Here is a 142,777-nt window from a genome sequence, read left to right as displayed (position 1 = left end):
GAGAGGGGAGGAGCTCGCCGGCCGGAGCAGGGGGACGGCGGCGCTGCCATTGATTCCGGCACGCAGCTCACTGGCGAAGACGGTTAGGAGGCTACGGGCCACGGTTTTCCGAACCGAGAACACCGGGAGAGAGAGAGAATCAAGGCGAGCGCGTTCCGGGGGTCATTGAGGACCGGGGCGTCGTCAAAGCAGCGGCTCATGGTGGCGCCATGGCCGGAGTCGGCCCAAACCTCGCCGGAGTTCGGCAATCACGCGATTTAAAGCACGATTCGTTGAACCGAAAGCACGGGAAGCAAGAGGGGAACAAAGGGAACTCACCCAGGGAGTTTACGAGGCCGGGGAAGGCTCGGCGTAGGCGTGCGTCGCGACATGGCGGGCGGCGCTTCCCTGCACGAGTTCAACGGTGTTTAAGGCAACCTAGAGACTGGGAAACAGAGGGAAAAGTGCACCTACGGCTTCGTGATCACGCTGCGGAGCTCGGCAAGCAATCTTTGATGGCCCCAGAGGAGCATCGGGCGCTAATGGCGACGGCGGGTGGCTTGGCGATATGCAAAGTGCCGGTAGAGCGAGGGAGCAGGGTCTGGGAGGGAGAAATGAACGCGTGGCAACGGCGCGGGCTCGGGCACGGCTCAAAGGGAGCGAGGCACGGGGAGAACGTGGGAGAGTGGAAGCGGGGCGTGCGGCTTCGGCCGGCGGTTTCTTCACTGCCGAGATGGGAGCGCGAGAACGGTTGGAGGGAGGGGATGGATCTGACAGGTGGGTCCCGTATGGCGGTGAGAGAGAAGAGGGAAGGAGGGGGCTGTCGGCCGGGCCTTGACCCAAGAGAGAAAGGGGGCGCGGGTGAGAGTTGGGCCTAGCAGGCCGAGAATAAGAGAGAAGGGAGAGAAAAGCTTTTCCCCTTTTTCATTTTCAAACCAAATTTTCAAATACATTTCCAAATTGAATTTTTGAGCAAATTGTCGTTTTGTTTTTAAAACAATCATCACCATAAAAGTTCTCCAGCATGTATGCATCAAAAATGTTTTCTAAACTTATATTAAATTTTTAATTCCCCAAATTTATTTAGTTTTTCCTATATTTTAATGCTCACAAAAACTATTTAACTAAATCAAATTCAACTATTTAGAAGAAGAAATTTTGGGGTGTTACACAACCGAATCGAGCCGTCTACATCTCGCAGCACTAATTAAAAAAAGAATTTGTAACCACTTGCTATTTTAGGATGACTTTATATTGAGTCGTCCCAACAAATGGGGCCAAATGAGCCGCTCCTATAAATTTATTTATAGAGGCTGCTGGTGTTATCCGCCTCTACAGATGAATTGATTTGTACCAGTTTTATATTTAGCCGTCCTTATAAATTGGATCTGTAATTGCGGCTCAAATATAAACCAAATAATAAAAATTAAACACTAATTTTTGAATTTCTTTCAAACAACTTCGGATCAAGACCAAAATAAAAGTTATAGATCTCAAAAAGTTATAAAACTTTACTTTTTATGACTTTTTCATTTGAAATCATTTACTATATTAAAATATTGTTTGAAATTTAATTTCAAAATTATTAAAGAACTCTGATTTCTCTTTTTAAATCTATATCTAAAATTTGTAACTAGTGTTTTTCTCTCATGCTAACTACAAATTTGATGATTTTTTTCTAAAACTTTCTAAAAGCATGCACTATTAATTTATTGTGTTGTTATAGCTATTATTTATCCATATTTTCATGTGACTATGTTTTCTCTATTTGAATTTTGAATTTCAAAAAATGGCAAATTCGAACATCATTTTGAAATATTAAATCATTTCAGCTAAAAAAGTCGTGAATATAAAAGTTGTAGAACTTATCAAGATCTACAACTTTTATTTTGGTCATTTGGAACTATAAGAGAGTGACATGTATATTTTGTGTACAATATTACTACCACTATCTCGGATGCCAAAATGACTAAATGACCAAAATAAAAGTTCTAGATCTCGAAAAGTTATAAAACTCTGTAGTTGATAACTCTTTCATTTGAAATCATATTGTCAATGTTAACTATGTTTGAATTTCTTAAATTTGAAATCTAAATTTTATACACAACCTTGGATGGAGAAACAACCAAAATGGAACTTGTATGAAACTTTGTAGTTGATAGCTTTTTGATTTGAAATCATCTTGTCAAGGAAAACTAGGTTTGAATTTCTAAAATTTAAAATTTAAATTTCTTTAAACGATCTCAGATGGACAAATAACAAAACAAAAGTAGTAGATCTCAAAAAACTATGAAACTTTATAGTTCATTATTCCTTCATTTGAAATCATCTTGCCATAGAAAACTATGTTTGAATTTTTCAAATTTGAGACTCAAATTTTGTAAACGACCTCGGATGGAGAAACTACCAAAATGAAAGTCGTAGATCTCAAAAAGTTATAAAACCTTTAAATTGATAATTTTTTTATTTGAATTCATTTAAGGCCTCAAACAATTAGTTTATACTCGGTATATGATAATATATGAGGAAAGAAAATCAATTATGCACACAAGTGAGTGTTGGGTGAAATGGTTTGAGGAAGGCTAGCATGTGCTCGAGGTCATAGGTTTAAACCCATCAGCATTTTATTACGTGAAAAATGCAAGGGCGACTCTATATTCGGATGACAAATTTGTGAATTTCTGGAAAATAACTTATAGGGACAACCTACAAAGGATCACTAGCCGCCCCTAAAAATTGCTACTATAGTAGTGTAGGGTGGTCTCCTCGCTCATTAGGAGAAATTGATGATTATGAACACTCATGAGCTAGTGGAGATGCAATTTATGATTTTTTTTCATATTTGAAAATGACTTGGGTTATATAAAAAAATGTATGGTAGACTCTTGAACTTGTTAAGAGCAGGAATGAAAATGGTACAGATATTTTCCAACTATATGCTGCATCAGAATAATATTTATAACTTTTTCAAATAAAGTCAGATGAGTGATAATCATGCTGCAACACAATAATCTTTTTCAAATAAAGTCAGATGAATACAAACTTTATTTCAAATATCTCCGGATCTATAATTTTCTAGTCAATGAATATTTGATTTAAAACCATTTATGGTCCCAAAATTCTATTTCAAGGCCTCATATATTGAAATTCATTTTTTTCTAATTGTACAAACAACTTTAGATGGAAGAACGATGAGAAATAAAGTTGTAGATCTCAAAAGTTTTTTAATACAAATCATTATGGTCCTGAATTTGTATTTGAAATTATAAGAATTAAAATTTCAAATTTTCAAATGACCTTAGATGGAAAATCGACCAGAACCAATGAGAACTACAACTTTGTAGTTGATGAATTTTTCATTTGAAATCCTTTGAGATGCTAAAATTATGTCTCGAGTTCTCACAATTTGAAATTCAAATTTGTTAAATGGCCATAGATCGAAAAACAACCAAAACCAAAGTTATAGATCTCGAGGACAACTAAGACTTCATAGTTCATGATTTTTTTCATTTAAATTCATTTTGGGTCCCAAATATTCATTTTTAAAACTTGAAAAGTGAAGGAATGTGTACTCCCTATAGATACAAATGACTTTTCGGTGGAGTGATTAGAGAAGCTACACACGAGGCCACAGGTCTCAGACTCTAATCTATCGCTATGCTCTACAGACACAAATAACTTTTTGATGGAGTGGTTAGAGGAGCTACAACCTACATGTGAGGCCATATGTCTTAAGCTCGAACCCCATTGCCACACAACGCAATTTTTGGAGATCCTCATTTCTATTGGCGGTGATAGACTATTATTGACTGTTAATTGCCAAAAACCTAGCTACGATGCCAGATGCTAGTCAAGGGCTCTCTACCCCCCTCTCCTTATACAGTTTGGGTATGAGGTTACAGAGCGTCCTATATTAGAACTCTATTATATATATATATATATATATATATATATATATATATATATATATCCCTAATTAGTCTACAGATATATTTTCTATTTGGTTATAATAGAGTCCTAGTCTATTACATTTTCTTGCTACCCATTGAACCTTGTCCATATTTTAAGATAGCAGTGGATAAAATTGGGAATCCATTGAAAGATTAAGGGACTATTTGGTTTTGCTCCATTTCCTAATTCTTAGCTCAAACTCCTTGATTCTCTAGTGGAGTGATTATAGTTGATTCTAGTGAGGGAGTAGTGTGGGAAGCATGTGAGAATGATTCTAGACTGATTTTGGTGTAGATTGAATAGGGAGCTATGTGGAGCGGGTATTTTAGCTCCTAGCTCCCAATATAAATAGAGAAGTTATTCTTGTCTACTTTTCACTAGAATTTATGTACAATTTTACTATTTGTCTGAGGACTTACTTTTAGGGAGAATCTGCTCAGGGGAGCTCTACTAAATAAAACCTAAATGATAATATCAAAACCCTAAAAATGTGAAAACAACATAGAAATGAAAAATTAAGATAACAAGAGTTTACAAGTACTTGAAATATGGCAGTTCATGTTCATTCTAACTCAAACTCAACTATTAATTTTATCTCTCTCCATGCAAATATCAAGTTTTATGTCAACATCCAAAACTTAATTCGTATACAAGGAGAAACAAGCATACCATGAATTGTTAATATATCATTGTGAAAAATTGTGAGTAAATAGTTGAACAATTATTCTAGATTTAATATAATCCCTACTCAATTTTAAGTCTAATAAAATTATTAAACTAGCTTTGAATCATCAATGTCCAAATAAATAGTAAACCCTACCACATCTCCAGCTACCTAGATAGCACTAGCCCCTAATCAAGCCATTAATTTAATTAACAAAACACTCATAATTTTATAATGAAACCAAAACTTGTAAGGAAATAATTTCCAACTATTAATATTCAACCCATATCACAAAGACAAATATTATCATCTATAACTTCCCACACATATATCTAGATCGAAAACTATTACTATTCAAAATTAACTAGTAGACCCTAAAGATGAAGCCATGCAGGCCAAACATGATAGAGAATCTTGTTTTCCTACTCAATTTACCATAGTGCCTGCAAATATTTGAGCTAATTTCATGTCTAGTTTGCAACAAAATCATGCATGTATAGAGATAAACCAAAACCCAATTAAGCAAGTAATCTAGCACTAAAGTTTAAAAAGATGTGTTGGGTACCATAAATCAGGATACCCTAACCAAGAGGAAAAAACGGCAAAAAGAAAATTAAATCTACAGGACAAGCAGTAAGACCCGAGCCATAGCGCAACAAGAAATTCGCCCGAGCCCCGGCCTCGAGCGCAATCAACACCTCGCCCGAGCCCCGGCCTCGAGCGCAATCAACGCCTCGCCCGAGCCTCAGCCTCGGCGCCAGGCTTCTCATGCACGGTGACAGTACCCCTGACGTGACGCAGGCCATGCCCCTCACGCCGCGGCAGGACACGATGCCCACTATTCCAACAACTCCTGTCCCAATGACGCCTTACCTCTGTCACTGTGAGTACGGCACAACAGGGAGAGGGATGGGAGGCGTTAACTCACACTACTGTCACCACATCCTAGCGATTATTGTTCCACCATTACAGGATGGAGCACAGGGCCTCGGATCAGACGGCCACGATCCAAACAGGACTCGGCGACGCCGCCAACAGGGACAACCACGTCGCGGCCACTGCCACAAGGACATGGCGACCGATTTCTACAGTGCCGACACCGTAGCTCCTCTGCATATCAAGAGTAGAAAACCAAACTTACACATGTAAAAGCCCCACCTCCCCTTGTGGCTATAAAAGGGGAGGCAGGGCACCCCACAAGGGACATCGATACACAACTAGACACTCCAGAAGCTCAGAAGAACACGCTCACCCGCATACCCTCCAAGTCGAGACCTGGGACTTACTCCCTCTCTCGCATCAAGCTTGCACACCCCTACTACAAGAACTTTTGGGTGCAAGGCAACACAGGTTCCGACCCCCTCACTGGACGTAGGCCATCGTTGGCCCGAACCAGTATAAATTCCCAATGTTCTCTTGCATCACCATCCGGGTTAAGGGGCACGCAGACTTATTACTCGTTAGTGCCTGGACCCCGAGTCTAGGCACCGACAAGATGTTTAGAATGCCATAAACTTTACCTTCTAGAATCACCTCCTCCAAGAAAATCAAGAGCAAGACCTTTCCCCTTGGGTTTGCAATTTTAGGGTCGTTCATGTGAGCTCCCCTTCTCATTCTTAAGCTATAGTTCTATCCCAAAAGAGAAATAAGGGGCTGCTTATATATTGAGCATCATTTCCATATGTACCTAGTCTTACTAACCACCTCTAGAAATGGAGGTCATTTTCGGAGACGTGGTAAGGCCATTGGCCTCTTGAATCAATTTTCATATGTGGTCTATTAGTTGTGGTTCCATAGAGGCGTGTCTAGATGCGGTTCTTGATAGCCACATTCAGGGGGAAATTCATAACTGGGGGCCTCTAGAAAATATTGTTGTAGTAATGTTAAAATATTCTAAAAGGAAAATAAGTAACCACAATGGATATGCCTTTAAAGTGAATCTTATTATCAGCGGCGAAAGGCGGATGCAAATTAAGGTGTGACACAGCTATATCAGAAGAGATCCATGCCTCTCTTTATGGTGGAAACATATGGGAAAAAACACTAGAGAAAACTAGGATATAAAGAGGAGAAGGTAAAATCAAGATAAGGTAGAAGCCCTAACTAACCATATTTGTGCCTTCTGCCACTACTTATTATTCTGTATAGTACAAAATTTTGGTAGTATTTGGTTTTGTAAATGTTAATATATATTTGTTTGCAAACATGGTCAAAGTTTACGAAGTTTAATTTAGAACAAAACTAAAATGACTTGCTATTGGGACGAATATAATGAAGTATGTGGTAGAACTATGTATTAGAAGAAGCTAACAAACTTCAACTCTATATACTCCCTCCAACTCAAAAATGCAATTATGTTTTTTAGAAGACATATCTACATAAAAAGGTACTAGTTTTTTGGTGTAAAAAAATGTACTAGTTAACATCTATGGTACCAAATAAATATTATTGAATTAATTTTAAAATTTATTATTATCATATTATGGTAAATTTGTTTTGAAATATAAATGTTTTCTATAAATTGAATCGAAAATTTAACAAGTCATACCCAATTCTGCAGTCTTTCTACTGTCCAAAAGTAGGGTCAAACTGCCCCGAGAGGCCTCTCATCATCCACCGGCGCTCTCGCAGCTTTCGATACGCCCTCGCACCGGCCGGTCAGTTGCATGCAGTAGGGGTGAAATAATTTGGAACATTCATGCTAGCAGCATTCGTTGTGGCCAGTCTTTAAAATCACAAACATGCTGAAGACAATAGATCGACAGACTTGACACGGAACAAAGATGAGATCATGAGACATATAGGGCAATCCATTGCGGCATCGCGCAGTGGGTCTTGCAACAACAGGATCATATTCGTCCTCCGGGCTCTGGGCGGCGCCATCTTAGGTAGCCTCGCCGACGTGTCGGATCATATTCAACCCTTGGCAGTTTAACCCCACTCCCTTGCATGCAGCTCTCTACAAATGTATCCGAGGAATCCCGGCCTTTCCTCTGTTCCTTATCACCCCTGGACATGCATGATTGTGTGCAAGGAGCAGTGGTAAAAGCACACAGAAGCTTACAATTATTTATGCATGGCTTTACCTTTGCATCTATGCATATAGAAACATGGCCTTATTTAGTTTGACATCAAAAACTTTTTATCCATCACATTAAATCGTTAGACATATACATGAAGTACAAAACATAGACAAAAACAAAAACTAATTCTATAGTTTGCCTATAAATCACGAGACAACTTTTAAATCTAATTAGTCTAGGACTGGACACTAATTATCAATTAAAACATAAATGCTACAATGGTCAAATAAAAAAACTTTTCGGAACTAAATAAGACCCCCAACCAAGTGGAACCACTATGCGCCCAGGCGATAGTTTATTGGTCACGGAGAGACTGTAGTAAAAGCTTCGGTGCGTGCAATGCAATGTGCATTTCAAAAGCGTCAAAGGCATGCTGTGATGCTGTGCCCATTCCATTGTATCTAGATCTAGTAGCTGGCAAAAGAACCATGCAGGACTCACAACTCTAGCTATATCGTCGACAGATCTTGCTTGATCATATTGTTATTGCACGGTGATCGCGACAGGCAAACCTGAAAGCCTGCATTCTCGAAATATAGGCCATCATCATCTTCTCAGCGAGAGAGACGTCAAGCTTAGATCAAACTTTTAGGCATAATAGTCATTTTAGTCCCTCAACTATTACTCAGAGACTCAATTTCGTCTCTAAATTTTTAAAATGGCCATTTTAGTCTTCAAACTTTAGTTTTAGGCTCAGTTTTATCCTATAACTATAAAGATGATCGTTCAGTCCTTAAATTTTGTATTTTGGACACAATTTCATCCATAAAATATCAGAGTGCATTTAACTTTCTATTTTCAACTCAATTTTGTTTATTCAAAAATAAAACATTATATTTTAAGCATAATTTCATCCATAAATTATCAAAATTATAGATTTGGTATTGTTTCAATATATCCATGTATTCTTGAAGAATAAATAGTGTTCGATGTAACTATAATTGCTCCCACAAATATCAATTTAGTTGGATATATATAAATGGTACAATTATAAGGTAACACTATGAATAACAGCTTGGAATTATCAATGGCCATGAAAGAGTTTTTGGATAAATATTATTTTTCTATCTTCAATTGCTAGTGGTGTTGGAGCTAATGATGTGGCGTTCCATGTACAACGTAGATGTAGAGTTAAAAAAATAAAAGTTTAAAGAAAAAAATACACTTTAATAGTTTTAAAATGAAATTGAGCTCAGAATACAAAGTTTGAGGACTAAAATGACCATCTTCATAGTTCTAGGATGAAACTGAACCTAAAAATATACTTTGAGGACTCAAATAGTCGTTTTGAAAATTAAGAGACGAAAGAATAATAGTTGAGGGACCAAAATAACTATTCTGCCAAACTTTTACCAAGACAAACTGCAGCCACGCCACGCTACTCAACTTCAACCGATCGAGCCGTCTACATCTCGCAGCACTACTTAAAAAAGAATTTATAACCACTTGCTATTTTAGGATGACTTTATATTGAGTCGTCCCAACAAATGGGGCCAAATGAGCCGCTCCTATAAATTTATTTATAGAGGCTGCTGGTGCTATCCGCCTCTACAGATGAATTGATTTGTAGAGGTAGTTTTATATTTAGCCGTCCTTATAAATTGGATCTGTAATTGCGGCTCAAATATAAACCGAATAATAAAAATTAAACACTAATTTTTGAATTTCTTTCAAACAACTTCGGATCAAGACCAAAATAAAAGTTATAGATCTCAAAAAGTTATGAAACTTTATTTTTTATGACTTTTTCATTTGAAATCATTTACTATATTAAAATATTGTTTGAAATTTAATTTCAAAATTATTAAAGAACTCTGATTTCTCTTTTTAAATCTATATCTAAAATTTGTAACTAGTGTTTTTCTCTCATGCTAACTTCAAATTTGATGATTTTTTTCTAAAACTTTCTAAAAGCATGCACTATTAATTTATTGTGTTGTTATAGCTATTATTTATCCATATTTTCATGTGACTATGTTTTCTCTATTTGAATTTTGAATTTCAAAAAAATGGCAAATTCGAACATCATTTTGAAATATTAAATCATTTCAGCTAAAAAAGTCGTGAACATAAAAGTTGTAGAACTTATCAAGATCTACAACTTTTATTTTGGTCATTTGGAACTATAAGAGAGTGACATGTATATTTTGTGTACAATATTACTACCACTATCTCGGATGCCAAAATGACTAAATGACCAAAATAAAAGTTCTAGATCTCGAAAAGTTATAAAACTCTGTAGTTGATAACTCTTTCATTTGAAATCATATTGTCAATGTTAACTATGTTTGAATTTCTTAAATTTGAAATCTAAATTTTATAAACAACCTTGGATGGAGAAACAACCAAAATGGAACTTGTATGAAACTTTGTAGTTGATAGCTTTTTGATTTGAAATCATCTTGTCAAGGAAAACTAGGTTTGAATTTCTAAAATTTAAATTTTAAATTTCTTTAAACGATCTCAGATGGACAAAATAACAAAACAAAAGTAGTAGATCTCAAAAAGTTATGAAACTTTATAGTTCATTATTCCTTCATTTGAAATCATCTTGCCATAGAAAACTATGTTTGAATTTTTCAAATTTGAGACTCAAATTTTGTAAACGACCTCGGATGGAGAAACTACCAAAATAAAAGTCGTAGATCTCAAAAAGTTATAAAACCTTTAAATTGATAATTTTTTTATTTGAATTCATTTAAGGCCTCAAACAATTAGTTTATACTCGGTATATGATAATATATGAGGAAAGAAAAATCAATTATGCACACAAGTAAGTGTTGGGTGAAATGGTTTGAGGAAGGCTAGCATGTGCTCGAGGTCATAGGTTTAAACCCCATCAGCATTTTATTACGTGAAAAATGCAAGGGCGACTCTATATTCGGATGACAAATTTGTGAATTTCTGGAAAATAACTTATAGGGACAACCCATACAAAGGATCACTAGCCGCCCCTAAAAATTGCTACTATAGTAGTGTAGGGTGGTCTCCTCGCTCATTAGGAGAAATTGATGATTATGAACACTCATGACCTAGTGGAGATTCAATTTATGATTTTTTTCATATTTGAAAATGACTTGGGTTATATAAAAAATGTATGGTAGACTCTTGAACTTGTTAAGAGCAGGGATGAAAATGGTACAGATATTTTCCAACCGTATTTGAGACCGAATTCGTTTAGAAGGGTTCAGATCTGTCCGTATCTGAGTTTGAATATTCAACATCTGATATTGTATCCATATTCGAATACTTAAATCGTATATTTATGATATCAACATCTAATCGTATCTTATCTGACATGGTTGATATTATCTGTATTCGAATCCGAATCCGACTAGAAATATGAAAACAAATATGATATCTGTGATATCCGTCTGTATCCGATCCATTTTCATCCCTAGTTTAGAGTGCCACTTATGTCCACAAGCTCTCAAAATGCTAGCACACTAATATTGTTCAAATGTATGGTCCACAAACTCTCAAAATGCATTTCTGGATTTAAAACTCGAATGTTGTTCAAGTGTGCCACTTAAGTCCATAAGGGCCTACACGTGAAATGGGCCCGCATATGCGTAGCACCTCTCTTAGACTTTCGTCCTCACTTTGTGCAAAAGGGTTAATCCAGAGGCGCTACGTTTAAAACGACATGGATTATAAGCTAACTCTCACCCTCAAACTTCCAAGATGGTACTAAACCCCATAAATTACTACAATTCATGTGCTATATGGGCTATATGGGCCAGCAACATAACTACTACAGGCTTCTAATAGGTGGAGATGCTACAACCAATCACGTTGAATGTTGTGGCCTCATCACGATTTTCGCCACAGGTGAATTAGAAAGAACTAAAAAAAACTATGGGGCCTTCTAGCAAAGCTAAAGCTACTTTTTGTTTAGAGACCTTGTTTAGTTCGTGAAAAGAAAAAAAAAAGGTTTTGGTACTGTAGCACAGTTGTACCTATAGCAATTGTTGTCTAATCATGGACTAATTAGACTTAAAAGATTCGTCTCATAAAATACATTTAAAATATGTAATTAGTTATATCCCACATACATTAGATGTGGCCACAGTAGAAGCATATGCACTAAGGGATGGACTACTCCTGGCGCAATAAATTGGTTGTACTCGAGTGGAAGTCCAATCTAATTGTATGGAGGTAGTCAATATGATGAAGGATGGGGTTTTTTTTGGCTACGGCTGCAACAGAAATCTATGATGAATGTGTTATCTACTAGAGGGAGTTCGTGGCAATCTCTATTAGCCATTGTAATCGAGGTTGCAATTCAGTTGCCCATGAGTTAGCTAGGCAAGCTTTACTAGAGAAAAGCTCTCAAATTTGGGTAGATGATCCCCCTTAATCTGTAACACCCTAAAATTTGCTTGTTTTTAAAATAGCTAAAATTTGATTTATTGTGTCAATTTTGTCAGCATCAAAATATAAGAAAAATAATAATAATAATAATAATAATAATAATTTTAGAGAAATTAAAATTTAATATAAGTTTAGAAACATATTGATGCATTCATGTTGCAGCATTTATTTATGTGATGTGTGGATTTTGTAAAGAGTTTGGAATTCAATTTTCATTTGAAAAATTGTTTTGGAAAAAGAAAAATGGAATTCCTTTTCTTCCCCTCTCTCCTTCTCTCGGCCTGCTAGGCCCAAATCTCCCCCGTGCCCCCTTCTCCCTTCCTGGGCCGCGGCCCAGCCGACCACCCTCTCCCCCTTCTCCTCTCTCACCCGCTGACAGGTCGGGCCCGCCTGTCATCCCCTTCCTCCCTCCAACCGCCTCCTCCCTCTCTCTTGGTTCTGTGGAACCGCAAGCCGCGCACCCCCCTGCTCCCACGATCTCCCGATGCCCCGCGCCTCGGATGTCTTGAAGAGCCCGTGCGCGAGCCGTCTCCCTCCTTCCCCATCTCACTCTTCCGTGCCTTTGCCACTGCTCACGCGCACAGAGAACCGCCGCCGGAGCATCACCATCGGCCGCGAGTCGCCCCGGCGCTTGGAGCCATCCCCTCCGTTTCCGTCGCATTGGTGAGCTTCCCCTCCTTCTCCGCAATCTTCTCGGCCAATTCCTAGGCACTCGCGTGCTCCCTAGCCCCCTGGCCATGTTTGCCGGAGAACTCCATGGCCGCCGGCCATGGAGCGTGCCCCTCGGGCGCCCCCTTGGCCGCGCAAAGGATGGGAATGAACTCCCCTCGCCCTCCTCTCTCTCCCGGAACATTCGGTTAGTGAAACGGCGCACCGTAGCGCAGTAGCAGGCCACTCCGGCGACCTCTGCATCGCCGGCCATGGCGGCGCCGCCGCGGAGACCCTGTTCCGGCCGCCGGCCCCTTCTCTCCCCTTCCCCCTTCTAATCCTGGCCGTTCATCCCAAGATCAACGGCCCAGAGCGCCCCGTACCCCTTCGGGGGTAGTTTTGTTAAAGAGACCCTCTTCTTTTCGCGATTTAGTCTGCCGTCCTTAGCGCATTACGTAGGTTACGCTTTGGCGCGTAGAAAGCGTATTTCCTGTTGGGTTAGATCAAAATACGCTTTCAGAAATTTACAGATTTGCCACTGAACTTGTTTTGGCCATAAAATAATCGTCTTAACTCCGATTTGACCCATTCAAATTGTGTTGGATTCAAAATCATGAGCTCTACATGTTAATAATATTATTTACTCAGTTTGAAACTTTTTAATTTTGTGATCCTATTTAATTAATTACTTTTCTACATAAAATCCTAGAAAATTCATATCTTCTCCGTTTTAGCTCCGTTTCGATCCGTTCAAGTTGCGTTAGTTTCATAATTTCATAAGCTTCGCGTTAGTACCTTTGTTGGCTAGATTCACCACTGCTAGATTTCCTAGTTAAATACAAGTCCGTAGATAGCCTTTGCAGTCCTGTTTAATGCGTAGATTTCACGTCGTAACTCCATTTTCTGTGAATTTCTCATTATCGTGATCGTAGCAGCGTGTAGATGATTTTGGAAAACTTTTATTTAAATTTATTTACTGCTGGTGTACTGTTCTAATTATAATCTTGTTTGCTTCATGCATGTCTGTCTCCGATTGTTTGTGTGTTGATAATCGATGATCGAGAGTAGACGGTGAGCATTACTTCGGTGATCAAGATCAGAGCCTTGGAAGTAAGTAAGATCAGCAGGACCAGCAGGAGCAATTGGATCAAGGCAAGTATAGCATTTGGGTTTTAATTCTATGACCATGATCTTGTGACTAGATTGATATAAAGCAACAAATGATAATAATGACTTTTTAACAACTTGAGGATTTGTTCGTAAGTGATAACCGGGATGAAAGTGCAACCATGAGGGCTATAATGGCTCTGGCTTTTGTCAAGTATGAGTAACTTTTCTAGCTTGTTAGAGGTTACCCGTGTGGCGCAAATGGGGGACAGCAGACCGTGGATCCCCTGCGGGGTAGAATCACATTTACTGACTACCGAAACCAAGCGGCCCTAACTTGTTAGACGAACCTTTGAAAGACTTCATAGTGATCCCTGCCGACCTACCTTGGTAGTGGGTTACGAGGCTGATCACCTCAGGTGAAAGGGGTAAATCATGACTCATGGATAAAGATGTACAACCTCTGCAGAGTGTTAAAAACTGGTATACTAGCCGTGCTCACGGTCACGAGCGGCCTTGGGAACTCTTACATTAAGGGTGATGAATCTTGTGTTAAGAAACTCATTGATTATTGTTTAATGCTCTATATTATTTATGTCACATTGATCATGAGACCGTGGGATCTATACAATCTAGTTGTTATACTTGCGGAGTTCGTCTTGGACTCACTCTTGCTATCTCCCCCACACCTCAGGAGAAGTATTGGGCTTGTGATCAACCAGTCAGTTGGATCCTGTAGAGTGAGATTAACACCCGAAGTTTGGAGTTCTCTTCCGTGTATGCTGCCCACGGTTGTTTCTAACTTATTAAGTACGTTTTATAATATATGCGTTGTCCTTTGATATTACTCCTTATTTGTAGCTATATGTGAGGCTTGTCTTTAAAACTAACATATGGTGCATATCTGATTTTGTTCTTAAAATCGGGTGTTACAAAGTGGTATCAAAGCAATGCTGACTGTAGGACGCAAGCCTAGTTAGAACCGGACGTTTTAGCATGCTTCTATCTCTGCTTACTTCTTGCTTTCACCTTAACCTTGATAATTGCTAAAAATTATGCTTACCTCTGCCCTATTCTTTTATAAAAACTTTGTCTCTATTCTAAATCCATCCACCTTGTCTATTTAGATGGCTCATAACGAGGAGACCTATGGCATGAATGAACAAAAGGACTCAGAGTTGCCACCCGTAAAAGCATTTGACAAGGAGAAGCTTCTAGCTAAGCAAAAGGAAGTAGTGGAAGGAATGACTCAGAATGGGAACTCTCAGCAGTGCATCTCAGGACCAGTGAAGAGACAAGTAGCAGAAGCTTGGAAAAATGTGAGAACTCATGGAGCTGTTGGTAGAAATACATCGGGATATCAGGACCAATGCCATTATTGTAGGTATTATGGTCTTCCTTGTCATCGGAATAGGTCATTTAAAAAGGAAGCTAAGGTAAAACCAAATTGTGGGACTAATGAGGATAAGAAGAGGAAGGCAAAATCACTGGAGCCAGCATTGGGAAGTGAACAACATTCAAATCCTATGTTGTCACATTTAGCTTTGAACTCTGGCCATGAAAATCCAAACCTTGGAGATGAAGAAACTTCTCAAGCTAACCCCACTGCTCATGAGGTATGCATAGATGGATGGACCATCACTTATAAAGAGTATCAACCTCGAAGGATCAACCAAGTTAGGAAGAAAGCTAGCCAACCAGAGACAAACCTTCAGAGTCAGCGAACTGATGACACACCGAGCAACACCTCAGTGGAAAATGATATCACGAAGGATCCAGCTAAGAAAAAGTGTTATCACTGCCGATAGGAAGGACACTATGTAAAGTCTTGTCCAGAGAAGAACCAACAGTAGTATCATGAAAGAAGCCACACTGAGTTTAAGATATAGGAGTTTGTGCCCTTGTGTAATAAAAACGCTAGTAGCGAAAGTCGAGTTTGTGTGCCTTGTGAACCTTTACTGCTTGGTTGAATTGTCTTTATGTTTATGTTTGATTTGGATCGTTGTAATGAGTCCAATGATCTTGTGAGTTTCTTCACAATTTCATTTCGTTTATATGTCTAAGGCATAAGGAATAATGACATAAATAGTTGGATTTTGGTTTTTCTCTTGTTACCTTATCCTGCCTTTCTAGAGTATCTCATCTTTATCAGTTATGTCTCTGTTCTTGAATGACCAAAAATCATGAGAAACTTCTGGATGATAATAGACTTCAAGATCTTTCTCTGACCTCAAGAATCACCCCCATAGCTATTCTGGTATTGGAGTTATGAAAATCACAAAATGATACAGTTGTGCTGTCAAGAACCTGGACCAGTTTTGGTTGATTACTATTTTAGGCAAATGTAACTATAGAACTTGGAAAAGTGTTCTATAGAAAAGTTTTAGATAAGTTGCTAAGCTTTCTAACAGTATAAGCTATAACCCTATTGGATTAACAGAACAAGAGTTATCTCTATTTTATTGCACTGGTGATTTTCATATCGTGAGGAAATTTGAGGATATTTGTTTCTTCCTTGCACATAAGTTCCTTGGAATGTTAAAAGGTCTCAATGCAAGATAACTTGTCAAGAAAAAAAGTGCAAGCTACCTTCCGTGTGCCCCCTAGTCGCCTTTTCTTAAGGGGGTAGAACCTTGATATCATGGGTTGATGCATTTTCAACTTATCCTGAAGTGAGAGTTGTCTCTTGAGATATTCTATGGATATGATCATCCCTCCTTCTCGTGTTATTAACGTTGGTCACTTGATGACAGGGAGTGTAGTATCCTATGGATCAGGAGCCCTATATGATGCCTCTTACTGATACGTGGGAAGAGAATGATGATCCTACCCTTGAAGAATGTTATGAGTATGATGAAACTGAGTACTATCAAAATAATGATACTGAAGAGCAAGTTTGAAGTGAATCAAATCAGAATCCACAACGGCGAAAGAGAAAAAGGAAAAGCCGTAAGAAGCTTACTCATGGAAATAAGGTGCAACGAGACTATATCAATGGAAGACTGAGCAATGTGGATAGGCATAACATTCATGGAGTTACCAAAGTGGTTGGTGGCTATATTCAAGTAGACTCAGTGCTAGTTTTTGCTCTGTTTGACCCGGGTGCTTCGCATTCTTTCATTTCTGCCGACTTGGTAAAGACGATCGAGCGGATGAAGTGCCCAACGAGGAAACCTTTGTTAGTGCATACCCCAATGGGAGAAATACAAGCAGATCAGGTTTGCTCAAATGTCAATCTTTTCATAAGTGAGGAAAACTTCACTGCAAACCTCATTGTGTTAGAGTCACTTGATATTCCCTTGGTCCTTGGTAACGGATGGTTGTGTGCACACAAAGGAGTGATCTATGGTACCCAATACAAAATGCTCTTAACAGCACCGTCAGGGAAAAGAATTGAGTATCACGGTGGTCCACTCCTACCTGAGGAAGCAAATGCATATTAAGTTTCCATGTCTCTTGGAGTTGTAAGCTAAAAGAAATTAGTAGTCAAGATGGACTTTTGTCAGTTATGAATAATAGTTATTCAATGGAAATTTTGTTCATGAGGTGTGACCTTGAGACATAAGTGTGTAAGTCTGGTGTGCAAGTTGTGAAGTTGAAAGGATTATCAAGATATTTTCCTGTTTCTCTCAGAGGATCTGAGCCTCTTTCGAATCTCGAGGACGAGATTCATTTTAAGGGGGGTAGAATTGTAACACCCTAAAATTTGCTTGTTTTTAAAAAGTTGAAATTTGATTTATTGTGTCAATTTTGTCAACATCAAATTATAAAAAATAATAATAATAATAATTTTAGAGAAATTAAAATTTAATATAAGTTTAGAAACATATTGATGCATTTATGTTGCAGCATTTATTTATGTGATGTGTGGATTTTGTAAAGAGTTTTGAATTCAATTTTCATTTGAAAAATGAGTTTGAAAAATTGTTTTGGAAAAAGAAAAATGGAATTCCTTTTCTTCTCCTCTCTCCTTCTCTCGGCCTGCTAGGCCCAAATCTCCCCCGCGCCCCCTTCTCCCTTCCTGGGCCGCGGCCCAGCCGGCCACCCTCTCCCCCTTCTCCTCTCTCACCCGCTGACAGGCCGGGCCCGCCTGTCATCCCCTTCCTCCCTCCAACCGCCTCCTCCCTCTCTCTTGGTTCTGTGGAACCGCAAGCCGCGCACCCCCCTGCTCCCACGATCTCCCGATGCCCCGCGCCTCGGATGTCTTGAAGAGCCCGTGCGCGAGCCGTCTCCCTCCTTCCCCATCTCACTCTTCCGTGCCTTTGCCACTGCTCACACGCACAGAGAACCGCCGCCGGAGCATCACCGTCGGCCGCGAGTCGCCCCGGCGCTTGGAGCCATCCCCTCCGTTTCCGTCGCATTGGTGAGCTTCCCCTCCTTCTCCGCAATCTTCTCGGCCAATTCCTAGGCGCTCGCGTGCTCCCTAGCCCCCTGGCCATGTTCGCCGGAGAACTCCATCGCCGCCGGCCATGGAGCGTGCCCCTCGGGCGCCCCCCCCCCCCCCCCGACCGCGCAAAGGATGGGAATGAACTCCCCTCGCCCTCCTCTCTCTCCCGGAACATTCGGTTAGTGAAACGGCGCACCGTAGCGCAGTAGCAGGCCACTCTGGCGACCTCCGCATCGCCGGCCATGGCGGCGCCGCCGCGGAGACCCTGTTCCGGCCGCCGGCCCCTTCTCTCCCCTTCCCCCTTCTAATCCTGGCCGTTCATCCCAAGATCAACGGCCCAGAGCGCCCCGTACCCCTTCGGGGGTAGTTTTGTTAAAGAGACCCTCTTCTTTTCGCGATTTAGTCCGCCCTCCTTAGCGCATTAGGTAGGTTACGCTTTGGCGCGTAGAAAGCGTATTTCCTGTCGGGTTAGATCAAAATACGCTTTGAGGAATTTAAAGATTTGCCACTGAACTTGTTTCGGCCATAAAATAATCGTCTTAACTCCGATTTGACCCATTCAAATTGCGTTGGATTCAAAATCATGAGCTCTACATGTTAATAATATTATTTACTCAGTTTGAAACTTTTTAATTTCGTGATCCTATTTAATTAATTACTTTTCTACATAAAATCCTAGAAAATTCATATCTTCTCCGTTTTAGCTCCGTTTCGATCCGTTCAAGTTGCGTTAGTTTCATAATTTCATAAGCTTCGCGTTAGTACCTTTGTTGGCTAGATTCACCACTGCTAGATTTCCTAGTTAAATACAAGTCCGTAGATAGCCTTTGCAGTCCCGTTTAATGCGTAGATTTCACGTCGTAACTCCGTTTTCTGTGAATTTCTCATTGTCGTGATCGTAGCAGCGTGTAGATGATTTTGGAAAACTTTTATTTAAATTTATTTACTGCTGGTGTACTGTTCTAATTATAATCTTGTTTGCTTCATGCATGTCTGTCTCCGATTGTTTGTGTGTTGATAATCGATGATCGAGAGTAGACGGTGAGCATTACTTCGGTGATCAAGATCAGAGCCTTGGAAGCAAGTAAGATCAGCAGGACCAGCAGGAGCAATTGGATCAAGGCAAGTATAGCATTTGGGTTTTAATTCTATGACCATGATCTTGTGACTAGATTGATATAAAGCAACAAATGATAATAATGACTTTTTAACAACTTGAGGATTTGTTCGTAAGTGATAACCGGGATGAAAGTGCAACCATGAGGGCTATAATGGCTCTGGCTTTAGTCAAGTATGAGTAACTTTTCTAGCTTGTTAGAGGTTACCCGTGTGGCGCAAATGGGGGACAGCAGACCGTGGATCCCCTGCGGGGTAGAATCACATTTACTGACTACCGAAACCAAGCGGCCCTAACTTGTTAGACGAACCTTTGAAAGACTTCATAGTGATCCCTGCCGACCTACCTTGGTAGTGGGTTACGAGGCTGATCACCTCAGGCGAAAGGGGTAAATCATGACTCATGGGTAAAGATGTACAACCTCTGCAGAGTGTTAAAAACTGGTATACTAGCCGTGCTCACGGTCACGAGTGGCCTTGGGAACTCTTACATTAAGGGTGATGAATCTTGTGTTAAGAAACTCATTGATTATTGTTTAATGCTCTATATTATTTATGTCACATTGATTATGAGACCGTGGGATCTATACAATCTAGTTGTTATACTTGCGGAGTTCGTCTTGGACTCACTCTTGCTATCTCCCCCACACCTCAGGAGAAGTATTGGGCTTGTGATCAACCAGTCAGTTGGATCCTGTAGAGTGAGGTTAACACCCGAAGTTTGGAGTTCTCTTCCGTGTTTGCTGCCCACGGTTGTTTCTAACTTATTAAGTACGTTTTATAATATATGCGTTGTCCTTTGATATTATCCCTTATTTGTAGCTATATGTGAGACTTGTCTTCTAAAACTCACATATGGTGCATATCTGATTTTGTTCTTAAAATCGGGTGTTACAATATCTATCCTACAGTTGCTTGTAAACTATGTATCTATTTCGATCAATCAATAAAGCTTGCTGAAGTTTCAAAAAAGAACTGACTCAATTGTTCTTATGTTCCGTTCATTAAGGTCTTGTGTAGTTAAACTTGTATTCACCGCATGGCTTGTTTGAATGCTCTTCAATCCACCCCAATTAGGAGGAATTAGGGTGGGTGGACTAGAGTACATCTAAACAAGCAATCATTCCACGTGTGTTGGGTGGATTAGAGTAAAAAGTTAGTTAATTGTTTATCTATCCTAACACATGTGAAATGAGGTGGATTAAAAGTTAAGACCAACAAGGTTTAAGTGGGTACTTTTTCAAAACCTCCTCTTTCTTTCATTTAATTGATCTGCGATGTCACCACATAGTGCCGCCACCATCGCCTATCTCTTGCCTACATGCTATTGCCTGCCTAGCTTCATGACATCCCGCTCAGTTGCACCGGCCCACCAATCCAGCCTATTCTACCATGGAATTGCTCTTCCTAAGCTGGACTTGATATTTTACTAGTGTAGAAATGGTCTTCCCCTGTGGCAGTTTCACCATTCATTTTAATAAAACAAGCAGTGATAAGCATCACCACGATTCATGTTACAAACTGACACTAATTGATTATCATTGTTGGTCCCTGTTACCATATGATGATAAAAATAGATCTCATCATCATCGTCAGTTGTAAGTGGTGACAGTTCATCATCATCGTCTGTTCATGTCACCAACCGACAATGACAATAGGCTCCTCAACACTGACAGGTGACGGCTCGCTGTATCAGCGGTGAAGATGGTTTTCACCGCCAACTCGTCATATGATCCAACGGTGACAACTATATGCTGCATCAGAATAATATTTATAACTTTTTCAAATAAAGTCGGATGAGTGATAATCATGCTGCAACACAATAATCTTTTTCAAATAAAGTCAGATGAATACAAACTTTATTTCAAATATCTCCGGATCTATAATTTTCTAGTCAATGAATATTTCATTTAAAATCATTTATGGTCCCAAAATTCTATTTCAAGGCCTCATATATTGAAATTCATTTTTTTCTAATTGTACAAACAACTTTAGATGGAAGAACGATGAGAAATAAAGTTGTAGATCTCAAAAGTTTTTTAATACAAATCATTATGGTCCTGAACTTGTATTTGAAATTATAAGAATTAAAATTTCAAATTTTCAAATGACCTTAGATGGAAAATCGACCAGAACCAATGAGAACTACAACTTTGTAGTTGATGAATTTTTCATTTGAAATCCTTTGAGATGCTAAAATTATGTCTCGAGTTCTCACAATTTGAAATTCAAATTTGTTAAATGGCCACAGATGGAAAAACAACTAAAACCAAAGTTATAGATCTCGAGGTCAACTAAGACTTCATAGTTCATGATTTTTTTATTTAAATTCATTTTGGGTCCCAAATATTCATTTTTAAAACTTGAAAAGTGAAGGAATGTGTACTCCCTATAGATACAAATGACTTTTCGGTGGAGTGATTAGAGAAGCTACACACGAGGCCACAGGTCTCAGACTCTAATCTATCGCTATGCTCTACAGACACAAATAACTTTTTGATGGAGTGGTTAGAGGAGCTACAACCTACATGTGAGGCCATATGTCTTAAGCTCGAACCCCATTGCCACACAACGCAATTTTTGGAGATCCTCATTTCTATTGGCGGTGATAGACTATTATTGACTGTTGGTTGCCAAAAACCTAGCTACGATGAGGGTTAAGAACCAATTGGGATGACCATTTCTACAGTAGTGTTTGTCTTGGTGTTTTTCTGTCCTTTTTCTTAGCATGAGTGATTTTGTTCTTTTTTAAGACTCTTAGGGTCTGTTTGGATGTAGATATTAGATGTGTTGAAATTAAGTTGGATTAAATAGCAAATCTGCCTTGGTATTAAAATTGGGTACACTACGGATACTGTTGTTTGGATTGCATGGAATTGGATATTGAAATCTAGAAGGGGCGCCCAATGCAAGGAAGAAGGGGAGTCGATCTAAGGGAAATATCTTACCATGTGCCAACCAAGGGGAGGAGAGGGATAGGCACTAGGCCACTAGCTAGAGGTAAAAGAGAGAGGGAAACTAGGCACTAGCCATAGGGAAGGAGAGGCACTGCGTCGGCGCGATGTGTTGGGAAGGGGTGGAGACGCGTCAGCAGTAGAGGCATGTCACTACCGGAGGAGCATTGACAACGAAGGCGCATCAGAGTTAGAGGGGCATACGAGGCAGCACGGATGGGTCGACCGCCTCATCTGGGGTGGGTTGAGGGATGACGCGTCAGGTGCTATTGAATATCATGGTAGTGATTTTGTTTCCCCTCATGGCCTGTTTAATTATTTGCACATAATTGAATGTTAAGTCAAACTCCGTTAATCCTACCTCAATCCAAGGTCGCCAAGACCAGTAGACTGAGCCTCCCACCCCGAGGTGTTGCCAGAGGAGCCTAGAGTCGAGGCTCTGCCAAAGGGTGACTGTAAATCTCCTTTTTCTGTTTCTTGTCCTTTGAATCTGAGGTAGGTCTATAAGTAAGGTTTGGAAAGTGCTATAATGTCAAATCCTCTGTCAACCTATCTTATGAGGTAAATTCCAATTTAGCCAAATGAAGGGATCCAAACGGGCCATTGGTGTTTTTGCTTTCAACTGTTGTTCTCTGTTTTGTTACTGATTTTTCATTCTCTTCCATATTCGCAAACTAACAAAGTGATTTAGTATGTTGACAATGTCTTGTCGTGATTGAGGTATAAAATTATTTGGAATTGAGAACAAATTACTTGTTTCCACACCCATACAGACAGTCCCAAGAAGTATTTTTGCATCATGATAAGGAGAGATTTGCTTCAAAAAAAATGCAAATAGTCAGCAGCCCATCGTAGTCTCATTCTTCAATGTTCTGCTGCCGCCCATTCTCGTAAGCATATATCGTTTAAACGGCTCTAGTAGACAAGTCTCAACCCGGCCTATAAGAGCATCTCTAAGGGTTATGCATTTTTAGTTTTGCATTTGATGGAGTTTACAAAGTTTCAAATAAAAATAGCAAGGATAAAAAGACGTGATCTCCAACGGTTTTGCATTTACTTGGCATTTGAGGGAATTTTGGGTCCACACTTTTTTTGCCCGGAAGGTTTTTCTCTTGGCGCGCGATTTTCTTCATCACCAGTAATTCTTCGCACGTCGCGCGCCTTCGTATCGCGGCATTCCTCGCTCAGCCATTGTCGCACCGTCCAGGTCCTCGCGCTGCGTCGTTTGGTCCTCACCCGTCATGAACCTCGCCCCGTCCTGAACCTCACCCGTCCTGAACCTCGCCCTGTCCTGAACCTTTATTGCAAAGCTTCGCGGCAAAACTTGGTGGTGCTCATGCGTGGAGGAGTCGTACGGGTGGACGGAACGCAGCCCGAGTCGCGCGAGCGTGGGGACGATCACGTTTTGCAAAGCCTGGCGGGCTTGGCATATATGCCAAGTCTAGACCTCTAAATGTCAAGTTATGCAAATTGCAAAGTCTGAATGCAAAACCATTGGATAGTATAGTTTAAGTTTTTTTTGTAAATTAGTAAATGCAAAGTTTAAATGCATAACCCTTGGAGATGCTCTGACAGCGACACTTTAGGCCAGCGGCTGGCCCATTCTTGGAAGCCTATATCTATTGAAGTTGAAGGCAGCCCATCTTGATGTGATCCTCAAGAGAACGATGGAGGGCGGACCGGCGGAGGCGCTCGGATTCCACGGCGATGAGATTGACGATCGAAGTTACCTCTCCTCGCAAATAATCGGCCATCCCTTGCCGCCGCCGGCCGGCCGGCCGCCCTATCCCCTGCAACGAGCGAGCTGGATAACCAGTACAGTAGGCTCCTGACCCCGGGCCTCAGCACCAGCTCACGAACACCCCTTGCAGTGCAGCTTGAACCCACTTCTGCCGCCATTTCCAATTACCAGACGCGATCCTGTCTGCGGTAGAAAGTAGAATCGCTTCTTGGATTCACCAGCATCGGATCACCCCGTACATACAGGATAAAGCAAAGAGATTTCAGAAGAAAAAAAAAATGATGCTCCTTACTACTGCTTGTTCCTTGCGCCATTTTGTTCCGTTGCTCAAGTTGTGCGTGGCCGCGGACGAGTGATGATTTGTGTTTGCGTTGCGGTGTGGGGCGCGCTCTCCGCGCGGTGGCTGGGATGGATCGGGATCGTTCAAACAGGCAATCAGGTGGTTTCACGGAGCTGCCATCTGATGCAGATTTCTGCGTCGGCCTGACCAGTGGGCACATGGATGGACGATTCATACTTGTATAACAGAGATTTTGCGTTATGTGCTGATTTATTAGAACTAAGGCTGTCTCCAACCGGAGATCTATTGGAGAACGTAAGAGTGTGTTTGGTTCCCTAGCTTAAGAGCTAACCAGGCTTGCATAATGCAACTTGGGTCTGTTTGGTTGCGCTAGCCTTGTACGGATTACTTGGCTTGCTGGAAACGTCTAGATTGGTTGTTCTAGCGGAGCCAGGCTCCGTCTCGCGCTGCCCTTTGCTTCCCTCACCTTTCCGTGTGGTGCATCTCCGCGTCTCAGCATCCCCGCCATCCCCGTATCTCCACATCTCCCCTCGTGGTGGCCTGGCCTTGCCCGCATCTCCCCTCGCGGTGGCCTGCTGGCGGGCTGCTGCTGCGGCGGCGGCGGCTCCGCCCACCTGCGAGCTGGCTGCACGCACCGCCCCCGTCGCGGACCGGTGCGGACCGCGCACGACGCAGCCCCTTCACCGCCCCCGCCACGGACCGCGCACGGCGCACCGGTGCGGCCGGGCCGATGACGCCGCCACCGGGTGGGCCGGGAACGAGACGGCGCTGCCGCCTATGTGGCCTCTGGTGGTGCTCCTCGAGCGAGATCTGGAGAGATGCCGCCAAATCGGACACCTATGTCGCCAAATCGGTTTCTACCGTCGTCGAATCTTCCTTCTCTGCCATTGCCAAACCAGAGAAGATGAAGGTAAGTTCACCATGGCAAAGAAGAGATGACTGCACTAGAACTAGTCTGGCAAGCAAACAAGATCTAGCCAGGTCAGACTTGCTTAGACACAACATCCAAATAAGTGTTGGTTGCATAACTATTGCTGACTATAGCTAGCCTGTGCTAGTTTTGCTAGCCAGACTTGGTGAAGAAATAAACCAAACACACCCTAAATATAAATGGATCTCCAATGCAATATCTATAGCCTTATTTTTTAGGTTTAGTAGAGGCATAACTTAAATTTGGGTATCCTCTTTTCTTGAGACTATTTGCAGAAAGTGTTATCTTTTAAGTCCTTTTAGAGAAGACTAAACATAAAAGTCTTGTATACGCTGGTCTTGTTTCTTTTTTCAATATTGCTCCTCGGTGAATGCCCAGCGTGTGGAGCCGATGGAAACTGCAGTATCGATCGCTGTGGCGATGAAAATGGCGTTTAGAGGGGTTAAGATCTATCCGTATTTGAGTCCAAATGTTTAATATCCGATATCATATCCGTATCCGAATACTTAAATCGTATATTTATGATGTCGACATTCAATCGTATCTTATCCGACATTGTTGACATTATCCGTATTCGAATCCGAATCCAACAAAAAAATGAAAACAAATGTGATATCAGTGATATCCGTTCGTATTCGATCCGTTTTCATCCCTAGGCGTTGCCCAAACACAACATTGGCATATTTTCCGAGATATGTTTTCAAAGTTCTTGATCAGTGCAAACCAACTTGATATGTGACTTGATGGGCAGCTGCTGTTATTCTGCCATGTAGATTTCAATCAGTCAGGATAAAGGTGGTAGAAAATGAAACTGTACAGTAATAAGTTCTCCAGTTATGTAAACATGCTACGTGGTTCCCATGTTAACCTATATCTCACGGAGTGTATCATTAGTACAATACTCTATCGGTACAAAATGTATCATTCTCACTTCCCAGAGATCATACATTTTTCATACATTTTCAACTTTGATCAAATATATATATAAAATATATATTTATTTTATGAGGCATAATTAGTATCATTAAATGAATCACTGAATATATCTTTTATAATAAACTTATTTAGAGATACAAATGTTACTAATATTTTCTATAAATCTAGCCGAACTCAAGAAAGTTTGGCTAGTAGAAAACCTATGGCAACACTATTTTTGATGAGTTGGTTGGGTTTCTTATGATGGAACCTGTCCACTCAGATTTAAGTTCTCGACTGTTATAAGTGCTTGTATTTTTTGGACATATTCTATAATTTAACGACGTTATGCTTTCAGTAGTAGGCGATGTTCTCGTCGACATCAAGACACGTGTGGTGATTTCGTGAGTCTCGTGATTTGCTGGCCCAATCTCTCGGATGTGCTCATAGGCATAGGATTTGTCAATCTGTGTTCAGAATGAGTGTGCATGTGTGTTGGGCATCTATGTCATATTGTGTAATTCTAAAAAAAGAGAGAGATGGATGGAGTACCTAGAAAGCTATACACAGGTGGTTTTAACACATTATTTGTCTAATAATATATACTTTCTCCATACTCGTAAAACAAGTCGTTTTGGACAAGTTTTGGGTCAAACATTGGGAATATAAATCATAAATACTTTTAAGTTGTTGAGTTTGAAAATATGAAAACCATACGAATAGATTTGTCTTGAAAATTATTTTCATAAAAATATATCTATACCACTTTTCGATAAATATTTTTATAAAAATAAAAAGTCAAAGTTAGACTTTGGAGACCGTGTTATTGTCCAAAACGACTTGTTTTGTAGGTATGGAGCAAGTATATGATTGTGAAGGTTGATTTAACACGGTATTGGAATATGGCATAGATCTCTAAAACTTGTTCACCTTTGCACTTCAAAGTCTTTTTGTAGTAGAGATAGTAATACTTACGGCACGTTTGGATTGGGATTGCGATAGGGAATGAGAAATGAATTGCTATAGCAGGAAGGAATATGGAATGGGTATGCTACTCTTTATTTCCCTATCCCTATTCATTTTTCATTATCCAAACATGGGATCAGATCTACCCCACTCCCTATTTCCCTACCTCACCTTATATTTCCCAATATCCAAATAGCACCTTAGCAAAACCGTATAGAAATCATGCATAGCTAGGTTTTGACAAGTAGAAATAGAGGCTAAGTTTTGTTTTAAAAGCCTAATTCAAACACCCCCATCCCCCCTCTAGCGTTCTAATAAGATGTTGCGTGAACCATTAGATATGATCTTTTTTTTATTTTTGAAGAAAGATATGATCTTATTATTGTAATGTGTATGTACACAAGTTTAAATGAACATTAATATTGTTAGACACTCGACCAAGTGGACCATATTATTAGACTATGATTAAATCAGCATATTAGGGATTGTTTGGCACAGGTTACAACAGCTTCATGCATGAGCTATTGTGATGTTGTTTTTCTCTCCTCTTATAAAGTCAGGAGTTGAGATGAAGCTGAAAAAAATAGCTTATCCTAGCTCTCCTAATTTCTCTCTCTCTCCCATCCATGCATGGAGTTATTGGTGAAGTTGTTTTATCAAATAGTTTTCCCAAAACAGCTCAGCTTTAACTAGAATGTTGCTCATGATACTTGAAGCTGAGCTATACGGCTATACCAAATGAGACCTAGTTTGGCACATAATATTAGGTGCACAAATAGTGCCTCATACATTAGATAACCATATAGTTTCATGATCGACGACGAATCAGTGTCGTTCGACAGTTTGTGAATTCAGCTATGAATTATCTAAAATAAATCAGTGAATAATACTTTTAATCATGGATTATCTAATCAAATCAGTAAACAGTACCTTTAATCATGGATTATCTAAAACAAATCAGTGAATAGTACTTTGAACAGTCAAGGTGATGCGGTGGACGATTACCACGTCAATTTCTTCAAAACAAAAACAAACACCTAAATAGTGAAGTAATCAGGTGCTATATACAGTACTCAGAAGGTCTTTCCAATGTGACTGCTACTCAGCGAAATAAGGGTGTTCTTTTGGTTTCGGATACTGTAGCACTTTTTTTTGTATTTGATAAATATTGTCCAATCATAAACTAACTAGGCTTAAAAGATTCGTCTCGCAAATTACAGGCAAACTATGTAATTAGTTTTTGTTTTCGTCTATATTTAATGCTCCATACATGTGCCATAAGATTCGATGTGATTGGGAATCTTGAAAAAAATTTAGAAACTTTTTAGAAACTAAACAAGGCCTAAGATCTTTTCTTATCAACAAGAATCAAATGCCCCAAGTTTGTGAAGCAATCAGGTGTTTTCTTCATCTTTATTCGCAACAAGAAAAAAAAGCTGTTCTTCATCTGCATCAACGTTTTCACTTCATCCACGGTAGAGGAATTCATGGCATCTACCGATTCTGGTCAGTGTGAAGTTGAGCGAACAAGTTTTCCCTTAGGTCTTGTTTGGATGTAGTCGGATTTGCATCAATCAACATGTGTTGGGGTGGGTTAGAGTGGAACTTAAACTAAATTACACCCAAATCCACTCTAACACATGTGGATTGAGGTGAATCCAACAACATCCAAACAAGGCCTTAGGGTCTCGGTTTGTTAACATAGGCCGGGAACAGCCTCCAGCGTGGCTTCTACACAAAGTTAGGATTACAGCAAGATAAAGATGAACAAGATCTATCTATCTACTTGAGATACAAGAAAGCAACAGAACATACTATCTGCGCTAGGTACAGAAACCGTAATCATCTTAACAGTCAGTACCTAAAGTATCTAAATTCCAAGCTAAGATGAGCTAGTGACCATGATTAGACAAGGATCAAGATTATGTGCACGTTTAGATTTAGTTAATGTATATGCTAACTTGCTAAGTGTAATTTAGCGGATCATTCCCTGTGCACACTGGTCTGTGGACCATAACAATGTCCTCCGTCTGCTACGCAAGTCTCACAGGGACTGTTGGATAGACGGTTCGCCGTCGGATTTGTCAGGCGTATGTTTGGTTACAATTGTGCAACAGAACAGCTTGTCATGGTGATGTAATCTAGGAAGTGTGGTTCTGTCAAATAGCTCCTGGACTCTGTGGGGGGAAAAGCACAGCCATGAAAGGCATGATGCTTCTTGCATGTAGAGCACAGGAAATAAGGGTTACTGATTAGTGCAATCTATAATACAGTTTTTCTCTTTTTTGTTAATTCCCTCTGTTGTGGTTCCGATTGAACTTGGCGCTGGCGGTGCCCAGTCAGCCAATTGGATGGTTCTACGATGGGAAATTAAACTCACCTAGTTTAGTGCGACAAACTGATCTAGTATGTTTTTACTTGGCAGAGAGTAATGCTGGCGACTGGTGAGCGGTGACTGTTGGCATCTTGATTTTGACTAATGGATATGCCAACAGAGTATCATGCTTATGTTGGAGGTTAGTTTCTGTCCCTATAAACTCCTGCATTGTGACATGGAGCTTGAATGCCACTTGTACAAGTGTATAGCAACTTAATATATCATTGTTCATCAAGGAGATCTTATCCTTGTTCATTTTATCCCTAGACTAGACACTATAGTCTCATGGAGATTGAATGACACTTGTACAAGTGTATACTTAAGCAGCATACATATCCTTGCCATTTGTGCAGTTTAAGAAGCTATCTGAAATGAACATTTAGCCTTCTGAATTGTCAAGCCTGATGATTGTCCTATTCTATTTGATATTTTTGCACAGCACTTAGACAACCTACATTGCACTGAGTTTTTCATGTAAAAAGATTGTACCACCATGCAATAGATTGGGCGATTGGCACATCATCATCAAGCATGCAGCAGATAGCTCTACTTGTGCTAAAGATTCCAGGGAAGAAAAATACAGCACACGATGACCCACCCAACTACATATATATACCCCCCTAATAACTGATCTAGCTATCCCTCCAGAAGGACTAAGCAGCACATCATTATGGATGCAATTCCATTAGGCCATCAGCTAAAAGTAAGCAGACGTTCTTGACATGCATCCAGAAGAGGTAAACCGGTAATTAATGATAACTACAAACTCATAGCTCGTGACTAGAACTAACTAAGCCGCATCAGTTCGCGACCGCCTTCTTTGGCTTGGGCGACGCCGCCTTCTCGTGGCCGCCGTGCGCCCCTGGACCTGTAGCGGCCGCATTGAGGTCCGGGATCGGCGTGCGGTTGCCAGCTGCCGCCGCCACATTCCCGTTGGACTTGGCGTTGCCGTTGTTGGTGGCCGCCGCCGCCGCCGTTTTGGCGATGCGCTGCTTGAGCTCGGTGAGCAGGGCCTGGTTCTCGTGGTTCAGCAGCAGCGCCTTCTTGCGCAGCCGCTCGTTCTCCTTCATGATGAAGCAGTTCTGCAGGTACAGCTTCGCGTTCAGTCTGTCCATCCTCAATCGCCCTTGCCTGCCATGCCACAACAAGGAACGAAACGAAGTTAGATAGCAGTCAGACATGGTTGCATGCTTGCATCCCTGACCCGCCTGCGGGGGGCCCATGTTGCAGAGTATCAGACCAAATGCAAAATGGAACAGAGTGCTAGCAGAGCAGCAGCAGTAGATACTGAAGCACGTCCATTCTGATTTCTGAAACTTCTATTCAATAAAAAAAAAAGAACTGTAGAGCTTTCCTGATTCTAGGCACATCATTACAGTTACACCATTGTTAATTGAACATACAACCTCCCACTAGAACATCCAACTTGCAACTTTGCAAGGTTGGTTGCCAAGGCAAATAAACAAATCAAAGGCATTGGGGGCAGCAGGTTGTGTAAAGCAGAAACGAACAAAAAGGGAAGGAAGGAAGCACCAAGAAGTGCTCTGCTACTTCTACACCAAAGCTAAGAGAGAGGATGAGGCCCCATTTGCCACACATGGATCCATGATTGTGCAATGCATGCACGCAACTATGCAAGAACCAAGCGGCATCGCCATGGAAAAAAGTGACGAGACTGAGAGCATCACCTCGTTGGACGAAGCCGCTCGCTCGCTGCCGGGGACAAGACGGAGTCGCTCACTCAAGTAGCAGAGGCCAGAGGAAGGAGGCCGGGGAGAGATTGCTGGTGGGTGAGGCTGGAGACAGGCCCGCAGGAGCTGGGATCGATGGCCAAGTCCACTACTGCCTTTTCAGCCTGTGTTGGATGGATTGGCACATCCGGGGTGGGGTGCGTGGTGGGTCTTATTTATAGGCGCGACCTCGGCCTCGCCTCGCCTCCCTGACGCGCGGGACCGTGTGGTGGCACTGGCATGGCATGGCATGGCACGTACGAGGGGGCTCTGGCTAGTGGCTAGTCTGCCACTCATGACCCCTTTGAACTTGGCGCAGAGGGACAGAGGGGATGCTATGATGCTTGGTCGTATAAGGCAGGCAGGAGGGAGGAGGTGCGCGCAGGACGCAACGGGCCGGCCGCCGGGGGCGGAGAGCGAGGCCGGCCGGACGGACGGCGGCAGGGCGGCGTAAATGGTGGCTAATCATGAGGCCGGGGTGCTGCCTGCCTGCCTGCCTGCCTGGCCTCACCTCACGTGATGCTGGCCGGCCGCGTCTAGGATCGGAGTAGATTTCTTCCGGCCGGGCCTTTGTGCGCGCCACCGCATGCACGCTGACTGCACGTACGGCCGGACGTGTCTCGCCGTTGCCGGCCGGCCGGGCAGAAAACCGCACGTACAGAGAAATTATGGTCCGAGTTACTGTATGTTGCTAGCTTTACCTTTTTTTTTTTCTACGCAGGATGTTACTGTGTACAGGTATATGGGCATAAATTCTTTTTAAGCTGAAAGTATGCCCCCGTTCCTTTTGTGAAAATTACATATGCCCAGGTCGTGTTGGAAAAGCTCGTACTCCGCGTGTAGCTCAACCACCGGCATGCCACATTTCACATAAACATAACAGGCTACGATAACCTGGACCATCATCATAGCTAAGGCTGAGGTAAGGTCTTGTTTACTTTACCTCAAAAACAAAAAACTTTTCAAGATTTCTCGTCATATTAAATCTTGCAACACATGCATGGAGCATTAAATATAGATGAAAACAAAAATTAATTGTACAATTTGTCGAGACAAATCTTTTAAGCTTAGTTGTTTTATGATTGAACAATGTTTGTCAAATAAAAACGAAAATACAATACTACATTGTCAAAATTCCAAAAAAATTTGATCTAAACAAGGCCTAAAGCTAGCCATGGTTTGTCAAGAGGTGATCATGCATCCACCGGAGTACCGGACACAACAAATAAATAAGTCTCCATGATTTCGAGAGCTCCAACGTGCATTGCTTCTCGCCACTGTACTTCATCCTTCCATTGCACACTCATCAACCTCTACTTTTACAGCGGGGAAGTGCAGTAACCGATGTTGTCGTTGTTGTTTTTTGACAAACAGCAACCGATGTTAATAGTCTACTAGAGCATTTATTTAGTGGTTTGACACTGGTGGCCAAGCCAGTATCAGAATGGTTAAGTAGTAGTGACAAAGAGGTCAAGCTGCGTAGTACGACGAGGGGGAGGGGGGCTTCAAATGATGATGATGATGGGCCTCGGCCGGCCCAAGATTCGTAATGATGGCTCGCCTCCGGGTCCTCGCTCATCATCACGCGCCACACCTCTTCTCTCTTTTTTTTTCACTCTCTTTATTACCGTCTCTCCTTTTTTTACAGTACATACATAGGGGATGATTCATGATTATCATCGCTTTACTGCGCCACCATCGGGTGATGATGATCTCCTCTCCCAGCAATTGAATGCCTCACGATTGAAGGCCCTTTCTCAGCTCCTCTGTTTTTACTGCACGCCTGTCATCTCCTCATATCTTTTTTGCTCATCCTTCTTTACCCTTTTTCTTTTTGGCTGATGAACGTGGTTGCTGACCTGCTGCAAGCAGCAGTCCCTGAAGGAAATTCATGTTGCGGCACTAGTGGACTAGTGGTGCTGCTAGGGTAGAAAAGGAAGATTGGTTGAGAGTGAAAAAAAAAAGGCAATGATTTTTAACAACCAGGCGTTAATAAAGGATGCAAACATACGAGAGCAATTTCTGAAGCATGTTTGGTTAGTTGCTAACGGTTTCTGAAAGTTGTACTCTATCCTAAGTCAAATAATTCTACGTTTGGCCAAGTCTATAGAGCAAAAAACACCAAATAGGTATCATAATATTGTTTTTTATTAATAAGTTTGATTACACACAACATGGTTTCACATAGGATAAAATAGAATGGCTTTTCTTTAGAGATGGAGGGAGGTTGTCCCCCAAAATGCAACTCTTAACATTTCTAAAGTCGAACTAGTATTATTAGATTAATAATGGGATATACTTTTTATAGTAAATTTGGTTGAGGCAAAACAAAATTTATTATTATGACCTTAGTCAAAATTTTCCAATTTATGGTTCATATAACTTGCTAATAAATAATACTCCCTCCATTCGTCTTTGCCCCCAAAATAAATAACTTTCTAAGATTTAAATGTTTATCTAAAACAAAAATCACTACTACAAAAAATCTTTCCTATGACCTTTTTTCCCTCAAAGGCGGGCAGACTGGTGGCCCACTTTAGTTAATGCAAGCCGAGCTACCAGCCCAACAACCGTCTCGGTTAATAGGTTAATTGAGATGGTCACTATAACACAACTGCTACAGTTAATCTCCTATTAACCATGGAGATTAACCGTGGCGGTTGACCTAGTACACAAGTTAATCATGGGTGCATACAAACAAAAGTTGTCAAGTCCAGGAGACGTTCATTGGGAAAAGAAAGTTAGCAATGATACATGCGTGTTTTGCTAGGGTTCTAAATTCGTGTGGAAATTTTTAGAAGGTTATTTATTTTGGGACGATTGGAGTATATTATAAGTTGTTATGAGTTTTCTAGATATATGTTTTTTATCAAATATGTAGACATAATCCGTATAAGGTATGTAGCAAATGCTATATATACTAAGGTATGTAGCAAATGCTATATATACTAAAAAGATATAAAAGGTATGTAGCAAATGCTATATATACTAAAAAGATATAATGACTTATAATTTTGGTACGGAGGAGTTTGCATATGGTGGTAACCATGTATGGTGTGAAAGAAATGCTTCAGACACTAAACTTGTTCGACTGCCCCTAGAGGCGACCGCTAGAGACATCAACATAGCTAAATCAGAAAGAGAGAAAAAGAACTTGCTTTCTGCTCTTTCTGAATTCCACGGTGCCATTGGTTTCTGTTTCAGAAAATGGAAAGTGTTCTGGCATCTGCATCTTTAATGCACTTATTAGCATCTCTTTCGTTATTACATCATCATAAACGCATTGTCCATGGTTTGAATTTTGAAGTAAGGCCTTGTTTAGTAGGTGAAAAAAATTAGGTTTCACTACTGTAGCATTTTGTTTTTATTTGATAATTATTGTCTAATCAGATCAAAAGATTCGTCTTGTAAATTATAGATAAATTGTGCAACTAATTGTTTTTTATCTATATTTAATGCTCAATGCATGGGTTTAAAGAATCGATGTGACGATAAATCTTGAAAAACTTTAAAATTTTGGGGTGAACTAAATAAGGCCTAAGTCTGTAATATAAATAAACAACAAGGCATTAGCGTCAAAACAAAAGCTTGCTACTAAATCACACGATATTATATATAGTGGCATGTTCAAGGAAACAACATTAGCAGTTTAGCACCAAACGGTAGCCAATAAATGGTCAAATATGTTTGTTTAAGGGGATATTTGGTTGCTAACCATAGTCTACCACAACTAACTTTTAGCAAGTGTGGCAAGCCATAAAAAATGTGGCTAGCAAATTGGTTGTCACACTTTGTCATGCCTAAAGAAATCTGGCCATATTTAACTCTATGACATGTGGAGCTCAAAAGAATCATGGCTAAACTTAGTTGTCAACTAAATACTTGCCAACTTGATCAAACTTGCCTAAGATAAAGTGTGTAGCAAACTGTGGCTAACAACCAAACAGTCTCTAAATGTTGCAGTGTGTCCCATTAACTAGGGTATCACCACTTGAGAGTAGAATCTAGTCCTACATCTACATGCCATCGATGATATCACTGAAAAGTGCACCTTAAGCAGATTGTGAGTGCAATAGATAGACCGGAGTACCAGAGAGACGGATGCATCCATGTGAAAGGAAAAAATGAAGAAAAATCATATCTAACCAAATCTTTTCCATCCAAGGCACTAGGGCCTTGTTTAGTTCCTGAAAAATTTTACAAAATTTTTCAGATTTCCCGTCACATCGAATCTTTAGACGTATGCATAGAGTATTAAATATAGATGAAAATTAAAACTAATTACACAGTTTGATCGAAATTGACGAGACGAATCTTTTGAGCCTAGTTAGTCTATAATTGGACAATATTTGTCAAATACAAACGAAAGTGCTACTATTTCTATTTTGCAAAAATTTTTAGAAGTAAACAAGACCTAGGAGCAATATGATTGTACTGCTTGAACTCCCCTGCAGCAATGCTAATACAAGACACAGGATGACAGGACCAATATAATGATGCATGTGACGTTTCATAAAAATAAGAAGTTATGGTTCCCGTGAGTCCGTGACAGAGTGTAGTCGCGCGCGGTCCAAATCCTTGCCATAACCATCTTCCATATGGTCGCTCGCAGGTTCTGCTGGCCATGGAGACAGGCAATTGAAGATGCAATGCAAGTGCATGGCCACGATATGATAGCTTATTGAAAGCAAAGGCATCATTTGGATTTCCCCTTCTCGTGTGCTCTTGCCACACCCAAGTTATTGCACCCACTCGAAAGCTTCATCGATGCCGCTGTCCATCCATCGATGATCCATCGGGGTCCGGGGCTCTACTCCGATGTCCGATCCAACACATGTGCTAACACTGTAACACACACACACACGCGCGCGCGCGCGCGCGCGCATGGTGAAAGGAAAAAGAAACACACTTTTACTCGATTTGGCTAAGGTTGGATTTCTCTGTACCTAAGATCTATAAGCAGAGACCTCTACTTTTTTCTTTGTTTGAAGGATAGAAATTGTCTAGCAGCATATATATACTAGTACAAATGCAATGTAGTGCTAGTACATAATCGAGTAGACGCTGCTTGCTGATGGTGCCAAGCCAGCCTGTTTGCTTCGGTCGAATCTGCCAGTCATTCTCTGATAACAAATCAGTCAACGATACTTTCTATCACGACTTATCAATCAAACTAACGAGCAGACTTCACTTCACGCGCCAATGGCTGCAAGCTGAAATGGCTGCTTGCTTAAGCCATCCTGCGCCAACCGCCAACAAAGGAGCTGCTGCGACGGTTCTGCCTCTGCGTGTGCCTGGTCATCTCACAGACCAGGTTGGCCAAATATACTGTGTACGAGTAATTAGCTGCATGGTTTCTAGAAAGGCATGATGGAAGATGGCAGGCAGACCAAATGCAATGCAATCAGGAGATCGAGTACGTACTACACGGCAGAGGCGATACTAGTACATGCATGTGCACGATCATCAATGGGGTTCGGCGAAAAGGGGCTGCGCGCAGTGCACTGTAGGGTGCAGGGTCAACGTGTCGCATCGATTCGCTCCGCGGAAAACCATCGAGACCGGGAAACTTTTTCCTGCACGACAAAGCTTTTTTTCCATTGAGTGGTCACGTGCGACTGCACTCTGTCATGCACGGGACGCGTTGCAGCTGCGAACCACCAGCTCGTCCCTCAGCGGCTGTTGTTGTTAGCATCATTGACGTGTGCTGGTGCCACTGTACCGTACATACGAGTGTTCGCCCAACGTGTATCGTGAACGCGCGATGCATGGCTACTCGTCCATCACACACCTGTTGCTAGCTTGCTTCTCTGCAAAACTATGAGGCCATATTTAGTTTTCAAAAAATTTCAAGATTTCTCGTCACATCGAATCTTGCGACACATACATAAAGCATTAAATATAGATAAAAAAACTAATTACACAGTTTGTCTATAAATCACGAGATGAATCTTTTGAGCTTAGTTAGTCTATGATTAGATAATATTTGTCAAATAAAAATGAAAGTACTATAGTATCCAAAACCTAAAATTTTAAGAAGTGAACAAGGCCTGAGTATATATGGTACGAGTTAGAAGGAAGGAATCGTTGGAGTACGTAGACGACACTGCAGCATTTCAAACCAAACCTTAAAGTCTTGCTTAATTCACACCAAAAACTTAAAAAAAATTAAAATTTTTCGTCACATCAAATTTTTGGACGCATATATGAAGCATTAAATATAAATGAAAATAAAAAACTAATTATACAGTTTACATTTAATTTGTGAGACGAATCTTTTGAGTCTAGTTAGTCTATATTCAATCAATAATTTTCAAATACAAACAAAAGTGCTGCAATAGCAAAACATAAAAAATTTCACCAGCTAAACAAGGGGAAAATAAATTGTGATATTTGCCAGACGACCATCGATGTCGTGTTGAATGTCGGCCGACTCAAGATTTTTCGAATCAAATCTTTAAACACATATATAAAATATTAAATATAGATTAAAAATAACTAATTACATAATTTATCTGTAATTTTTGAATCTTTTAAGCCTAGTTAGTTCATAATTAGATAATAATTGTCAAATATAGACGAAAATGCTATAATATCCAAACGTAAAAAATTTAGCAACTAAGGCCTTGTTTAGCTCCAAAATATTTTGCAAAATTGACAATGTAGTTCTTTCGTTTGTATTTGATAAATATTGTCCAATCATAGACTAACTAGGCTCAGAAGATTCGTCTTATCAATTTCGACCAAACTGTGCAATTAGTTTTTATTTTTGTCTATATTTAATACTTTATGCATGTGTCTAAAGATTCGATGTGACGGAGAATCTAAGAAATTTTACATTGGGAACTAAACGAGGCCCGAAAAGCGAACGCCCATCTAGCTCGTTGTTGAAGAGAGCATCCATCCGGCGATCGATCTGCTTTTGCATGCACCAAACCACCGCGCAGCCAAGAAAGCTGTCTGTCGACCTGGCCCTGCTGGTGGACGACAGCAGCTGATCCCCTAGTCAACCGGTGTGTATATACATGATTCGAGTGGCACGAGCTGATTGATGAGCCAGCGCATGCAGCAGCCCAGTGTGATGGTGCAGCACATACGTACACGCACGCCCGGCCGGCTCTCGATCGTCCGAGTCAAACAAGGACCGGCCGGCTCCCCATGCATGGAGCCGCACCTGCCTACTGTACTCTCTCCTGCATCATGAGCGCACCTCGTTCATTCGGTAGCGTCGTAGCGGCACAGGAGTAGCCGGATCATCATGCCGGCGCCGACCGCCGACGAGACGATCATCATGTAGGCTGCTAGCGGAAGCAGAGCTACTCGTAACCCACAACAGGCTCGGCGCGGCGATCAGTCTGTGGTACGGTGATCTGCTCGTACGTGGAGCCGAGCGAGCAGAGCGCTGTGATGTTGCGCTAGCTAGGCGCCGGTGCAATTGCCACTCCCCCTCGATCGCAGATGGGAGAGAGGGCGACAGAAGGAGCGGTGCCGCCGGCCGGTGCTGGTGCTGGGCTTTGCCTGCCCGCGGCTGCCGATCGAGCGTAGTACGTAGGGGATGCAGTGGCAGTCGTGCAGCAGACTGGCGAAAAGACCAAAAATAGCAGCTCTACTCTTCTGCACAAACGGACCGTCTCGGCTCTCGCCGGGACGCCGGTGAAAAGGGTGACACTGGCCGGGCCGGGGTCGGTGTGAACGTGTACTGTAGGCGTGCAGACCCTAATAAAATTCTCAGCAGGGACACGCCCGGCTGTGGGTGTCCAATAATTTCACGTCCGTGCGTCCCGCCACCTTTCGCGCTGGAGTGTATCAAAATCCCACGTGCGACGCGACGCGTCTCGCTCGCGTTGGCTACGGACGGTCGATCCATCCGTTCCCACAGGCCACAGCGACTCCCGATCCGAGCCAGCTGGTTCTTGTCCTGGGAAAGCCCTGCCTGCCGTCGGAGTCGTCGTCGGACACGCGCATGATGATGCGTCCGACGAAACCAAAGCAAAAAGGCGTCGTTATTTTGTTGGTGCGGAGTTTAATTGTGCGACGGGTCGTTGAAGTTGAGCGAGCCGCGGATGATGCATGGCGCGGTGGTTTGAACAACGGTGCTGCGTGCCTGAGCGGCGCCGCACGGTGCCACGCCCCGCCCGACCGGCCGGAGTCTACCTGATTTCCCGTGACCGGACCAATCGAGCCGTCGACAAAGGGGGCGGCGACGGACGGAGGGGCCGGGACAAAACGCAAAAGGGACCGCCTTTTGCGTTTTAATATGTTTCTATATTTTCTTTGTCAGACTTTAAAAGGTTTAAATCTTTAAAAAATGAGATGCTGTTTTAGAACAGGAGGCGTATATACAAAAAGTTAATATTGTCTAGGGTACGGGCCCAACGCGCACTCTGCCGCACATACCTTAGTCCTACGACATTCTACTTACACTTCTACGTGGTTAGACGATATGGACTAAGGCTTTGTTTAGTTCACCACAAAAACTAAAAACTTTTCAAGATTCTCCGTCACATCGAATCTTATGGTACATGCATAAAACACTAAGTATAGACAAAAATAAAAATTAATTGCACAATTTACCTATAAATTGCGAGATAAATCTGTTGAGTCTATTTATTCTATGATTGGACAACAATTATCAAATAAAAATGAAAATGCTACAGTATCGAAAACCAAAAAGTTTTCGGAACTAAACAAGGCCTAATTATAAAAGATAGCAATAGCTTGTACTTTCAAATAAGCACCAAAATGAGTTTATCAAGATTTAGATTTAAAGTTAGACACTATAAGATAGAGCGTGATTTCAGGGGAAAAAACTGAAACTAGTTTCACAATTTTTAGAGGTAAAACAAAATTTCAATGATCTTTTAAGATTAAACCAGTTTTTAGTATTTTTAATTGCATTATTTTCCATGTAAGAGTATTTAGATTTTTTTAAAAAAATTGTTTTTATGAATTTTTGGGTATTTTTTAAAAAATATTTCTATTCTGATTTACTCTCTGAAGTTTCCACTTAGCCCGATTCACTTTATTAAAATGATGTCATATCAGCAAAACCACCATCAAAACAATCCAAGATGTAAGAATAAAATGGTTTTAAAAGTTGACGGAGGTAAAAAAAAATTGGTTTTATATAATTTAGGGAGGAAAATACGCCGATAGTTTTGAGGCCTGAGGGAGCTAAATTACTTTTTTTTTTCTTTCTGAATTTTCCAAGGAGGTAGTCTGGAAGCAGAGCCCAGTACCATTTTTACGTGGGGAACAGCATAGCACCGAATTCATGGAAACTCACGGCCCATTGTAACCCAATGACAACCTCATCACGGGCCAAGCCATCTTCATTGACGATCCATTCCTCACCCCTTTTTGCTCCAATACCATGAAGCAAGCAAGCAGCGCTTACATGTTACCCAACACAGACTCCGGACTCCACTAGTCTTGCTCTCTTGCATTGCTGCACCACAGAACAGAGCCTTCCACACTGGCTGCACCTCCGATCGACTGCTCAGGTCAGGTGTGTTCCGCCTCTGCTCCACGTCGCGTTGCAAATGCTTCAAGCGAGGCCTACACCTGTGAGTTGTGAGGCGTGGATCGGAGAAGACGTCCACTCCAAGCGATGGGATGCCGTGCAGAGCTCCTGCTCGTCTATATCTGCACCGCAAGACCGCAACGCTTGAAGCGAAAGCCGCACGGACCGCGCGTCACATCCCATCCCGCCAATTCCCATTCCTTGACGCCATCAAACGCGCCCGCCCCCAATGCGGCAACACCATTGCCTATATGGACACATGCATGGTGATGGTCCATGCACATGCCCAAACGATCAACGTCTCAGGTTGCCCGGCGAACTTCGTCCGGTGATAAAGAAGATGCGCACGACGCGTTACATTCTCATGGTCGCCGCCCAAGCTCTCGTCGTCGTCTCCGCGTTGTTGTTGGCCACCGCCGCCGCCGCCACGGCAGAGTATGTCCGGCCTGCGCCAGGCCGGATCATCCTCACGGAGCACACCGAGCCCGCCGACCATCCTCAGCAGGTACTCATACCACATCTTCCTATTCACAACTGACGCCGATGTGCTGTTATTGTGCACATGAACATGATCAACAAGATGACGACCACCGACGACACAATCTCTGCAGGTCCATGTATCGGCCGTCGGGGGGAAGCACATGAGGGTGTCGTGGGTCACCGACGACGACAAGCACGCGCCGTCCGTGGTGGAGTACGGCAAGGCCTCCCGGAACTACACCATGTCGGCCACCGGCGACCACACCTCGTACCGCTACTTCCTCTACTCCTCCGGCAGGATCCACCACGTCACCATCGGCCCGCTGGAGCCCGGCACCGTGTACTACTACCGGTGCGGCAACGCCGGAAGAGAGTTCAGCCTCAGGACCCCGCCGGCCGCGCTGCCCATCGATCTCGCCCTCGTCGGTACGTATATACACACTCAATTGTTCGTTTGCTACTATTAGCTGATTTGTTATGAGAAAAAAAAAACTGCTAAATTCGGCTGATAAGCTCAAGACTTTGACAATGGTGCAGGGGACCTGGGGCAGACGGAATGGACGGCGTCGACGCTGGCGCACGCGAGCAAGACGGGCTACGACATGCTGCTGGTGCCGGGCGACCTGTCGTACGCCGACACGCAGCAGCCTCTGTGGGACTCGTTCGGGCGGTTCGTGCAGCGGCACGCGAGCCAGCGGCCGTGGATGGTCACGCAGGGCAACCACGAGGTGGAGGCGGCGCCGGCCCTGCCCCTCGTCCCGGGCTCGCCGCCGCCGTTCGCGGCCTACGGCGCGCGGTGGCGGATGCCGCACCAGGAGAGCGGGTCGCCGTCCAACCTCTACTACTCCTTCGACGCGGCGGGGCGCGCCGTGCACGTCGTCATGCTCGGCTCGTACGCGCCCTTCGACGCCGGCTCGGACCAGTACCGGTGGCTGGCAGCGGACCTCGCCGCCGTGGACCGCCGCGCCACGCCCTGGCTCGTGGTGCTGCTGCACGCGCCCTGGTACAACACCAACGCCGCGCATCAGGGCGAGGGCGAGGCCATGAGGAACGCCATGGAGCGGCTGCTCTTCGAGGCCCGCGTCGACGTCGTCTTCGCTGGCCATGTTCATGCCTACGAACGCTTCGTGAGTGTCTCTCTTGATCCCGTCGTCTGCTGATGATAACCAGTCCGTTCATGGCGATTTTGTTGGCTGTCCCCGATCGATGACACGTACTCGTCCCAATTCGTTGAATTGCTGTCGTCGCAGACAAGGGTGTATGACAACGAGGCGAACTCGTGCGGACCCGTGTACATCACCATAGGCGACGGCGGCAACAGAGAAGGCCTTGCCTTGAAGTGAGCAGTGCTAGTCGCCATGCCTAGCCCTGATATTTTCTCATAGATTGACTGATCACTCATCTGGCCGTGTTGATTTGTTAGCTTTGAGAAGAACCACAAGCTGGCGCCATTGTCGATGATGAGGGAGGCGAGCTTCGGGCACGGGCGGCTGAGGGTGGTCAACGCGACCTCGGCGCACTGGTCGTGGCACCGCAACGACGACGCCAACTCCGTGGTTCGCGACGAGCTGTGGCTGGAGAACCTGGCCGCCGACGCCTCTTGCCGGCAGCACGCCGACCCCGCCGCCGCCAATTCATGGGACGATGAGTTGTAGCAGGCCATCTCTTGTTTTTGCCCCCCAAAAAAAGATGTAGTGCATGTCGCTCAAAGTGCTTGCCACTTTCAAAGGCATATTACACGAACATGTAATTAACAATCGCGGATCGGCAATTCACTTGGGCGAGAAGCCGACGAGTCAAATTATTACATGGCGACGCCATTGCTAAATGATACTCGAGACACCAAAAAAACTGCTTTCTAGTAGGAAGAAGCAGGAAGCTCGAGAGGTTAACTAAGCGTGCCAGGTGAGACTTAGAACCTCTGCGGCAGTGCCCCCCGCGCGCCGCCCGCAGCCGCACCACCTACTTCTCGTCCTCGGCGACGACGACGACGACGTCCCGTCGTTGCCGCCGTCGACTGGTCCCTCGACGCCGCATGCGCATGCGGTGCCTACGCAGGTAGAGGAGGAACGCGAGGAGGCCGAGCAGCAGGGCGACGCTGCGGACGAGACGGCGGCGGCGGCGGCTCCATCTCTTTCTTGGCGGTGACCGTAGTGGCCGCGGCAGTTGGCGCGCGTCGGACGGTGCCTCTCCTCCTCCGCCCATCGCTGCTCTGCCGCGCACGGTGTTGTTTGAGCCGGGCGAACGCAAGGAATATGTTTACGAGCGAGGGTGGGAGCTGGTTTCAGCGATTTGAGGATCGTGTGTGTCACAGCTATAAAGACTACTACGTGGTACGTGCAGTGTTTTCTTGCAGGCACAGTTTGGGATCGCAGTTCATCAGGTCCGGAGTCCGGGCTTCCCAAGAGTGTAGTAGGGACACGGATCACTGATTTTTAAGTGAAAAGATGGCAAACACGTGGTACAAAAGTCACATGATCGATCTGTTCAGAGAACTTTTTTTCTTCAACGTAAAAGGTGTCTTCTTAATTTAGAGAACTTCATTCATTCGAATGAAAACACGAGAATCAAAGTAGCTAGGATTATGTGATCCACAGGAATTTAACCATGCGGATCCTATCCTAGCCTGGCACTGCAGCACTACACTTGCGACATCAGAGCAACACGGCATTTTCCAGTGTTGCCCACACGACACTAACACGAGACACGTCAGTGTCTTTTATTCGGTCGATCGCCATACATATAGAACCACTACTACTTCGCAGCTGCAGCAGCTATATATGTCAGCACGTACGTACACAATTAGACACGTGACTGGATGAAGCAAAAGACACTACACCAGCGGCCGGCCCTGCTGGATTGGAGCTCCATCACCGGCCTCATCACTTCTTGCAGACCAGGCCAGTGGTGACCTTGCCGCTGCCGCAGAGCGCGTCGGTGTGCTCCTCGATGATGCCGCCCACGGCGGGCCCATCGTCCTCGCCAGCAGCGAACCGCGTGACCTCGCAGTCCGTGGCGAAGATACCGCCGAACACCTGGTACCTACCGGCGCCGCCCATGACGGGGACCCTAGCGCCGGCGTCGACCCCGGCGGCGCTGACGTAGTCCGGGCGGTACGTCTGGCCCAGCACGCCGTGCACGTCGGCGGTGAGCGCGTAGAACTTGAACGCCACGTTGAGGTGCGCGAGGCTGCCGTCCTCCTCGGGTCGCACGCCGTACCCGTGCACCCTCGAGTCCTCCTCGGTCACCGGCACGGCGTTGGCCACGATCCGGAACACCCCGTCCAGCCGCACCACCACGCCGTTGGCGGGGCCCGTGCGGGAGATGGACAGCGCGGGCGCCGCCGCCGACGACGACGACGTGGGGCTGCTCCAGCTGGCGCCGGCCACGCCGGCGTCCAGCGTGACCGGCGCGCCGTCGAAGGTGATGGCCAGGCGGTCCACGGCGTCGTCCCAGGTGGCCGTCCTCCGCACGCCGACGTAGAGGCGGTGGCCGCCGAAGCGGATGCCCAGCGCCTGCACCCAGGTGAAGTCCCGCGCCGCCACGCCCGCGTCGCCGCCGTTGCGCTTGCCGATGAAGTGCGCGTTGATGTGCAGGTTGGCGTCCGACACCAGGCAGAAGTCGGCGTCCCTGCGGCCGTGGAAGAGGAACTTGTTGCCGTCGCCGCCGACGAAGCGCGGGTCGTAGCACTCCGTGCCGGTCAGCTCACACACTGCTCAATCCATCCATTGATGATTCCAGAAACACAAAAAACTGATCAAAATCTTTGAGCAGGATTATATATATATATATACACGACGCTTACGGCAGATGAGCTTGCAGGACGGGCAGTGGACGTAGCAGGTGTCCCGGCAGCCGCGAGGGCACCGGAGCGCGAGGACGTTGCACGTGGGCTCCGACCCTTGCCGCCCATGGGTGTCGTTGTAGCAGCTCACGTAGGTCGGGGGGTAGACGGGGATCACGTTGGGGTCTGACATGAAGGGGTTTTTCGGTTGGTTAGGGTCCATCGGCTGGGCACCCACTGCCGCCACGAGGAAGGAGGCGGCGAGCAGGGCCACGGCGAATCGCCGGAAGGACGCCATCTTCAGTTTGGGTGCCTGCCGCGGCCGGCGGCGGAAACCGGAGATGAGACGACGATGATAGGTGAAGGTGGACACGCTGAGAATGTGACTGGCACGGTGTGTAGAGTGGCCTCTTTTGTAGTGAGGGGGGGTGCAATGCGCCATTGTCTGTCTCTGAATTAACAAGAGTGTCGTTACAACCAAGCATGGCTTTTCATGGATCAAGTCTCTCGGCAAGTCAACTGTTCGCCAGGATCACATGAAACGATTCCATGCTTGTCATGCCGGGGAACAGAGGCGAGAGGGGTAGTCAGAAGATGAAACAAGTTGATGAAATCTAGCTGCTTGTTTTGTTCTTGATAATGGTGTGGAGTGACATCCTCTCCACGTTACCACAAAACAGAATATACATAGTCAGCAGCTGCAAAGAGAATTTAACTATCCGGCAGCTACGAAGGCAAAGGAATACGCACAGCACGGCGCCACCGGTTCAGCTTTCGAGTTTGCCCGCTCTCAGATAAGCTCAAGTAAACAGGCCGGCAAACTCGATGAACCGGTGGCTCTGCTGGTCATGTCATGTGAGTTCTTATTCAACAACTTGTTTGGATGTAATCATGTTTTTAGTTCTGGAAACCATGATACTGCTAAAACTTTAGAAACTCCACACCTCTCTAAACCAAGGTTTGTGCATATCTTGTTCTAAAATCGTAGTTTGTTGACAGCTGATACTACAATTTCTCAAAACCACAATATCCAAATATGGCCTTGTTTGGATGTACTTTTTGAAAATTGTGGTATTATAAGCCAAAGAGATACAAAACCGTGGTTTTGAAAAAAGAGGTCATGAGTGAGTCACTAAAAACTCCGAAAGACTACACATTTTTAACAAAACTAAAGTATTCTGCAAAACCGTAGTTTTCTCCAATGCTCCACTTTAAAACCAAAGAGGGCTAGGTGCAAGTGGAAAAACACATGAGTACGGTACAATCTTAAGGGGGTGTAGCTGTGTAGGACACGACGTCACGACCCTAGCTGCTAATATCTTGCTTCAGGTTTAGCCGTTTAGGATGTTACTCTCCTAACAAGTCATCCCGGGTCTGGACCACATAGCTGGGCTATCGTTGGAGTTTGCATATTGCACACAACGCGTATTGTAAATCCACAATGTGCATAGGTTGTGAGTGTGTTTCCCCACTTACTCCACTAATATAGAAAACACAAACTGTCAATTAATTCCTGAAGGGAGCCTATGAAATAGGCTTAATCTAAATAGGCACTAGAACAATGGGGAGGACAAGTGGCTGTCATAAATCACAAAGTGGAATATAATACATGATTTTAACATTTTGCAACTATTTATAAGCAAATCACTTGTTAGCAAATTAAGTGCCTAGTTGGAGGCAGAGTACTGTGGAAGTTAAAAAAGTGTGTGGCATTGCCGCTAATAGACCTCAAGCTACAATATTTCTCAAATGATACTAACCTACCAAAAGAACCACTTCTTCCCAGCTGGAGATTTTGTCCTCTCCCCTGTAGAACTTTGGTTCTCTCGTTTTGCCATACCATTGTTCAGCGCTTCTAGCCTTTTCCTGCAAAAAAACAAATTACAGATTTAGAAGTATATAAGTACAGATTGTTCAGACAAAGGATACTTTCATTTGAAGCAAGCATTGAAGCACTTTAGTGACAGTATATATTGCTCTGTTCAGTAACTTGCAGACAGTAGTTCTACACTCTTTAGTATACTGCAAATGCCACATCGGTAATATGTTGGCAAAACCAAAACAGAAATTCCACACATTATTAGGAACATTCATTAATCAAGAAGGTAAAACAACAATGAAGATGGACAGTGATGACAAGAAATAAAAAACTATGTACAACTGTAAAGATGTATCAAGTCACTTGAGGGCAGAACTATGTGTATATGTGCATAATCAATTAATTCGGCTTTCCTGTTAATGATCACATAGCGTTTCTGTTCACAATACATAACTGAAGCTTGACCAAAGTTGGCATGATCATTTCAGATGCTTGATTTTATAAATTAAATCATTATCGGGACTTGAATTATGAATTTACTGAGTTTAAGTTGATCCTTGTCATTCCAAATCAGAGAGAGCTAAGTACCATTAGCCCACTATGCTCTATTAGTTCTTATTTACTTACTATATGACCAATACAGAATCAAAACAACTACCTTGTATCTTCAAGCTGTCCATGCAAGCTCCATCTCTGTCGAAATCCTTCCATACCCTCAAGTCCACTAGCAAGAATCATGCGCCTACAAAGCAATATAAGATCACATGCAAGCAGAATAAAGCTGCGTGAATGAGTCAATAGGAAATTCAATATGGTTCATGATTCCCTCCATTTATTGTACTGTAAGTAACACTAAGCAAAATAAAATGTCTCCAGTTTTAACATATAAGCTATGTAATATTATTTTAAATCAGGTCTGCATGCATATTTAGGGACTTCTTTACCACTTTTGCCCTCTTTTATTAAGAATTTTATTTGACCTCTCAGCATTTATGAATAACATCCATACTAACCATTGTATCTACTATCACGTGATCCCAAGAGATTTAAGGATATCCCAGATATGTCACTTCACATTTTCTTTGTTTGTCACCTAATTTTTGTGCTTGACCAAAATATGCCTTACAGAAATGGAACCAACAGGGTACAGCCATAAAATATCATCAGGACGTTTTACTAGCGCATTCTTTTGGAATAAGAAACAGAATAAGCACTACTTGTCAGAACAAATAATTGGTGTGCACATGAAGGTCTAGGAGCTCCTTCCAAAAATAACAGTATGCTAAGCAGGATCTGTAAGCTATCTCAAATGACTAAAGAGTTGCTCAGCAGTTGGGTGAAACATAGGATTAGGGGGTTTAGGGGCTACGAACCTAAAAGCACAGAAGCATGCTGTACAACGATGTTTACATTGTGTGTTTTGTTTTACATGATTCATGATTCTTTGGCAACAGTCAATAGAGCTCTGTGAGGTCAAGTAGAAAAATTATCCTAAAATAAATTATGTATTTGGCACAATCAAGCTAACATGCACTGAGAGAAGCTATGATCTGTTGTTTCTCATTAAGAGCCTGGGGCTAGGACCTCAGAAACTTTGATCTTGGGAGTAGTCTAGTTTCTCTTTCTCCGTGGTTCTAGTGGTCATCTCTATCCTATCCGTGGTGTGATTGTTCTCATTTTCTAGCGCATGTGGGTATGTGGAGTGTGCGCGTCATGTTTTGGGTAGTCTCTTTGTTAATATTTCCTTTTTAATGAAATGACACACAGCTCTCCTGCGCGTTTAAGACAAAAAAACATTAACGTTTAAGGTAGACAGAGCACACTTAGCCTCCTACTACGTTGGAGGATCAGACTTGATAGAAATGGTTGTCAGCATCCATTAAGTTTACTACCATTACTCTCTAAAAACTACACAATTCACCCCAGTAGTGTTGCATAAGCTTTTGCTCATAAAACAATCAATTCCTATATTAAAGCTTGCTACAATGAAATTAATCTAACAGGTGCAATAACTGTCAAAGCAACGAGGAAAGCAAATACTTGTTTGCTATGTAAGCATCAAATGGCTTAATAATGGATTATGTGACAAAATTGCAAAATAGACTACCACGTCCACAAGACAAATATTTTGTATGGGAGTTTAGACATCCATTGATATAGAAGGTTGCATCAAATTTTTTAAAACACTATCGTGTGTATTGGTGAATCTTCTGAAAGCTTCTTGGATCAGTATACACACTTGGATTATCCAGATCAATGGAGAAGAAATTATGTTCATGCCAGACTCCTTACTTAGTTACTAGTTTCAATGGAGAGGAAAAACCTTGATACAAATACATTCCTTGCTAAGTGTATCACTCCACTACAATTCCTAAATATTTTATGAGAAAAAAACCTTTTAAGGTTCATGTAGCAGATAGGATCATAGGGATGCCATTTCACAAGCTGCTTATCTCATGATCATGCTATGCTTGATTAAAGGGAAAATTATCAGCTACTGGACTACCTTTCTAGCAGTGTTACTTCTGATTGGAGTTGAGTAGCTCTCTCTTTCGCTTGTTCCAGGGGCATTGAAAAACCCAATTTATATTCACTATTTTGCATCCGCTCTCTTATTTCCTTGTCCTGTTATAAGACACAATGCAGCACTGTTGAATAAGCACCAAATACGGTCAGGCATGGCCAAATGGTTTTAGTATAACTAACCCGTTTCTCAGCACATTGTCGGTATAGCACAATTTCATCTTGGCAGAATGGCTCAATATCATTGATTTGTAGGCCTGGAGAATAGAAACAATGTTTTTTTTTATAGAACACTTTCCTTCATAAATGCACATGGAATAAGAGAAACATGCTATCAATGTCACAAAAACCAGTTACTCACATAAGAAAAGGTTCCTGAGTATACCATCACAAAGCTCAACACCATCAAGGACATGTGATGCGATCTCTTTTGGTATGACAGGGGATGGCGGCCCGCGCATGAGATCATCACCAACAAGGATGGTCTCCTCCATTGTTTCTTGCTTATCAACTGTAAGAAAAATAGTCATTAGAAATCGACCGCATGATACAAGAAGCTATAATCACTGCACAAAGTTGAAGGCTGCAAACTGCAGTTGGATTCAGCAAAGATGAGGTACTGACTATAAACTGAAGATTCGAATTGTTGGCCTACTTGTTTATATTCTTTGATGGCATAAATCAACTACTTGTATAATCAGCAAAAGAGCTTTTTATCATCCACATCTCATTCATTTATAAATACGAAACCTATTATGCTCAATGTGTTGCAGCACAACATTGCACAGTGTGCACCACCCCTTCTATACTCCTTTTGCAGTTAAACTTTACTACATCGTTCCCAAATTACGTGCTATTTCCACGAGCAGTTCTTATATTAACCTGGCTGACATCACCTTTAGTGCAAGGGCTCGGCACCTAGCTAACAAACCATTTAACGAAAACCTTACTCCCAATCCAACACTAGTAACCGACTACCAATTTATTTGACTACTGCCCCAAAATTGACACCAGATAAACTCATGTAAATAGGGATGAAACTGGATCGGATATAAACAGATATTACAGATACATAGTGTCGGGTTTAGTGAATTTTAATAACTATTCCATATACGTATCAGAAATCCAACTTTGACTATTCGGATTCGGATACAGTATGGATATTAAATGTCCGCATTCATATATGGATTATCCATGTAGTCTTTAAGCCCTTTCAGAGTAGGCAGATATCAGGAAAAATCTGTCCCATTTTCATCCCTACATGTAAGTAACAAAATGGCAATAGAAAGACAGAAGGTGTGCCCTTACCATCCATGGTGGCTGATTAAGCTCGCAAACCCCCAGTGAACAAGCAACCTGAGTCGTTAACACCGAAAACCCTGCAGCAATGGTGGGCCAGGATTCTGAGGTGGGGTATTCAAAATATAATAAAGGGTCATTAAATATATTTTTCAACCTAAAATCTAATATTTGGCAATGTATAATACCATATTATATAGTAGTAATTGTATAATTATAGCAGATATAACACATATTTAAGCATGATTTCATAGAATTGAGCATAACTTGAAATTGTTTAAGTACCTACTAGTCAACATATCAAAGTGACAAAGTCTCAAATATAGAGATGATATGAAACAACATCTTAAAAATTACAATACAACTCAACTTGCTCTAAGTAATTCTCACAGGTTTTAGCTCTGCTCCTTGGAAGTCATTCACAAATTGACTCCAGTAATAATAATACTAATAGAGAAGCCAAATGAGCGATTTACCAAATTAATAACTTACAAATTCCAATTCACCGGTGCTGGTGGACAGGACAGGTGGAGTTGTAGCTCATTCGCTCTGCTGCAATCGGCAATCGCCCGTCGCCTTGGCCTCTCGGTGCGGCCCAGCGCCTAGCCGACCGCGGAGGCACCAATCGGCAGTGGCTCACTGGCTCTGCTCCAATCGGCGGAGTGGCAGGCCGCCGGACACCCTACGCTGAGCGCTCGGTGCTCGAATGCCCACCCTGCACGCCCGGCGCGGCCACCCGCAGCCCCAGGTCACCGCCGTCAGCCCGCAGCCGCCAGGGTTTTGGAAATGTGAGGGAGAAGAGAGAAGACAGGAGGAAAGGGGAAGGAGTAGACCGAACAAGTTGGCGACTCGGATTACTCGCGTGTGCCTGCGCGAGGGGTCCTGGGCTGGGCTCCTGGCGGTGGGGGCGTCTGGGAGAAGCTGGGCCTATGGCTAATGGGCCTTGTTGGGCCAGCGCGTAAGGAATGGAGAGGGTTTCTGCGAGCTGCAGTATAAATAGACACTCCTCAAACCACACTAGCCCCTTCCTAGCAGAAACCCTCCGCCGCCGCCGCCGCCGCCGCCGCCGTGCCGCTACTTCTCAGCTGGTAGTTCCTTCCACGATCCAGGTATGGCGTCTCAATCCTCTCCTGGTTTTACGTATCCTGGTTCCTGTATAAGTATCCTGGTTCGGAATCATTGGAGTGAGCGATCTGGTTCGGGATCGTTAGAGCGAGCGATCTGATTGTTGGTGCTGGTATATTTGTTGCAAAATGCATGGTTTTCTAGTGTTATAATGACGCTGTAGATTTGTATTTGGTGAAACAGAGGTGTTTTGCATGTTTATTTGATTGTGGAGGTTCGGGTCTGGATGGGATGTTAAATTTGTGCTCGGTACTCTGATTGTAGGTTGACAATTAGGACTAAAGTTATTCAATTATTAACCTGGTTTTACTAGCAGGCGAAACCATAGTTAAGATTTGTTGTGCCACTTAATGCTTTCTGTAGTTGAGGTGTCTCATTTTATATGGATTCATGTATCCGTATTATCGAAATCCGATGGATATTTCCTAGTGTCAGTGTTGCCCCTGCACTTTGAAACACTTAATTTCCTTGTTTGCAATCACACATAGATTTCCTTTTCTCATAGATTTACTATATGATCACAATTTGATTTGTAGGTTAATCTGTATAATCATGTCCTTGTGTTTGCTGAATGTACTATATGTTGATTCACTATGTCTTAATTTAGTTACTTTCATGGTGCTAAAAATGTGGACTAATTATGACATTACTTTTGGCTTGAGCAGGATGAAGTTTGTTGCTGCCTATCTGCTGGCTGTCCTCGCTGGCAACAATGACCCCTCTGTGGAGGATCTAAAAACAATTCTGGAGTCAGGTAGTTACATATAACCGAATACACATTACAATCTTTTGGTATTCTTATAATTAATTTATCTTCTTTCTATCAAAAGAAGACATCTAGTTTGGCACATGCTTATTTGTAGAATGCTGATAAGGTTGATCATTTACCAAGTGTTTGTTAATATGTTTTTCCGTGCTGAAATGATCACTGCACACCAATATGCTCTTATGATATGATGCTTTCTGTGTATAATTAATCAAATTTCTTCTTATTGTAGTTGGTGCTGAGACTGACAGTGAGAAGATGGAACACCTGCTGTCCCAAGTGAGTGGCAAGGACATCACTGAGCTCATTGCTGCCGGTAGGGAGAAGTTTGCTTCTGTCCCATGCGGTGGTGGTGGTGTTGCTGTTGCAGCAGCTGCCCCTGCTGCTGCTGGTGGTGCTGCTCCTGCAGCTGAGAAGAAGGAAGAGAAGGTGGAAGAGAAGGAAGAGAGTGATGATGTAAGATAACACAGCATTGTTCTCTATGTTTTCTCATAAGCAAATACCTTATTTCATGTTAGTTTGTGATTTCACTACAAACGCCATCATGGTTTAGTTTTATTTTAGGCACCAATCCTAATAACACTGCTCTATTAAACTGAGCTCAGCTACTTAATGCTGTTGAATATTTATTTGCAGGACATGGGCTTCAGCCTGTTCGACTAAGTGGTGTGACATTGTTATCATCAGGGCAGAGGAAACCAGTCATGATGTCAGAATGTTAATGTTAACCTTGTAGGAGACTGATACTTAGTGTCAGTGTTGGATGTTATGCTGGTTGGTTTGCAGCTGAACCAAAGTTTTGCTACCCTATCTCAATGTTTTATTATGAATTGAGTACCTTGCCTAAGCAATGAGCAATGTTTCGTCGTTATTCCTGTTTTCCTATCAGTCTCAATTCATTCAGTTCTTCCTGATTGAGATGGACTAACTTGACTCGTTAATTTGTTGAAGTTTTAATATAAATTGTTGTGATTGCGACCCATTGCTGATATTCTCTGTAATATAGGATTTAGTTTAAATCAAGGCTATGATCTTGCCTCCTTGGGAATACAAAACCTTGGTGGCTTATATACTATAGATTTACCTATTTGTGACTTTCGTTGCACGAGCCCGCAGCATATTTCGGCCGAGGGGAGTTTTGCACTCTAGTTTGCCAAGAGCATCCCGATACTAGACGGGCATGTTTGTGTTTGTAATGCAGAAATTTCAAAAAAAAAACATGTAGAAGTTTCACATGAGTCCGTTTGAATTCAAAGAAAAATGTATAGGAATATAAAATTTTCCAAGTGTTCCAAACAGACCCACGATCCAAACAGTATATTGAGGGTTTAAATTTTTTAAAGACCTGTCCAATAGAAAAAAAACATCACTCCTAATATATGGTGACATGTGAGGTCTATTTGTCATCCAATAAAACTCTTCTCTCCTACATGTTCCTTTCTCTCGTAGCGCCACATCTCACATCTACTCTTAGCATTTGTCGAAATCCTTAACGCACAGGATATCTTGTAGCTTTTGCCTTTAAAATGTCAGTGGTAGAGTGCTAAAAATGTAAGGAATTGTCAAGTTTACTCCAAGGCAATTACATTTGGACTCTGTATATATCTACGGATTTCTGGAATGATCCTTTCCAAAACGATGTGCTGTGATAAGAAGAAAAATTATTTGGAGTTGATATCCTTGATATTGTTTTTTTTTTCAGTTCTGAACAGCCTCTTCATGTCTTCTAAAGCCAAATGTGGCCGATGTCCAGTTTCTTGTCTATGCACTCGCTTGCTCTGTGCCACGGTATATTCTAGTACTAGTGGTACCCTTATTTAGGATTCATAGATGATCCGGATTCGAATGGTTGGGCTCTGGTTCTTCAGTCCAGTAACAGAGCTTTTCCATCCAAAATGAGCTAATCGAGAAGGATGCCACAATAAATCGCTTTTCTGAAGGGTAGAAAGCAAACCGCAAATGAACTCTTTGCGCGCGCTTATGATTGGAGAAACAGGCGTTGCACTTGCCCAGGCGGGCCTGTATCCTGCTCTGTTTCTGAAACTCAGGTTCAGAAATGTCTGTTGTTGTTGTTGCTGCTGCTGCACTTGCACAGCTGCCACAGTATCTTCGGAGTTCTAACCTCGACAAATAATATCTGCAAAGTGGTCCTTGACACGGTAAGGGCGTGTTTGGCATAACTCAACTTTACTAGTAAATCTGTTTTTTTTAGAAAATAGTTTCATGAGTGACTTTCTAGATGAAGCTGAACTGTTTTAAAAAAAGTGTTTGGCAAAATAGCTTCACCAACTATTTCATGCATAGTTGAGAGAGAGAAATGAGGGAGAAGCTGCAATAAGCTACTTTTTTCCAGCTTCATCCAACTTATGTCTTTGTGAGATGAGAGAAAAAACAGCTTCACCTATGAAGCTGTTTTGAAAATAAGTGTTTGGCAAAAAAAAAAACAGCTCACAACAGCTTCATAATAAGCTGTTGTGAGCTGTACCAAACAGGCCCTAAGATTCACCTGTATAATAAAAAGAAAAAAGGCAAACATGCATGCTGCGCTTCTCCATCGAAGCAGTTGTTTCATTTGTTGCTGTCTGCGTGCCGATTCTCGTTTCTGAGAAACGCAAATTGCATTGCCTGTCAGTGTCAAGTATTATCATGAGAGTCGACATGTAGGCCAGGTGTCACCCCATGCCTTCCTTGGATTCCGGGATACCAAGATCCAAGTTTACTACTAGTATCTTCACGGTTGATTGCCTCGCTCCATCATCATCCCTTAATTTGCGTCGTCTTGACGATTCACACGGCAGTCGGCAGCCTGAGCCTGCTGTGGTTTACGCATCCTCATGGCTCCTGGGATACCACGGTCCAGAACACATGCACGGAACACGCGTGGAAGTCACACGGCTTTTACGGCCGCTGGCAGTTGACACCGGCAGCGTCAGATCGCAGACTCGCGGCGTTCCACCTTGAGCGGTTGAGCCACGTAAACACGTTCCCGTACCGGCCTACGTACCACCACCGATCGTCGCTCTTCTTTACACCAGGGCCGTGCCCCGTAGCCATGCTTATAAAACCGGCTTTTGACGAGCTGGTATGACCGGCAGTAGGTACCTCTCGTTTTTTTTAAAAAAATCCAGATACATCTCGGTGTTACGGCTAAGCCCAGTTCCAAATTTTTTTACCAAATGAACATTGTAGCACTTTCTTTGTATTTGACAATTTTTATTAAATCATGGACTAACTAGGTTTAAAAGATTCGTCTTCCAAATTATAGGTAAAATGTTATCTATATTTAATGCTCCATACATGCGCCGCAAGATTCGATGTGACGGTGAATCTGAAAAATTTTGCAATTATTTTTTGAACTAAACAAGGCCCTATGAGTGAGTATCGTCTTATTTAGTTCAGAATTTTTTTGGTTTTCGATAATGTAGCAATTTCATTTTTATTTGATAACTAAGTTAATGCCCGTACGTTGTTACGGGTTTTAAAATCCACATACTCTATGTTTCTTCCATAATTTTTAGTTGTAGAGATAAATATTCATTAATAAAATTTTATCTAAATATATCCATGTGTGATCTTGTTTTGAAGGATTTATTATGAAAAATTTAATGGTGCAATCGGAATTTAATTTATATCTTCGGTTTAAAAGTTATGACTTTTTAAATTCGCTAAAATAATTTTGCATGTATGGATGAGTGGGCCTTGGTTGATGGGATAGCCTATCATGGCTAAAAGGGATGGGAGTTGTGGCTTCACCATGGGTGTGGTAGATGGGTCCTTTCCATAATTTTTAGTTGTATATTTTTAGTTGTATAGAGATTATTATTCAATCATGGACTAACTAGGCTCAGTGACGGATCCAAAGGGATGGCTGGGTGCGCTCCAGCCCCCCTATAAGTATGATTTATTTATTATATTAGTGTTAATTAGTCATAAATCCTTATTAATCTCTAATTTTAACCTTAAATATTCACTATTTAGCCCCCCTTTGTGCTCATCCTAGATCCGCCACTGACTAGGCTCAAAAGATTCATCTTATAATTTACAGACAAACTATATAATTAATTTTTATTTTTATTTTTATTTAATACTCCATATATGTGCCATAAAACTCGATATAATGAGAAATCTTGAAAAAAATTTAATACTTTTTAGCAACTAAACAAGGCCTACATACATGAGAAAAGTCTGGGGAGAAATTTGCTGAATCGACGAGTCTTCATCGTAGGCTCGGAGGCTGTCTCCAACAATAGACTCATTTGGAAACCCAAACCTAAAATAGGTCTCCAACACAATACCTATAGCCTCCAACAGAGTACACATAAAGAAGACCCATTTTGGATATCATGAGAGACATAACCTAAATTTGGGTATCCTCTCTCCTCGAGACCCATTTGCAGAGAGTGTTGTCTTTTAGGTCCTGTTGTTGGAGAAGACTAAAAATTGGTATGAAATCTTTTACCTGTAGCGCTATCCAAAGGACAAATGAGTTTTGTATTTTAGGTGATGATGGTCGGAGATAGTCCTAAGCTAAGGTAAGGGTGGGTGACGACGTGACGTGTCCGTGTTTGTGTTGACCTGCGTGGCACGGCATGGGGAGCCGGTGGGCGGTGGCCCTGCCCGCTAACAACCTGCTCCGTGCATGCTGCTACTAGCCGAAGGAAAACCGTGGGGGGTGTGGCCAGGAACGAACCGGACGGACGGGCCCTGGCCTTTGCCGTGGCCGGTCGACTGTAGCGCAACAGTTGGAACGTCACGTTGATGGTAGCGGATGCATGCCGGACGTGTTGTGGTACATATGCAATGCACGGCACGGCACGGCAAGTCGCCACTACTCGCCTCGCCAGTGCCGATTGCCCCACTGTTCCGCTTCCGCCCCCACACCTCGGCAGTCGCTAGAACGGAGGGATTAATTATTGCATAGGATACGCAACGCAGGCAGGCTCCTGTTGGTTCGTGGGGCTGTCTGTCTGTCCCCGGCGGAGCTGGTGATCCATCCACGCCGACCGATCGAGAGCGAGAGATCGACATGGACATGCACACGTTTCCATTCTCCAATCTCTCTGTCCCCTGTATCTTATTCATTCATGGCCTCGTGTCCGTCCATGGTCCACCCCGATGGCGAGCGAGAGCGCGTATCGACCCAGCTGGGCCTCGGATACCTCTGCAACGGCACGTGACGATGTGGATGGAGACGAGGTGGACGCACACACATACGCACCGTCTCCATCGGCATCGTGCAGTGGGAGGGGGAACAGCAGGAGTGCCGAGAGCGTGCGCCTTGTCCGCATCCACGGGCCACCGCCATCCATCATCCACGCACGCAGCCGCCGCCGCTGGCTCGTTGCTCTCCTTGCCGCCGCCGTGTGGCGTCGAATCAGAACATGCACAAGAGAAGTTGCAGGGGGCTTCGCTGCAGAGTACGACGAGATCGCACCCCGGGCGGGGCGGCGGCGGCAGGTGCCTCGAGGCCGCCACGCCAAGCAGCAGCAGACGAAACGCCACGCAAGAGCGCGATACGATCACTGGCCGTGGCTGCCACTGCATGCCGGCCTCGTTCCGTGCGCGCACTTTCCGGTCATAGGACAACTGGACAAGGGTTTTAGGGGGGGACGACAAGTACACCGGTGTTTGAGAGTTGAGTGATGAGGGCGACCCATTTGGCATCTGCACTTGTCGAATGGTGAAGCACCGGTAGTTCCACGGCGGGGGCGTCTCCCTCGATGGACGACGGGTGGAATTGTAAAATTCTAATCCCTGAATCGCATTACCTGGGGACCCAAAGCGTGCAGTGTCTTGGCGTCAGTCTCCGGTTTGTAACAAAAGTCGGCACAGGAACTTCGTCACGATTGTTTTCTTAATCTCGAGATAAGCGATCTTAGTGGTACTACAAGTTTTAGCATTTGATTACCGGATGCTGAATTCTGCGCACCAATGGTAGTTTCGTGTGTTTTTTTTTTAAAAAAAAATATCTTTTGTGTAGTAGTACTATCTTGGTACCAAAGAATCAAAAATGGAACGATCCAGACCGATGAAATCTGATGTTTGGGAGTTGGTTACCCAGTCTACCCTGTGTTTGTTCAACCATTCACATAATATGAATTCCCCGCGCGTTGCTGCGGAATTTTCTTAAAAATAAATCATTATATACATAACATTACTATATGATATTTATTATATTACGTATGTATACATATATATAAATTTGACTTGCATGTATTTTATTGTATTATATCTAGTAAAAAATTGCTAAGCTAATAAAAGAAAACTAATATTTGGTTACATTATAGAGAATTTGGTGATGAAACAAATAATGTATGTACATGCCTTGTATGTTAATAGATTAAAGATTTAAAGTATTTCACATGATATAGATGATATGGTCATTTTTATAGTTAATATGGGATGACATGGACTTAGTGGGGAATGATGTGGACACCTTGCATGAAGAGATAGAACATTTAGTGGGTCACTTAGTGAGGAATGATGTGGACACCTTGCATGAAGAGAGAATTCATCTAGTAGGGTTTAGCTTTATAAGAGTATATAATTAACCATAGGATTTTGGTGTAAATGGCACCCCTAATCAACTACCATGTCAAGTTCCACATTTCAATAAGAGTCTACTTTGAACAATGAAGCGGAGGACCCGTGTTTAACAATTCCTTAGGCAACCTTTTTGATCTATTGAATTTTTATTACTAGATGCTATGCTAACTTGTGGAGTTGTTTGCTGGTTACCCAGACAAAACGAAGTCCACAAAATTGTGATGATCGAGGTCGTGCACCGTTCAACTAATATACTACTATATGCTGGATCCTAATCTGCTAGTGAGTAATCTGCAAAGATGCAAACCATATCCAACGGACCATGATTCTGAGCCATGATCCATTCTTCACGGTGCTTGCAGCTACCTCCATGAACGAATTGACGTAGCGAGTTGGAGAGTTAAATGAGAAAAAAAATTATTTGACACATGAAAAACTTTTGCTTTCATATTTGACACAGAAACTAAACACCTTTCATATTTATCATCCCTTCAATTTTTTACTTTCCTGTGATGGCACTTCTGTTACAATAGTGGTAAATGCTAAGTCCTAGACAAAATGATGTTTTTGCCCTTCGATGTTTCATGATATTTTTAGTGGTTTTTCTACAGTAACAGACGAGTACTCTCATTAGAGACTAAGATAACAACAAACTTAATGCCACAAAAGTACTCATGTATCTTTCCTTAACGGTCTTAATATTACACTATTAAACATCTCTAACAGTTTGCGAAACCCACTTGCTATCCTTTATTTTTTTAGCAAAACTAAAAATCACCCCTCCAATAGTTTGGCAAATGACTTGTTAAAATTTGATCACTTGTCATTTCCTACCTCCACCCGCGCATATATGCTTGTCAGTTTCAACTTGTCATCGAGTTTGCCATCCTGCAAAAGCTAGGCCAGCAAGCACGCAGAGCAGACGCAAAGCGGCGTGCTCTCCGCATGCAGTCCATACAACTTCACCCATGCAAGCATGATCAGTACGTTGGTGTATGAGTGTTTCGTTTTTATCAAACTCAAATGGCAAACTTTTAGAGATACAATCTTTTTTTTCACTTGCCATATATTTAAAAATAATTTATATGTAAGAAAAAAGCTAGCTGCGTGGAAAAGGCTCGTAAGCTTGATCATAATGATAAGCTAAAATAATCTAATTATGCTCGAAACAAGCTAGATTGTAAGGTGGATTATTATAATGATGAAAATATCATATTACAATAATATTACAATCCAGCTTGGACTTGTTTTTTGTTGATTATAATTTTTCACTTGAACTAAACAGAATCCAATATGTGGATCCAGATACTCCTATTATTATAGTTCGTAATAATCTAAGGGGGTGTTTCAGGGCCGTCCCAGGGAAACTAGAGGCCTTGTACCAAACTAAAAAAAGGAGCCTTAATATCTTGGATCAAATATATTAGACTAAAAAAATTAGCAGCATTCAAGTCCTCACTGTTATTGTCTATCTAAGTATTTGTATTGTCGGAGAGATCTTCCTCAACTTCAATATTTATTTTAGAGGATCTATAGGATTATTATCAACATTATTGTCAATTACTTGCCCCTGGTCAGGTGTTGGATTATTAGATGACACTTGTGACCATTTTGTTACAAACCTATCTATAGCTCCTTCCTGAGATTGGATTAATTCCTCTATTCTTTGTTTTTCTTGCGCTTTTGCCACCTCAATTCAAATTTTCTAGAACAATTTGCAGAATACATAGTTTCAATCTTTGAACACTATTCTAGTAGGTGTCTAGATCAAAAGAACAAAATTTAGAGATCGACCCACTACTTATTATTGTTCACGGCTTGGTGCTGTGATTGAATTAAAAATATATATATGAATGATTAATATTACCTTCAGGGCCGTTAATTTATCACGCCTGGTCACTCACGATCAGGTCGCGATACAGTGCTCGTGCCGGCGGCCGATAGGGTATCAGGTGATGGCGGCGACGGTAGAAAAGGAGACGTATACTGCTTTGCGATCTTATTCAGTTTAGGGTTGGCAATTGCCAACTGAAAATGAATGACGTCTAGTCTAGACGCCGGCCAACAAGATATTTTTTATTAGACTATTGTTGTGCACACCGCTTTGCTAGAGGTCCAAAGGCCGAAGCAGTACATGCTTGTCTAGAATACATACATAGTATATATACTATACTCTATATTTGGAGGCCCTGTACGGTTGCTCATCCCGCACATGCCTAGGGACGGCCCTGGGTGTTTGGTTTCCCTTGCTAAATTTTAGCTAGCTAAAATTATTTTAGTTACTCTTGGGTGACTAATAGAACTAAATTATTTTAGTATTTTTTAGTCAATGTGTTTGTCACTTTAGTTACTAAAGTGACTAAAGTTTAGCTAGCTAAAATTTAGTTGGTGGAACCAAACAGGGCCAAACTACGCTATGGAGCAGCTCTAAAAAAACTAGAGTTTGTGGAGTATCTCTTTAGGTGCTCTCACAACTTCTCTCTTTTTCTCGAGAGTACATAAAGCTAAAACCGTTTGGCTAAAAAATATAGAGCGGAGCAGTCCCAAACATCCTGTAAATAATAGTAATTCCATATGATTGCGATAATTCGCTGTGATTAAATAGACCTTGCTAGCAAGTAATGCGTTTAAAGTGGCACCGTACGTGCATGGACCCTCACAATCTTTATCTCTCCCCCGTCCCATAATAATAATAAGCACCGTATTTAGTGGATCTGATGTGATCAATGCATCCCGGATACCTGCACAGCAAAGTGACAACCGCGCCCACACCCACACATCTAAAAACGCCCGCAGCTCGTACTCGGATTTGCTTCCGCATATGGACCATGGGTGTGCGCATCGGACGTGGATCCGGTCGTGACAATGCAAGTAGCAGGAGCATGTTCAACCCCCCCTTTTTTTTTAAAAAAAAAAAGAAAACTATGCGAGCCGCGCTGCATGCCGCGGATCGGAACGGCCCGGTTTCAAAATTTTGTGGAGGGAAAAGAGGCGACGCATGGACCGAGGCCTTGTTTAGTCTTAAAAAATTTTGCAAAATTTTTCAGATTCTCCGTCACATCGAATCTTTAGACGCATGCATGGAGTATTAAATATAGACGAAAATAAAAACTAATTGCATAGTTTGGTCGAAATTGATGAGATGAATCTTTTGAGTCTAGTCAGTCCATAATTGAACAATATTTATCACAAACAAACGAAAGTGCTACAGTACCTGTTTTGCATAATTTTTTGGAACTAAACAAGGCCCGAGAAGAGTCAGCGTGCCTGTGTTGGCTGTTGCTCGTAAAACAGCCGAGGCGTGCGGGCTAGCCGCGGACTGCTGCGTTGACAGGCGTTCTTCTTTCGTGTTCCGATGGGCGATGCGCGAGATTCCCACGTGGTGCGCCCAGCCCCACCGCCACCGCCCGTCGCAGGCACACAGGGCCGGCTCTAGGGAGGGGCAGCCGGTGCAACCGTCGGGGCCCACGAACCTTGGGGGCTCTTGACAATCTAGGTAATTAGTATATATAATTTTTTATTTGGTATAATAAATATTTGAAGATCTAAGACAAATTAGTCAAAGTTATAGATTACTCTTTTTTCTAGTCCTATTCTACATAACGGTAGGGAAACATCGGATAATACACATGCCATCACAGTAAGCAATACACCAACAGCCCATGATAGATTAGTTTTTTTATATTTTTCTTAATAGTTTTGTGTATTCTCTATGCTCGTATAGTGCTAGGGTCTAGCATTATAAATTTATAATTCAATATAGTTATCTGAATATATTAGATGTTGCCTAAGAAGCATTTGTCGGATACTCAAAAAAGAAAAGAAAAACAAAATGAACAAAGTATTGTTATATTTGTGGCAGAACCACCCTAATTATATGGCCCACATGCACTTGACATTGTCCTTAAGACCTCTGACTACTGCACATGAGAGTCATATAACTTGGATAGTCTGTCGGGTGCCCTCGGAGGACCCCGAATCATCCACATTTTAACTCGTACAGGATCAACATGGAGTTACCACAACATTACAACATTTGTTACAAAAATAACTTACATCAGAGTGCGGAAGATTTATAACTTAATTTACAACATATGATGAAGTATAAACTTAACTAAATTTCCAAAAGGTGTATAGAGTAGCGGAAGCATCTTAGGTGAAGCTTCTAAGGTAGAAGAGGTGGATAAATCATGTCGCGCCCACCGACATGACCTCCATTAGTAGACTAAGTCAGCACCTGCAACAGGGGTTATAAAACCCTGAGTACAAAAGTACTCAACAAGACTTAACCGACTAGAAAAGAGGTGAAGACTCAGGTATGCAGGCTATAGGGATTCAAGGTAAAGCTTTATCAAGATAAAGCATTTCTTTTGCAGAAAAGCTTACTAAGAGTAAAGCCTACTTTCAAGTTTTAACCCAAGATTATCACTTATAACTAGCCAAGATCATTATCCAACTTTCATAAGCAAATCATCTCTTTCTTACACCAAAGATTCACTTATTACTACGATGATGGTACGAGGATTGAGGCTCCATATCCGAGGAAACACGGCGATTCGAATCGATTAAACCCAGCTGGGGATTCAGTACCACACGACATATGTAGAACTTAATCTTGCATATGTCAACCTTTTCTATAGATCCTCCCATACAAGAACGGGTCCAGCGTCACCCGAGAGTACAGTACACCACCATCCTACAGCCAATCTAGATGTTTCCCGGTCATCTCAGATCCGTAAGGTGGGTACACGCTACTCTCGCCATCTTTCCACTCCCAGTACGCGGTTAGCCGTTCTCAAGTATCGGAATAGCTATAGGTAAGGCTTACCAGCGCATGTGGGCTGTACTCAAAGGTCTCAATCACAACAGGCCAATCAACGGTACGGTCCTTAATCGACTCAGTTGGAGACACTACTTTAAGACTCCATTCTTAAAGCAAGTCCACCGACCGGTCTCAAATTGAACATCATTAACTATAAGAGTATTCCACAACGACCCTTCAAACGTTCTCATTTGAAAACTTATCTAATAAGCAGGGCTAAGCATACTAAGCATTTTCATAAAGCAGGTATCAAGGTTAATATGGAAATCATCAAGGTAGATAATGCAGCAAATAGGATTCACTCAACTCCTATTCACCTAATGCATCATATTAACTCAAGTGATATAAATAACTTTATGAAAATACAAGGATAGGGTTTAATGTCCGGGGCTTGCCTTGACCGGAAGGGAAGTTCGGCAACTCAGCAAAACCAGATGGTTCTTCAAACTCGGAAGTGACCCACTGAGGATCTGATTCTTCCGGAGCGTATTCTATACGTAAAAGTGCATATGCATGATCAATGAGATGCTTATGACATGATAAAGACAGATTACATGTTCTTGGATGATAACAACAAACATAACTACCTCGAGTACAACTTACCTACATGGTATAGAAACAAACTAATCTAGCTATCAAAACATAGATTACTTCTAAGCAAATTTTATCATCTTCATTAAGCAAGGTTGTGTAGCTATCAGACAATAAAGATTATTTATATGAAATAATCTATAACCAGGGAGCATATCATGCCAAGTAACCACTGGTTGTCAATCAATCCCAAAGATCAATCAAAACCTAAAATGATTAGGTTTTCTATTTATCTTATTCAATTCTTAATTAAATATTAATGGCAGTAATTAAGTATTAACATCAAACAATAATTAAGTGCCAAAGGTCATTAAAGATAATGACCTCAGGTCATCACACAATCCCAAAAGCACTCAAATTCTAATTTGGAAATTAAGTTACTCATTATTTAAGTAAAGGCTAGCTAAAAGCAAACAATTCTATTTGCACACATAACCAGGACAGCAGCATATACACAACTCCATTCAACCATAATTAGAGATCCAAGCATCCAATAAAGGTGATATTAGACTTTCTGGAAAGCTTAGATAATTTTCTACAACTTTGTTATTATCTTCGAGAACTGATTTAAAAGATAAAATAGCCAAACAGCATGAATAAACAATTCTGTCCAGACTTTGGACAGAATCAGACATTAAACTTCATACATCTATAACCAGAGTTCTAGATCATCAAAATTCATGATCCATAACATTTTGGAAAGCTTATGAAAATTACTACAATTCATCTTTTATCATGAAAGCATAATTCATAAGTTTAGTAGGTTGAAATTGCACAACTACAGAAACTGATCCAGAAATCACTAATAATTTAATTATAGACAAATAACATTTTATTTATGTTTCAAACTTGGACCTGGGCAAAACCTAGCTCACCAATAGTTGAAATACATCAAAGAGATACTAGAAAATATCATGGTCATCCCTAAATAAATTCTTTTTATATCTTTATTAATTTATTTAGATAAATAGACAAAGTAATAACCATATATCAAAAGTACACAATAAATTCTGAGAAAACTACAGAAGCTCATATATGTTCTCCAAAGTTTACTGTATAAATTTCATGCCATTTGAATAAGTATAGCAGTTTCCATGAAAAAGATAAATTTCCATCACAAGAAAGCATGTAGCAACAAGATAAATAAGAAACTCGACATTTTCTACAAACACATAGCTAAATTATGTATCTGTATGATATAAAGACCTCATATAAAGGCAGAGGAACCATATTTTACATTTATTTATTTTTATTTTAATTTTAAACTATTTAATAAGCACTAAACAAGATAAATTAATAACTTAACCATATATCCTCTACTGAACATGAAATTTTTACTGTAACACTCACATAACATCACGAGAACACCATAAAAATTTCAGGACCATAGGAGCTACACAGAATTAGATATGAATTTCTCCTTTTTAAACATAATTAAAAGGCATAAATCATAACCAATTATTTTACTACAAAACATGGTCAGTTTAATATTTTTAATAAAAACTAGACATCTCAAGGAGCACAACAAAATTTGGTTCACCAAAATTGGAGTTACCAAACTCCAGATATGAATTTTCAAAGATTCAGCAAAACATCTACAAACAAGTCCTTATAGCACTATTCACCTGAGTCACAGTCTCTGCAATTAGACCCCTGGAGAACATCAAATTGTCACGCGAAGTCCCTGGCCGCGAACTGAAAACAGAGGAGCTCGCCGGAGATCGCAGTTTCGACGTTGGGGTGCTCGTCGGCGGCAGTAGAGCAGCGGGGGAGTTCACTTGGACTCACGCACACCCTCTGGTTCCCTCTACTTGGCCAGAGGTGGTCTGTGGAGGCATGGCCACGTGAACAGCGGCACTGGCGGAGCTCTGGACGGGGCTAGGGGAAAACTTGGCGCTCCGGCCGCCGGGAAGGCGAGGGGACGAGTTGGGGAGCATCAGGGGCTCATCACGACTTCGTCAAGCTGCTCAGAACTGGTGGAGAAGCACGGAGGAGGGCTGGCCACGTGAAGCGCCCACGGCGGCGCTTTCGGCCGGAGTTGGGGAAGAAGAAGAAGCTCCAGCGATTGGGCGGGTTAGAGGGCGTGCTAGGGAGCGCTCTGGGTTCGCAAGAGTGCGGCGAAAGTGGTGGAAGGCTCAATTTGGTGAGAGAGGTGTTGAGCACGATGAATTTGAAGGGGAAGGGCGTCGGGTTTCTTTCGGTCATGGACAGCAAACAGACGACGTCGCCCACGTCGATGCTCAGAAAGGAGAAAGGAGCGAGGCTATGACGTCCACGTCGCTTGGCGACTCTGGCAGCAAGCAGCTGCGTGCCCTCACGCTCGCAGGCGGCGCTGCGCGAGCGGTGGCCGCGCTTGGACAGAGCGCCGAGGAGCATATCGGTTACTGTAGACGTCCATATCCTCCCCATTCTGTCCTTTAGCAAAAACAGCCAAAGTTTGAACTAAAGCCAAAATTTCACCAAAATAAAAGTTGTACAAAATTTTGTGAAGTACAAAACAGCTTTTGGTGGCCAGAGCCAATTCTGGGTGGAAAATAGCTAAATGGGCCAAACAGTTTGAAATTCAAACTCAATTCAAAGAAAATCAAATTTTTGAATTGGGGCAAATCAGAAATTCCAAAATTACTTTTGATTTTTCATAACAACTTGAAAAACTCCCTACATGAAAGTTGTTCAACTTTTCAAGCCCTACAACTTTCATGTTGACCATTTTTTTAAAATTCCAAACAGATTTTAAATTGGGAATTTAAGTTTGAAAAGGGGACACCTCCCGGAAATCTGTATTTTCAAAATTACTTTGGATTTTGCACTGAAACTTCAAAAACTCAAAACACCAAAGTTGTACATCTTGACAAGATCTACAACTTTGTTTTTGGACTCAACTTCAAATTTTGCTTGGTTTTTGAATTGCATAAAAGGGGACAAATCTAGGGTTTTGAAAACTAGGGTTTCCCCCCTTAAGTCTTTCGGAAAAACTTTCACCCAGGGTTTTAATCACCAACACAAACATCCATACACAATATAAGCACACTTTAATTTCCTAAGCACAATCAACCAAAATAACCTTATTTTAAGTTGATGCATAATGATGTGCTCAACAAATATGCTTTGCAATGCTTATGATGACATGATCCAGTTTTAGTGTTCGTAACATCAGGGATGTTACAATATTATATATATATATATATATATATATATATATCGTTTACGCTTTCTAATAAATAACTTTAACTAAATATATAGTAAAAAAACATTAATATTTATAGTACATAATTAGTATCATTAGAAAGACATTTAAGTCTAGTTTTTTAACAAATTTATTTAGAAATATAAATATTCCACATATTTTCTACAAATCGAGTCAAACTTGTGGCACGAAAATCTAAAACGACATTCTTTTTGCGACTGAGAGAGTAATTTTTATTATCCGTACTATATACAGTAATTTTGATATAAAAGTTAGCTGAATGAACTCTTATCTTCTTAATTGTCCAAGGACCCTTAAAACTATAGAGCCGGCCCCTCCAGGTCGCATTTGCGGCGGTGGCGCCCGCCCGCGACGCGGGGTGGGGGAACAGATGAATATGCGCGCGGCAGTGACGACGAGATCGTGCGGTGGTGCCGCGGTGGGTGTGGGGGTGCGGCGCGAACAAAGACGCACACGAGGCGCCTGTGAGTGAACGTAATTCTGCGTGGCCCGGAGGCGCGGCGCGGCCCCAGCACAGTGCTCTCCCCATGCCCACCGCTGCCGTCACGGGGCTTCACGAGCTCACTTGCTAGCGTCACCGCTACAGCAAACACGGACGTTTTTTTTAGAAAAAAATGTTGCTACGAGCCGCTCCTCACCTATACTGACACTGTGATTATCCGTAAAGCATGTGGCGCCAGCTGACGCGACGGGCCACGCAGGTTTGGGCGCAGATCAAATCGGCAGCGCTGTGGTCTGGGAATTGGATGCCCCGTTTTTTTTTATATATAAAAATTATCCTAGTGCTACTCTATAGGATAGACAAACGCTATCACAACCACTAGTACCAGCATCATCATCTACCGGCATTGTAGGTTTGAATTTCCAACAGGAGACGCTGGCAACGAGACCAAAAGCAAAAGCAGTTTCTCCTCGACTCGTAGTTGTCACGTTAGCAGTAGGAGGAGTATTTTTTTTCCCCTTCATCACAACAGGAAAGGAAAAGGTTATAGTAAAGCAGATGCAGATGTCTCCTCCAAATTTTTAACGATTGACAAATATCACGTCCGGTCCGGGCAGTATTCCGCCGCCTGCCTTTGCTCTTTGTGCTTGCACTGCGAGACCGACCGTACACCGAGGTCCCCGAGGGAGCGAGAGAGAGCGCGATGAGACACGAGGAAAAGGGCGAAAAGGGAAGCACGGCCACGGCGCCACGGCAGCCCAGCACGCTGCGCGCCTCTACAGGCTACAGGTATTAATAAATGCCTGCAATAATAATAATAATAATAATAATAATAATAATAATAAAAGTGGTGGTGGCGGTGTGGGGCCCTGGGTTTTATCGGTTTGCGATGGATCCGTCCCTTGGTGCACGGCGACGCGACCGTGGGACTGGGAGAGAGAAGAGTGGTACTAGTAGGGCACAGGTGTGTGTGTGTGTGAGAGCCGAGAGCGAGGGGGGCCCAAGGAGCGGAGAGGCAGCAGCCATCATCTGCTCCTCGTGATGCGCGCCGCGCATTGCTGCCGCAGAGCGCTGCCGCTTTCGCCCCACTTGAACTCGTTCCTCCTCTTCGCCTCTTCCCTCATCCCCCACTCACCACTCGCAGCTCCCTCGCCGCCGTTTCCGGGGGGCCAAAAACCCTAGCAAATCCTCGCCCCGCCGCCGCAGCCAGCTTCTCCAGGTGGGAGCAGCGCCGCGCCGCCGACCGAGCGCGGGCCGCACCAGCTCCCGCCGCCGCCGCCCTTCGCGTGCCGCGCCAGCGCCCGCGCCCGCGGCCCCGGGTAAGATCCTCCGCTCGACCCCCCAGTTCCCCTTGCAGACCATCTCATCCTTCTGTTTCTTTTTGTTTTGGTTTTTTTGGGTTTGAGTTGCTGTCTTTGTCCAAAGTCGTAAGCACATCCCCCAGGTTTTGGGGGGTGTTTACTCGTCTGCTTGCGTCGTCTTCTCCCTCAACGCCCAGGGGTTTACGGATCTTGCATCATTTCGCTATTTTGCTAGGAAAAAAGAAGGGGAAAACCCTGCCTCAGCCTCACCTACCGCATCTGTGTTGTTCCTTTTGCTATCTACTTTTATTTTCATTTTATTTTTTAAAAACAAAATCTTAGCTTTGGAGCCGGTAAGAGGAAACGGCCGGACGTTGGACACCAAGATCTACAGGCCTTAAGAGTTTTTAAAAGACTTTTCTCTACCATTTGTGCTAGTTCCGCCTGTTTTTCCTTCATTATTACCTGATTCATTTCATATTTCGTTCTTGTGCAGGACTCCGTGATGCCGGTTCTTGACCCGGGAAAGCGGCTACTCTGTTCGCCGAAGTGGAGGCAGCTGTCGGTCCTGATGCCTTGAAATGCAGCAGCCGTTCTACGGCCGGCCTCCCACCCAGATGAAGGTGCAGCTCGTGGAACAGGAGGGCTCCAAGAGGATGGGCTCTTCCGGGTGCTCGGAGATCGTCGAACTGGTGGACGAGCCGAAGGATGCTCGTCCGGGTGGGCTTACCCACCTGAGGGTGAGGGTGAAGCCAGTGGGGCAGGAGCATGGGGCGCGGTCGTGCTCGGTGGAGGATGATCTTGACCAGCTCATCAGATCGATCAACGTGCGCACGTCGGCGAGGGCTTCTGGGCAGACGAGCACGGATCGGCGGCTTATTGCGCTCGGGAAGTCGCCGGTGTCGAGCTCGGAGATTGTGGAGTCTGTGAGCCTGAAGCAGGCCCTGAGGAAGATGTGCATCTCCCAGGCGTCGGAGATGGCAGCCATGAAGAGGCTTTCGAAGCCGACAGGGGTGTCCACCCCTTCTGATTCTGGGCCAATCAAGAAGCTATATGGCTCTGTTGCAGTTCAAATCAACGAGGAGCAAGATGACAAGAGTAAGGCGGGGAAAGTTTCTATGCTGCCTGAGAAATTGGCAGGAAGTTCAGTGGGTAAGCCAAGTGGAATCGGTAAGGGGCAGAGCAAGAGCTCGGCCAAGAAGAATTTGAGATCAGCATCTCCTACCACTGGCAAGGTTCATAAGACCAGAATCCAAGATGTGATCAGTAACAAGTCATCAGAGGGAGTTGAAGATATTTCTGTAGGAGCAACACTGCCAAAACAGAGGAAGGGAAAATCTGTGAAAACATCTAGCCCCCGGGCTGTTCCAGTAGGTGGCTCACGGCTGGTGAGGCCAATGTTTCGGAATAAAACCTCGACGAAAAAGAAGGTCAAACCTGAACCTGCTATAGTGCCCGCATCACACAAGCATTGTGAGACGAAAGGTCCTAAATCTCACACTAGTAAACAGCAGGAGCCCTTTCAGGATGAACCCAGAACCCCAGCACCGACTAACAAGAAGGCTGCTGTCAGCTCCACCACCGTTGATGGAGCTGATTTTGGCACCAAAGGATGTGTTGGTGTGATCCATGGCTCAAAGGTTGGTGAATTGTCGAGATCAAAGGAGAAGGGCGAATGCTCCCAAAGCTCTAAGAGTAGCATTGGTGATTATAGCACCAGCACAAGTATCAGTGAGGACAGTTATGGCAGCTTCAGTGCTAATGGAAGCAGGCCTCACATGTCAAAGGATGTGAGATGGGGAGCCATTAGGCGCATGGCTATCCAACAAGGGAGCTTGGGATTGAAGAACTTCAAGCTTATCAAACAACTTGGTTGTGGGGACATTGGCACTGTTTATTTGGCTGAGTTAGTGGGCTCAGACTGCATGTTTGCATTGAAGGTTATGGACATTGAGTACCTCATAAGCAGAAAGAAAATGCTCAGAGCACAAACTGAGAGGGAGATACTGCAAATGCTCGACCATCCATTCCTTCCAACTCTTTATTCTCATTTCACGACGGACAACCTTTCTTGTCTGGTAATGGAGTTCTGCCCTGGTGGTGACCTACATGTCCTTAGGCAGAAACAACCTACCAAAACCTTTTCGGAAGCAGCTGCAAGGTATGAACTTATAGTCATGTTATCGATGTGCTATCATTATGCACTAATACACATGTATCTGTCATGATTGAGCTGCTTTACCAAGAACTAAAAACGGTGACTATATAACCTCGCTGTGTTTGGTACCAGATAGATGTTTTTTGTCCTGTGATAGTATATCCCGCTATTGTAATCCTCCTGTGATAGTATATCCCGCTATTGTAATCCAATATTTTACAATTTTTTTATATAGGTTGTATTTTGCTAGTGAGTTATTGTAAATTAAGAGAATTTACATTTTATTTATATGTTTCATTTTAGTACTGAGCTATTGTAACTCGAGAAATCTACATTTTGTAGGTTTTATGTCGCTGAAGTCCTCTTAGCCTTGGAGTATCTCCATATGTTGGGGGTCATATACCGTGATCTGAAGCCAGAGAACATACTTGTTCGTGAAGATGGGCACATCATGCTCTCAGATTTTGATCTGTCTCTGAGGTGCTCAGTGAGCCCAATGCTTGTGAGAACATCATCAGTAGGCAGAGATGAGCCCAGTAGGCCTTCTGGTCCCTGTGCACAAAGCTGCATTGATCCCCTGTGTATCCAGCCATCCTGGAGCAATTCGTCCTGCTTCACGCCCCGTTTGGTTTCGTCTACACCATCAAGGACACGGAGGCCTAGAGCTGAGCCCCTGAAGAAACCATCACTTCCACAGCTCGTTGTTGAGCCCACGGAAGCAAGATCAAATTCATTTGTTGGGACCCATGAATATCTTGCCCCAGAGATCATTCGAGGAGATGGCCATGGTAGCTCGGTGGATTGGTGGACTCTTGGAATCTTCCTTTACGAATTACTCTACGGTAAGACACCATTCAAGGGACCTGGCAATGAGGAAACACTCTCAAATGTGATCTCACAGGGCTTGAAGTTCCCTGACAACCCAGCTGTAAGCTTCCACGCACGAGATCTTATCAGAGGGCTGCTTGTGAAAGAGCCAGAGTGCCGGCTCGGCTCGTCGAGAGGAGCCGCTGAGATTAAACGGCATCCCTTCTTCGAAGGCCTAAACTGGGCCTTGATCCGGTGGACTGCGCCACCAGAGACCCCGAAGAACATTGATACTGCAGCAGCACTCGCGACACGCAAGAAAAAGGAAGGCAAATGTCTGGAATTCCGGCTGAATGGCGACGACATCGAGTTCGAGCTCTTTTAGTTGTAGCTGTAGTGGTATCACTGCTGTAGTCCCAAGGATATATCAGTATCATGATAAGCTAGCAAGAGTAGTCTTAGTCCCTCTTCCCTGCAGTTTTCTGTTGAAAGTTAGTTGTTTCGGATGTTGGGAAGTGAGGTAAGGTTGGCTGTTCAGCCTGTAACTTTATGCCTTGTTAATACCATCAAATATTAGAAGACACGGTTGGGAAATTCCTGGGTATGTGCTAGATGCAACTAGTAGAAATGTAGAATGTGTTGCTGCATGAACAGTTTCTGCCTCGCTTACTTGAACTTGTTAACGCTCGGAAATGGTGACTCCAAGTCGAAGTGAGGCCTGTAAATTAATTCTGTGTTAATAACGTAGGAGTACTATTGCACGGATTCGGCAGTTATGTGCATTTCCTGCCACCTTGTGTACACTACGGGCATTCTTTAGTGATGAACAGGTGTGTCCTGGTTATGGTCGCAATGTACCTTTTGTGTGAATCTAATGCTTTGATGGCGTCGGTTCACCCGCTTTGACTATGTGATCTTTTCATTACTACAGTGAACACCGAAGCCATCATCGAACGGAGGGAGTAGAAGGCCGAGGCAAGATTTTCTAGGGCCAGCCCCCAGCCAAATGTTGGCCAAGAACCAAATGGCAGCCAAATTACTAAGGCAGACCAAAATTTGTCATGGTCAGCTTTGGCCTGTAACCAAACGTGTCCTTGGTTTCCAAGCCGTTTCCCCACGAAGCATGAAACCAAAACCGATGGGCTTTTACACTATTAAGATAAAGGTATGGGTCAATTTATCTACCCGTGAGTTTGTTTAGTGAGTACAAAGATAGATCCAATGGGTTTATAGACATGAGTGTGGAGCGTTAATACCCAAACCTTCCATAGATTTTTTTTAAACCTAATCGTCGTAGTAGAGCAAACTATATCTGTCCACAATAACCTTATTCTCCTTTCCATCTTGGCACATATTTTACTCACTTGGTATATAGCCATAGAAAAATAATTGGAGAATATTATTATTTAGTTGTTTCAGAAATAAAAACTAAAAACTAAAAAAAAGAACAAATAATAAATGAACGTGACGACCTTAATGCTTTTTGTATTTCTCAGGTACGCTTACAGGCCAACCACGTATACCCTTCTCTTGTCCGAAATTCTGCAAATAAGTCGCACCCTGCACAACAGCTAGTTGGCTAAAACCCAGAGGGTTTGCGCTCGTTGCCATCTCTAATGGTGAGAAGAAGAAAAGTGCTCCATCGCCTAAGACATCGCACAGCTTTATCCAATGTAAGACATCATCATATATACACCACATATCAGCATATCACTGAGCTGCATAAATCAATTTCTCATGCATGTATTTTTTTTGAGATACCAAATACCAGTACCACTGAGAAATTTGCATTCTTGCATGCTGAAAAATGAGCAAAGTTGTACTAGAATGTGTAATTCAGGAGGGGTCACAATCACTTTGACCTGCTAAGTTAGATCCTACTGTCGACTGACAAACTACTCCATCACAAGGCTGCTGAGCTACACAACAACAGTTTCCATTTACACCGGTTCCTTGGAAGCAGATTAGCGTGCGCCATCGTCGTGATCGTTGTCATTGTCACCTTCATAGTACTCATCATCACGGTGAATCTGCTTGTCTTGGGTATGCTCTGGAGGATAACACGTTACAAAGTTATGTAGACACAATGATGATGAACAAGGACAGAGTTATGCATAAGACAATGTAACTATGTGAATGGCTGCTAGAGACTAAAATAAAAGGGCAAATCGAGAGAGCATTTGCCATGCACGTGAATCTAGACGACTCTTGACCCCTAGACAAATCATTAAATTGTTTAAATAAACAATACAGAGCATGCCAAAAATCTTTCACTTACGGTCAACGCGTTCATCAGGATCCAATTCATCTTCGTCAAAATCTGGGATATAAAAATCTGGAGGAACCTGCAAATGATTTATTTATGACCCCTCCAGAATAAATGCCTTGATTGAAGAAAAAGAAAATCTGAAAAAGCATATTTAATTGTTCTGATACTGCCCATGTTTTTATACATAACCATTTTCACTTGGGAGGTTTCATCATGCAAGTGCCAATGTATATATTCAACAACCGAGCAGAGAAAGCCTAACCTCTTGCATTTGAACACCAGGAGCATGCTGTATGGACCGCAAACTCTCCATCACTTGCACTTTGATTGAACTGAGATAGGTCTTACTGTTCAAATTGTCCTGCTCCAATTGAACAATAGGTAAGTCATAAATCATTGTCAATCTGCATGAAAGTTTCAGGCTTCTAGTAACACTAAATTGATTAACAAATTTTGTTTTTGAGGCAATGATTAACAATTTGTAGTTGAGCCACAGTTCAATATTTCAAATGCGACTTAATATAAAGATCAGGTATAGGGTTAATAAAGGCCAACAGGGAGATGTTTCTTTACCATGTTCAAATTTGGAACTTTCAGTGTATAATCTGGAGCAAAGTACTCGATGTATTCATTGTTTGGAATCTCTGCACAGAAAATGCCAAAGTAAAACTCTCTAGCATAGAAAACTATACAAAGAACTATCAGAAAATTTCAACACCATATGACGATAGGAACAGAAGGAACATGAGAAATTTTATAAGTAGCAACGATATCTAGGCTACTAGCTGCTTCACCCAAAAACAAGAGGACAAAGAAAGATAAGGCCTTGTTTAGTTGCAAAAAAATTTGCAAAATAAACACTATAGCACTTTCGTTTGTATTTGACAAACATTGTCTAATCATGGACTAAATAGACTCAAAAGATTTGTCTCGTAAATTACAGGTAAATGCAATTACTTATTTTTTTAATCTATATTTAATGCTCCATGTATGTGTCGCAAGATTCGATGTGACTGGGAATATGACAAATTTTGCAAAATTTCTCATGAACTAAACAAGGCCTAAGAAGCTGAAAATGAATAAATGATATACCATTTGGGAGTTCTGTGTCTAAAAGGACCCCAGTTTCAACAGCCCAACATCTTGCTACATTCTCCTTGGTGTATCCACCACCTCCAGTTACCTGAATGATTGGGAAAATACAATTATAGCCTATTAAAGCCAGATTGAGAGAAATACCACATAATAGTAACATCCCTTACCAGAAGAGGAATGTTGAATTTCTTGACAAACTTTACACATTCAGCATGGCCTGTTCATGAAAACAGATAAGGCATGTAAGCAGTTAAGCACTAATAGACAATTGAAGTAGGCTTAGCCTAAGGAAGCTAGGTGAATAGCCCAAAGGAATTCTAAAACTCCATTGATGGACATGAGCCCCCCTGTTCCCCCCCCCAACGGAAAAAAGGAAAAACACTGTAGCAACAAGACTGGAAAGCTAATTAGATATACACATGAGTCTTGCCGATTCTCTCTCTGTGTGTGTGTGTGTGTGTGTGTGTTAGAAACTGTAGAACCTTCAATGGAGAGGTTGAAGCAGCCTAGACGGTCCCTCGCCAATGAATCAGCCCCACATTGCAGAACAATAGCACCAGGCAGATATGTCTCAATAACTTTGGCAATAATCTGCATGATAACTCAGTTAACATAACAGGACTATGAAAATGACAAAATAACAAGAAAGGGATGCAGTGCAGGGTTACTGTTTTAAAAAGTCGAGTAAAGCTAGAGTCATCTATCCCATCTTTAAGTGGAATGTTGATGGCATAATATTTTCCTTCCCTTTCTCCTATATCCTTCAATAGCAGCAAGGTAAATCAGCATGAATCCATTGAAACAACATCTATAATTCTATATAACAATATAAAGGTCTCATCATTCCTCGGTCCCGGCACCATCCGTAAAAGATCCGGGTGCCGCGACCGAGGAAGATGCGGCAGCCCCATGTCCCTTCGTCCTCGAAACCTGGTGGAACAGAGCCAGGCCAGGTGGTGCACGTGGAGAGGTGGAGCGGGGCGCCAACACAGAAACCGCAGGCGTGGATGCTGACTGTGGCAGATCCGAGGATCCGGGAGCAGGCTGCAGGCGGTGCAGGCAATAAAGGCGGATCATCACCAGGAGCCACGCCTGTCCCCGCCAAAAAGAGAAACTGCCTGTAGGAGCAGTGTCATATGATGCCAAATTTTCTCCAGATTTTCAGGGAACCATTACCAAATAGATCAAAAGAATTGTCGTTCCCAAAGTTGGAGGAATGATTAAGCAAAGTGAGTGGAAGGAGAAGTATTTCAGATCTGAGACGGGCTCCGGCATTAGGATGAAGTTGAGCAAAGGGTTAAACGTTCTCATCAAACACGTCACGAGAGATATAAACGCGACCTTCAGCGACATACCGACACTTGAATCCTTTGTGCATCTTGCTATAGCCTAAAAACACGCATTGTTTGGAATGGAATTGAAGCTTGCGGGAATTGTAGGGCCGGAGGTTAGGCCAACATGCACAACCAGAGGTACGGAGAGTCGAGTAGTCTGGCGTTTTGATGAAACAGTCGCTCTAGAGGGGTTTGGCCATGGATGACTTTGCTGGGAGGCGGTTTATGAGATAAGTAGCGGTGATGAAGGCTTCATCCTAAAATTTAAGGGGCATGGAGGCATGAGCATGTAGCGACAAGCCCACTTCAACAATATGGCGATGTTTGCATTTAACCGAGCCATTTTGTTGATGAGCATAGGGACATGAAACATGGTGAGAGACCCCAATGCGTTGAAAGAAAGCATTCAACTTTTAATATTCCCCTCCCCAAACGGTTTGAATAGGTAGATTTTTCTTATCAAACTGACGTTGAACCATGTTTTGAAACTCATAGAATTTTTGGAAAACCTCATATTTGTAGCGCAGTAAATAGATCCATGTGAATTTGCTAAAATCATCAATGAAGCTAACATAAAAATTGTCCTTGCCAACAGAGGTGGCGTTGGACCCCATACATCAGAAAAAAAAAACAAATTCTAGAGGACTAGATGAAATGCTTGTTGATTTCGGATAGGGCAGCTGGTGATTCTTGCCTTTCTAACAAGCATCACACACAATATCTTTATTCAACTCAGAAACAAAAGAAATGTGATTTTTGCTAAGACCTACTGAACTATTGCAAACGACGAGTGACCAAGCTGGCTATGCCACCTAGACGAGGAAGACTTGATGTCACTATATGTCACTTTATTTGGAGGAGACCTAGACTTCAACGGATAGATGCCTCCTTTGCAGTTCCCTCTAAGAATAGTTCTCTTCATTTCCTAGTACAACACAACATAATTTGGATGATATTCAATAAAGGCATGATTATCACATGTAAGACGATGAACAGAGGCAAAGCTTTTTGCTAGCTTCAAGAACATAGAGGACATTGTTTAGAACAAGATTTTGTTTTGGGATACGAACAAAACTTTGACCAATTTGGTTGATTCTCATACCTACGCCACTTGATCGCTGCCATGGTACTTGTCTCTCATGGTGAGCTTCTCTAGTTCATTGGTGATGTGATTGGTAGCACCAGTATCGGTGTACCAATTGGTGTCGGTGCCGTAGGAGGTGGTGGCGGCCGACACAAATCGCTGCTCTGGAGGTCCAGTGAAGGATGCTTCGAAACACTTGTAGCAGCACAACATGGTGTGGCCCTCTTTGCCGCAAAGCTACCAAGTGGGGTGATCAGCATTGGAGGAGTTCTGTTGAGGACGACCGCCATTGCCCCCACGACCACCACGGGTAAAAATGTCAATGGGGGCCCGCGACCCGCGACCCGATGAATATTTACTCCATTAGGGTACCAATATGGAGTGAAACCAGTATCCATGGGTACATAAACGAAGCAAACCCTTCACCCATTGGGTACGCGGGTATGAGGACGTTCTAGTAATCCTCATACCCATTTACCCATGGGTGAAAAATACCCGGCCCAAAACTAAAGAAGCCCACCAGCCACCAGTCCACCGGCAGCCCATACACTGAAACCCTATGTAATGCTAGCAAAGTACTACTCTCTACTACGTGATTTGTATGGATCATGAACTATTATGGTGCTGTGACTAGTGGTTGCAGCTGAAATTATTATGTTGCTATTTGCTAGGTATATGGTGAGGTGACTATGTGACGATGCTTGTGAATGGCTATGTGACGATGCTTGTGAATTGCTACTACGTGACTAGTGCTTGTGAATTGCTACTACGTGACTAGTGCTTGTGAATTGCTGATGTTTGGCAGGTATGGGTGACCCGCCAGGTCTAATTTACCCACCCGGGTATGGGTCTGGAAAATTCCCCCACCCATGACTGTATATGGGGATACCCGTGGTGTCATATTGTTATCACGGGGATGAGTCTGGGGAGTTCATACCCGATGGGGATTTACCCATTGCCAACTCTAACCACGGGTGGCTGAACACCTGGAGCCGCCATGCAGCAGATCCATCCGCTACTCCCAACTCACCAATTTGGTGGAGTTCGCCCAAGGACAACGGCTCCACGCGCGCTGCCATGGCAGAGACTACAGGGTTGAAATCTATGTCGAGGCCAGTGAGGATGTAGGAGGCGATCTCTTCTTGCTCCAGTTTATTGCCTGTAGACGCCATGTCATCCACAAGGGATTTCATCTTGCTGAAAAACTCAGCGATAGAAGAGCCTTTCTGCGCAGTGGCTAGAGCTATGCGTGTGTTGATGACACGGCCACGAGATTGGGATGTTGTCATATCTTGGATGGCCTTCCACACATCGACGACAGTGGTACAGGTAGCGACCTGCACCAAGATCTCCCTGGAGATGGAGAGCACGTAGTTGAGGATCAACTGATCCTTGGCAACCCAAGTGTCATAGTCTGGGTTGGGGATAAGATCCGTCGGCTTATCAACAGACTTCGAGACCTCCTTCAGTTGAACCGGCACGTCAACATTGAGGAAATGCACGTCCTAGGCACCACGGAGGGCAGATATCACCTACGCCTTCCACAGCAAGTTGTTCTTCATGAGCTTCTCGGTGACTGGGCAGCCGATTGAGAGAGAAGCACTAGGAACAAAAGAAGCCATGAACGAGGTTATGAACGAACCTAGCTCTAAGTACCATGTGAAAATGATCGTAACGTGATGCCTTCTCAGGCTCACGGCTTCGTGTTATATAGGCTAGAAAAGGCCCCTAGCGTGGCAGCACATCTTGGAGTACAAGACAAGAAAGATTTACATGGAAAGGAAGATATCAATCAATCAATCAACTTATAAGTTACTCAATCCATCCCAAATTGTAAGTCGTTTGACTTTTTTAATATCAAGTTTGACCACTCGTCTTATTCAAAGTTTTGTACAAAATATCACTTTTTTTTGTCGTGTATTGGTTTATTAATAAAAGTTCTTCAAGAATGACCTAAATTTGACTATATTTGTACAAATTTTTTGAATAATACGAGTGGTCAAACTTGGGGTAAAAAAGTCAAACGTTTTACAATTTGGGATGGAGTATAATACAAGGAAACAACAAATATGGACTTGTATCTACATTGTCTCCTTGTATTGTAGGTCGATTGATTGATCACATATTTTGTTCCCTTGTAAGTCTTTCTTGACTTGTACACTACGTTGTATGTGCCACGCTAGGAGCTTTTCTAGCCTATATAACACAGAGCCGTGCGACTGAGAGGGCATCACGTTACAACCATTTTCACATGGTAGTCAGAGCTAGGTTTCTCCACAATCTCGTCCATGGCTTCTTCCGATACTGGTGTTGCGCTCTCAATCGGGTGTCCTGGCACCGAGAAGCTTGCGAAGAACTACCTGCTGTGGAAGGAGCGGGTCATGTCAGCCTTGCGTGGTGCACAAATCGTGCATTACCTCAACCCCGACGCACCAGTGTCGGCGAAGGAGATTCCCAAGTCAGCTGACAAGCAAATCGACTTGGTTTTGAACCCAGAGTATGAGGCCTAGGTTGCAAAGGATCAAACGATTCTCAATTACCTGCTTTCATCTATTTCCACAGAACTCTTGGTGCGTGTGGCCACATGTTCCACCGCCGCCGAAGTGTGGAAGGTCAACCAAGACATGCCAGCGGCCTAATTTCATGGGCGCGTCATCCACACGCGCATGGCGTTGGTCACCGACCAGAAGGGCTCCTCCACCATCACCGAGTTCTCCAGTCGCATGAAATCTCTTGCAAATGACATGACAACTACAGGAAAGAAGTTGGAGGACAAAGAAACCGCCTCCTACATCCTCGTCGGCCTCCACATGGACTTCAACCCTGCCGTCTCCACCATGGCAGTGTGTGAGCCACTGACCTTGGGGGAACTCGACACCCAACTCGTTTGTTGGGAGCAGCGAATGGATCTGCTGCACGGTGGCAGCTCATCAGCAAATTCAGCCGTTCGCGGCGGCCATGGAGGCAACACCCGTGGTAGCAATGTTGGCCATGTCATGGCAGCGGCCGCAGCAACGGAGGTCGTCATCAGCCCAACCAAAATGTCAATGCCGACCGCCTCACCTGTCAGTTGTGCGACAAGGAGGGCCACACGGTTCTATGCTGCTTCAAGCGCTTCGACGCGTCCTTCACCCTCGACATTGACAACGACTACCTCTTATGACATCGACACAAATTGGTACACCGGTACTGATGCTACCGATCACTTCATCAGCAAGTCGGACAAACTCATCGTGAGGGACAAGTATCATGGAACCAATTAGGTGCACACCGCCAATGTTGCCGGTATGAGAATCGACCGAATTGGCCAAAGTTTTGTTCGTACCCCAAATCGAGATCTTGTCCTCTATCTTTATGTACCGAAGCTAGCAAAAATTGCCTCTATCCATCAACTAACTTCTGACAATCATGGATTCAAGGAATTTCATCCAAATTATTTTTTGATTAAGCATGAGGCAACGAAGAAAATTCTTCTTAGAGGAAACTACGAAGGTGGTCTCTACCCGTTGAAGTCTAGGTCTTCCATGAATGAAGTGACATGTGGTGCCATCAAGTCCTCCTTGGCTAGATGACACAACCGTCTTGATCATCCCTATAGTAGTTAAGCAGGTCCTTAGCACAAACAATATTCCCTTTGTTTCATAGTCAAATAAAGATGTAGTTTGTGATGCTTGTCAGAAAGGCAAGAGTCATCAGCTTCCTATTCTAAGTCAACAAGTGTTTCATCTAGTCCCCTTGAACTTGTGTTCTCTGATGTATGGGGACCCGCTCCCACCTCTGTTAGCAAGAACAATTTTTATGTTAGCTTCATTGATGATTTTAGTAAGTTTACTTGGATTTACTTGTTGCGCCACAAATCTGAAGTTTTCCAAAAAATTCATGAATTCCAAAGCATGGTTGAAAGGCAATTTGATAAAAAGATTTTAGCCATGCAAACTAATTGGGGAGGTAAATACCAAAAGTTGAATGCTTTCTTTCAACGAATTGGCATCTCTCATCATGTTTCTTGCCCCTATGCTCATCAACAGAATGTGCTTAACGCAAACACCACCATATTGTTGAAGTTGGGTTATCCTTGCTTGCTCACGCTTCTATGCCGTTAAAATTCTAGGATGAAGCTTTATCACTGCTACCTATTTGATTAATCGCCTCCCTAGCAAGGATATCCACGGCCAGACTCCCTTACAACGCCTCTTTCATCAACCACCAGATTACTTGACCCTTCATACGTTTGGTTGCGTTTGTTGGCCAAACCTCCGCCCTATAATTCCAGGAAACTCCGGGATCTAGAGAAGGATTTTGCCATTAAGGATCTCAAGATCTTCATTACTTTCTGGAAATTCAGGTTCAACAAAAAAAGGGTGAGCTGTTGCTGACACAGGACTGATATCTTGCCGAGAGTTGATATGCAGCTTTGCAAACTGGTGTCTACACCTCTTAGCACCACAAAAAAAAATATCACTCAAAAAAACTATCACTCACTGATGGAACTAAGATGGGGACAGAAGATTCTACCAAGTATAGAAGTATTGTGGGGGCTCTTCAGTAGATAGGTTTCAGGCTCTGTTAGTTTCCTGGGGAAGCGGGGATTGAAGCCGCGCAGCAGGTTGGGGACGAGCTGCGAGTCAACGACGGTGTGGTCGATGTCACGCAGGGCATCGGCAGTGGCCTTAATCTTCTGGCAGTAGTCATCAATGGAGAGATTGCACTGAGTCATCGAGTGGAACTCATGACTTAGGAAGACAGCGCAGGAGGCCTTGTTCGCCTGGAAGAGGCCCGCGATCGCTGTCCACAGCGTATCACTTATAAAATTTAACGCGTATATAGGCAGAATGTCATAGGTTTTGGCTTATAGATGCATCAACCAACCAATGGTGATCCTTGCCATACAAGGAGGCACACGGGCTCTAGGCCCATTGCAGCACAAGACCATGTAGCCCAAAGGGCCATAATAGTTACCTGTCTAACATAAAGGTCTAGTGTAGTCCCCATGCCTGCATTTGCGACAATGACAGAAAGCTAATAGAAACTAAATGGAGGTGAAATACATAAATTATTCATGACGGTTGTGAGTTGAACCTTACCTTAATATCACCCGTTCCAGGAAAGAACAGATCACCATATTTGTGGAAGCTCACAGTCATTACCCTGCAAAACATTAAAGAGAAAAAGTTAAGAAATCTGAAGCACCTTGAAGACACTCAATAATTAACACGCTACAGTGAGGCAAACCAATGAACAACAAAAAAATGATGAAGCCATGGACTAGATTGAAAATTCATCAAGACAAGTAGACAGCAACAATAACAAAAAAGATAGCTATAGGAATTACAGTAAATAATCTTTTAGTGGAAAAGCATGAACCTGTCAGTGAAATAAAAGGCTTCTTCAACTCCATCTCCATGATGGACATCAATGTCAATATAAAGAACCCTGGCATGGTACTTCAGAAGCTCCAGAATTCCTAATACTAGATCATTAATGTAACAGAAGCCTGACGCCTCACACTTTTTGGCATGATGCAGCCCACCAGCCCAATTAATGGCGATGTCACATGTTTTATGATTTAATCTGCGAGCAGCATCTAAAAAGAATATAAAGAACAGCTTAGAGAGTTCGTAAAACTGAAAGAAGCCTCAGACCCTCAGTCATTTTAACAATACCTAAAGTTCCTCCAGTATAGATTTGGCAGAACTCAAACAAATTATCAAAGACCGGACAGTCTTCTCCAAGATTGTCTGAGAACAGAGAAAAAACAAACCCAGATAAATTAAGTCAGAAAACCAAAAAAGGCTGTGGCTACAATCGATAGAGATTTTAATTGGTGTCAGATAGGCAGATTATGGAAGATATAAACCAGATTGTTTTCATTTAATTGGAAATAGCTAACCTTACATTTCTTGTATGCAACAATTGGCTAAATAAAATATATACAGTGATAATCTCTTCTTTCTATTCTTTTAACAACTATATACATGAAGACCTAAGCAAAATATAAGTGTAGCAACACCTTAGATCTAATTAACAAGTGTTAGAATATTGTGCTACTAATCCCTTTGGATATTGTACTAGTCTTTTACTGCTATTTAGTTAGCTGTACGCCACCCTATGTGGCTATGTGAACAGGCCCCTTGGGCCTCTATATATTGTAACCCCTTGTGTAAACATCTCTCAATCAATCTAAGCCTGTTCGGCTATTCTCTAATATGGTATCACGAGACTAATCTGGTCCTGTGCCCTTCCGCTTCTCTTCTCGGCGCCCGCGCGCCTTTCCTCTCGGCCCGCGCGCGCCCTTCGGGCCGCGCGCGCCCTTCCTCCTCCCGGCCGCCGCGCCGCGCGCCCTTCCCTGCCGCCGCGCCGCCCTTTCCTCGATGGCTGCTCACGCCGGTGGAACGGCTTCCTCTGCTACTGCCCTCCGCGATGAAGCGCTCGCCGCCGCCCAGGCCCTCGAAGATGAAGCCGCCTCTCTGCGCGCCTCCAACTCAGAGCGCAGTGCGCAACTCCAGGAGGAGGCTGCCCTTCTGAAAACCGCCGCCGCCGCCCAGGAACGGGTCCGTGTGGCCGCTGCCGCCCTCGATGCGGAGCGCGCGGCCGCTGATGCCCTGGAGCAGCAGGCTGCCGCCCTCCGCGAGCGCCTTCGCGGACGAGATGCTGAAATCCACGATGACAGCGACGACGACTCCATCTCCTCCGAAGCCGCAGCCATCGCTCACCTGCACAGCCAGGCCTCCGCCGTCCAGAACATCAAGAATCTGATTCCCATCACTCTTGATCTTCAGTCCTCCAACTACTCCAAGTGGCGCGGCCACGTCCTTCTCGTTCTGGGTCGATTCGCCCTGAAGGACCACGTCCTCAGTGACGCTTCCCGCCCTGCTGATGCTGCATGGTCACGCATGGATTGCGTGGTCGTGTCTTGGCTCTACAACACCGTCTCCGCCGACATCCTGGACGTCATCCACGAGCGCGACGGTGTCACCGCCCGGGTGGCTTGGCTCGGGATTGAACAGCAGTTCCTCAACAACCGTGAGTCCCGTGCCATGATCCTCGACGCTGAGTTCCGCAACTTCTGCCAAGGCTCTCTCTCCATCGACGAGTATTGCCGCAAGATGAAGACCATGGCTGATGCCCTTGCCGACCTCGGTGAACCCCTCAATGATCGCACCATGGTGATGAACATTCTGCGCGGCCTCAACGAGCGTTTTCAGTTCGTGGCTCAACTCATCTCTCGCCAGCGGCCGTTCCCGTCCTTCGTTGACGTTCGCGCCGACCTGCGTCTCGCTGAGCTCACCATTGGGACTACCTCGGCGCCGCCTACAGCCCTCGTCGTCTCTTCGTCCAGCAGGCCATCTGCCCCATCACCGCCCTCTGGTGCTGCTTCCCCGCGCACTCCTCAGCCTGCTGGAGGGGCGGCTGCCGGGACATCTTTCGACGGCAACCGCAACCGGCGCCGCCGCGGTGGGCGTGGCCAGGGCGGCCAGGGCAGCCAGGGAGGCCACAACAGCTCTCCTGGCGCTGCTCAGTGGCCCTCCCTCCTCAACCAATGGACCGGATCCATCCATATGTGGCCTGGCTCCACCACCGGCGGCCCCCGCGGTCCTCCACCTCGTCCTGGCGCTGCTCTGTCTCCACAACAGCACGCACTACTGACTAGCGGCGCTGGGCAATACTACTCGGAACCTCAGACACCCCCTCCTGCGTGGTCTCCAGCATGGACTCCGCCACCTCCTCCGGCGCCCCCGTCAGCATGGGCACCATGGGATGCTCAATCCCTCGCGAGTGCTTTTAGCACCGTCTCCCTCACACCGTCGCCAAGCTCTTCTGACTGGGTGCTCAACTCCGGTGCTACTTCCCACATTGCCTCCAACCCCGGTATGGTCACCATGTCCCCGACTTCTTCTTTTCCTTCTTCCATCGTCGTGGGCAACGGTGCCACCCTCCCGGTTATTGGCACTGGTTACTCCCTCATTCCGGGTCCTTTTCACTTAAATAATGTTCTTATCGCTCCTGACATTATTCAGAACCTTCTTTCTATTCGACAGTTCACTTCTGATAACCTCGTTTGATAACCTCGTTTCTGTTGAGTTTGACCCACTTGGTGTTTCTGTGAAGGATCTCCGTACCAGCAACACCCTCCTGCGATGTGATAGCTCGGGCCCTCTATACACCCTACAGTTTCCGTCGTCTTCTACCGGCCCATGCGCTCTTGTGGCCACCCCTTCTCCGACTACTTGGCACCGTCGTCTCGGGCACCCCGGCAAGGCCACTCTTCAGAGCCTCGCCCGGTCCTCCTCCATCGTCTGCAGTCAGCCCGACGGCGACTCCCTCTGTCATGCCTGTCAACTTGGACGCCATGTTCGTTTACCTTTTTCCCATTCTGTATCGCGTGCATCCAAGAATTTCGACTTAGTTCATTGTGATTTATGGACCTCGCCCATTGTCAGTATATCCGGATTTAAATATTATCTAATTATTCTGGATGATCACTCCCATTTTCTTTGGACTTTTCCGCTGCGCCTCAAGTTCGACACCTTTTCTGTGCTCTCTAATTTTTTTGCCTATGTGCACACTCAGTTTGGTTGCACCATCAAATCTGTGCAATGTGACAATGGACGTGAATTTGATAACTCTGCTGCACGTGCTTTCTTTCTTGCTAAAGGTGTTGTTCTTCGCATGTCCTGCCCCTACACCTCACAGCAGAATGGCAAAGCCGAGCGCATGATTCGCACCACCAACAATGTCATTCGCACTCTCCTGTTTCAAGCCTCCATGCCCCCTTCCTATTGGGCTGATGCGCTTGCTACAGCCACACACCTCCTCAACCGTCTTCCCACTAAAACTTTAGACATGAGCACACCCTTCTTTGCTCTCTACGGCACCCACCCCTCCTACCATGACCTTCGTGCCTTCGGATGCACCTGCTACCCCAACCTCACCGCAACCACCCCTCACAAACTTGCTCCTCGCTCTTGCTTGTGTGTTTTCATTGGCTACTCTCCTTATCACAAAGGATACCGGTGCCTCGATCTCAACACTAATCGTGTCATCATCTCTCGTCATGTCATTTTTGATGAGACAACCTTTCCCTTCTCTCGCCATCGGACCTCAGCTCCCCACGAGCTTGATTTTCTAACTAACAATGAGCTGCTAGCTCCTTCCTCTTCTGCAGGTACACCCTTGACCACTTCCGGTGCCCCTGCTCAGTTACCTATGCAGGCTGCACCTGAGGTACCTGAGGATGCTCCGGTTCCGCTCTGGCCCCCCGTTCTGGCCGGGCCAGCGCTCCGGCGCCCTCCCCCAGGTTTCCGCGCACCGTCAGCAGCTCGTTCTGCCCCGGCTGCAGCCCCGGTGCCCTCATCGCCCACCAGGCTGCCCCTGGCTGCAGCCCCGTCGCCTACTGCTCCGGCGCCTGCTGCTCCTTCGGTGCTGCCCATGGCCGACGCTGTACCGAGGCCGCCGGTCATCCATGTGTACACCCGGCGCCATCCATCCCCTGCAGCTCCTATGGCAGCAGCTTTCCAGAAGCCGCCTATCACCCAGGTGTACACTCGGCGCCCTCCACCACCACCATCATCGCCGGCTGCTGCTGCTCCTCGCCGCTCCACCATCATACCTTCTCCCCCACGGTATGTCAAAGATGGTCCTCCGGTTGGTGCTGTACCCATCGCACCAGTTGACAACAACCATGGTATGACGACTCGTGGGAAGTCTGGATACATTCAGCCTCGCATTCTTCATGCTGAGGGTCTGTCTCCAATTCCCCGGTCTTGCCGCGCTGCGTTTGCTGATCCTCACTGGCGTCGTGCCATGGAAGAGGAATATGCCGCTCTCATGGACAACAACACTTGGGATCTTGTTCCTCGGCCCGCCAATGCCAATGTGGTCACCGGAAAATGGATTTTCAAACATAAATTTCATGCTGATGGCTCTCTGGACAGATACAAGGCTCGTTGGGTCCTTCGCGGCTTCACTCAACGCCCCGGCATTGACTACGAGGAAACCTTCAGTCCCGTTGTCAAACCAGCCACTGTCCGTACAGTTCTCACTATAGCTCACTCCCGGGATTGGCCGATTCATCAACTTGACGTCAAGAATGCCTTTCTTCAAGGGACCCTCTCAGAAACTGTGTACTGCCTCCAGCCAACAGGATTCGCTAACTCTGCTCTTCCTCAGCATGTGTGCAGACTCAACAAATCCCTCTATGGCTTGAAGCAAGCCCCCCGCGCATGGTACAGCCGCTTCGCATCATTCCTGCTCTCCTTGGGGTTCACTGAAGCTCGATCAGACACCTCTCTGTTTGTCTACCACCGTGGTTCAGAGACTGTCTATCTGCTGCTTTACGTGGACGATATTGTTCTCACTGCATCCTCCCAGCAGCTTCTCCGTCAAGTCATTGATGCTCTAATGAAGGAGTTCGCCATGAAGGACCTTGGCCCTCTTCACCATTTCCTGGGCATGGCAGTTCAGCGACGAGGTGACTCTCTATTCCTCTCTCAACGGCAGTATGCGCTGGACATTTTGGCTCGTCATGGCATGGCTGATTGCAAACCGTGCTCCACTCCTGTTGACACCTGCGCCAAAGTCTCTGCCACTGATGGTCCCTCTGTTGCTGATCCCACCGATTACCGCAGCCTCGTGGGTGCTCTTCAGTACTTGACATTCACCAGGCTCGACATTGCTTATGCCGTCCAACAAGTTTGCCTTCACATGCACGATCCTCGGGAGAGTCATCTTGTTGCTGCCAAACGGATCCTGCGCTATCTCCAGGGGACTCTTGATCATGGCCTCATCATTCCTCGGACTTCCCCGACACAACTTGTTGTCTACACGGATGCTGATTGGGCCGGATGCCCGGACACTCGCCGCTCTACCTCCGGTTATGCCGTATTCCTCGGAGGCAGCCTTGTCTCCTGGTCTTCTAAGCGGCATCCCACACTGTCTCTCGCTCCAGTGCTGAGGCCGAGTACCGGGCTGTTGCTAACGGCGTCGCTGAAGCTTCTTGGCTGCGGCAGCTTCTCCAGGAACTCCATCATCCTCTTACCACAGCCTGTCTTGTCTACTGCGACAATGTGAGCGCTGTCTATCTCTCCACCAACCCTGTGCAACATCAGCGCACCAAACATGTGGAGATTGACCTTCATTTCATCCGGGAACGTGTGGCCATTGGTGCTGTTCGCGTACTTCATGTACCCACTACTTCTCAGTTTGCTGATGTATTCACCAAGGGGCTGCCTACTTCAGTTTTTCAAGACTTCCGCTCCAGTCTGAATGTTCGCTGCTGCGACGTTCCGACTGCGGGGGGGGGGGTGTTGTTAGAATATTGTGCTACTAATCCCTTTGGATATTGTACTAGTCTTTTACTGCTATTTAGTTAGCTGTACGCCACCCTATGTGGCTATGTGAACAGGCCCCTTGGGCCTCTATATATTGTAACCCCTTGTGTAAACATCTCTCAATCAATCTAAGCCTGTTCGGCTATTCTCTAATAACAAGAATAAACAAAGGTATAATAAGAATGAAACATGAGCAAGTTACGTGACATGTTCACTGTGAAATTAACACAGTCTGGAAGAATAAGTTTGAAAAAAATAAAACTTCAGCATCCATACATCTGGTTAATTCACTTGCATATAGGTGCTGGGTGTCAGGAGTTATCCGGTGCAAGAATTCCACATAATCAGCAGAATGGAACTGGGCAAGCTCTATTGGATATGCTTTGTGTGGTCTCTGCAGAATCCATTGGTTGCAAAATAACATTAAATATTACAGTCTTCATGGGTCCAAAGAAAATGAATAGATTATATCAATACTGACATATATCTCCATCTTTTTATGAAGTCCATATGAAAGAACAAGGTGATGTGTCATACAGAGACGATGAGGCTTCATGGGGTGATTTGGCCCAAAGTAGACATTGCCAACATCTCCTAAAATGGGTTTGGCAAAAGAAATTATTAAGCCAGCAATCACAAATTCAAACATTTGTTTTGAAAGACCCAGGAGCTCTGGAACTATACAAATTTGAACAAATAAAATAAAACAGTTTACATATTAAAAAAACTGGGTGGAACTTTACATCAATGTTTTCATTTTCTAGAACGTGGATAAAGACAGTCTATATGCAGAGAGCGCAGAGACAATGAATTTTTTGCAAGAATCTTATTTTCTATAACCTGGAAAGAACCAAATGTAATTTTGTAGCTACAAATCTACAAGACTAGCTTGCCTTGACTCGTCTCAAATAGGGATTTAGCGCACAATGAATTCCATTCAAATCTTGATCCAAGAGATATTTTGCACCTATGTTATCTGACTCGGGACAAAGCACAAATCATTCTATAACGAACCTAAGCTAAACTATAAAGAACCTAGCATCAGGGCTTGTGATTGGTGAACACCAATTCAAATCAGCCCCAATTCAAACCGAGCAAGTCCTGGAAGTAATACCTCCAGCAATTTCCCCTTGCTAAAATAGCCCAAAATTCAGCTGAGCAAAAGGCGATCCCCACGAGCATTGATCACGTCTGACCACTTGAAATCAGCGAAACAAAAAGAAACTACTCAGTCCCCGTAGAATCCCCGCTTCAGTGCTTAAAGGCTTAAAGCCACGCGCAGTAGGCGATGGAACACCGAAGTCCGAAGTGGAGTAATAAGAACTAAGAACATCGAGTTGCGACTGTGGCGAGAGCTAGGGTTTTGCAGCCAGGAGAAGAGGTAGCGCGGTGAATGTACCGTCGTAGAAGTAGGATATCCGGTCTTTCTCCAGCATCGCTTCACTGCTGACGACCGCGGCACGGGGGCAGAGAAAATCAAGGTCGCCCAGCGGCCCAGGTTAACAGAGGCCGAACCAGACCCAGCGCGACGGCGGCGGCGGCGGATGGATGTGGCGGGGCGGTCGTGCACGAGCGCAAGGGGAGAAGCGGAAGCCGCCGTCCCGGGTGGGGACTGGGGAACGCTCTGGATCGGGTTGGACGCTGTGGATCAAGTGGCCATAAGATCCAACGGTGTGTATTGTCCCTCAGTAATGTAAGGGAGCCAGAGCCCGGAGGCGCCTCTTTTCATCCTCTCCAGGAAAAATTCCCTCCCTGGTGCTCCACTAGCCTCCGGCGAACTGCCGGTAGCGGAAACGCCGGCCGAGATGTCTGCTTCCTCCTTCCCACCCCGCACGGTGATCTGTGTGGGCGACGTCCACGGCTACGTCACGAAGCTGGAGAGCCTCTGGTCCAACCTCGAGGCCGCGCTCCCCGCCGACGCCTTCGCCACCGCGCTGGTCATCTTCCTCGGCGACTACAACGACCGCGGCCCGGACACCCGCAGGGTCCTCGACTTCCTCCTCGAGCTCCCAACGCGCCACCCCGGGCAGCGCCACGTCTTCCTCTGCGGCAACCACGACCTCGCCTTCGCGGCGTTCGTCGGGGCGCTGCCGCCGCCGCCCGACGGCTCCCCGTTCTCGGCCACCTGGGACGAGTACATCCACAACGAGGAGCACGAGGGGTGGTTCCGCGGGCCGGGATACGAGGACATGCACGTGCAGGGGAGGCGCTGGGGCGGGGTCATCAAGGAGAGGTGGAACCCCAAGAAAGGGCTGCCGTACAAGGGCTCCATCTATGACGCGCAGCCAACCTTCGAATCCTACGGCGTCGCCCATGGTTCACCTGGTCAGTCATGAAATTTCATCGTCACTTTAATTGGTTTCTTGCATCCTTTCTTACTCAGTACTAGTTGTGGTTGTGTGTACTGTGTACTCTAGTTATCAAACAATGCAAATTTGCCATGGAGCCTGCCTGTCGATTCGAGCTGTGGTGCACTTCCAAAATGCGGGCATGTTGTGTTGATATATAATCAATCTCTCACGAGACTGCATGAACCATAAGAAATGCTGAAATCGAGCATGCAAGGAACCTATGAATTCTTATTTGCATGTTTACTAAATCAATGCACAATTTCCCAATAGTATGAGAAATTGATTTTGTTAATCAGTCATTTCATTGAGGAAGAAGAGAGAACAATGGGGGATTGGAGAAACATACAAAGACTCACCCAAGATACAACTCTCACAATAGGTAACAACATCAGCAAGCTTGATGCAGCAAGCAACCAGACGACCAAAAAGCTAGTCTAATGTAATGCCATGGCGAGTAACTCCTGGAAGAGCCTTTTGCTCCAGCACGCAGCAGCACACCAAACAATGGAATATAGATGCCCCGTCAAGTAACTCAGGGAGTCATTTTGGTTCAGCTGACAGCAGCACACCAAAGGATAGACTATGAACTCTATTTGCAGCACTATTGATATACAAGGATTTGCCTCATTGAACACACAGTTGTTGCGATGGTTCCAAATTTTCGATCCCACAAGAATAATGAGATAATAAGCCCTTTCTTGACCTTCTTTCGAGACCTCCTTCATTGCCTTGCACCACCAACTTGAGAATCTGCTGGTGGAAGGTTGTGGTGTGATGGCATAGCAGCGAGGTCCAACCACTGGAAAATTATAAACCAAACCTGTTGAGCAAAGACGCTGCAAAGCAACAGGTGCTGAATTGATTCTCCCTCCTGATCAGAAAGAAGGCAGGCTGCTGATCAGGAGTCCTCTCTTAGCAAGCCAATCTGCTGTCCAACAGTAGTTGCACAAAGCAAGCCAGATAATGTAAATTTTCTACACAAGATCAAAATGACTGCTTCAAGCCTTCAATGGAGTTTTATGTTGAACACTTGACACAGTAAAACTTGGTAAGCTATTCACTGATAAAGCAAGGTACTAGTACTATTTATCTTACTTAAGATACAAAATAAGAAATTTGGTACTCCTGACTAGATTGTGTAAGCATATAATCATACGTAATCTCCTGCCATAAATTAACCAAACAAATTCTAATTTTCAGCAAAAACTTCCCTATTTTAAACAAGATCATCTCCTAATTCTAATTTGCTGTTGGTTCTAATTTCTTCACAGATCTCGCAAAGGCTGTGCCAGAGGAGCACAAGAGGTTTCTGCATGACTTGGTTTGGATACATGAAGAGGTGAGTTATTTTGTAAATTGTAAGTGTCCAAGCAAGAGTTGTTGCTCCTAAGGTATTCAGGTTATGGTTTTATGACAGGAAAATGTGCCAATTGATACGGATGAAGGACAAATCATCTGCAATCTGATTGCCGTCCATGCTGGCCTAGAGAGGACCATAGATTTGAATGAGCAACTTAGAGTTTTGAGAACCAGAGACACAAGGGTGCCAAAGGTTCAAATGCTTAGTGGGCGGCAAGATGTTTGGAACACACCCAAGGTGAGAAAAAAAAAATCTGCATCTTATTTCTCTCTAGTTTACCAGAAAAGAAACTTAGTTTCTGAGTTTTTTATATTTACCAGCTTGGTGAGACAATACTCTGCAGAATGATTCTGCGAATGCTTATTTATGTATCTTGAAATTTAGGGAAGAGACCATCTTGGTCTTTAGAATGCATCTGTACATGCCTTTAAAATCTACTGTGCGCTAGGCACATCATTATTAGCTCATGATATGTTAGTTCATGTTGTTGAGCTGATGTGACATCATTTTAGCAGAGCTGGTGGCAGTAAACCTAATTGTTTTACTGGAGTTATCAGAGCTGATATTATATTACTGCTGAGCTGAGTCGAGCCTGCTCTCTTAAGTCTTGACTCTTGATTCCACCCACTCCACGATGCTTCATTTTTCCAGCTTTTGAAATTGAGAAAATTGATCTGTGCATATATTAGTTTTAGTCTCATCATCCCTTGGGCGAACAAATTATTTTTTGAAAATACAATAGGTTTGGTAACTGATAAGGTATGAAATAATAAGTGTTTTTTTAGAATAAATAGTATTTAAAGACACTGGTTCCGGTCTCTCGTCTTTTATCTTTCTTACACTGTGAATCAGTCTTTGGCCTAACCTTGTATATTTGTGTACAGAATGAAACTAGCATAACATGCCTGCAAATCAAGTACAACTGTCCTAGTGTTTCAAATGTGCTCATATTAACTGCAGGACAGGCCAATACGATGTCCTGTATATTCTCTAGTATTCTCAACACAATATTCATTGGCATGTCTGCATTACTCTGGTCGTCATGCCATTTTGAATTACCATTTGCCCCCCTGTAGAATCTAATCGGGTGCACCATGTAGAAACACTTAGTAATGTTCTCTGGAAACTTCAATCTGGATATGGTATAGGTTCAGAATTTTCATTATTAGATAAAACTAAACACAGGGGTTATCCATAATGCTAATTGCACCATTACATTGTGATATTCAAATTTGATACACCTATGTACTTCTTACTAGATCACTTGCACATTTTTTGTTGAAAACCTCCGCTTCTGTCATAGAATTTGATGAACCTGGCCTGGTGTGTGGGTCTGCCTCTGGCTGCAAGCTGTCTTTTTTTACTTCTGCCATTCTCTGGTTTTGTTGAAACTTGAAACAGGGAAGCATGAGTGCTATACATGATTTCTGTTCACCGCAGACACATGACACCTATTGTACCTATATGACCTGTCCTGAATGCAGGGTAGTGCACATTATCACATTCTGTGACCTCATTTGCCCTCATGAGCGCCATTGTATAAAGCTTGAACAGAAATGTTGATGTCATGGATATCTGTTTTTTCAGGATCTGACTGGCAAGCAAACTATCATTGTAAGTGGCCACCACGGGAAGCTCCACATCGACGGCCTCCGATTCATAATCGATGAAGGTGGTGGTTATGCAGACAAACCTATTGCTGCAATTGTGTTTCCTTCAAAGACATTGATCAGAAGTTCCGAGGCACATTGAACACGGTGGTGCAGTTTTTTTTCCTTGTAATTACTGCCTGTACTCATGTATCATATGTCAAACAACAATAAGAACAACTCGAAAGGAAATAAGTTGGTGAACCAGACCTGCGGCTTAACATGTCTAGTCATTAGTGTGAAGTGTAACTATTTGAAACTGTGGAAATGAAATAAGTTGGATGAGAGACTGTACATCCTCTTTTTCAAGGCAATAAACTGTACATCCTTTTCAAGTGTGAAGTGTAACTATTTGAATCTCTGTCGACTTGGGCGAGAGACTGTACATCCTCTTTTTTAGGGCAATAAACTTGTACATCCTTTTTAGGTGTGAGGTTTTTTTTAAAAAAAAAAAAATAGGATTGTGAGTTGTGTGTGTGTGTTTTTTTAGTGACTGCGCCCAGGTTTGAAGTGTAACTATTTGAATATGTCGACCTGGGCGAGAGACTGTACATCCTCTTTTTGAGACAATAAACATGTATATCCTTTTTAGGAGTGTTTTTTTTAATTTTTGGAAATGATTGTGAGTTTGTGTGTTTTTTTATGACCACGCCCAACGAGTATTTTTTTCATTAAAAGGGTAGAGTTGTATGAGTTTGTGACCTGACTACCTGTGTGCATTCAAGATTTCCAACAGGTCTCAGGGCAAAGGCTTTCCTTCTTTTTTCTGAAATCATGACAGGAGCGCTGCCTCTCATTCAAGATAAAAGCCTTTCTTTTTATAGGTCAACCCATTTTCTATTGTAACATGATGTGTTGATAACAATAACATGCTACCCATGTCGTTAGAGCATCTCCAGCATTGCTCCTACTCTAGATTTGAGTAGTGGAGGAAGAAAAACCAACTATTGCAGGCCCTCTACTATATCCCCTAGATCTGTTGGCCTCCTACTTTCCTCCTTCACCTCCTACTCTTGTTGGCTGCCTACTCCATTGTGCAAATTTTGGATTGGACATTTTCCTCTCAACGCTTGACTCACACGGCCCACGGCATCCATCGCCCCACCTTTCCCGCACCCTTCAGTGTTTGCTCGGTCACCAGTGCGGTATTTGCCTAGGTCTTCGATGTTTGCTCAGTCGCCAGTGTTACCCACGGGCTCTGGCATTCACTCTGCCGCCGGCAGCGCCTTCGCTCCATCTGGCTTAGATCCCGCCGCCCCATGCATCGTCTGTCCACTATTGCCCCTGTGCGCCTCCGCTCGCCTAGGTTCCGCCATGCGCCTCCGTTCACCTAAGCAGCGTCGCCCCGTGCGCACCCAACCAAGAGGTCCCCCGCCACCCTGTACGCCCAGGCATCGTCCATCCCCCTGTGTTGTGCTACCGCCCACGGAGAAGAGTTCAAGAAAGGGACTTCATCCATGGAGATGAGCATAGGAGAAAGGAAGACACGTGGATCCCACATTATTCTCTACTTGGATGGATTTAGAGGCAGATATGAGCGAATCTAGAAACGATATCCAAAAGGGAGCTAATTAATAAAGGATTGCTTGTGCTAGTTGGAGGAGCTATCTTGGATTGTACGTTGGGAATTCCTATGGATTGTGGAAGACCTGCCTATGAATAATTTGGGCTGCAACCTCATAGCCTAGAGTTTGAATATGCCTCTAGGACAGTTTTAGGCAGTGCTAAGAAAAACAATAAAAATATGAGTAACAAACTACTCTCTCTATTTAAAATTATAAGATGTTTGACTTTTTTTATCTTAAGTTTGACCACTCGTTTTATTAAAAAAAATTATATAAATATAGTCAAATTTAAATTATTTTTAAAGATCTTTTATTAATAAACCAAGCCACGATAAATGAAATAGTAATATTTTGCATAAATTTTTAATAAAATGAGTGATTAAAGTTGGTGTAGAAAAATTCAAACGTCTGGATGGATGGATCGAGTTGATGGCTACATTTTCTCACGGCCAGCGACGGGAATTAGGCCTTATTTAGTTCCAAAAAATTTTGCTAAACAGGTACTATAACACTTTCGTTTGTTTGTGACAAATATTGTCCAATCATGGAGTAACTAGGTTCAAAAGATTCATCTCATCAATTCCGACCAAACTATGCAATTAGTTTTTATTTTCGTCTATATTTAATACTCCATACATGCAATTAAAGATTCGATGTGACGGAAAATTTGAAAAATTTTGTAAAATTTTTTGGGAACTAAGAGCATCTCCAAGAGCTTGGCTAAAATGGGTAGCTAAATTCTAATATTTAGTTATTTTGTAAAATAGATAACTTCTTAAAAAAGAAGAGGTTTACAACAGCCTTGCTATCAGATAGCTAGTGTCAGTGGTTGGCTATATATGGCCAATGAAAATCAAGGGATAGCAAACTTTCTATTTTACAAAACCAAATAGCACATCTGTTGGAGCCTATTTTTCTACTATATAAGTTTTAAAAGGCCTTCATAATAAAAATAGCAAAGCTGTTGTTGGAGTTGCCCTAAACAAGGCCTACACTCCTAACGGTTTTTTGAGCTTTCGCGCTTTTTTGGCCGTTACGAAAAACCCCCTTGTCTGTCTCCGTCCTCTGCCACCTCCGGCACGGGCGCCCGGGGAAGACGACGCCACACGCGCTTCCGCGGGGCCCCCACCCTGCTGGCCTTTTTCCCTCTCCCATCCCCATGCAGCGCCAGCGGCCCGCGCCTGGCCACTGCCTTCCACCTCCGGTCCTCCGCCGTACACGTTGCTCCCACCATTATCTCGCGCCGCGCTCCTCCTCGACCTTTCCCGTGGGCTGCGCGCGCGCGGGTGAAGAAGGAGCCGCGCGTGCTCGCGTACGTGCGGCCGCCCGTGCGGGTGGTTGGACTCGGACTCGGATGTGCAGCTGGGTGCGCGCGGGATGGTGTTCGCTGTGTCCGGCGCGAGGCTCCTCGGGGTCGTGCGGCCCGGCGGCTCGGCGCGAATATCTGGCGGGGAGCGGCGGAGTGCGGTGGACTTGCCGTCGCTGTTTTTCAGGAGGAAGAACGCCTTCTTCTCTCGTAAGGCTCTCTCTCTCTCGCCCGGTTCCTGAAACAGGAACCTGCATTTTGTTGCGTTGCCGCAATCGTTTCCATCTTCTGGCCAATGGGTTTTCTCGTTTTCTTCTTCTCATTTTGTTTTGTTTCTCGTCGTCGTTGCAGCCTGCATATTTGGTGGTGCTGTTTTCTCTGTTCTTATCAGCGGCGCTGGCTCTGTAATTTGTTGCAGGTACCGTTCTGAGCTGCGCTGGTGCTCCTGGAACTGGAACGGTGCTGGTTGCGGAGGAGAAGGCATACGCACCAACAACTCAAGCAACCTCTGCAGCGGCTGAAGCAATCTCAGAAGTTGAAGCTGAGCAGAAGCCTGCTGAGCCCTCAGAAGTGATTGAAGGCACTGATGAAACCGATGAGATTGACCCAATGCTAGAAGGGTTTTGGTGCCACCTTGACTGCCGGTAAGCTGTACTGTGTGTGTGGTGAATGTGCCGTCGTACAAGTAGGATATCCAGTCTCACTCCTCGCGGCCGCGGCAGCGGGAGCAGCGAAAATCCAAGTCGGCCGGGGAAACGGAGCCCGGACCAGACCCAGCGCGGCGGCGGCGGCGGATGGAGGCGTGGCGTGGCGGTCGCGCACGGCGCAAGGAGCGCCGTCCGAGTCCGAAGTCCAAACGAGACGGAAGCGGGAGGGCCGCCGAAGGGGGTGGGCACTGGGGACACTCTGCATCGAGTTGGACGGCGTCGATCAAGCGGCTCTAAGATCGAACGGTGCGTATTGTTCTCCAGTAATGTAAGGCAGCCAGAGCCCAGAGTCCGGAGGCGCCTCCTTTTCATCACAGTTCACAGGATAATGGCTTCGCTCCTCTGCCGCTCCGCTCGCTACCCGCTTTGTCTGCGGTGAAGCCTCCGGCGAACAGCCGCGCCGGCCGAGATGTCTGCTCCCTCCGCGGCACCACCCCCACCCCGCACCGTGATCTGTGTGGGCGACGTCCACGGCTACGTCACGAAGCTGGAGAGCCTCTGGTCCAACCTCGAGGCCGCGCTCCCCGCCGACGCCTTCGCCACCGCGCTGGTCATCTTCCTCGGCGACTACAACGACCGCGGCCCGGACACCCGCAGGGTCCTCGACTTCCTCCTCGCGCTCCCGACGCGCCACCCCGCGCAGCGCCACGTCTTCCTCTGCGGCAACCACGACCTCGCCTTCGCGGCGTTCGTCGGGGCGCTGCCGCCGCCGCCCGACGGCTCCCCGTTCTCGGCCACCTGGGACGAGTACATCCACTACGAGGAGCACGAGGGGTGGTTCCGCGGGCCGGGATACGAGGGCATGCACGTGCAGGGGAGGCGCTGGGGCGGGGTCATCAAGGAGAGGTGGAACCCCAAGAAGGGGCTCCCGTACAAGGGCTCCATCTATGACGCGCAGCCCACCTTCGAATCCTACGGCGTCGCCCATGGTTCCCCTGGTCAGTCATCAGTTTGGTTTCTTGCAGATCCTTTATTAATCAGTACTAGTTGCGGTTGTGTACTCTACTTGTTATCAACCAATGCAATTTGCCATGGAGCCTGTCGAACGGTTTACTAGTCAATTAGAGCTGTGGTGCGCTTCCGGAATGCGGGCATGTTGTGTTCATATGTAAATCAACCTCCCACGAGACTGCATGAACCTTAAGAAATGCTCAAAATCTGAAACCGAGCAGGCAAGGAACCTATGAATTTTGATTTGCATGTTTACTAAATGAATGCACAATTTTTGGATTGGAGAAACCCAAAAGAGACACCCCTGTATAACTCTCAGAAAGGGTAACAACATCAGCAAGCTTGAAAGATGACCAAACCGCTATGTTACACGGATACTCCAAGGGGGGTGACGTATCCGTATCCGATACTTGTCGGATACGCGGATACGGATACTCGGATACACCATTTTAGTGGATTTTCTTTTGAGAAAGTGTGTATCCGCGTATCCGATACGTATTGTATCCGATACTCGTACCCGTACTCGTGTAACGTATCCAAACCTGTTGAACAAAGACACTGGAAAGCAAAAGGTGCTGAATTGATTCTTCCTCCAGATCACAAAGAGGGCAGGCTGCTGGATGAAGAGCCTTCTCTTAGCAAGCCGATCTGTTGTGCAACAGCAGTTGCGCCAAGCAAGCCAGATAATGTAAATTTTCTACAAAAGATCAGTATGACTGCTTCAGTGGAGTTTTATGTTTAACACTTGACACAGTAAAACTTGGCAAGCTATTCACTGATAAAGCAAGGTACTAGTACCATTATCTTACTTAAGATACGAAACAAGAAATTTGGCACTCCTGCCTAGATTGTGTAAACAATAAGCATTTAATCATACATAATCTACTGCAAGAAATTAACCAAACAAATTCTAATTTCAGCAAACAGTTCCCTATTTCAAACAAGACTATCTTCTAATTCTCATTTGCTGTTGGTTCTAATTTCTTCACAGAACTCGCAAAGGCTGTGCCAGTGGAGCACAAGAGGTTTCTGCATGACTTGGTCTGGATACATGAAGAGGTGAGTTATTGTGTGAATTGTAAGTATTCAAGCAAGAGATGTTGCTCCAAAGGTATTCAGGTTATGGTTTTATGACAGGAAAATGTGCCAATTGATACGGATGAAGGACAAATTATCTGCAATCTGATTGCCGTCCATGCTGGCCTAGAGAGGACCATAGATTTGAATGAGCAACTTAGAGTTTTGAGAACCAGAGACACAAGGGTGCCAAAGGTTCAAATGCTTAGTGGGAGGCAAGATGTTTGGAACACACCCAAGGTGAAAAAAAAATCTGCATCTTATTTCTCTCTAGTTTACCAGAAAAGAAACTTACTTTCTGCGTTTTTTATATTTACCAGCCTGGTGAGACAAAATACTCTGCAGAATGATTATGCGAATGCTCATTTCTGTATCTTGAGTTTTATGGAAGAGACCATCTTGGTCTTTAGAATGCATCTGTAAATGCCTTTAAAATCTACAGTGCACTAGACACATCATTATTAGCTCATGACATCATTTTAGCAGAGCTGGTGGCAGTAAACCTAACCCTTTTACTGGAGTTATCAGAGCTGATATTATATACTGCTGAGCTGAGTAGAGCTTGCTCTCTTAAGTCTTGACTCTTGATACCACCCACTCCATGATGCTTCATTTTTCCAGCTTTTGAAGTTGAGAAAATTGATCTGTGCATATTTTAGTTTTAGTCTCATCATCCCTTGGGTGAACAAATTATTTTTAACAGTATAAGAGGTTTGGTAACTGATAAGGTATAAATAGTGAGAGCTTTTTTTTTAGAATAAATAGTAAGAGTTTTAAAGACACTGGTTCCGGTCTCTTGCCCTTTTATCTTTCTTATACACTGTAAATCAGTGTTTGGCCTAACCTTGTATATTTGTATGCAGAATGAAACTAACATAACATGCCTGCAAATCAAGTACTACTGTCCTAATGTTTCAAATATGCTCATATTAAACTGCAGGACAGGCCAATAGGATGTCCTGTATATTCTCTAGTATTCTCAACACAATATCCATTGGCATGTCTGCATTACTCTGTTCTTCATGCCATTTTGAATTACCATTTGTCCCCCTGTAGAATCTAATCAGGTGCACCATGTAGAAACACTATCAGTTCTTTCTTAGCAATGTTGTCTGGAAACTTCAATCTGGCTATGGTATAGGTTCAGAATTTACATTATTAGATAAAATTAAACGGGTTATCCATAATGCTAATTGCACCATTACATTGTGATATTCAAATTTGATACACCTATGTACTTCTTACTAGATCACTTGCACATTTTTTTGTTGAAAACCTCCGCTTCTGTCATAGAATTTGATGAACCTGGCCTGGCATGTGGGTCTGCCTGTGGCTGCAAGCTTTGTCTTTTTTTTTTAACTTTTGTGATTCTCTGGTTTTGTTGAAACTTGAAACAAGGAAGCATGAGTGGATGTGCATGGGATCAGTGCATGTGCATGGGCTGCCTATACGAACATTGCTAGACATGATTTCTGTTCACGGCTGATACATGACACCTATTGTACCTATATGTCCTGTCCTGAATGTAGGGTACTGCACATTATCGCATTCTGTGACCTCATTAGCCCTCATGAGCGCCATTGTATAAAGCTTGAACAGAAATGTTGATGTCATGGATATCTGTTTTTCAGGATCTGGCTGGCAAGCAGACTATCATTGTAAGTGGCCACCACGGGAAGCTCCACATCGACGGCCTCCGATTCATAATCGATGAAGGTGGTGGTTATGAAGACAAACCTATTGCAGCTATCGTTTTTCCTTCAAAGACATTGATCAGAAGTACCGAGGAAGCAGGAACCACATCACACAGCTGATCTAGATATCGTCAGGAGCATTGAACACGGGGTGCAGTTTTTTTTCCCTGGTAATTACTGCTTGTACTCATGTATCCTATGTCAAACGACAATAGGAACAACGTCCAAAGGAAATAAGTCGGTGAACCAGACCATGTGTCTTCGCATGTTTAGTCACTACTGTGAAATGTAACTATTTGATACTGTCAACTTGGACGAGAGACTGTACATCCTCTTTTTTACGGCAATAATTCAATAAACTTTACATCCTTGTCTGTTGTCCTTGTCTGTTGTGAGTTTTTGCTTTATTTTGAAAGGATTGAAATCAGTTGTGAGTTGTGTGAATTTGTGACCTGGTTGCCTGTGTGCTTTCGAGATTTCCACCATGTCTCAAGGCAAAGGCTTTCCTTTTACACGTAAGTACATTTCCTATTGTAATATGATGTGGGATAACACGCTCTGCCTCTCTTGATGCTATATTCGACAGATTTGGAAGGGACACGGGCATGTGCACGGTGCAGCTCTCTTGAAAGGAAAACGTCCATTTTCTCTCCCTTGCTCCCTCCGTCCTGTAATACATATTATAGTGCATTCTAGTAGCATTCAAAATTTGGCTTCAAATATAATGCGTTTCGGAGAACAAAGCCTAGTTTTGATTAAATATTTTCCATTTATCAACCAATCATCATTAATCAGGTTAATGATAGCGACTGATTAGAAAACAAAACGAGGGTACATGCGTCTTTTATGTTCTCTCTTAATTTGTCTTAAAATTTCTAGAATATACTATATTATAGGACATATGGAGTATCTTAAAAGTCAGCTTTTGCAAAAGTCAGTTTTTTCTGTCTCAACTCTAAAACAAAAAATAGTTCCTCTCTTTTCTCTCCTTTATCGCAAAAAGTTAGCTTTTTCTCCATCAAATCTAAAATAAAAAATAGTTCATCCCTCGTCTCTCAAAATCGGTCACTTCACCTCAATGACTATTTCCATGGTAGTTTTTATTTATTTATTTATTTATTTATGTTTATTTCCACTAAATCTTTGAAAATTCATAGTAAATCACAAAAGATTCATAAAATGGAAAGTCCAATTATGTTGGACTCCACAAGAATGGATCTACATGGTGAACATATGATATATTATGTTTTAGCACAAAGTTTTTAATGTAACCTTAGATTTATATTTTTTATAATTAATTCATAGTTGTGGTTTCTTTAGTCCAATTATGATGAAGTTTTTTATGGGCTAATCATTACAGGCTTGAGCTGTAGTAAAAATTTTATGCTCACTAGATGCTGAGTTATTTGACTCAATTTTCTTCTTTCTACGAAAGTCATTGTATTTTGATTGCAGCTAGAGGGTCCACGTTGACCCATTGCCTTGATTCCCACCTGAGTGCCCTAGCTAGGACTGGGCTACCAAGTGCTAACTTCCACCTCAGTCGTCTCATCAAGCGCATCAGGGCACTCCCAATGATGTATTAATAATAGTTTCTATCTTTATTAAATAAGTTGTCACCTAAGCAAAATGCCGATGTGACATTCTAATTAATGAGAAAAGAGAAAGAAAACACAAGAAATCATTTCTTGTGAGAGAAATCACGTCTTCCCTCACAATGAGCGCAGCACTCGGCAAAGAGCTCTTTGCTGAGTGCCAACCGTAACACTCGGCAAAGCTTTTTTTTTTGTTTTTTGCTTCCAATTTTTTGTGGATGATTAGTAGTGTATCATGAGTAACATGTCACAATTTGGGACATTTTGAAGATTTTTTGCTATATTTCTTCACTTAATTGCGATTTGTTGAATGTTTTTCGAAAATGTCGGTTTGAACTGCGGGTGCATGGATTAAGAGTTTCCAATGGTTCCAACAATGTTATTCTTGTTTATGAAGGTGTAATTAGGGCAAATCCAGAGCCTGACTCCAAATCTGGGTGAACGTGCTCAAGGTGCAAAGCTTCGAACTTTCGTGCGAGCGGTATTTTAACTATAAAAAATGCAAACGACTTCCGAAAAACCCATGTGGTCACATAATCACATGTGATCATATAATCACATGTGTTCACAAAAACCCAACATCTCCACACATGATCATACATGCATGATCACATGTGTTCACAAACCCAACATCTCCACACATGATCACATGTGATCACATGTACTCATCATGTGTGGAGATGTAGGGTTTGTGAACATCGTACGTGCAAACTTGCTCCAAACTTTTTTAAACCATAGCCTACCCATACCATATGAAGACATCTCAACAAGTTTCGTGTTTTTTTGGAAGTCGTTTGTATTTTTAATAATTAAAACACCGTGCGCACGAAAGTTCAAAGCGTTGCACCGTGAGCACGTTCATCGAGATTTTGAGTCAGGCTCTAGATTTGCCCTAATTACACCCTAATAAACAAGAATAATATTGTTGGAACCATTGGAAACTATTATTCCATGCACCCGGAGTTCAAACCGACATTTTCGAAAAAGATTCAACTAATCGCAATTAAGTGAAAGAATATAGGAAAAAACTTAAAAATGTCCCAAATTGTGACATTTTGCTCATGATACACTAGTAATCATCTAAAAATTTGAAAGCGAAAAAAAACTCTTTGCCGAGTGCCACTGTTGGCACTCGGCAAAGAAGCCTTCTTTGCCGAGAGGCAGACAGTAGGCACTCGGCAAAGCCAACGGCCATGGATGTCGTTTGCTTTGCCAAGAGCCTGGCTCTCGGTAAAGAGCTCTTCGCCGAGTGCTGGGTTTGCCGAGTGGCGGGCTCTCGGCAAAGATCCAGGCACTCGGCAAAGCACTAGTTTTCTGTAGTGTATGTTTTGTAATGGAAGAAAAATGTATCAAAGATTATATTCTAAATTTGATACTTATTAATACAACGTAGTCATATTATTGCCAACATTAGCTTATATTATTTATGGATGTTATGATAATCATGAAATAAATTACAATTTTTAATGTTATAGAAATAGTAAAACATAAATACATATGTACCATTCACAATGTTGTTGTTTTTACGGACGTTTGATAATTTTTCCCCGTTGCATTGCACGGGCATATTTGCTAGTATAGCATATGAGGGAGATCGATGGAGGGATGATGCGAATGCATATCGATGCGCTGCGCAGTCAGCTGGTGGCTTGGCAACCAAAGGAGGATAGCTTCCGTCCGATATGCATGCATCCCACCGTTGAGATGAGATGATCGATCTGTGCGCTGCGCATGCGTTTCCTCTCCTGCGATCCATCCATGCAGCCCTCAATATTCATGGATCATGCATCCCATATACACGCGGCCGGGCCGCCGGCATATATGAATCATGCATTTCTGCTCGATCATGCATATGGTGTGTCGATCGGCATATAGGCAAGTACGCAACCTGTTGTGCAAGCGGTGGTATATATTATATATATCATAATAAGGGGAGGCAAAGGAATTATCCTTCATGCCTGCCTGTCTGCCCTCATCGCCCGCGTGCCGGGACGGACACACGTCCCACACCTACACCTACTCCTGGATCCATCAATCCCAACTAGTAATAAGCAAGTGCCGAGGGTCAATTAACATCGCTTACATGCTTATTATGCTAGCTCCAAATAATCAAACAGAGTCTAAATATATTTGATACAAGGCAGCGACTTATAAAGTGTTTTCAAATAATCCCCGTATCCAGCCTGGCATGTACGGGAAGCAGGTTCTCATGCCCACTGGTATACTTATACGTGCGCCCAACCGTTGAAACTTTGAGGTATTCAAATTATAAGATACTGCCCCAGATGGTACGTAAAAGAAGACAATCTCCTTGTAAGGATGAAATCCGATGAACTGAATAGAGTAGTGCCTGTCTGCTTTAGTGAGCTTATTATCTTTGGCCTCATCGAGGACAATGTCAGCATTGTCAAAGTCCCATTCATCATCGTCGCCATGTGCAGTAGCAGGTGGTACTTCCTCCTTGTTATTATAGTTGCGGATGACCCTCCATTCATCATCATCATCAGCAGCAGCAAAGCCGCTGTGATAATTATGAGGAGGACTATTTGCAAGCAGCGGTGGAAGGCTGATGTTAGTCTTCAACACCCACTCCATGTGAATCATGTTATCATTTTCTTTGTCTTCTTCTTCCTTAAGGATCCAGACTCGAAGGTGAAGGCAGTGACCTACCCAATACAGTAAGGCAGAGTATACTCCTTTCTCTGATTTTCCCAAATAAAAGGTATCAACCTTACCAGCAAGTTCGCCACCTGTTGCCGGAGGTTTCATCATTTGGTACTTGTCATTGGACAAGGCTATCCTGCAATTAATTAATTAATTACAAAAAGGAATGAATATATGTGCTTAATAATTAGCACTAGATGGAGCAATATATAAAACATATATATAGCATGCAGTTGTACAACAATAATAGATGAAACGACGAAGCTGGTTAGAGTTAGTACCTCATGAGAGAATCATTTTGACAATGCACATAGAGAGCTCCCCGGAAATAGACGGCCTTGCGGTCCCAGCAATCGTCTTGCAGCATATCAGCCATGGTCCCGGCAGGCTCCCCCTGGCGGACCCAAGACCTCACTTCCCACCTCCATCTCCTCGACGAGAAGACGTGGATTCTCAATGTCGATGGCGGCCATTCTTGGTCGTCAATGTCGATGGCGATGTTTTCCCGATTGTCCAGCAGAACATGGACAAATAATAAGGGGACAAGAAATACCTCAAAGTGCTGCGGCGACTCCGCCACGGGATCGTACACAAGGTAAAAGCTTGGATACAACAAGTCGTGGTTGTCCTTCTCCTGATCCTGATCCTGATCCGTCGTGGGATCGGCCCAGACCTTGACCCCAAGCATGTCGCTAATGGATGGTTCCGGAGAGGTAGGCAAGTTGGCCCATTCGCGTGTGGCAGGGTTGACCACCATGTCATACATCAAGAGCAGACCATTGCAGTGATCCTCCACTTCCACATTCTCGTAATTTTTCAAGAAGTCAAGGCAGCCGCCGGGGATTCGACGCGCCGCCCAAGGAGATGCGAAGAAATACGTCAGCCTGTCGATGGTGTCGACGGAGATGCAGTAGAAGGCGTCGAGGCGGAGCGGGAGGAGGTCGGCGCGGAGGAGGCACCGAGCGTCGATGATGGAGCACCAGTGCTTGCAGACGCAGCGTGACGCCGCTAGACTGCTGGGCGGCAGGCGGCCCAGGACATCGGCGAGCATGTCGTCAGGTAGCTGCTCCATAGTATATATTACTATACGAATCGGCGGCGGGATCTGATCAAATCTAGGAGATTCGGATTCGGATGGTGGTGGACCGGATCGGTTGTTGAACTCGACGCGAGGTACGTTGGCGACCGGTGGGAGATCAAAGATGCTGTGTCTCTATTTATTGATGTTGGAATCCATGGATAGGTGGGAGTCCGGTTCGGATGGATTATACGGTGGTGGTGGGCGGCCGGGAATCGGGAACTGCTGCCGGACGAGGCCTTGTTTAGTTCAAAGAAATTTTACAAAATTTTTTAGATTTCCGTAATATCAAATCTTTAGATAAATACATGGAGTATTAAATATAGACGAAAATAAAAATTAATTGCACAGTTTGGTCGGAATTGACGAGACGAATCTTTTGAGCCTAGTCAGTCCATGATTGGACAATATTTGTCAAATACAAACGAAATTGCTACAATATCGATTTCCCAAAATTTTTTGGAACTAACGTCTTATTTACTTCCACCCAGAAACCTAAATTTTTTTCAAGATTCCCCGTCACATCGTATCTTTAGACGCATGCATAGAGTATTAATATAGACGAAAATAAAAACTAATTACACAGTTTGGTCGAAATTGACGAGACGAATCTTTTAAGTCTAGTTAGTTTATAATTGAACAATAATTACCACAAATAAACGAAAGTGCTACAGTGTCGCGAAATTTTTTTTCTTTAGGTGGCCTTGTCTAGATGTGAAAAATTTTTGGATTTCGCTATTGTAGCACTTTCGTTTGTTTGTGGTAAATATTGTCCAATTATAGACTAACTAGGGTCAAAAGATTTGTCTCGCGATTTACAGTCAAACTGTGTAATTAGTTTTTATTTTCGTCTATATTTAATACTTCATGCATGTGCCGCAAGATTCGATGTGACAGGAAATCTTGAAAACTTTTTGGATTTCGGGGTGAACTAAACAAGGCCCAAGGCCTCAAATGGCGGATTTGGGCCCCAAAAATTCCCTACAGTAGAGAGTAGTCCTGGGCATGCAGCCCGAGCCCGTTAGCACGGCCCAAAGCCCGTCACTTTGGCCCGGCCCAAGCACGGCACGGCCCGAAGTTCATCGGGCCCGGGCTGGCACGGCACGGGGGTGCAGGCCGTGCTTGGGCCGCACTTCAAGCCCGCAGGCCGGCACGGCCTGGCCCGCCAAATAATGGCAGGCCCGGTACCGGCCTGCTCCCCCACCAGGCCGGCCGGCGCCAGCAGCCAGGCCGCCCGCCCAGTAGGGCGCGCCTCCCTGCCTTCCACTCCCCCCCATATAAATCCCCGGCCGGCCGGCCCCCTCGGCGCTCGCCCTCACTCAGTCACCCCACCCGAAACCCTAACCCTAATCCCCACCGCAGCCGCGCCGCCGTCGCTCATCGACCGTAGGGCATCGGCCGTCGCCCTCGCACTCGCAGTCACCAATCGCAGCGCAGGCGCAGCCTCGCACTCTCTCTCTCTCTCTCAGATCGGATCTGAGAGGTGAGAGCTCGCCTCCTCGGCTCCTCCTCTCGACTACTTCGCCGCCGTCGTCCTTCGATCCGGTGACGTCGTCGTCGCCCGTCGGCTCTCTGCCTCTCCCTGAGTTCGCTGCTCCCTGCCTTCCTCTCCCTCGCCGTCTCCCTCCCTTCTTCTTCCTTTATCCTGTCCATGAGCATGTGAGTCCGCCTCCCCGTCTCCGTTCTGTGGTCGCTCATCGTCCTTCTTAATCTCGTCTTCTCCGGCGCCGGGCTCCGGTTGCGCAGGTAAACGGCTAAACCTAACCCTAGATCTAGATCCTTCTCTTTTCCCCATTCTAACCCTAGATCTATTTTTCTTGTGCAGGTCTGTTGCCGATGCCTCGTCGTCAACTAGCCTTGGTGGCATAGACGGACGACGGGCAAGGGCAATGGCACCACGGCCAAGCCGTGGCCGCGCACCGTTGAGGAATGGTGCTGGAGGAGTTCAGCCATCCGTGGCCGAGAGCCCCTTGGCAACGACGTGCGATGAGTGGACTGGGAACGATGACTTCATCGCTGCTGGGCTTTCCCCGGAGAGGGACGACGACGGCCGTGACCCCTTTGATGTGTTTGCTGACGCATCCGGTGGTGGTGGGTCAAATCCTCCCGCGAACGACGTTGATGCCAGAGGGGCAGCTGGGACCGGGACGGCGGTGGACTCCAACACCCACACCATCAGCACTGGTAATGGTAATGGTGACGGTAATGGTAATGCTACTCCTTCCTCTGGTACATGTGGTAAGCGACGGTCTAAGTGTTGGGAAACATTCGATGAGGTTTTTGAGATGATTAATGGTAATCGTGTGCGTGTTAAAGCTATCTGTAAGATTTGTAGAAAGGTGTTGAGTGGTAGATCTGCTGCTGGTACAGGTCATATTCTTAGGCACGCTAAAGGTTGCATTGCTAAACTTGATCAACAAAATAGGGTTCAGTTTCGACTAGCTTTTAGTTCTGATGGGGCTTTGCATAATTGGAACTATGATCCTACTGTTGCTAGAACTGAACTGTGTAGATTGATTGCTAGGCTTGATCTTCCTCTTGGTTAGGTGACACTAATGCATTTGAGGAATACATTGTTCGTGCTCATAATCCAAGATTTGTTAGATCATCTAGAAGAACCACCACTAGAGATCTAGATAAGTTATTTGCTGAACGTCGTGCTATGATTAGGAACTGCTTGCATGCTTCATCTTCTGTTGCTTTGACTTCTGACATATGGTCTGGTAATGCTAAGGAGGATTACATATGTGTTGTTGCTCACTATGTAAATTCTGATTGGGAGTTGCAAAAGAAGATTATAGGTCTTAGATTGATTGAAGTTAAGCATAATGGTGAAAACATTTCTGCTGCCATTGCATATGTGGTTGAGGAATATGGCTTGATTGATAAGATCTTTTCTGTCACTTTAGATAATGCATCTTCCAATGCTAAGGCAATGGAAACTTTGACACCCATGTTTGCTGGTTATCTAGGTCCTGATCCTGCACCTGATGATGATGATCCTATTAATAGAACTTACAGTCTTGTGCATCAACGTTGTGCATATCACATTATTAATTTGATAGTTAAATCTGCACTAAAAAGAATCAAACCTTATATAGAGGACTTTAGAACTGCAATTAATTTCTTGAACTCCTCTAATCAAAGAGTTGCTATGTTTAAGAACAACTGTGAAGCTAAAGGTATGAGACCTAGAAAATTTGGCTTAGACATGGATGTTAGATGGAATGCTACTTATCTCATGCTTAAACATTTGGTTCCTTATAGTGAAGTATTTTCTGTGTTCATAAATTCAAATTATGGTAGTGCCCTATTGTCTCAAGCTCATTGGCATGTGGCTGGGAAAATATTGGAGTTCCTGGAACTCTTTTATGACTGTACTGTTACACTGTCCGGTGTTTATTATCCTACCAGTCCTCTTGTTTTGCACCATGTTCTGGAGATTGCAACTCATTTACATGCTTGTGAAAGAGATCTTAATCTGAGAGCCTTTGTGTTTCCTATGTAGAGTAAGTTTCTTAAGTATTGGAAGGACATTCCTATGTTATATTCATTTGCATTCATTCTTGACCCTAGAGCTAAGCTCAGAGGTATGCAAAGGGTCCTCCATTTACTTAATGAATGTAGTGGTACTGATTACACTGCTTACTATGCTGATGTGAAAACTGAGTTGCATAAATTGTTTGAGAAATATTTGAGAAAGTATGGTGCATCTAGGAATCAAAGAGTTTCTGGTCCTACCCCAGTCACTGGTAAGAGAAAACAGGCTTGGGGGAGAATTTTTGGAGGATCAGATCTACCTGGTCCTTCAACTGCCTGTTCTTCTTCTCAATCTACTGCTTCTGAACTTGCAAGCTATTTGGACAGCGACTGCATAACTTCTTATGATGATGGTTTTGACATTATCTTATGGTGGCGTGATCACAAACTAACCTATCCCATCCTGGCTATTATAGCCAGAGATATCATGTCAGTTCTTGTTTCCACCTGTTCTTCAGAGTCTTGTTTCAGTTTATCTGGGAGGATCCTAGAAGAACGACGCCGAAGCTTGAAACCCGAACATGTGGAGATGCTAACCTTGTTGAAGGACTGGGAGCTAGGAGAGAAGAGGGAGCAACATCAAGCTGCTGACAACAAGGAAATCGAAGATGCCTTTGAGAATTTGTTTCTCGATGAACCTGAAGTTGCAGAAGAGGGTACTGGTGGCTGAGGGATAGTCATTTGTTTGCTGGGAGTGTTGGTACTTTTGTGTGAGTTGAGAGTGGTAGTGTCCCTCACTCACTTAGTTTTCATTTGAACATTTGAACAATGGTCTGTAATATTGTTAAGACAGTAAGACTTAAGACATTTGGAGCTGGCTGCACTCTTTTTCCCTGCATAGGGTTTCTCACAAGGGTGAGTTTTACCTAGGTAGGTTTTTAATGAGGCAGCATTGTACAAAACAGCTCATTTTGATATCTACATCTGTCAACTCTCATTTGTGTTTGAATCTGTTATCTAACTGGCGTCTGGCGAATATGTTTGAAATATGGTTTTAAATCTGTATTTATGGAGATGTTATCTATTCAACGGGCTATGGGCTGGCCCGGCCCTTTTTTTTACCGTGCCTGACGGGCCAGCCCGGTACGCAAAAAGGCCCACAGGTCCGTGCCTGGGCCGTAAGTCAGGCACGCAGGCCGGTAAGGCACAGCCCGCAGGGCACGACGTGCCCCCTCGGCCTGTTAGGAAACGTGCCGTGCCGGCCCGGTGTCGTGCCGTGCCGGGCAGGGCCGGCCCGTTGCCCAGGTATAGTAGAGAGGACTCGCGAGAGGAAGAACGCAGGACTCATGAGTACTCACGGGCGATCCGTCCCCGTTCTGCCTTAGTGCTTCCTCTCCACCGAACTCCATCGCGAGTGGCATAGCCAGCAGTTGGTCCGCCCTGGTGCTTTTCCGCCGGCCGCCGCCCTGCCCGTCTATCCCTGACGCCCGGCGCCTGGCCGCGGCCTGCACTGGCTGTGGCTAGCCGAGCGCGAACAGCGGCTGCCAGCCGGCGACCTGGCGTTAGCGCCCGGAAGGCCGGGGCCGGCATCTCGATTCTCTTCATCTCAGCGTGGTCGCGCGGGGTCCTGCTCTCCTGCAGGCTGCTCTGAAGCTTGGTAATTTTAACTCATTCTCGATTCTAAGTTTTATTTTAATTTAACGTTGAACTCTTCCCCACCTGAGAATTATTGAATAACTAATTGATTAGACCGATTTTTGTAGAGTTGCATAATAAAGAGGACTAAGCATGAAAATATGGCAGGTGGCCCTACCCGTCAAAATCGACGAGCTCCGCCTGTCCTATTAGTTATTGAAGGTTTGTGAAGGTTCGCAGCTTCCAAATAGTCACTGAATTCTTTGATTTGCGATTTCACTAAAAAACATATGGGAATGGGACAAGCAATGAAATTCGCTCAAATGGTATTGTCTCTTTTGTGCACAAATGCTTAATCTATCCAGCTGTGTTTTGAACCAAATAAAAAAAAATGAAACCTCCTGCAAAAAATATGATGTTGGATGAAAACAGTGTGGACCAAAAAGTTTCATTGGAGAACACTGCATCAGTAACAACAAGCACAGAGCCATTGGTTTACAGGCTCGCAACTTGCTTCATGCCTCATTTGTAGTCAGGAATGTTTCTTTACAATGCATAGTGTACATACTAATTTCAGAAATTTCAGCCTCATGTGATGCTTAAACTTAATCACCATACTGTCATATGGGACTGATAAAGTTGTTTTTTGCAGTTTAGTGACCATTGGCTAACTCAGATAGAAATACTGCTGGAAAATCTTATAACTACTCTCCCACTGGAAAATGATTTGGAAAAGGTTGCACCATATACGTTGAGGTGAGAAAGCATCATATAGGCTGATTGTTGAATAAAAAAAAATGAAAAAACTCAATCCACTGAACTTACACGTATGAGTATCCTGTTCATAGCATATTCTTACTGGAAGCAATTTTTGGGGTATGTTGCATTCCACATTTGTTAACAGTGAATCCTCCCTGTTTTTGCCAGGAATGGCGATCTTGGTGCTTCAAAAATAAGGCATCATATACGTACAAACAACCTTGGTTCTGGCAGAAAACCAAATAGGTGAAATTTCTTGAACAACATGATTGTGTCCATGTAAAAGACTCAGTGTTTCTTCTGTATATCTGTCCTTTTCCTAAAGTTTGTGTTCAGACTTGAACCATTATAAGCCATACATGCTATGAATTTTCAGCTATCTTTCATCTTCTATGAGTTCAGTCTTTTATTTCTGTTGCAATTACTTTTCTATATCTTTCAGCCCTATAAACTATACACATCTCGGCTCGAACAGTGATGTCCTAGCCAAAACGCTTGACTCCCATCACCAAGAAGCAAACTATAATTGCTTGCGCTAATTAACACATAAAACTTTTTAATATATCATGTGGCTCTTCGTCGATGATTTGGTCATTCCAGTTGGATTTTTTTTTTATTCCTGCCTGTTGTGGTCCACTGGTCCTTTAATGTTACTTCCATCGGTCATGTAGGGATCAGCTTCTATACACTACCAGAGAGCCGGCCTTTGTCGTGTGTCCGTCTGTTTGCCATGAGCAACGCACGGCAAAGGTTGGGTTTGCCATGTGTCTAACCCACGCACACGGCAAACATCAGGCACACGGTATATCTGGCTTTTGCCGTGTCTGGCACACAGGAAACACGGCACACAGGAAACACCAGGCACACGGCGAACTCAAACTTTTGCTGTAAGCAACACACGGCAAAAACAGGGCACATGACAAAAGCTAACCCACGCTAAGGCCCACCCCCAGCCGTCAACGTTTGCCGTGTGCGGTCGTTAGGCACACGACAAACCCTGGGTTTGCAGTGTGCTTGAGGCTGGCACACGGCAAACACAAACTTTGCCGTGTGCCAGGGTGCGGCACACGGCAAACAATTTGTCTTTTTTTTTTTCAGTTTTTGCCCTCCAAATTTTTTCTTCTCTACACACTCATCATTTGTAACTCCATACTCAAATTTCATAAAATTTGAAACATGTTTGCTATATTTTTGCAATTAACATTATTTATTTTTATTTTTCCGGTTGCGTTCAAATTTGAACTACGAGTCAGCGAAATAGTTGGAAAAAATAACGGAAAAATGATACTCATGTTATCCAACCCTCTCTGAGAACACACATTCAAAACGGAAATGACTTTTGAATGCCGTGGTTAAGAGACACGATGCCGAACGTGCATCGGTACTTTTCAAAAATTCTAATAAATGATATTTTTTTCCATAAATCCTAAAACTTGTACATATGTCATGTTATCATATATAGAGGCCATAGAAAAAGTTTGCGAAGATTTCGAACAAGTTGTCATGTATCTCTACTATAATTCACCTAACAGAATTATGCTTGGTGCACCAAAAAAAACCTCCCCCGCTGAGAGCTTTAAACATTATGTACCCAGAAAAATACACATAGTATTTTGTCTCCATTAAAATCAACGTTCCAAAACCGATCAGGATCAAATCCAACAGTTGTAGATGAAAGTTTGAAGCCTGCATCAAACTCTCTACCCTCTCCTGCGCGCTTTCCCCCTCACGCGAAAAGACCGGCTGCGTCGACTGGCTACGGAAGGATCACGCTCCTTCCCCCTCACGCGAAACACCGGCGGCGGCGACTGGCTCCGGAAGGATTCACTGAGGCGGCGGTGGTTGGCTCTTCAATCGCCGGCACAAAGGTCTTGCACGCGCACGACGACGCCCTCGCCCGGACTAAACGCGCACCGCCGCCTCCGCGCGCGCCTTCCGGGGCCGTACGTGTCGTCGCCTCTGCCTCTTCATCTTCCTCCATTGAGCCTGCAAGGGGCCAGGGGCCGCGTCGCTGCGCTCACGCGACCTTCCCTCCTCTATGGCCGGCGCGAGCTCCCTCTCCGTCGAGGTCTTCTCCAAAGAGCACATGGCACCGACGTCTCCATACCATGCCGGCAGCCACACGGTGAGTCCCAATCTGACCTCTAATTTTGGATTATGGAACCCTAGAGCTGTTCGATTTGGATTGAGTCCTGCTATCAGTTCCTAGGCCAACATACGCCTCGCCTACGAACCTTGCTCCCTGCTCTGCCTGCCCACCATCTGTTCAGTCAAAAGCCTCAACTCAAAGCTGACTCTGTATCTCTGCCGTCTACAGCCATGCCAAGGTGAGTGATGCAACTAAAGCTCAGTGCTATCACATATATGCAGATACCATATTCGATTAAATGTCTGAATGGTGTGGATGCTTTTGTTTTTTTCATAGGATCTTCTTCAATTGGGTTCAAAAGCTAGCTGATCTCACTTTTTATTCTGTGTATCCGCCTCTAGACGGAGTTGATGGATTTTCGCTTGTTTTATGAGGGATCTTTATGTTTAAGATTCAGATTAGAGGGTGGTTTTGAGTCCCTGTCTGTTGCTGGTTATTATCTCTGGTAGCAGCATGATCTAATTTTGGACCTTTGCATATGGACCATCAGAGCTGTGTGTTGGTGGCCGAGGAATCCGTGGTGCAGGAGCCAGTGACGGATGCACCGCTGGTTCATGGAGATAGATAAAGGTGAGATGGTTCTATACTTCTATATCTCATGATTGTGTTTTTTATAATGCTCTGTTGATTTTGTGTTGGATTGTTTCTTATTTCTAAGCACACTGTAGTTAGTGTCAAAGAAATTGGTATTGGGGAAATATGGTCACGAGTTTTACTGGTTAAGCCTTTGTAATAACTTTGGTTTCCTATGAGTATCTTCTTGCATGCAGCATGCAATTTTTAGTCTTCAGATTTTTCAAGGATGGGATTTTCAGTATCCCGCAGACTGTTGTTTGTTTTCAGCATATTATTTTATCATCAGCCTAGAACTTTATGACATGTTTAATGTCTGCTTGTTCTTTCTATTTCTCTATCTGGTGAATTGCTTCACAAAATCTCAATAGAACTGTTAAGCATGCTCCAAAAAGATTTGATCTTTTAATTGTTTAACCTCTGATTTAGCCTCTGATATAGGTTGGCCTTTTTACTTAACAATGTAAGGCCTCTAATTATATGTTAAAATAACATAAGTTAATTTTTTGTAAATATCACTTGCATATGTGCCTGGTAGATGCTCACTATTTTGAACTTTGAAGATGGAAATGTCAAGCTGGATACTAACATTGATCACAACTTCACAAGGACTCCACCATAATCCAGCTTAGTTAATGCAATAATTTTGAGCCCTTAATATTGTGTTGGCATCCTTCTTTTGACCTCACAAATTTAGCTCCGCTAGCATAATCCATCTTCTAGAAGGATGTGTGCTTCTTTAAAATTTGTCAGCTACTAGAAATGTTAAAATAACATAAGTTAGTTTTTTGTAAATATCACTTGCATATGTGCCTGGTAGACGCTCACTTTTTTGAACTTTGAAGATGGAAATGTCAAGCTGGATACTAACATTGATCACAACTTCACAAGGACTCCACCATAATCCAGCTTAGTTAATGCAATAATTTTGAGCCCTTAATATTGTGTTGGCATTCTTCTTTTGACCTCACAAATTTAGCTCCGCTAGCATAATCCATCTTCTAGAAGAATATGTGCTTCTTTAAAATTTGTCAGCTACTAGAAATTTGAAGCTAATAGGTCAATTTGAAATGGTGGGTTTCTGTTTTTTTTCAGGTATTGCATGATGTGGGGACTGGCCTCCAATGATGAATTCAAGGAGTGCACTTGGAAGAACCTCTATGTAACGGTTGTCTGGGACATTAAAAATACATTGTTTGTTAGATTTGGCACTAGATGCATGCTGGTAAATGTTAATCAACAATTTGGGCAATATGTGTATGCTTTTGAACTGCAGAGCTTTTCTTTTTGAGCCATACTCTGTACAAAATAGTATTGCTTCCCTCCTTTGCACTGTGTAATTTTTTTGTTTGACGCTACAATTGTTTGCATGAACCCTTACTAATGCCTTTTCTATTGTATTTAAGCCCCAGTGTAATAGAGAGGATATTCAGATGCATGCTCCAAAAAGAAGTCAAGCTACCCTTCCCTCAGAGGTACAGATTCAGTTTCTGCTGGCTGCAAGACAACAACATTCAGTTTCTGCTGGCTGCAAGACAACAACATTCAGTTTCTGCTGGCTGATGGTTGCACGGCAGCAACATCCACAATTCCACATCATATTTATTTATTGTCTTGCTTGTCATATACATCTACTACATAGAACATTTGTTCTCAGTTTGGACTATAAAAGATTGAAAAATTATACACAGAAAATTGGTTAAATGGCTTGAGACATGTGCATTTCTATGTCTATGATGTGATTCCCTATTATTCTAGCTACTCTGAACTCATCCATCATGCCACAAGGACTAACAATTCGTGATGTTAGGTAAGCTATCCTAATTGTGCAATTGCAACCTTGCAATTTTTTTATTACATAAAAATAATTGGTGCTACACTCAGCTTTTTACCACTTTGGTGGTTTCCATGGAGGCCAAAAGTCTACTACTTATGAAGCTGAGTTCAGAGTTTAGAGGATGATGATTACCTGATTGTTTATTATGCCGAGTTCATAGTTTAGTGGAGCATTTTTGGCTTACTATTATTTTTAATAAGAATTAAATATTTTCTCGTCGTTTGGTCGTGTTTTAAGTTGTTTTTAAGTATATTCCTTAAATAAATCCGTAGCGTTAGCACGGGCACTATACTAGTGATGTATAGAAACCAGACAATCTTCGTATGAGTGAAGGAGCATGAGTTAGAGTAAATTCGACTTTTATATTTGAGTTTGATTTTAAAACATTTTCTATAGGCACTACACCACATAGGTTGTGTCGTGTCCAAGTTTGAGAATTTTTCAGAATGTTTACTATTTCTTAATTATTTTCAGCATTTTAATTAAAAATTTTAAAATTTGAATTTTTTTAAATAACCTCGGATGGAAAAACTCTCTAAATAAACTTTGTAGATCTCAAAAAGTTATGAAACTTTGTAGTTGACAACTTTTTGTTTTGGAATCATCTTGTCATGCAAAAACTACGTTTGAATTCTTAAATTTGAAATTCAAATTTTGTAAACGACCTCGAGAAACTCCCTAAATGAAAATTGTAGATCCCAAAAAAAGTAAACGACTCGAACCCGGGCTGGCTCAGCCAACCGCTTCTTTGGCGTGTTGTGCTGACCAGTTGCACCGTGAGAGTGTTGGCTCACTTTTCCAATCTTAAACACAGCTTTAATATGATTTGCTTTAATTTGCAGGCACAGTATAATTCCATATAAAAGCGGGTAGAACCTAACACTTCCTAAAGTTCTTAATGCCACTGTGCTATTTCCGTGCCTTCTCATATACTCCCTCCGTCCCAAATTATAAGTCATTCCAAGAATCTTGGAGAGTCAAAGTTTTTCAAGTTTGACCAAATTTATATAGCAAAATAATAATATTTTTGGTATCAACCAAGTATCGTTAGATTCTTTGTTAGTTATATTTTCATAGTGTACCTATTTTATGACATAAAACTTTATATTTCTCTCTATATTTTTGGTCAAACTTGAAAATGCTTTGACTCTCCAAGATTCTTGGAATGACTTATAATTTGAAACGGAGGGAGTATTGTTTTTCCACCCACGTATAACTATGTACGTCACTGAGGTTAGATTACCCACACAAGCATCGATCATTTACTATCTATGCTATGGGCAGGTCTGCCACACTTTAGCACCAGTTTATCTTAATTATGGTATGGATCATGCAAATATTGCGCGGCCAGCATCTTGCATGCTGTCTATCTACTGCATGCTACTTACTGCTAGCTAGGAGTAGACCAGCTATAGGTTGGTATTAGTTGGCATGCATCTTTCTTTCGTGTGACTGCATTGCAGTATTGGTAGGTAAAACTAATACTAGCTGTAGCCTGTATATATACTCGTCGTCGTCGTTCACTAGCAGCTAGCTTAGCCCCAGATCATCATCTGAGCTAGCTGCTCCTAGCATATACGTGCGTACTGCATCTGCTGCATGATGATCACTACCAATCGATCATGCCACCCGCTGCAGCAGCCGTGCTTATTAGTCGTTTCCACAATATCTCCACTACTATATAATCCACCAGTTATGAACTTCACTAAATGCACCTCATAAACTACTACTACAGTCATAAGCTACACTAAGTACACACAGAAAATTACACCCATAAACATCTATGTTTTGAAATTAAGGGACAAGATTAACTCTAATCTCTCATCTTCCTAACTCAATCACATCCAACGGTCATAAACGTTCGGATCAAACTCATCACTCATCTCATCCTCACGCACAACCGTCGCACTTCCCTCTCACGGACGACTGTCGCAAGGGAAGACAGCGGGACACAATGGATCCACACCTGGCCGCCGCCAGGGGCTCGCTGCCGATCACGCTTGAAGCCGGGACGGAGAGCATGGCGTGGGGGCTTGGAGCATGGCGGTCGCCATCCCCGCCGCCGAGGCCGTCATTCTCGCCGTCGCCATCGCGGCCGCCATCCCCACCATCGTGGCCCCGTCCCTGTTGTGCGGCCGTGCTGTGGGTGGGGCTCCGATCTAGCCCTCGCCTTGCTGGGGGAGGAGGCGGAGAAGCTGAACGGCGCCGAGAGCAGCCACCACTAGCATCAGCAGGCGAGAATGAAGGTCGGTGTGCGGCGTGCGGAGCACCAGTGCGGGGATGTGGGCGAGGGCAAGGCCGGCGTGCGGCTGTGGCTCGACCCTTCCTCTCCTCTTGCAGACCAACGCGGTGGAGCTTCCACTGCCCGGCTGGTGACCGTGCCCAGCCCAGGATCCTGTCCGGCGGTGGTGGAGAGCAGGCGATGAGCACCTACCAGGTATATGCTTATATGCCCATCCCTTCCCCTGCATCCCTGCAAAACCGAGAGCACCCATACCCTAAGTGTTAGGATCTGATCTGATTATCTGATTACAAGCGTAGCATATATATATTTATAATATTATGCCTTGGATCTGATATGATTATGTGTGTAAGTGTTTTTTTTTTGCAAACATCATATGTAAGTCTATGAAGCCAATGGCATATTTGATTTACTATAATGTTAGTGCTATGTAGGGTTGGACTGAAAATTTGCCCTGCTACTGCTTGGACTAAAAATACACTGTTATGCTGCATATATAATTATAGAGTATAGTTTTTGGTGGTCCATATCTCTGTATTTCCTCTTTACCATCTATCTCTGAATTTCTGCAGGGTATGAGCAGTCCCTATGGTTTCATTTCATTGGTAGGAATTGGATCGTTTTTTTCCATATTAAGTCAGAGCGGCTGCTGCTAGGCGACTAGCCAAAGCAACTGCAGAAATAACCTATGAAGATCGTCAATTTAACGATTGCTTAAAATTAACAATGATAACTACCCAGAATATGAGCCTCAGTTCCTTTTTACACTCTTTGTTGCTGTTTTTTTTTCTTGCTTGGAATATACTAAACAAATTGTTGCATCTCCAGACTTAAACTAAATGTTTATTGTCAATAATATGCTGCTCCAGGCTTCCGGCTACTATGGAAGTGATGTTCAATCTACTACTTTCGGGGAATTTGTTTTCTTAATTGGTCGCTTATGATTATTGTTTCATTTGTAAACAACGGTGTCGCTTATAATTTGACGCTAGGGTTCGTTTCAGTGAATTTATCCATTACAACTTTAAAAACAACGGTGTTATAGGAATTTTCAGTTCAATGCAGGTCGTTGATCACTTGATTGAACAGGAAGTTGGTGATATCTTGAATCATGAATTTATTTTTCGCTATACTATAATGGTGTCAACTGATGTGAATTACTAACCCTGTGAAAATTGTGTGGGTCAAGAAATTTCTGAGGCACCTTCGAGATGAGGTTGATCTGCATGTGGTGTTGCTGCATCTATATTGAAGCCTTCTATGAAGCTTCCACACAAGGTGTGGCCTTGTGGGTTTTGCATAACTCTGGTCACTAATTTCACATGTTTTCTTGTGCTTATTCGATGTAGGATTGATATTCTGGCCATAACTACTAAATATTTGCTTTTCTGTTCTCTTCAGCTTATGATATTTTATATGAGAGACATGAGGAGCAGTGTGTTTGGCTATATGAGAAAGATACTAGAAGGGCTTCAAGTGGGTTCTGGTGATATTCAAAAGCGCTATACATTAATAATAGCGGCTCTTGTTAAGCTGTAACTATGGTGAATTTTTCATTGTTCAGTTCTCATTTTCACATTATTTGATACTTCATGGTTAACGACATTTTTTTAATGTAAGCTGTATAAGTTGTGACGGGGAGCTAATGTGAAGAAGGATGGGAAAAAATATCAGAAATATAAGAGGCCTCCAGAAGCAAAGCAAACGTTTACTTTAGGATACGCAAATTGGATTGATTGGGCTCCCTTGCTGCTAGGTAAGATCTGCATCACTTGATAAATATCAGTAGTATAATGAATCACATGATCTATTTATATTGTGAGTTCACTTTTACAGTGCTGGACACTCTTCAGGTTGAAATCCAGTACATGCTAAGTGCAGAAGGATCCTCACGTGCTTAGATACTGGTGTTTGATACAGGATGATCAATATAACAAATGAACAAATTATTTCCTTTTGCAAAAATAAATGCCGCACTGGCACTGATAGTAGCAAAGAGATAGGATGCAGTGTCATATCTAGAATCAAATTTGGTAGGTGCGTTCTGCAAAATTACAGGATATCTTTTGGTCTTAGGTTCAACAGGGAGAGAAACACACTATATATCACATTAAGTTAATCCTTGTTATATTCAACAATATAAGCTTGATTATGTAAGTTTATATATCTCCTTTGGGTGAATCTTCAATTCATTTTATATGTTTGGTTGTTAATTTGCATCGTCTAAAATGCCACCGTAGCGTTAGCACGGGCAATATACTAGTTTTTACTAGCTGCAGCCACCTTTGCTCAACCACCACCTCCGCCACCGCCTGGTGGGGCGCCTATCTATCACATATATTTTGACATTCGTTCCAAGACATTTGATGAGCTCCGCCTTGAGATATTAGCTGTGCTGCTCACATTCTCAAGCACACTACCCTACAACCCCCCACAAGTGGGTCAGATATATGTCCTCGGGCCCCAGCGCCTGAATTTCCTTGACGAGCCGCCTGCCTGCATCCATGTCATCGTCGGGGAAGAGAAGGAAGACAAGGTAACCTTAGCCATGGCAATCGATGATTTGTACATTATGGGCTTCAGTAATGGCACTGAGCATTGGTATAAATTCGGTGGTGGATTCAAAGGTTTACCAGGAGCAGTGGTCTTACCCATTCAATATAATTACAGAGACTTGATTGATGGGGGCCATAAGTTTCTTTGGAAAGTTCCTTTAGGCAAAAAGTCGGCCACACATGCCACCAAGGAATTAGCAACCTACGACCCTGAAATCACCTCTAAAGACCAGCTTAAAGATGGCGTTGTAAGATTTGTTGTGATGATGAGTGAAGGGATGCGGCTCCGAGAGATTCGCGAGACATTTTCGGGCAACAACTGGGAGAAGGAGACATTTATCTCTACAGACCAGGCAAACTCTGTGGTCGACTGGGGAACTCTCTCAAAGCTCCTCATCCGGTGGGACCTAACCAGAACAAGGCAAGGGGGCGCAAAATGGGGCGGAGGTGAATTTACGAAGCATGCTGAAAAAGTGAAGAGAAATAGTAAGGTCACTGGTGCGACCCAAGCTGAAAACAAACTTGATGTCCTGCTTCGCCCAAAAGAAACAATACTTGAATTAGTTAGTTAGATCATATATGTTAGTTGTGTTCAATTAATGGAGTGTATTCATTCGCCTGCCCATCTATTATTATTTTTATTTTGATATGTAAACACGTCATCCGACCTATTGTAATAGTTTATCATTATTATATATGTAAGCTCTGATTTGAATAAAGTATATCCATCCAATACAATATACATATGTATATGTGTATCCGTCCTATTCTCTTATTATGCCATCTATGTGCTCTCACGCTCCAAAATTTTACTTTGATCAGGTTGTCAATGTAAAACACCAAATAAAACAAACAATTTTTCATTTTTCTAAAAAATGTCAAGATTTATTTAGATTTTTTTGTCAAACCTGAGAATAAAAAATATGAGATTTTACAAAAAAAAAAGGCTTCCCGCGTTGCTGGAATCCAGTGTTCTTTTGCCAATTCAAATCCCAAGCCAACTGCAACTGCTTCTGAAAAGGGTCATCGCTTGAAGTAAATGGAGCGCATCATAAGAAGCAGGTGCCTCTTACTAAATAGATTCTTCTTTTATGATAAGAATAAGAAGCAAGTTCCGTGAGTTTCTCTTTTTTCTTTCCTTACTTTTTGTACACTTGATTCAGATTTTTTATTTATTTAACCCTTACTCTTTGGTGCAGCGTGTACCTTTTGCATATACCCATATTTATTCAGTCATGTCTTACCGTAGTACTTGGTTCCATGCTCTCACAGAAAAATGTCCTATGCATATGCAGTTTGGTATTGTCCCTGACGCTTTTAGACATAAAAGAGCAAAACATTGACTTCATCAAGCAAGGCAACAGCATGTTTGGGTAAGAACCATTGCTCCTGATTAGATAATCTTTTTCAGTTTCCTGCTTGGCCAGATGTTTCATAATTAACGTGCAAGTATCTTTCACCTGGCCATGTGTAAATCAAACTTGTAGTAGCGACGCCATAGTTCACAAATACCCAAAAGCAGTTAGGCATCTATATATTCTTCATTGGTCTCATCCTCATGTGCCCATGTTCAGACCTAAACTAATGAATGAACTTGTTGTGTTTTTGTGAGCATCACCTCAAGCAATTGCCATTACCTAAAGACATGATAAAACAGAGAATAGCTCCTATCTCGATATGTTTTGTCCACTTGGCGTCGTTATGCTTACAGGAAAACAAAGCATAAACATGGAAAGTTGAATACAAGTATTACAGCACAACACTAAACACCAGCACAACAATAAACACCAAAACTAATCTTTATGTACAAATCATTAGCTTCTTTGAATGCCTTTCTACTGCTTTACTCACCATGATGGGAATTTCATACAATAATACAGTTGGTCAATAAAAATATTCATCCCCTTGCCATCATGTTCACGCAATAGCTTATTTACAGCCAAAAACCTTTGTATTATTCTTATGTGCAACTATGATCACTTGATTTGTTTACCTAATTATTTAAACCGTTACCACCTAGGGCTGCCAGAAATTTGGGAGGTACAGAAGATGCACCAACACCAATCATCTCTGTGACAAAGCAGCAGGGTTTTCGTAAACAAAGAAAAGGAAGACAAATGGATAGAAGGGTCACCTTACTTTTGAAGAGCTACATCAGAGTTTTAATCTTACTTTTTTGTTTTTTAGCAGATAAGTTGCTCATGCCATACTCAATAAAATTATAAAGTTGAAGCTTTGTGAATGTGAATATTTAAAGGCATGGCAAGTAGTATCAAGGGCATCGTTGCTATTCTAATTAGTTTCCCCTTTGACTTGGTTTGTACCATCTAATATCTACTCAGAACTTTATTATATGCCCTCACATGAAAAAAGAATTTGTTAACAGTAGAAAATACAGCCCAAATATGTATGCTTTGTAAATAAGTCTATTTATCTTTCTAAATCAAACATTTATTGGGCCCATTTGCCACTCAGTTCTTAGTACTTTGCTTTGTTTCTGCCTTCTCATGCTACATTTGTATGGGCCCTAGCCCGCGCAATTGTGTGGGGTTCCTGCTAGTATAAAATTAATTCGTGTGTACTTTGCTTTGTTTCTGCCTTCTCATGCTATATTTGTATGGGCCCTAGCCCGCGCAATTGTGTGGGGTTCCTGCTAGTATAAAATTGCAGGGGCTAGATATAAACTCTACTATTTAGAAGCCTGGCCTATGAATAGAGCACTCACCGTGGATACCAGGCCGCCGGTGAGCTTTAAAATTAACAGCCGCTAGTAATTAAAGTCACTTTTTTAATGCAGGTACATGCTTAAACTGTACTAGTAAATAGCTTGTGAATTTTTTTCCCGGTGATAGGGCATATACAAGCCAGAGACGAGGGTCTGTCTCTAAGCGTATCGAATCCACTAAATAGACAACTATAAAGACATGTTATACAACCTACAAACGGAGTTGTTTAATGCTTTTCATGTAGCTAGGATCAACTATAAATATTTTTTTGTATATCATTGTGTGGCTATTTGATAGAAAATGTATCAAAGATAAATAAAAACATAATTACAATATTTTTTAAAACCACAATATAATAATTTTGACTTGTCTTTTACAGTTAGAGAAAGCTAACTACGAATTCAACACCTGCACTAACTAATAACAGTTTCCAGCGTCAAAGTTAACAATTTCAGAAGCTGGTACAATTTGATACAATTTGAGATAGCAATAACAGTTTCCAGCTTTCAGAAAGCTAACAATTTCAAATGGCATCTAACAAAAACTAATATACTAACAGCTTTTAGAAATGATACAATTGCAGATTCAGATAGCTTTTAAGAACTGATACACTAAAAGATGCAGATTCAGATAGCTAACAGTTTTAGCTGCATGTGCTGCATACGAACTAGTTTATACATAAGTAAATAACAAGAAAAAAGACTCTATTTTAGCACAATATGAAGAACCAGTAGTTGTTTCTGTACTGCCCTATCAAACACAATACGAAGAATTCCCCTATAAATAGAGTTACGTCCTACTCACAAGCAGCAACCTCCGATCGACACAATCAAAACGCCCTATCTCATTCTTCAGATCAAACAATGCTCCTAAATCAACAAATTATAGAATCATGACAGCACATTAATAAGAGGACGGCCTCACCCGTCTTCTCGCTCGAGGGTGTTTTCTGCAAAAAAAAATAAGACATACAGACAGGTTGAGTCGTCCTGTTGTACGTGCCCTAAAGAGCAGTGCTTTGCATGCATGCCCTTGCAACGTTGATTGACCAGTTGACGCTATATTAAAACTCCAGGGATCAGTGCATGGCATTCAGGGTCTGACTACACGTGAAATTATGGAACTAATTTTCATTAGAGCGAGCAAAATATGGAAAAAATTATTATGTCGATCCGTGTTTGTAATTTTTAATTTCATGCAAAACCGATAGAGTAAAAAAGATGGAATGACAAGCAGATTGTCATGCAACGATTAATTTAATAAGTATAAAGTTTTTTATTCTATTCAATTAATTAACAGAGTGAAGTAAACAAATGTTGCATGCAGACGTAGTAAAAAAGAAATTGACCTTTTTTAAAAATACTCGTTGGCCTTTTAATGTACTAACTATATGCCCCACATCTGACCAATCTAGGCCGTATTTACTTCCTCACCTATTTTGCAAAATGGACGATATTCTCTGTTGTAAGTGCAATCAAGCTCTAATGTGGGTTTTGGTGTTAACGACCTTCAAATTAGAGGGCTAATGAGATTTATCGAGATGATGAGCAAGCAATTAAATATTGAGGATGATGTACAGGTTGTAGGTACCCAAATTGTGAATGTGAGCTGATCTCAACTCAAGGAAGTTTTATATTTCTCTTATTTTGAATATTGAGTTTAGGAAAAGCCGTACTATAAAGGGGAATTCAAGAACAGTTCGTCAACTATACAACTAGATGCTCATCTTTCTAGAATAACATCCTCTTTCATAGCCAAAGCAGCATGCAAAATAGTCTGTCATAATACCTGTTTTGGCCAGGGCGGCAGTGCCGCCCATTTGAAAGGTCCTAATATGGCTAGAGGGGGGTGAATAGCCTATTTAAAAATTCTACAAACTCACTAGAGCAAGAGGTTAGTAAACAACAAAGCGAAGCTTTTTTGCTCTAGCTCTAATGGGGTGTTTGCAAGCCACCTATCCAACAATTCTAGTTGATATAATCACTAGGCACACAAGTGCTATGTCACTACTTACACTAGAAAGCTACCTAAAGTTTCTATACAAGTAAGTAAGTTACTCTAGTTTGCGGGAATGTAAAAGAGATGGTTTGAACTTTATACCGCCACGTAGAGGGGATGAACCAATCAATAATATAAAGTCCAATCACCAGGAGAAATCCAATCAACAAACACAATGGAGACAAGCAATTTTTCTCCTGAGGTTCACGTGCTTGCCGGCACGCTACGTCCTCGTTGTGTCGACCAACACTTGGTGGTTCGGTGGTTAAGAGGTGTAGCACGAACCTCGTCCTCACTAGGACACCACAAGAACCTACCCACAAGTAAAGTAACTCAATGACACGAGCAATCCACTAGAGTTACCTTTCGGCTCTCCGCCGGGGAAGGTACAAGACCCCTCACAATCACCGGGAGATGGCCACGAACAATCACCAACTCGTGCCAATGCTCCTCCGCTGCTCCAAGCCGTCTAGGTGGCGGCAACCACCAAGAGTAACAAGAAAACCGTAGCCAAATCGATCCCCAAGTGCCACTAGATGCAATTACTCAAGCAAATGCACTTGGAATCACTCCCAATCTCACAAAGATGAATAATCTATGAAGAAGATGAGTGGGAGGTGTTTGCTTAGGCTCACAAGGAAGTCAAGTATGTTAGAATGCCAAGAGAGTGAGCCCTAAGCCGGCCGACAACTATTTATAGACCCCTCAAACAAATAGAGCTGTTGGCTCTCTCACTGGGTCTAACTCCGGGTCACCGGATGCTCTTTAAAGGGGCACCAGACGCTCAACACCTGCGTCCGGTGCTCCAACGTCAGCCGCGTGTCAGAATCTAACGGTAACCTGCAGAGCACCGGACGCTGAGCAAGTTAGCACCGGACGCGTCCGGTGCACACCGGACCCGTACGCAGAGAGTTCCGCAAACTCGCAGGGTCACCGGACGCACCCTAAGCATCCGGTGCTCACCGGACTTAAACTCAGAGAGCTCTGCAAAACGGACCTCACACCGGACACGGACCACCGGACGCATAGGCCTGCGTCCGGTGCCTGTCGTCCAGTGCCTTACCCTAGCTGGCCAGGCACTGTCTGCACTGGACGCTCAGACGCAGCGTCCGGTGCTCCAGAAGCCAGCGTCCGGTGAGTGTTTTCTCAGCGAGAAATACTCCTGCGACTTGTGCCAACACCACAATGTGTAAACCAACATGTGCACGTGTGTTAGCATTTTCACAAACATTTTCTTCGAAGGAGTTAAGTTAGCTCACTAGGTTCTAAAAGCATGCACATGAACAAAGACACCTAGTGGCACTTGATAACCGCTTAGCCAAAGAATTCCCCTCTTTATAGTACGGCTATCTATCCTAAATGTGATCATACCCTCTATGGTGTCTTGATCACCAAAACCAAAACCCTAAGCAATACCTTTGCCTTGATCTCCATAGGGTTTTGTTTTTCTCTTTCTTCTTTTCCAAGTTGAGCACTTGATCATCTTGTGGTCATCACCATGATCACCATGATCATCACTTGCTCCATCACTTGGCATGTACCAACCTCATTAAGTCTACACACACTTAGCATAGAGGTTAGTACTAGGGTTTCATCAATTATCCAAAACCAAACTAGGGCTTTCACCATTACTGACCGTCTGGACCCATGTGGCACTTATACCTCCAGATATGTCCCACAACAGTGATCTTCTTCCACACTCGACAGAACACACAGACAGACAAACCAGAGCTCTCTCTCTCTCCCTCCCTCCATTGTTGCTCCTTCACCCCTCAAGCAAATCCTTGATTCCAACCAGCAAATCTTGAGAGAAAAGGCAGCAAAACTCGATTGGAGAGTAGATCCACTGATTCCCAAAGTCTTAGAGCATTTGGTTCATGTTTGGCCGGCGGTTCTAGGGTTTATTACTCTTAGAGCTTGCTCCTAGCCGTCTAAGTTTCGCCCTTGAGCTTGCCCTCTTGTGTGGTAGCCTAGGGAGGTTTGTAACCTCATTCTTGTAGCTAAGAAATTACCCCTCACTTTAAGAGTTCACTCTCTTAACTGGAGAACAAGGGTAGGGCAAGCCTTTGTGGCAAGCCTAAGCCTATGGTGGCTTCCTCAACAACATGGACCTAGGAAAACCTTGGTGGTGAGCTAAACTATGGGATAAATCACTGAGTCTTGTGTGCTACTACAGATTATTTCTTGTGATTGACTCTTTCTAGGGTTTGGAGACTCAATCTAATTTTGTGAGAGTTTTCTATGGCATCCAGTCTTTAAACTGGATCTTGTGTTGATTTTGCAAGATTGTGTAGTTTATAGTTTCAGTTTATTTTCTACAAAATCTCATTACTGTCTGCTCATACGTTGAAGACCAGCAGTGACGCCCTCTATTCTAACAGAGTTTTGAGTTAAATTTTTACAAACCTATTCACCCCGTCTAGGCCTCCTTTAACTTCTAGGAGATCCTACAAGTGGTATCAGAGTGGGTTACTTCAGATATGCTTCACCGCGTGAAGTATGGAAGTTGGAGGAGGTTCAAGAACTGTTCGTGATCCAAAAGATGGTGGTGTACGTGTCGAGGATGTTAGCAGCAGTAGCGATATGTCACTCTCGACAACAAGCAACACCACTATCAAGAATGACAAAGACCACCGATGCGGAAAGAAAGAAGGAAAGAAGAGCAGGAAGAGAAGCAAAGAGAAAGGCAAGAGAAAGAGCAGCAAAAGCATGATGATAAGCCACGAAGAAAAGAAGAAAGAAGGCTTATACGTGAAGAAAGAGCCAAGAGAAGGGCAGCAAGAACAAAGCAAGAAGAAAAGAAGACATATGATGCCTCATCTAGTGAGCTATCTAGTAGCTCGGATGATGGTGATGATGATGCATCATATTATGCCTCCGAGGGAAACGAGAAGAACAAAAACAAGGAGAAGAAGGACATCAAGGATAAAGGCAGGAACACTAAGAACAAATATGTAGTTGTATCCTTTAATTATACTTACTTGACTAACCATGACCGCAAGTCTTTCATCAATGTACCCGCGGGCAAGTTGCCTCATTTAGATGGGACAAATTTTGCCAAGTGGAAGAACTCGATGAGGGCTATCTTATCGGTCTTCACCCTGGTCTTTGGGGAATTGTGTGTAGTGGATTTTAACCACCGGAGAACCCCGAAGAGCCAACCAATGAAGAGCTAGCTGATGTCCATCTCAATGGCCAAGCCACAAGTATTCTTCTTAGTGCTTTAGATGGAAATGAGTACAGGAAGGTGTAGACAGTAAGAAAGGCCAAAATTAATTTATTGATGGCCAAGATAAATAGATTTGTGATTGTTGATGGTGAAGGGCCACAAGAAATGTTTGATAGATTGATGACCTTGATGGGAAAAATTAGAGGTTATGGTTATAGTGAGCTTGATGATCACAAAGTGGTGAAAGTCATGTTGGAAGTGTTGACGGTCCTTAAGTACTAAAATTAATAATCAAATAAACATGAAAAAGGATCAATATGAAACAAACATCTAGAATTAGGGTTTTATCTGACAGAATTCCACGAGCTTTGGTGTTTATCTATTTCTGCAGGGAGTTATCAGAAAATATGGAGAGAAGGCCCACATGTCATGTTTACAACGAGATAATTACGTGCCGCGCAATTTTCCTCAATCTAGAAGGGTCCAGAAGCCATGGGAACGAACGAGAGCACGATCGGGCTCGGGGGCAGGGCGGCCGCCCACCCCCCTTGGGCGCCCGCCCAGGGTTGGAGTTGGATCGGGACTCTGCTTCGGGACTACGCTCCACCGACCTAAAGGATCAATCTAAACCATACAATCTATGTCGGTTTGATCCAATGGCTCACGTTCACTTGAGGGGACTATAAAACCAGACCCCCTGGCCCCTGGAGGAGAAGAGAAGAAATCATTATTCAGAGGTAGCCATCAAAGTTAGGGTTTAGAGCTTCTCTCCCACAGAGAATTAGAATTAGCTACTCCCTAATCCTTCAAGTTTAGAGGTTTGATTAGATAGCAATTAGAGAAGTAGAGCACTACGCTCTCGATTCGGATCTTCGGTAATAAAGATTGGTATTATTCATATCTTTCTCTAATTCTTTGTTCTAATTGCATTATGTCTTTAATTAGTATGTTCTTAGTTTGCTCTAGTTCTATATTTGATATAGTTCTAATTGATAATGAGTTTATGTATAAGTTTGCAAAGCGCTTAGCTCTTGACGCGAGGGAGTTAGGTGATAGATCACATGTGAGCGTGGTGCTTAGATGTTATTTATCTGCAAATGTATCCTATTGGCCGGGTCGTGTGGTAGTTCGCGATAGTGACAGCTTCATTGATTCTTATATAGTCCACCCTCTGTTGATAGGATAGGCAGAACCGGTATTGTGGAGTAAGTCATGCGATGCTCTGATTTACTTTATCAATGTTCCTTATACATGAATGAAAAGTCTTTTATGCTATATATGATCTTGTAGATAACTAGAGTAGATTATGACTTAGTAGTTAGTATATAACTTAGAATCCATTCTCTAGCTAATCCGACATCACCTACATAATGAGGAGTAGTCTATTTTCTAATCACTGTGTTATCTACCCATGAACTTATAATTCATTATCATTATCTTTATGGTTTACCCCCTGCTAGAGTAAGTGACTGTGTGACGAGTTTCTCATTAGTAATCATGTTCTTGCAAGTTTATCTCTAGTCTATGCCTTGATAGATTTTGCCCCTTGACTTAATTTCATCTCCTTAGTTCTTTCGAGCAAAATTATAAATAACGATACCTGGAATACTTATCCTGGTGAAATGCTACAGTGAGGTGTTTTATCTGTGCGCTTGCGGATAGAATAGATTATTTTCTAGAGAGCCTTTACATTTATAAATACCTTTGTACACTCTGGCGCCATGCTAGGGATGACAACCTAGTATCTAAGTGGTGTTAGCTAGTGTCAACAAGCATTTCTGGCGCCGTTGCCGGGGAATTATACGAGTCTCAGGAATAAGTCATAAAAGGGAACAAAAGGGTAATATTTAGGAAAGCCAGAAAATCAGTCAAGGTTATTCATATAAAATATTAGACTAGACTATAGAGAAATAATTGCATAAAATAGCTACTAAGTGAGAAATCATAACAAGGCACCTCTGCTTTGGCAGGTTCACCCTATTGTTTTTCTATGTTTATATTTTTTATACAGGGTATAACAGGATTGACTTTGGGTACATTCAACTCTTCATCATCAGAACCAAAGCAATCTAGAGAAGAAGAAGCTAGCTACCAATTGCTGAAGCTATGACACAAAAGACCTTGCAAGAATTCTCTGCTCCAAGCCTTGAGAACATTCCAACTGGTCCAAGATTTGCAGTAGAAGAAGGAATACCCGAGTTTGAGCTCAAGTCAAGCCTCATCAATTTGGTGCAAGCTACACAATTCAGTGGAAAGGCACATGAAGATGCTAGTGCACACTTGCAGAATTTCTTAGAGATTGGAAGCACAATCCACATCAATGGAGTTGACAAAGACGTCATACTGCTTCGCCTTTTTCCATTCTCACTAGAAGGGAAAGCAAGAAAGTGGTTCTACACTCATCAAGATAACATAAACAACTGGACAAACTTGTCAGATGTCTTTCTATCAAAGTTTTTCCCTATAGGCAAAACAACTGCCTTAAGAGGAAATATTGTCACTTTCCAACAACAGAAGACAGAAGCCATTTCAGAAGCATGGGAGCGTTTTCAAGGATACATATCAGATTGTCCTCACCATGGAATGGCCACATGGTTACTTATGCAGACCTTCTACCATGGATTAACCCAGAAGGCTCGTGAGTGCCTAGATGCATCTGCTAAAGGATCATTCTTGGAGCTTACAACTGGAAAAGCAGAGATACTTTTGGATAAGATAGCAGAAAACCAAAGCTGGTTCCAAGATAAAGCTCAACAATGTCATCAAACTGAAGAAATACCAGAGGAATTAAAAGCATTATCAACTAAGATGGAAAATTTGCTCCATTGGATTGACCAGAGGGCCAAGTTCAAAGAAGATCAAAGGGCCATTGAGACAGCATACAAATATCAACCAACTTCGAGTCAACCCAATAGCAAAGGTATGAATTCAGGTAATACTGTCAAGCAACTTCCATTAAAAGAGATAATTGCTCAACAAACCAAAATTAATGATGAAGTTAAACAAAGGCTAGATACAAATGAATCATCTCTAAAAGATATACACAATAAAATGGATTTTCTACTAACTACCTTTGATGAGCAAAACACTCTTAATAAAAAGGAGAGCTTAAATTAATAAAGATAGCTGCTACACTGCCTGTTGCTACTAACATTGAGTAGGTAAAGAATATAACTACTAGAGGAGGCAAAGCCACCAGAGATCCCCCATACCCAAAAGAGAAACAAAGAACATCAGCACCAGTGCAACCAGCAGTGATAGAAGGACAAAGCCCAGTTGAAGCAGAAGATCTGCTACAACCACCAAGAACTAGAGAAATGAGGAAAGATTTTTACGACACCAACTATTTGCCATTTCCCAGAAGAAACAGAGGACTGCAGTCGGATGAGCAGTTTGGTAAGTTTGTAGAGGTCATTCAGAAATTATATGTCAACATACCTCTGCTGGATGCCATACAGGTACCTACATATGCAAAGTACATCAGAGATATTCTTAACAAGAAGAGGCCACTGCCCACCACTGAGGTTATCAAGCTGACAGAAGAATGTAGTGCGGTCATCCTCAATAAACCACCAAAGAAGAAGGAAGATCCCGGATGTCCCACTATTGATTGCTCAATCGGAAACCAACACTTCAACAATGCACTTTGTGATCTCAGAGCAAGTGTCAGTGTGATGCCAGCATCAGTCTACAAGAAGCTTGATCATGCAATCTTAGAACCAACATCAATGTGCCTACAACTAGCGGATCAATCGGTTCGACACCCGTTGGGCATCGCCGAGAACATTCCAGTCAAGATCAGAGATTTCCTTGTGCCAGTAGACTTCGTAGTACTAGACATGAGTCCTGACTCAAAAGTGTCCACCATCCTTGGAAGGCCATTTCTGAGCACTGCCAATGCCCACATTGATGTTGGGAAGGGAGAAATCAAGTTCAACATAAACGGTCAAGAAGAACACTTCACATTCAAACCCAGACCAGAGAGAGACTCTACAGTGAAGGAAGTTCATGAAAAACCACTAGAGACACCATCTCCGGAGGAAGGTAACTCAGAAGATTAAAAGATTTGGAGGTCCAGCTTGGGGGACCTAAAAATCCCAAACCCTCACCGGGAGGTAAATCGGTATTTATCCGCATTATTAATTTTCTCATATTTAAATTCTTGCATAATTAATTCTTGCATTAGTCATAGCATAATTATAATAATAATCAAAAAGCCCCATATAAATAATATTCGTGGTGTGTAACAACTCATATTTATTAATTATTGTGGAGGCACAAAAATATTTTCCATAATCATTTTCAATAAGTTTTAATTCTCATAGATTTTCCTGCATTATATTTATTTATATTGATCTTCTAGAAACATGACCCACACTCTTTGGGTCCCACATGTCATACACTTCACCTCACATACATCCCATCACATAATTTCATCCACCAATATGTTTCCACTCACCAGACATCTTTCCACCGTCCAACCACCACCAACACAACATTATTCTGGGTGAGATCAAAGCAAGGAAGCAAGTGGAGGAGGCACACCCAGGATGGACACCAGGGGTGGGCGCCCGCCCACCTACCAAGTGCGCCCGCCCTGTCCCCTTTTCCTCCTATAAAAGGCCACCTCCAGCTCCCCTTCTCTTCACACAAACACTCTAGAAAATCACACAAGTTTTAGTTTCCCGAGAAGGAGCTCTTGTAGTGAAGAGAAGAGAGTAGAGAGAAAGAGGAGAGTGGAAGAGAAGGTTGGGGTTCTTTTGAGAGAGTGATTATCACCTAGCAAGTAGTGATCCTGTTGTCTAAGCGGAAGTAAAAGTTGTTTAGGGGGAGGCTCTACCAAAATAGAAACTTGTCTTGAACGATTAACCCCTAGACTACTAACATTCCGGACAGCTGACCACTAACATTTTATCTCACATTTTCCACCAGTTGTGTTTTTGCCAACTTTTGTTTGCAGGATGTTTAAGAAGGTGAAGAATGCAGGGAAGGCTCTCAAGAACATTGGTACAAGGAGTTCAGCCCGACACTCCTCACAGCCATCAGAGATGAGCGTCGACCCAACACCCACACAAGCTCCGTCACCTTCATCAGGTCAGCAAGTTAAGGTCCTTCTCAAGATAGGAGACCTAGGACTGAAGACCCGAAGAGAGAAGGAAGTCTATCAGCAACTGAAGAACAAAGATTTCATTCATACCCCTACTCTCGATCCAATCCTACTACAAGAAACAGCAACACCAGTGAACCAGAGAACTCCACAGCGAGTGGCATCTGAAAGGATAACCACCCACCGAGAACGCACCTGGTATGGAGCTGACCCTGGACCAGAAGAAGCAGCGCACCTGCATTATTGCGATTACAATCCTCGAATCCTTCGAGACCCATGGGCTCGACATGCACAACCACAAGAGCCAACAGAGGAGACATGGCCGGAGAGCCAAGATCACCAGTGGACAAACCCGCCTTTTCATACGGGCAGGTACTCCACTGATCCATATGGAGCTTCAGGATCCAGACCTCCGCCCCAATTTGATGCAGGACGATACTCCGACGCCTCCTACGCTTTCACGAATAATTACTACCAAGAGGCCAGTGCTTTCTTCACTCGTACCGACAACACCCTCCTCGACATCCAGAACACGCAAGCAGAACATGGACGACTCCTGGAAGAGCAACAAAAATGGAACCAGGACCATGCCGCTGCAGTAGAAGAGGTGAGACAAGATACAACAACAATGAACGACAACATCACAACCATGATGCGGTTTTGGAACATCGGGTAAGACCGACGTCAACATCCATCTTGGGGGAGTTCCTCCCTAAATTTATCAAGTAAGTTTTTATTTGCTCTTCTTATTTATTCTATTCTATTTTAATATTTTATCTTAAAAGGAAAAAAATTAGAAAACCTAATAAATATTTTCTTGCTTTAATTTACTGCACTTTATAAACATGAAAATAAAATAAAAAGAGTGTGTAGATAAGTGTGCTTTATTTTCCTGCTAAGTTTAATCTCTAGAAAAAATAAAAAGACCAAAAAGATGCATGATGGAAATGATGAACAGTTGCTCTGTTTGTTTACTTTTAAGTACCTAGCTTTTATATTAGAGTTCTTCCAGGAATTACTAAAACTGAAATTACTATCTTTGGGAAGCATAAAACTAAAGTCTAGATAAGAAAAAGGCATGATATAAAGTTGAGGTACTGTTTATCTTGTTCCTACTACACTAAGTTCTGGAGATTTATTTTAAAAACTTACAAATCACATGATGAGTTCCTAGCATAACAAAACTACCTACCACAGCCATACTTGCTATAACATCTTTTACTATATTTACATTGAGTTTGATCGAGCTGTGTAGACCCTTAGGAGCTTTTCATGTGGTTAAATTAAGATATTCACTTGCACACACCCACTACACCATTCATCACCAATCATTAAAATTGCTAAAAAATATTATCACTCACTGTCCCGAATATTGTTATTCTCTCTCTCTAAAAAGATTCAATGCAGAAGAGGCATGGGTTATGCAAAAATATACGAGGAAATAAAAAGGGGCAAGTGCCCGGAACCTCGGAAAAGAAAGAAAAAGAGTGAGATGAGAGGTAAAAATGGACAAGTGTCCGAAGTAGAATTAGGGGTACAAAGATGCCCACTTGAGCGGAAAAAATGGACAAGTGTCCGACAGTAGAATTAGGGGTATCTACTACCCACCTGAAAAAAAGGGGATAGCCCATGTTCTCCCAAAGCAAAGATCAGAGAGGAGGGAAATAGCAATATGAGGAGCAATGAGAACTAAGTTTTATTTATATATCTTCACTATCATTTACTCCATCACACATGCACATCTTGATTTAATTATATGCTGAGTTCCTTTGGATCCATGGCTCGATTAGACAACATATGTATGAGCTGTTTTCTACTCCTATGAGCTCCACTTAAATATTCCATTAGCTATAGGTAAGTGATATCATGGTAAGGATCCACAAATACCACATATAGAGAGACTTGAGAGAATCATTGCTGGGAACTCTGTGTTTTATTTTGAAAACTTATGCAAAACTCTAGAACAAAGGTGAAGTCTAGACAGGAGGAATAGTGCTTGGCTTAACTATTTTGTCTTTCGATTACTTAAGATTTAAGTGCAGGTACTAAACTCCATAACACTTCACTTTAATCTGGAAGAATTTTTATGTAAAAGCATGTGTGCTTGTCAGGAAAGAAAACATCGAAGCAACTCCTGATCCGTCTGAGTTTAGCTGTTTGCTCAGGGACGAGCAAAGGGTAAGCTTGGGGGAGTTTGTTGACGGTCCTTAAGCACTAAAATTAATAATCAAATAAATATAAAAAAGGATCAATATGAAACAAACATCTAGAATTAGGGTTTTATCTGACAGAATTCCACGAGCTTTGGTGTTTATCTATTTCTGCAGGGAGTTATCAGAAAATATGGAGAGAAGGCCCACATGTCATGTTTACAACGAGATAATTACGTGCCGCGCAATTTTCCTCAATCTAGAAGGGTCCAGAAGCCACGGGAACGAACGAGAGCACGATCGGGCTCGGGGGCAGGGCGGCCGCCCACCCCCCTTGGGCGCCCGCCCAGGGTTGGAGTTGGATCGGGACTCTGCTTCGGGACTACGCTCCACCGACCTAAAGGATCAATCTAAACCATACAATCTATGTCGGTTTGATCCAATGGCTCACGTTCACTTGAGGGGACTATAAAACCAGACCCCCTGGCCCCTGGAGGAGAAGAGAACAAATCATTATTCAGAGGTAGCCATCAAAGTTAGGGTTTAGAGCTTCTCTCCCACAGAGAATTAGAATTAGCTACTCCCTAATCCTTCAAGTTTAGAGGTTTGATTAGATAGCAATTAGAGAAGTAGAGCAATACGCTCTCGATTCGGATCTTCGGTAATAAAGATTGGTATTATTCATATCTTTCTCTAATTCTTTGTTCTAATTGCATTATGTCTTTAATTATTATGTTCTTAGTTTGCTCTAGTTCTATATTTGATATAGTTCTAATTGATAATGAGTTTATGTATAAGTTTGCAAAGCGCTTAGCTCTTGACACGAGGGAGTTAGGTGATAGATCACATGTGAGCGTGGTGCTTAGATGTTATTTATCTGCAAATGTATCCTATTGGCCGGGTCTTGTGGTAGTTCACGATAGTGACAGCTTCGTTGATTCTTATATAGTCCACCCTCCGTTGATAGGACAGGCAGAACCGGTATTGTGGAGTAAGTCATGCGATGCTCTGATTTACTTTATCAATGTTCCTTATACATGAATGAAGAGTCTTTTATGCTATATATGATCTTGTAGATAACTAGAGTAGATTATGACTTAGTAGTTAGTAGATAACTTAGAATCCATTCTCTAGCTAATCCGACATCACCTACACATATGAGGAGTAGTCTATTTTCTAATCGCTGTGTTATCTACCCATGAACTTATAATTCATTATCATTATCTTTATGGTTTACCCCCTGCTAGAGTAAGTGACTGTGTGACGAGTTTCTCATTAGTAATCATGTTCTTGCAAGTTTATCTCTAGTCTATGCCTTGATAGATTTTGCCCCTTAACTTAATTTCATCTCCTTAGTTCCTTCGAGCAAAATTATAAATAACGATACCTGGAATACTTATCCTGGTGAAATGCTACAATGAGGTGTTTTATCTGTGCGCTTGCGGATAGAATAGATTATTTTCTAGAGAGCCTTTACATTTATAAATACCTTTGTACACTCTGGCGCCATGCTAGGGATGACAACCTAGTATCTAAGTGGCGTTAGCTAGTGTCAACAGGAAGCATACTCACCAAGAAATAAGACCGTAGTCACCTTGATTAGAGACAAGAAAAAGTTTGAGCACCGTTGACACTTCTAACACCACTTAAGCTAAGTTGTCATCCCTAGCATGGCTCAAGAAGTGTTTGTATAAAAACTACTCACTAATAAACTAAATATAGGATCCGCAAGTGTACAAATTAAATACCATTGCAACACTTCACCGGAAAGTATTCCAAGTATCGTTATTTATATAGCTCAAGGGAAAGAACTAAGGACTTAAACAATGAGATGAACTTGCAAAACATGTTTACTTATGAGTGATGGGTTGTATAGTCACATACTTGGTAGAGGGGTAAACCATGATAGATAAATAATATAAAGTATAAAAGCTTAGGGAATAAATCACTCAGAGATTAGAGATAGACTACTTAGCTTAATAGTAGGTCGATGTCTAATTAGTACAAGAGATAGAAAATCCTAAGTAGTTCAAATTTACCAAGTCATTCATCTATTCTAATGCTACACTATCATATATAGCACAAAAGACTCTTCATCTATGTATAAGGAACATTGCTATAAAAAGCCAAGACATAGCTGGACTTCCTACGCAACTACGATTCTACCTATCCTACCGACGGGAAATGAAATACAATGGACTCAACGGAACTATCACTTCCACGATCTACCACGCGACCCAGCCACTAGGGTGTATTTGCAGATAAACGACATCTAAGCATCATGCTTACATAAGATCTATCACCTAACCCTCCCACGAAGAGAGCTAAGCACTTTGCAAACATATACATAAACTCATTATAAATCATACCATATCAAATGTAGAACTAGAATAAACTAGAAACATAATAAATAGAAGTGTTGGGTACCATAAATCGGGATACCCTTGCCAAGAGGGAAAAAAGCGGCAAAAAAGGAACTTAGAACAACAAGGACAAGCCCCGAGCCATAGCACAATCAACGCCTCGCCCGAGCCCCGGCCTCGAGCACAATCCATGCCTCGCCCGAGCCCCGGCCTTGAGCGTAATCCACGCCTTGCCCGAGCCCCAGCCTCGAGCGCAATCAACGACTCGCCCGAGCCCCGGCCTCGAGCGCAATCAACGCCTCGCCTGAGCCCCGGCCTCGAGCGCAATCAACGCCTCACTCGAGACTCGGCCTCGGCGCCAGGCTTCTTACACACGGCGGTCGTACCCCTGATGTGACATGAGCCATGCCTCCCACACCGCGGCAGGGCACGTCGCCCACTATTTCACCAACTCCCGTCCCTGTAACACCTCACCTCTATTACTATGAGTACGACATGACTGTGAGAGGGATGGGAGGAGTTAACCCGCGCCACTGTTGCCATATCCTAGCGATTACTATTCTACTGTTGTAGGACGGGGTATAGGGCCTTGGATCTAATGGCCACGACCCAAAAAGGGCTCGGTGACGCTACCAAGAGGGACAACCACGCCACTGCCCATATCACAAGGAGGAGGCGACCGATCTCTACAGTGTCAGCACTATAACTCCCCTGCATACCAAGGATAAATTACTAGACTTACACATGTAAAAACCCTGCCGCCCCTTATGGCTATAAAAAGGGGAGGCAGGGCACCCCATAGGGGGGACACACGAACACTCCAATTGCCACACACACTCACAAACAGAGTTAGACGCCTCAGGGCTCTAAGTACACTCCCTCTCATACTCCCTAAGCCGAGACCTGGGACTTATTCCTCTCTCGCAACAAACTTGTACCCCCCTACTACAAGCACTCTCGAGTGCAAGGCAATACAGGCTCCGACCCACTCACTAGACGTAGAGCATCGTTGGCCCGAACCAGTATAAACCCCCTATGTTTTCTTGCATCACCATTCGGGTTAGGGGACATGCAGATTCATCACTCGTCAGAGCCTGGAACCCGAGTCTAGACGCCAACAAGAAGCATAATGATATTTAGAATAAAGTCAAAAGGAAGATATAGAATAATACCAATCCTTAATGATGAAGATCTAGAAATCAGAGTACAAGCGCCCGACTCTTCCTCTATCTAGTCTAAACCTATGTAGAAGTTGAAGATTTGGAGTAGCTATTCTAATTTTCTAGTGGAGATATCTCTAATCCCTGGCTCTGCTAATGGCTACCTCTAATTCTCAAATGAGAATAATTATTCTTCTCTCTAGGGGGGTCAGGTCTTGTATATATAGCCCCCTAGGAAGCACCACAACCCTTGGATTAAACCGACCTTAATAGATGTCCAAGATTACTTCTTAAAGGTTGTGGAGGCAGGATCCGTGAGGTTGCTTCTCATTGGTTGAGACAGCCAGGCAGCCGCCCCTAGGGCATGGGTGCCCACCCAGGCACTATGCCAGGTGGGCCCCAGCTCTGGGGTGTTGTCTTCCCGAGTCTTCTCAATTGTTCTTGAGTTACCAACGTGGTCTTCTCTATATGTAAATTTGACATGTGGGCCTCTTTTGGTTAATTTCTAATAACCCCCTCTAGAAACAGTCATCCACCAAAACTTGTGGAAATTGTCAGTGAAAACCCTAAGTCTATGGTAATGTTTAATTTTTATCCCCCTTTTCTCCTTGGTTGACATATAAAATTAATGGTTAACAACCATCAACAAACACCCCCAAGCTTACCTTTTGCTCGTCCCTGAGCAAACAGCTACAAGAGATGGACCAGGAATTGCTACAATACTTTCATGCTTTATAGGTACACATGCTTTAAATAAAAGTTCATTCCCAGACTAGAGTGGACTATCATGACTTACAAACTTACTCATGTTTCTTCCAACCATAGGGCTTTTACCTGTACTTAGGTCTTGAGCAGTTGAAAGACAGAACAATTAAGTTAAGCACTATTGTCTCACTCTCTGTTGTTCCACCTCTATTCTGGAGTTTTTATAAGATTTTCAAAATAAAACTCAGAGTCCTTTAGTATGACCCTTTCAAGTATCTCAATATGTGGTATTTTTGGATCCTCTCTAAGGCATTGAAAGGAGTGATGTCTTTCTCTCTTACTCTCAGAATATGTGGTATTTGTGGCACAAGGCATTTCATACAGCCTTCACTCTCTCTCACCCTCTATCTAGTAAAGCTTATGTGGAGCTTATAGGTGTGGAGGTAACTAATGCATTGGGCCTGATCGAACCATGGATCCAGATGAACTCATCATATAACCAATCGATTGTGCATGTGTGGTTGTATATGTGGATGATAAAACAGAGAATATTTGTGGAAGGATAAGGGGTGCAAAATAATTCTAATGTTCCTTTATTTGGAAAATCATTACTCTAACTTTGAACTTGAAAACTTGATAATA

At 43.3% G+C, this 142,777-nt stretch overlaps 11 protein-coding genes and 1 long non-coding RNA gene across 19 annotated transcripts; 7 read left to right on the top strand and 5 right to left on the bottom strand.

Moving 5' to 3' along the window:
* LOC8075268 (protein LITTLE ZIPPER 4) lies at positions 29,862-31,358 on the bottom strand. The gene is made up of 2 exons (XM_021462819.1): positions 31,183-31,358; positions 29,862-30,625 (listed from the first exon to the last, which is right to left on the bottom strand). The coding sequence occupies exon 2, from the start codon at positions 30,607-30,609 to the stop codon at positions 30,295-30,297; it is 315 nt and encodes a 104-aa protein (XP_021318494.1). The 5' UTR covers positions 30,610-30,625; positions 31,183-31,358; the 3' UTR covers positions 29,862-30,294.
* LOC8072959 (purple acid phosphatase 22) lies at positions 40,913-43,078 on the top strand. The gene is made up of 5 exons (XM_002447736.2): positions 40,913-41,252; positions 41,359-41,653; positions 41,765-42,354; positions 42,478-42,566; positions 42,651-43,078. The coding sequence occupies exons 1-5, from the start codon at positions 40,977-40,979 to the stop codon at positions 42,880-42,882; spliced, it is 1,482 nt and encodes a 493-aa protein (XP_002447781.2). The 5' UTR covers positions 40,913-40,976; the 3' UTR covers positions 42,883-43,078.
* LOC8072958 lies at positions 43,724-46,446 on the bottom strand. Its single transcript, XM_002446358.2, has 2 exons — positions 45,033-46,446; positions 43,724-44,939 (listed from the first exon to the last, which is right to left on the bottom strand). Exons 1-2 carry the CDS (start codon positions 45,451-45,453, stop codon positions 44,110-44,112), a joined length of 1,251 nt encoding a protein of 416 aa, XP_002446403.2. The 5' UTR covers positions 45,454-46,446; the 3' UTR covers positions 43,724-44,109.
* On the bottom strand, positions 46,591-51,468 carry LOC8075267. Of its 2 annotated transcripts, none has more exons than XM_021463757.1 (7): positions 51,145-51,468; positions 50,662-50,732; positions 49,715-49,864; positions 49,537-49,610; positions 49,337-49,455; positions 47,489-47,572; positions 46,591-46,877 (listed from the first exon to the last, which is right to left on the bottom strand). In XM_021463757.1, the coding sequence occupies exons 2-7, from the start codon at positions 50,666-50,668 to the stop codon at positions 46,772-46,774; spliced, it is 540 nt and encodes a 179-aa protein (XP_021319432.1). In that variant the 5' UTR covers positions 50,669-50,732; positions 51,145-51,468; the 3' UTR covers positions 46,591-46,771. The 2 variants fall into 2 exon arrangements, with proteins under 2 accessions (XP_021319432.1, XP_002446402.2); XM_002446357.2 differs by having other exon boundaries at positions 46,608-46,877; positions 51,159-51,466.
* On the top strand, positions 51,640-53,519 carry LOC8075266 (60S acidic ribosomal protein P2A). Its single transcript, XM_002447735.2, has 4 exons — positions 51,640-51,761; positions 52,443-52,531; positions 52,776-52,999; positions 53,180-53,519. Exons 2-4 carry the CDS (start codon positions 52,444-52,446, stop codon positions 53,204-53,206), a joined length of 339 nt encoding a protein of 112 aa, XP_002447780.1. The 5' UTR covers positions 51,640-51,761; position 52,443; the 3' UTR covers positions 53,207-53,519.
* On the top strand, positions 69,131-73,111 carry LOC8072957 (serine/threonine-protein kinase D6PKL1). Its single transcript, XM_002447734.2, has 3 exons — positions 69,131-69,471; positions 69,950-71,614; positions 71,954-73,111. Exons 2-3 carry the CDS (start codon positions 70,035-70,037, stop codon positions 72,801-72,803), a joined length of 2,430 nt encoding a protein of 809 aa, XP_002447779.1. The 5' UTR covers positions 69,131-69,471; positions 69,950-70,034; the 3' UTR covers positions 72,804-73,111.
* LOC8075265 (histone deacetylase 9) lies at positions 74,121-91,130 on the bottom strand. 4 transcript variants are annotated; one of them, XM_002446356.2, is made up of 14 exons: positions 90,930-91,130; positions 90,012-90,124; positions 89,807-89,924; positions 83,864-83,938; positions 83,565-83,784; positions 83,285-83,348; positions 76,451-76,543; positions 76,265-76,373; positions 75,950-75,999; positions 75,780-75,870; positions 75,261-75,331; positions 74,950-75,048; positions 74,697-74,763; positions 74,121-74,468 (listed from the first exon to the last, which is right to left on the bottom strand). In XM_002446356.2, exons 1-14 carry the CDS (start codon positions 90,964-90,966, stop codon positions 74,383-74,385), a joined length of 1,293 nt encoding a protein of 430 aa, XP_002446401.1. In that variant the 5' UTR covers positions 90,967-91,130; the 3' UTR covers positions 74,121-74,382. The 4 variants fall into 4 exon arrangements, with proteins under 4 accessions (XP_002446401.1, XP_021318570.1, XP_021318572.1 ...); XM_021462895.1 differs by having other exon boundaries at positions 74,697-74,753; positions 90,930-91,128; XM_021462897.1 differs by lacking the exon at positions 76,451-76,543 and having other exon boundaries at positions 90,930-91,117.
* LOC8075264 lies at positions 91,223-95,251 on the top strand. Its single transcript, XM_002447733.2, has 4 exons — positions 91,223-91,855; positions 93,153-93,220; positions 93,299-93,478; positions 94,829-95,251. Exons 1-4 carry the CDS (start codon positions 91,336-91,338, stop codon positions 94,991-94,993), a joined length of 933 nt encoding a protein of 310 aa, XP_002447778.1. The 5' UTR covers positions 91,223-91,335; the 3' UTR covers positions 94,994-95,251.
* LOC8072956 lies at positions 97,684-102,560 on the top strand. The gene is made up of 7 exons (XM_021462894.1): positions 97,684-97,971; positions 98,180-98,405; positions 98,484-98,714; positions 98,850-99,406; positions 100,411-100,478; positions 100,557-100,736; positions 102,128-102,560. The coding sequence occupies exons 1-7, from the start codon at positions 97,833-97,835 to the stop codon at positions 102,308-102,310; spliced, it is 1,584 nt and encodes a 527-aa protein (XP_021318569.1). The 5' UTR covers positions 97,684-97,832; the 3' UTR covers positions 102,311-102,560.
* On the bottom strand, positions 105,789-107,536 carry LOC8075262. The gene is made up of 2 exons (XM_002446355.2): positions 106,731-107,536; positions 105,789-106,585 (listed from the first exon to the last, which is right to left on the bottom strand). The coding sequence occupies exons 1-2, from the start codon at positions 107,519-107,521 to the stop codon at positions 105,934-105,936; spliced, it is 1,443 nt and encodes a 480-aa protein (XP_002446400.2). The 5' UTR covers positions 107,522-107,536; the 3' UTR covers positions 105,789-105,933.
* On the top strand, positions 119,831-122,383 carry LOC110436106. 4 transcript variants are annotated; one of them, XR_002453773.1, is made up of 4 exons: positions 119,831-120,397; positions 120,775-121,480; positions 121,604-121,958; positions 122,039-122,383. It is a non-coding gene; the product is annotated as an uncharacterized LOC110436106 (long non-coding RNA). The 4 variants fall into 4 exon arrangements; XR_002453774.1 differs by having other exon boundaries at positions 119,841-120,397; positions 121,392-121,480; XR_002453775.1 differs by having other exon boundaries at positions 119,841-121,480; positions 122,056-122,383.
* LOC8075261 lies at positions 122,639-123,517 on the top strand. Its single transcript, XM_002447730.2, has 2 exons — positions 122,639-122,738; positions 122,873-123,517. Exons 1-2 carry the CDS (start codon positions 122,707-122,709, stop codon positions 123,327-123,329), a joined length of 489 nt encoding a protein of 162 aa, XP_002447775.2. The 5' UTR covers positions 122,639-122,706; the 3' UTR covers positions 123,330-123,517.

The sequence above is a fragment of the Sorghum bicolor genome, chromosome 6, assembly GCF_000003195.3.
Source record: "Sorghum bicolor cultivar BTx623 chromosome 6, Sorghum_bicolor_NCBIv3, whole genome shotgun sequence".
In the NCBI taxonomy this organism is placed as follows: domain Eukaryota; kingdom Viridiplantae; phylum Streptophyta; class Magnoliopsida; order Poales; family Poaceae; genus Sorghum; species Sorghum bicolor.
Note: the sequence above shows the minus strand (reverse complement) of the source record. Positions and strands in the feature narration are given on the sequence as shown.

Bases quoted from the DNA above. Each gene is read 5' to 3' on its own strand.
- LOC8075268 (XM_021462819.1), bottom strand. From the start codon at position 30,609: ATGGACAGACTGAACGCGAAGCTGTACCTGCAGAACTGCTTCATCATG.
- LOC8072959 (XM_002447736.2), top strand. From the start codon at position 40,977: ATGCGGCAACACCATTGCCTATATGGACACATGCATGGTGATGGTCCA. The intron at 41,253-41,358 runs GTACTCATACCA...CAATCTCTGCAG, and splicing joins CCGCCGACCATCCTCAGCAG to GTCCATGTATCGGCCGTCGG. The intron at 42,355-42,477 runs GTGAGTGTCTCT...CTGTCGTCGCAG, and splicing joins TTCATGCCTACGAACGCTTC to ACAAGGGTGTATGACAACGA.
- LOC8072958 (XM_002446358.2), bottom strand. From the start codon at position 45,453: ATGGCGCATTGCACCCCCCCTCACTACAAAAGAGGCCACTCTACACAC. The intron at 44,940-45,032 runs GTAAGCGTCGTG...TGGATTGAGCAG, and splicing joins GTCCTGCAAGCTCATCTGCC to TGTGTGAGCTGACCGGCACG.
- LOC8075267 (XM_021463757.1), bottom strand. The intron at 47,573-49,336 runs GTAGTCCAGTAG...ATTGCTTTGTAG, and splicing joins GAAGTAACACTGCTAGAAAG to GCGCATGATTCTTGCTAGTG. The intron at 46,878-47,488 runs GTAGTTGTTTTG...GTTTTTTTGCAG, and splicing joins GGACAGCTTGAAGATACAAG to GAAAAGGCTAGAAGCGCTGA.
- LOC8075266 (XM_002447735.2), top strand. From the start codon at position 52,444: ATGAAGTTTGTTGCTGCCTATCTGCTGGCTGTCCTCGCTGGCAACAAT. The intron at 52,532-52,775 runs GTAGTTACATAT...TTCTTATTGTAG, and splicing joins AAAAACAATTCTGGAGTCAG to TTGGTGCTGAGACTGACAGT. The intron at 53,000-53,179 runs GTAAGATAACAC...ATTTATTTGCAG, and splicing joins AGAAGGAAGAGAGTGATGAT to GACATGGGCTTCAGCCTGTT.
- LOC8072957 (XM_002447734.2), top strand. From the start codon at position 70,035: ATGCAGCAGCCGTTCTACGGCCGGCCTCCCACCCAGATGAAGGTGCAG. The intron at 71,615-71,953 runs GTATGAACTTAT...TACATTTTGTAG, and splicing joins TTTTCGGAAGCAGCTGCAAG to GTTTTATGTCGCTGAAGTCC.
- LOC8075265 (XM_021462895.1), bottom strand. From the start codon at position 90,966: ATGCTGGAGAAAGACCGGATATCCTACTTCTACGACG. The intron at 83,785-83,863 runs GTATTGTTAAAA...TATTCTTTTTAG, and splicing joins CTATACTGGAGGAACTTTAG to ATGCTGCTCGCAGATTAAAT. The intron at 74,754-74,949 runs GTTAGGCTTTCT...AGGTTCCTCCAG, and splicing joins CTGGTGTTCAAATGCAAGAG to ATTTTTATATCCCAGATTTT.
- LOC8075264 (XM_002447733.2), top strand. From the start codon at position 91,336: ATGTCTGCTTCCTCCTTCCCACCCCGCACGGTGATCTGTGTGGGCGAC. The intron at 91,856-93,152 runs GTCAGTCATGAA...ATTTCTTCACAG, and splicing joins CGTCGCCCATGGTTCACCTG to ATCTCGCAAAGGCTGTGCCA. The intron at 93,221-93,298 runs GTGAGTTATTTT...GTTTTATGACAG, and splicing joins TGGTTTGGATACATGAAGAG to GAAAATGTGCCAATTGATAC.
- LOC8072956 (XM_021462894.1), top strand. From the start codon at position 97,833: ATGGTGTTCGCTGTGTCCGGCGCGAGGCTCCTCGGGGTCGTGCGGCCC. The intron at 97,972-98,179 runs GTAAGGCTCTCT...AATTTGTTGCAG, and splicing joins GAAGAACGCCTTCTTCTCTC to GTACCGTTCTGAGCTGCGCT. The intron at 98,715-98,849 runs GTGCGTATTGTT...TCTGCGGTGAAG, and splicing joins AGCGGCTCTAAGATCGAACG to CCTCCGGCGAACAGCCGCGC.
- LOC8075262 (XM_002446355.2), bottom strand. From the start codon at position 107,521: ATGGAGCAGCTACCTGACGACATGCTCGCCGATGTCCTGGGCCGCCTG. The intron at 106,586-106,730 runs GTACTAACTCTA...AATTAATTGCAG, and splicing joins CAAAATGATTCTCTCATGAG to GATAGCCTTGTCCAATGACA.
- LOC8075261 (XM_002447730.2), top strand. From the start codon at position 122,707: ATGTCATCGTCGGGGAAGAGAAGGAAGACAAG. The intron at 122,739-122,872 runs GTAACCTTAGCC...ATATAATTACAG, and splicing joins GGGAAGAGAAGGAAGACAAG to AGACTTGATTGATGGGGGCC.